Below are 144,179 nucleotides of genomic sequence, written 5' to 3' on the forward strand. Positions count from 1 at the left end.
GCCCTGTCCGAAGCACATTACTCAGTGTTCCGTTTAATGCTTCATAACAGTTCCACAAGGTAGACATTATTATCTGAATCTTCCAAATGAGGAAATGCAGAGTCAGAGAAGGGAGTTGCCAAAAGGATTTCAGGTAATAAGGGACAGGGCCAGGGTTCATATCTAGGGATCTGTGATCCGAAGCCCATATGCATAACCTTGATATCACACTGCCTCCACACAGCCACGTGGCTTCTGTGCCAGGCACCGCTATCTGGGCAGCTTCTGTGACCATGTGTCTACTCACTACCTTGGCCAGCTGGGTCTTCTCCTTATGCACTGGCCCTTTCACATTTATCCCACAAGTTACTTCACCTCAATGCGCTTCGGTTCCCTTGCCTGTCAAATGGAGAAATCATCCTTACCTCAGAGGGTGGCCATGAGGATCAAATAGGTGAATGTATGGGAAAGTGTTGTCAATTGTAACATAAATAAAAGGCATTATTGTCTCCACTCTACAGATGAAGAAACCTATGGTCAGTGTGGTTACCTAATGGACAAAAGCTGTTGGCTTTCCACCTGTTGTTTGAGGGTACAAGGAGGCCTCTATTCCCCAAATCTCCCACTTTACTTGCAAGTACAAGTAGAGAACCATATTTAACAAGTATTCTCTGTTAGGATGAAAATGTTCTCAGGCCAGTGTACTAAAACAGGCAAAACACAGATACATTTGGGTTCAGAGAGGTGAGAACAGCCTAGAACAAGTACTGGCTTAGCCACCAGTTGCCGAAATGGGCGTTGGGCAGCTGGGAGACACAGGGCCAGAGTCAGGGGAGTGGACAGAGAGCAGAGACTCTGCTACGAGAAGTAGGAGAGCTCAAAGGATTCCACAGCTTCATCATTTGCTTATGGCCCGATTATCCACGTTAGCATTGAAATCCACATTTAATCCCCTCTCACTGTTTAAATGATTCCCATTGACTTCAGAACAATCCTACCTTTTCAAGTGTCCTTTTCCCCTTCCTCTGTTTCTCAGCTTTCCAGTTTTTTTCATTTTTCTTTTCATACTTCCTTCCCATAGATAAGGTTAGTTCTCTGTGAACTAGACGTTCGCTCCCAGTCTTTCTTCTCTCCCCGGTTTCTTTTTCACGGTATGCCTGTAGCACACACAGTGTTTCAGTAAGCTAGAGGTCACCAAGCCAACGGAGGGCATTGATGTATTTTATGGAAACTAACCATGTTATACCACAAAGACAGAAGAGGCCCCATGCAGCCCTGGATGGCCCTGTCCTTGGGTTTTGTGAGCCCTGATGTGACAGAGAAGATACTATGTAAGTTTTCATGGGTAGGCTTTTAATTTAATTTTATTTTTTAAGAAAAAAAATTTTAAGGGGCACCTGGGCAGCTCAGTAGGCTAAGTGTCTGACTTCAGCTCAGGTCATGACTTCGTGGTTTGTGAGTTCGAGCCCCATATTGGGCTCTCTACTGTCAGTGCAGAGCCAGCTTTGGATCCTCTGTCCCCCTCTCTCCCTGCCCCTCCCCTGCTTGTGCACTCATGCTCTCTTACTCTCTGTCAAAAAACTAAATAAACATTTAAAAAAAATTTTTTAAGATTTTATATAATTTCGTAAAGAAATATGGGCATGAAATAACCCCAAATTAATGCTGCCTGGGGAATGGGTGTTAAAGGAAAACTACCTACTCTCCTTGGGGCAAACTATTCTTCTGTAAGTAATTTTTAAAAAAAGATTCCATTTCTATATGGCAAAGCTTTGCTTTAGATAAGATTCTGTGCATTTTAGGCTATTAATGATAACAGATTCAAGTATAGGATACATTACAACCATCTTGAAATATCTACAAGGAATTCACATGCTATTCCCCTCCTTGTGTCATAATTAAAAACAAAAAGCCTCACTTGACCAAATTTCTGGTCCATCCAGCCCTGAATTTTTATAGGAGGACTCAGAGACATGTTGGTAGTGGGAGTGGAGAGGGCGTGGTTGGCCTCCTTAATGACAACCTCAAGGTTAAAGACATTTCACAAGATTCTCTATCGTGGTTTTATCGTCTACAAATACAGCCTAAATCCCTCTTGAAATATCTTTTCAGCTCAACTTGTTGCTTGAGGTGGTGAGTTCCCTAGGTTTTACTGCCAAGTGCATAAAGTCTCAATTCTTTTCATTTCTCTTAAACTTGATTCTTTTGAGTTTTAAGGTATGTGCTGACCTCTAGCCAGTAAACAGTTTTGATCATTATTTACTCTGTACATACCCTTCATGATGCTTTTATAGTGAGGATAATAGTGGAACCCACCTCATGGGGTAATAGGTATTGAATGACTCAGGACATGTCAAGTGTTTAGACCCATGCCCAGCACCAAGCACTAAATAAGCAGTTATTATTAGTAGTGCTAACATTAGTATGGACTTTGGTCGTTGTCTCAATCTTTATCTTTTTGAGTTAAAAACTCCTAATACTTTGAGTCTTCTCATTCCTTTGTTCCGGCTGCCCATCCTCTGTACCACCTTGGGCTCCATTTTGCCTTTCTTGACTTATGGCCCCCTGAATTAAACATTGTGTTCCTGCACCAGGTTTAAAAAAATTGTTTTTCAAAAACAGGATAATGTATCACTCTGTTTGTAGTCCGTTTTCTTTTTTTTTTTTTTCAATGTTTTTATTTATTTTTGGGACAGAGAGAGACAGAGCATGAACGGGGGAGGAGCAGAGAGAGAGGGAGACACAGAATCGGAAACAGGCTCCAGGCTCCGAGCCATCAGCCCAGAGCCTGATGCGGGGCTCGAACTCACGGACCACGAGATCGTGACCTGGCTGAAGTCGGACGCTTAACCGACTGCGCCACGCAGGCGCCCCTGTAGTCCGTTTTCTATTGATGCACAGAATTTTGTTGACCCTTCTGGCCCAAATGGTGCAGTGAGCTGAAATTGTTCCAGAAATATCTGTGACTCCTAGATCTCTTTCCAGAGACATAAATGACAACAATCTTATTATTTGTATGATACAGTTATGGTTTTTTTCCTGTAAATGTTTTACCTTGTTGAGATAATCTATTGTTCATCTTTTCCCACTCCCCCAATTTTGAGAGACTTCTTTGCCATTTATACTACATTAGCTTGGCATTTCACTAGTGAGAAGAGCTTAGATCCAGCTACAAACCTTATTTTATACCTTATTTTATACCACTCATGACACTTAAATAAACCTGGGACCATAGGAGTCAATGCTGATACTTCTTCATCCACAGAAGCACCCACTTTTTCCTACCCTCCATTTCATTCTGTAAGTTGCTTGCCTTCCATGACAGAATGTTTCCCCGGATCCCACAGAGACTCATTTAACAACAACAAAAAGTCAACAGTACAGAAGCTTGTCAAAGGCTTTTTTTTAAAGTCTATGTAAATTCTATCCCCTCATTCCTCCTTGTCCATATGTTATTTACTCTCTTGAGGAGCGCTAATAGATTAGTCAGACATGATTTTCCCCTCACAAAAACCCCACTGCCTTCCTTCCAAAAGGTCATGTTTGACTATGACTTTAGATTTATTATTTGGCTATAAAACAATTGTTCAGAGAGTTCCAGGTTTTGCTTTTTAAGAATTTTTTTCATATAATCATTAAATGTCAGTGCTGGAAAGAACCTTAGAGATGGACCAATTTTATTCATTTTACAATGAGGAAACTGAGGCCTAAAAGAGGTTCTGCCAAATGCATTTTCCATTTCTTGGTCTTTTAACAATTTGAGTAAAATCCTCATGTTAGACCATGCTAAATACAATGTTTGGGGGTATGTTTTCTGTGCTGTCCCAAATGGAATGTATTTTTCTTACTATGCAACACATAATAGATATAACTGATGAAAGCAAAATGTTTTTAAGAACTGTAACTGTTTTAAAAAGAGGCTTGTTATACTTTATTATCATAAGCTTTAGCTTATGTTTAGCAAAACAAGTTTGCTTTTTGTTATTCCTATTAAGAACCCTACCCTCCAAATATACTTGATTTCTTGTTATTGTTAAAACCATATTGTCAAGCTTCTATCGTGTTTACTATGTGCCAGGCCCTATTCTAACTAAGCACATTATGTAGATCCTCATTCAAAGTTAAAAGATAGGCAATAGGAACCCACAATATTCGAAGACAAGGAAGTGGATACGTTTGGGCTGGAGGAGGTAGTGACTGGATGAGGGCATCAAGGTGACTTCTGGGGTGCAGTAGCATTCTGTTTCTTGCTGTGGGGGACAGATACATGAATGTGTTCACTTGGTGAAAATTCATTGAGTTGTTTGACACTTAGGATTTGGGCAGCTTTCCATATGGATGGCACACTTCAATAAAAGTTTAAAGAAGACATAACACTCATTTAAGCCCTTAAATCAACTTAAGTAGGTAGGTATTTTTATTACCCACATTTGACAAATGAGGAAACTGAGGTACAGAGAAACTAGGTCACTTGCTGAAGATCACAGAGCTAGTATGTAAACAAGATTGGGACTTCAGCCTAAGCAGTCTGGCTCCAAGGTCCATATTCTTAATGAGCACACTATATACCACCTCTCAGAATTGATTGTTTTCAGTAGCAATGTTAAGTTGTTTCCTAATCTGATGGCGACTTTGTATTCGACCCTAACTGCACTTACTTTTGTATTTCCCTTCATTATATATCCACCACCCCTTGCCTCAATGCATATGCACATATATGCAGGAAAATGCTTTAATGATGATTTCCCTTCCCTTGCCATCTCTTTTGACGCCTCTGTGTGTCTCTCAGAGATGTCCATGGTGAGTTTCCCCATGAGGCTAAAGTATATAAACCCTAACATGAAACTCTAAGAATATTCTCATTGTTAAAAAAAAACACCCTAAAAATTCTTGCATTAATCTCTAAGAGCAGAAATCACAATGTAGTTTTTTTGTTGTCACCTAAACATTTCAGGCATTCAAAAAATCATGGAATGAAGGAAAACATTTTAGTCACTCTAGATTCCAACTGATTTTACCCCTGATTGCTCTGTAACTTCTGAGCAAGTTAAGATGCTTTCGTAAATAAGGTTTAGATTTTTCAAAGATTCATGGGGGGGTTACTGAGTATAGTGAAGGCCCTGGGGAGGAGGCAAGTGGACAGGGAGGGGAACAGAAAGTGTAACGTGTCAACTCTGGACCAGGTATCACATTAGAGCAGTTTATGTGCATCATCTCATGTAGCCCTTACCACCAGGATTCAAAGGAGGCATTCACAACTCCCATTTTGCAGATGGAGAAAATGAGGCTCAGACATCAAGCTCACAAAACTTAATAAGGTCTGTCTGGCTCCAAGGTCCACATCCCCCTCCCACATTAAATTGTACTACCTTTCAAAAAGTAGATGTCCCTTTGCCTGTTTTAGAGTAAAAATTTCAAAGGAAGAAAGAAGAAAATGGTGTGAGTAAATATATCCTGTATGTGTCTTTTAGAAAACTCTTACTGAAAGAAAGCCCGTACTCTTTATAAACAACATAAAGCTGCTTTGTAAAGGAAAAAAAACACATTTTGAACAACAGTACTGATCAGTTAATTCCATTCATTACAGTGAAGCACGCCTTTTCTTTAACCTCTCCTATCAGAGAGCACTGAAGGAAAAATTAGTTCAAAATGTTATGGATCTTATCACTCTTAGAACAAAAATTCTCACTAAAAAATGCTGCAGCCAAATGATATTAACAATCAGAGTAAATTAAAATAAATTCAAACTTACAGACCTGTGATCTTGCCCATGAGGTATTCATTAGTCATGATTTTTTTTTCAATATTTCCCATAGAGAAAATGAATCTCTCTGCCCTCCATTTCTTATAATCAGTAGAAGCCTAGCAGTTCAAAGCATAAATCCTGATGTCACACTCCCTTGATTCAAATTCTAGCTCTACCCCTTAAGAGCTATATGACCTTGGCTTGAAGAACTGTCAGATTTAGCAAGGAAAAATACAGGACGACCAGTTAGATTTGAATTTTAGATAAATAATGATGCTTTCAGTAAAAGTATGTCTCATGTAGGATTTTTTTCATCAGTAATCTAAAATTCAAATGTAACTGGGCATCCTGTATTTTATATGGCAATCCTACCTTGGATGAGTTACTTCATCTCTCTGTGCCTCGGTTTTGTCACCTGTAAAATAGGAATATCATGATAGCCCATGGGGTTGTGGTGAGAATGACATGGAAATATATGTAAATTGCAACCATGCCTGACACAGAGCAAGCACTACACAAACTATAGCTCTTATGATTACCGAATTTTCTAGTTACATGAATACAAGTGTGGCTTGGGGTCCTGCTTTAAAAAGGACAATGAAAGGGGCGCCTGGGTGGCTCCGTTGGTTAAGCATCCAATTGGCTCAGGTCATGATCTCGTGGTTTGTGAGTTCGAGCTCCGCATTGGGCTCTGTGCTGACAGCTCAGAACCTGGAGCCTGCTTCGGATTCTGTGTCTCCCTCTCTCTCTGCTCCTCCCCTAGTCACGCGCGCGCGCTCTCTCTCTCTCTCTCTCTCAAAAATAAATAAACATTTACAAACATTAAAACAAAAAAGGACTACAAAAGAATTACTTTACACCTCATTTACTAGGTGCAGCGCGAAAGTGGGAGAGCAATACTGAAGTGTTTTGTTATGCATACTCACATGGAATACCTTACTTTTTTACTAGGAAACGTATTCAATAACTCAGCATTTTACAACCCAGACACAGTTTCTCCTGCTATTGTTCATATAAATGACCTTTCCATACAGCAATAACCTTCTAATGCTTTGAGAGTCTGGAAAAAAATAAGAAAATACCTTTTTTTTAGTATATATTTCATGAACTAAATCCATCCTTCACAACATAGTAAGCACTCATTTCTCTATATTTGCATCACAGGAATCTGTATATTGTCAGATGCAAAAGTTACATTAAAATTTAAGAGCTGGTATGTTCCAGTTTCTTGTAACACCTGAGAAAAACCCAAACACATAATAAAGTGCATTGTGCAAAACATTTAGAATATAATCTATTTGTATCTGCTTTCATGATTTCATATTAGAAATGTCTACCGCCATTTTCCCAATTTATATAAAAAGCATGATTTATCTATGTTAATTTCAAGCTGGCATTTAGCCACTTGAATGCTTACTGTCACATATGGTAAACTATCAGGATGTGTGAAGTTTCATAAAAGGGCAATAGCACAGAAAGAATGGAGGAACCAGAATAGTATGAATGATTCTGAAAAATTGGAGAAATATTAACTAAAGTTGCTGTGCTCTTTCACAGCAGGCAAGTAACGTGGCTTTGCCAGTAATCTGTGCTTTAGATTGCAATAAATTGTTCCTGTTTTTCCTTCCATTGTAGAAGACACTAACTTGGCTTCATGAAACCAGGCATGCATATCATCTCCCACCTCATTTTCTTCTGAGTGTAGGAGGGGAAATATAATACAAACTGCTCTGGCGCACAATAATCTATTTTACAGTTGCATGCAAGAAAACCATCCCAGAAAACCTGGCAACATAGCATTCAGATCTCTTCACATCACTCCTGTCCTTTACTCCATTCTTTTCTTTGCTGTCATTATCATGCATTCCAAGGACAATCAACATATGCAGGAACACGGCAGAAATATTTAGTAATATAATCTTATACAGATGAGATTAACAATCATTACTTTGAAGAAAATGGTGTGCTTTCTATAGATAGATACAATGTCGGTAGGCACAGGCAGCATCTCACCGGACCAAAACATAGGACAACTATTCAAGAAGTGACTCTCAAAATAGGAAGTGAAAGGTTCCAACTTGGTTTCTATTTTTTACATCCTTTATTGACAACTTGCCATCAGGTTACAAAGGATTTCTCTCTGCAATTCTCAATCTATTTTTGCAATCTGACCTCTTGTTACTTTTAACTGCCTTCTGGACATCTCCTCTTGGATATCGTACAGGAACTTCAAACTCAGTACACCCAAACTCAACGCCTTGTCTTTTCCCCAAACCCGGTCCTCCTTCTGTATTCCCTGGCTCAGTTCCAGGCATCAGCATTTACCCATTTCCCTAAGCTACATGTCTCTGGCATTTTACACCTCTCCCTCTAGTCCTGGCCACTTCCAATCAACTGAATGCTGTTGATTCCACCCCCAAATTGTTTCTGGACGCTATCCCCTCCTCTTTATTCTTGAAGCCATAAATTTAGCTTAGTCCTTCTCCTGTACTTCTACAATGTTTCCTAATGGCCTCTTAATAGGTCCCTCTGCTTCCAGTCTCTCCCATAACCAATCTGACCTTTTTGTACTGACCACAGAGGGGGGGGTTGTTTTTATTTTTTGAACATACAAATCTAGAGCAGACTCCTCTCTTCCTTAAAACCACTCATTACTCCTAGGAGCTTACAGGATCAAGTCCAAAGTCTTTGGCATGGCACACAAGGCTCAAGGTCTGTCCCTCACTTCCCCTTCCAACCTCATTACCAAGATGCCTCACTCCCAGGGCCTCTGTACCTCTGCCTGTTAAACCAAACTACCAGCTAGTCCCGAGAGAAATCTTGTCATTCCCCTAAGCTAGTGGTTCATAACCAAGAGGACACATCATAATCACCCAAGGAGTTGTTTCAGTGTGGAGTTGTTTTGTTTTTTGGTTTTTTTTTTTTTTTTTTGGTCACAAAATACACATGCCTTTTCTCCATCTCACATCTACAAAATTAGAATCTATATGAATGGAGCATGGTTCTAGATTTTAACTAGGTCATTGGGTGATGGGGGATCCACTACCCAGATTAGGCATTTGTTTGTGCTGTTCCTTCTATCTGGAATGCTCTCCCCAAGACTTTTCCTGGCTACCTCCTATCCATTTTTCAAGGCTTAGTTCAAATATTACCTCTTTTGTGAAGCCCTCCAGGATGTACACAGATAAAATGCATTGCTCTGTGGTGCCAGTTGCCAGAGCATTTTTGAATGTTGTGCTACTCTAATCATGTATCACTTCGAGTGCTCCTTGTTTCTTATGGTGTTCTGCGAGGAAGCAAAGTTCTTGGATTTCTTTGTATTCCCTGCTCTCAGCACAGCTCCTAGCACTGTGCTCAAGAAATAAGAAAGAAAGAAAAGAACAGAGGAGAAGGAAAAGGAAAAAGGGAAAGATGGTGTGGCCTAGGCTGTCTCTGCAGCCCAAGTGCAAGTATAAAAAGACATTCTGCCTTCTATCTCTCAGCAAAAAACACCCTGTCACAGCCTGCAGTTGGACCCTCGTCGTGGGCCTCATGGGATAACATACTGACTTTTTACTAATCTTAAACTTTCAGTTTGGCACAGGAAAAAAAAATGAGTAGGGTGGAAGCTTTGTTTGTCTACAATGTTGAGTTCTGCCCCCAGAAACTTCTGGTAGTCCCTGATAATAGTCCTGCATGGGTGGCCTGTTATTCTCCGCTCTGTTCATGTTCTCTTGAGAACAGCAGTAACAAAACTACGGGAGCTTTGACCACAGGGTGACAGAAGCTCAGCAAGCAAGTTGAAGGGTGGTAATTTTACCCAACTGCCTTTCTTAGAGGTCCCAGCAACAACTTCCTTTTCCCCAGTGTGAGCTGATGGCACAGTCACTTCCGATTTGGTCTCAACTGCCAGTTTTTTTCCTGTTTTTAACTGCCACCTTTGACTAGAACTGTTTTCTCGAGAAGCCTACAAATTAAAGAACAAGCAGTTGATTCAATCCATTTTAAAAAGTTAATTCCGAGGGGGAAAGTCTCACCCAAACTGGTTGTTCAGCACCATTTCATGATAACACATGAAGGGTTCTCCTACAGCTAAAACTTGCACCCCGGAGAGCTCAAAGAAGTTACCTGACTTCATTACAAAGAACCCAGTCTCCCAAAAGAATCTCTCCTAAGAAACTCCCCAGTCTTTGTGTTCCTAATGGCAACACAAAACTATCCTTACAGGACGGCTGGTGTGGGAAGCCGGGGCTCAGCCAACATGGAGGAGACTGGGAGTGAGGGCATGTGGGGTTCTGAGAGCCTTCCCCTTAGCTCCAAGGCCTCTAAACATCAACAGTGGAGTCCTGTGGGAATTTGGGCAGGTGGCAAAACCGGAACCAGGAGGATACATCTTAACATTCCACCTTTTGACTCCTACCTCGACACGGGAATGAAATGTTCCCGGGCCACATTTACCTCTCTCAGTTCTAGAACCAATTGGTTAGGGCAAGAGGTAATGAGCTCAATCGTTTCAGTACCTACATGCAAATATTTCAAAGTGAGTTAGCAAACATGTGAAGAAATATTATAAGCAGGAAACCACCTAAGCAGCATCTGCTTCCACCCACCTCCTCTGTGGCTCTATTCCCCTCAGTAGCACCAGGAAGTAAAGCTAGCAAGAAAATTCGGCGGTGCCGAGCCTTAGATAGTAGTTGTTGTTACAAGTGATACTATGGTAGAGTCCTGTGCAAGCTCCCAAAGGCTTAATGCTCCTTGACAGAGAACCCATTCAACAGGTTTTTCTCGTGATGCTTTGCTGGAACAACAGTGAGGCTCCAACATATGCAAGAACTATTCTGTCACGGTTTCCAATTTGATACACACAGAGAGTAAAGAGGAGTTTTGAGGTATCACACAAGCTTTTACATATTTGAAAAAAGGACCCTTGAATGTTGTACTTCCAAATATCGGTACAGAGTCTAGCAGCTTGAATCAAAATATTCCTATCACTGGATGGTGAGCTTCTAGAATTACCAAGATCATTTCCTTTCATTTCAAATATTCAGATAAGTGAAAGAAATTCAGATAACCGGATCAATTGGCCTTGTACTTCATACATTTGTACACATTTTACATTTCAATGTAGTTATCGAATAAGGTTCAAAATGTTAAAAGTCCAAAATGTGAAACTACCTCTAAATTTTGTCAAGTGGAGTAAGAGGTCAAATTTAACTCAATGAGGTAACATATTTGAAGGCTCCTAGGTAATGTCTAGTACATAATAACCTGCTCCATGATTAAGTAGTTTTTAAGCAAATCATTAAATTTTTCTTAAAGTTATTTTCTGTTCAATATTGTTTTTCATTAGGTAGTATTCGCCCTTTGGGGGGAAGGGTGATCCATGGTTTTATACACAGGTAATATAAAAATACTGCTTTGTTTCCAGTACCCCCTTGATGTGGCCTAATATCTTGTGGAGTACTCGTTGGTAGTGGCTTTTTGGGTTGCTTTTTTAAAAAGCTTATTTATTTATTTTGAGAGAGGGAGAGTGGGGGAGGGGCAGAGAGAGAGGGGGAGAGACAGAATCCCAAGCAGGCTCTACACTGTCAGCATGGAGCCCAATGTGGGGATCTAACCCACAAATCATGAGATCATGACCTGAGCCAAATTCGGACACTTCACGACTGAGCCACCCAGGCGCCTCTTGGGTTGTTGTTTTTTGTTTGTGTGTTTGTTTGTTTGTTTGTTGCCCCAGCCACCACACTGAACTGAAATTCTCAGGGAATGGCACTTCCCAAGTCTGTTCCTTGGTTATTAAGCCTTAATGAAAGAGTATAGAGCATGGTTTCTCCAACCTTGGCACGACTGCCATTTTGGACTGGGTAATCCTTTGTTGTGAGGGCTCTCTTGTGCACTGGAGTATGGTTAGCAGCATCTCTGGCCTCTACTGACTCCCAGTAGCATCCTTTTTTCCGCATTTGTGAAAACCAAAAATATCTCCAGGAGGGAAAATTGTCTCTGGTCGAGAACCATAGCCCTAATACATTATTACCTGACTATTGCCCATATAAAAGTTTGGCCATTTCCATCTACCTACACTTTAGCTATGAACCGGTCCACTCAGTAAATACTTACAAACATGTGTAAAGTTAAATAGTTAATACTGAGGATACAGGAAATTGAAACTATGGATGGTAAATTTAAATTATTAAGTTTTCTTGGGCTTAAGGACACTGTCTAACTTGGAATTCCCTGACTTTACTTAATCTCTATACAATCTTACTTTATTTATACACTTATACTACTTTATTTATACACTTATTAAGTATTCATACCCACTCAGGTCACATCAATCAAACAGGTACCAAATTCAATCTGAGGCACAAGTTACACTCTATGGGACTACTAAAGAGCATAAGATGTGGTGCCTCCCCTCAAAGAATTTATTCCACCAAGTTGGGGGAATACATGGTAACATATTATTGGACACTGGGCTGACATTTTGACGTAAAATATTCAAGTGTCCTTCTTGGTGGGGAGTAACAAAAGCACACATGAATTTCTCATCACTTTATTTCAATTAAGAAATATATATATGTATATATTTATATACATGTATTTATACATATTTATATGTATATTTATATATATATTCATGAAAAAGCATAATCAAACCACAATGAACTCTATGTCACAACTCGAGTGATCTCTATCAAGCATAATGACAACAAAAGATCGTTTATTAAGTAGCAGCAGACCTAAATAGGGGCCAGAAAGTTTACTACGATCTCAAAAGCAGTGTTTTTAAGGAAATGCCTCAATAGTTCAGGTCTCAAAATTTAGCATTCAGTCTTCCACATTCTTACATAACTGGTTCAGAATGATGTCAGGGAAAGTGGCTTCTCAGATAGGCTTAATTTGCTTATTTATTAAAATTACACAACTCACTCTTAGGTACTTGCGAAATTAAAGTAACTGTAAAGAATTTAGGACACACAAATATTAACCGTGTAACCTACAGGAAAGTGAACAATTTAAAGATTCAACAAGAGCAGTGCCTGGGAGTTTAGCCAAGCATCAATAAAACATACAGTGTACCCATTACTTGCCCAGCACTATACCAACCTCAGTGAGGACTTCAAAGAAAACTCATTCATTCATTCATTCATTCATTCAACAGATACCTACTGAGGGCTTACTATGTGCCACACACTGTTCTAAACTCTGAGGATACAGCAATCAACAAACCAGATGAACACCTTGCCTTCAGAAAACTGATATTCTACCTGAATAATTCTTATGTAAGACAAGTTGGATCTCTGGTCTCAGGGAGTAAATCATCTTGTTGGGCAGAACCAAACAAATGAAATCCATGAAAGAAGAAGAAAGAACTACAGTGTTGAGCACTGCTTCTACCAACATGCAAAAGGAGGGGTTTGAAGGAGGGTTTGGAGCAATGAGGAATGTTCCATGGGGGTGGGACTTGAGATTCAGACCCTTGCTACCCAAAGTGTTGCCTAAGAATCACCAGTATTGGCACCCCCTGGGAAATTGTTAGCGATGCAGAATCTTGGACCTATTCCAGACTTGCTCAATCAAAATCTGTACTTTAAAAAGAATCCTAGGGAACTTCTAAGGACATTAAAGTTTAGTTGGCACTGCAGGTTTCTGGTCAGGTTGGACCACTGAGTGTGAGTTGGGCTGGTGGGGAATGGAGATTGGATTGGCTGATCACCAGGTTAGAAGTTGTGAGGGCCTGGACTTGGGGAACTAGGAATAAGGAGAATGTAATTATATCCTTTATCATCTGAATGGATAAAGAAATATGATGGATATACATGCAATGGAATACTATTCAACCATGAAAAAGAAGGGAATCCTGCCATTAGTGACAAAATGGATGGACCTTGAGGACTTTATGCTAAGAGAAAAGAATTCAGAGAGAGACTAAATACTGTAAGATCAAAAAAAAAATACCAAACTTACAGAAACAGAGTGTAGACTGGTGGTTGCCAGGGGCAGGAGAGAGGGGACATAGGTGAAGGTGGTCAAAGGGTACAAACTTCCAGTTAGAAGATGAATGAGTTCCGGACGCCTGGGTGACTCAGTCGGTTAAGCGCCCGACTTCGGTTTAGGTCATGATCTCACGGCTTTTCAGTTTGAGCCCCGCGTTGGGCTCTGTGCTGAAAGCTCAGAGCCTGGAGCCTGCTTCGGATTCTGTGTCTCCCTCTCTCTTTCTGCCCCTCCTCCACTCACACACTCTCTCTCTCTCTCTCTCTCTCTCTCTCTCTCAAAAATAAATAAACATTAAAAAAATTTAAAAAAAGAAGATGAATGCGTTCTGGGGATGCAATGTACAGCAAGGTGACTACAGTTAGCAATACTGTATTGCATACTTCACAGTTGCTAAGAGAGTAGATCTTAAAAGTTAGAGGCACTTGGGTTTGGATCTCCAGCTCTACCACTTCTTAATTGTGTGATATTTCAGTCAAATTATTTAACCCCACTGGGCCTTTTTATCATCTGTAAAACAGCAGGGCCCTTGTAAAGATTCAGTCACATAACAGGTATGTAGCACTTAGCAGTCCCTGACAGGAAGAAAGTGGCAGCCATTAATAACAATTACATTGATAACAATTTAAAAAATGCTCTTTTGAGAAGGGTTCGAAAGCAACAGATGGAACAAAAAAAACTTTTAGTGAGTGTCTGTTTTAGTGAGCGTTGGGTACAGAACTGTAACAACCTGCAATGTAAGGAACTTCAATCTTAAGCTGGCACTTAGATACTGCATTTTGAAGTGTAATTAACCCTGGTTGATCCCCAGAAGTGCCTTCATGATGAGAGTTCGGTAATTGTTATTATTATCACTATTACTGCTGTTATCATTAGGGTGTTCTCAAAAGGGCCGGTTTCCCTGCTGGAGTGGAAGGAGCGGAGACAGGGAATTGCTGGTACCACTGCTGCCTATGTGGAGCTCCATAATGCGTACTGCTAATCATCCAGTCTCCTGCTCTATGCCTCTATTATCCTCATTAATGTTTCTGCTGAGGCACTATCTGTTTTCCAATTTCTCTCTCTCTTCCACGTGCAGAACTTGGGAAGAGAAGCACCAGTCTGACCGCCCTCCACCAACCGACAGCCCAAAAGGCAGGGGAGCCTCAGGTTCAAGTCACCTGAAGCATATCTGGGGGCGGGGAATCCGGAAAGCCGGCGAGCGCCTACGGATCCGCCCGGACGCGCGGCCCCAGCCTAGGGAGACCCGGCCGCGGGAATGAGTAAGGGGTCAGCCGACTGGGCGGCTCTCCGTACCCCCGCCGTCGACTAGATCGGGGAGCCAAGAGGGACTTCCAACACGCCCCAAGTTTCATCTCAAGTCGTCTCCGAGGCTGCGTGCGCCCCAGCTTCGAACGCTTGCCTGCAACGTGGCCGCGTTTGGGACGCCCTTTCTACCCCCAGGGTCACCCAAACTCTTCCGTTCCCTCCCCAGGCCGAGCCGTGTGCCGGGTCCCCCAGCCCCTGGCTTCTCCTCTCCGCATGCCGGGGGAGTCCGCCCCTTCGCCGGCTCCGGCCAGCCCACCCACAGCCCCGCACCGCAAGGAGCCTCGGCGCTCCTGACACCGCCCGGCTGCAGGACGGGGGCAGGGCCAACGGCGGAACCGCCCCCAACCGCCTCCCGGGCCCGGCGGGCGGGCGGGTTGCTGGGGCGCCTCCACCTCCTCTTCCTAAAGCGGCGAGGCGCAGAAGAGCGGCATCACTCGAGCCCAGGTCCCGGCCACCGCCACACGCTGCGCCCCGCGTTCGGGAGGAGGAGCGGCGGCGGCAACAGCGGCGGGCAGGCGCCAGAAAGGTAGACTGAGTCCCGGGCAGTCGCGCAGCGAACGGCACCCCCCCCCGCCCCAGCCCGGGGCTACGAGCCACCAACCCGGTCACCCCACTTCTGTGTGTCCTTCCAGGCCCGGGTCGAAAAGCCTGGGAGGGCCGCGAGCTACCCCCCGGAGGAGGAGCCAGTCCGAGCCCAGGGCGCCACCGCCGCAGGAGCAGTGCGGAGCAGCCGTCGCCTTCATGGCCCACTCACCGGTGGCTGTGCAAGTTCCCGGGATGCAGGTGAGGAAGCCCAGGCCGCCTCCGCCGACCACGTGACTGCCCCGGAGCCCGGTGCGCGGTCCCCAGCGACCACGGGCGGCCCTGGGGCTCCCCTGAAGGCAGGGCCGGGCGCAGGGGCCAGGTGACCCGGGAGTCAGGCTCGAAGCTTTCCCGGCGTTTCGACTAGCCTGGTGCACTGCGCGGGGAGGGCCGGGAGGGACGGCGCGCGCGGCGAGGTGCGGGGGGGAGGGCGGGGGAGCATAAAAATAGGCCAGATCCAGACACCTGCGCCTGCGGAGCGTGGTCGGCTGGGGAGGGGGGGGCGTGGAGGTGGGAGGTCTTAACTCCGGGGAGATGGAGGTGTCTCGGAATTTGTGGGGTAAAACGCAAGTCGTGCGCCCCCCGCCCCCGCACACACAAGTCGGGGCGGAGCAAGACAAGGGGGTGTCGGTGGCGGCGGCATTGAATTGGCCTCTTCCTGTGTGCGTAGAGCGAAGAGCGAGGTGACTTCTTTTCCCCTTTTGGTGTTGCTTCTTAAGGGCTAAGTTCTGTCTCGTTCCCCCACCTGGCGCAGCCCTTAGTGTGGCGTGAGAAATGCAGGGTCCGGTGTCGGAGTGGCCGAGGTGATGACTCCGCAGCCCCCTCCCCCTGCCTTTCCCACTGCACGACTGTTGCATGTGGTTAAAGGAAGCTTTTTGTCCTGGACGGGGGACTACTGCAAGGGACCCAACTTCTTACTGGAGATTTACCCAGGCCCCTCCCCCCCCCCATTATATTTTCATTTTCTTCAAGAAGGAATAAGCTGTGTCCCTACACTTTTTATGCGGTTAAGTTTTTAAACCGGTGCATTTCAAGCTACGTGCTAAGTGTTATCCAGGTCTACTAACTTTTAAGCATTCCCTTTTTTCCTTTGCCAGATATCCTAAACAACGCATTTATCAACAGATCAGAGACTAGAAACACGAAAGCCTCAATCCCTCATTATCTTCCAAAAATGTGAAAGCAGATGTTTTTCAAGTTCAGAAAAAACGTTTAGAATGGTAAATAGACACGGTTTCTAGTAAAAGACTTTTATGTTTCTGGTAAAAGTCAAAGCGCTGTGGATCGGGGCCTCAATTTACTAACTGATGCGTGGAATTCATTTTTTTTTTTTTAAAGCAATTGGTCACATTTATGCACGGTCACAAAACAATTTTAAAAATACTTTCCCACAAAAGGACCATTTGTGTGGGGCACGTACCGAGCCTAGGACTCCTGTGCGGACTAAGCACCAGGCTTCTTCGCTGAATATAGGGCACGTCTGTGTCGAGTCCCAGGAAGTCGGTGTGTATTTAATTTAAAAAAATAAGAGAGGAAGAAGACAGGAAATGAGAAATATTAGGGCCTTTTAAAAGGTTAATCCATTCAGGCTTTACACAAAGCCTCAAACTTTTTTCTCAGGCCACCCCCCAGCCTGCCTCCCCCCTCTCCCCCAGCCGCCCTGCCCCGCACCCCATTCATTCAGCCTGCCTTTGATTGTAGCAAGAGATTAGTAGTTTGCAATACTGAGTCCAGTTTTGCCCCGTCTGATGTGGAAGGAGTGCGAAGACTTTCCCACCGCGCTCTCCTTTCCAGTGTATGAGAGTAGTACGGCACGGTTGGCAAGTTTGCCTCTGAGGGTCTCCATGCTTCTGTCTCCATTGTGTGCGCGTGCGTCAGCAGAGCGAGTGCCTCGCGCTCGTCAAGTTTGTGATTCTGGGGAACTGTGCTGAGGAGAAAATGGTTTCTGGTCTTTATTCCGTTCGTCTTTATTTAATTTGTGTGGTTTCTGGCCCTTATTTGATTTGTCTTGATTTGATTTATATGGCTTTGGACCTGCTTGCTGTTCAGTATTCCTTACCGCTCCCTGCTTTGTTTACTTGTCTGAGTTCCTTATCTCTTGAATTTTTAAATCGTAATTAAGGTGGTTTAGAATGGGAATCACATCTTTTAACTTACCAGTTCTGCCTTTCATGTTACGCCTTCCCCAAGTTGTGGTTGCTTTGTCCGGCATAATTTGGGGAGGGCGGTCATCTCAATATTAGCAAAGAAGAGAGGGACATTTATTTGTCACTTTCTCCATCTTAATGAAATGGTGCATTCTTAACTGCTCGTTTCCATTTTATATGTAGATGTGGTTCTTAAGCATTTGATGCAACATAAAAATTTTCCACAGTTAAAATTGTACAGTACCCTAAAAGTACATTTGACGGCAGGCAGTGTGACTCTTGAGCCTAGACTACTTTTACTATTCTTTTGTTCAAAAATCTTGCAAATGAGATGCAGAAATACATCATGAGCTTGTAAGATTCTCCTAGACTTTTGTGCAAGAGTTAGGAGCAACTTTTAAACCCTTCGAGTGGTAAGAAAACTTGAGTTAGCCATGTGTTCTGGAAATCAGTGTATAGTATTTCCACAAATCAGGGTGAAGTAGTGGACCGGCCCATAACTTTTTAACAGTTTATTTTAGAGCATTGTGAAGATTGATGGAAAAAAATGATTTTTCCAGAAATAAAAACAAAATTACTTTATCCACAGTGTTTTTCTCTCCCTGAGGAGAGATGTGAAGTAGAAGCTGGGCTACCTGTTCTATCACTTAAGACTTCCAGCATTCCTGACTTTCGAACAAAGAAATTTCTGTTGCCACTAGTTTAAAATAGAAAAGAAACTTGGAGTGACGAAAGAAAACCCAGGATTTGGTCCAGTTCAAACTCTTCCTTATGAATTAGTTATTCAAACTCATATTGTTGATATTTCTCAATATTGTGGTAACGAACATTTTTGCCCCATTACACCAAATGTTGAGGGTATGAATTTGTTTTGGACTTAATTTGCGCTTACCTTTGTTAGTGTATACCTAAAGGAATTTTCCATACCAGGAGCTAAACTCCTGAAAAATATTTAAGGCACAACTTAAAAAAAAGGTAATAAACCAATAAACCTGTTTCTTTCCACTCAAATATTTACTCTTTAATGATTTAAAACATTTTTTCTTTGAAGTTTTCAGTTATTAGTTATGCTGAAGTTTAAAATATTTTCCCTTCGAACCTGCATTAGTATTTAAGACAAGTATTCTAAATAGGTTGTTAAATCTTTCATAAACTGTAGGTGGGAGATGTTAAATACTGAATTGGAGTACTAAGTGGTGTTATGTTATGCTTTATGTTATGCCTCTTGTGAAAAATTTTTTCAGTTTCTATTAAAGACTTTACAAACTGGCCTTCATGTATCTTTAAGTACATCAAGGTGGTACAGTTTTTCGGTGGTTGTTATTTGAGATGTGAACTGGAAATGAAACATAAGAAGTAATGAACACATTATTGAAGACTACTTTTATCTAAAGAGAGGGAAAACAGTGCCTTGCATTGGTGAACCTAGTGCCTGGGTTCTGGGAGGGATACAGAAGTACACTGCATGATCTGTAGCCCTTGAAGGTCTTAAAACGTTGTTGGGGAGTTAAATCCAGTACATGAAATATAAAATAATGCAAAAATCTGTAAGACCTTTTCTAGAATAGAAGTTTCTGACTGGAGGAGTTGAAGGCTTACAAAAGGTAAACTGACCACTAAGGATTATTGGGGTCCATATTGGGGAGCATTTCTAAGCAGGAATGTACCCTGAGCAAAAGCATGGAGACAGGGAAAGGCACACCTGCACGAGTGTGCATGCACACACAGTCTTTGAGAGTGAGAGAAAATCAGTTGGATTATGACGAATTCCTCTAGAGAAATAATAGGAGGTAAGAGTGGAAAACATGACTGGGTCCAGATTATGGTGGTTATTGAATGCTAAGGAAGGACTTTGGCCTTTGGACTAGTCATTGAACGTTTCTGAGTAAAGGAGGCTCAATCAACGAAATTATATATAGGAAGAGAAATCTCAAGATTGGATGAATAGATGACATGGAGGATTGAGAGTCTTGAGGCAGTTGGATCTACTGAGGCTATTTCAATGGGATGGTCATATCTGTACAGAAGCAGTGGACCTTCCATTGACTGATGGCTTTGCACATGCCCAGTACTGTGAAGAAAAAAATATGATTACCAGACTTAATACTTAGCTAATTATAGAAGGAGAAATCAAAGGTTTTATGGTGTTGAATATGAGAAACTGGAAGAATTATGGTACATATGAAAGAAATTGGAAAATCAAGGGGAAGAGCCAGATCTGGTAGGAAGTTAATGATTTCTGTTCTAGACCTGTGAGGTTTGAAGCAACAATGGGATGATGAAGTGAAAATGTAAAACAAAATGTCTATCACCTTGTTGGTGGTGATGTTTTCACAGGTGTCTGTGTATGTCCAAATTCATGAAATTATGTACATTAAATGTGTACAATTTTTTTGTATATCAATGTGCCTCAATAAGGCTGTTTAAAAAAATGTCCAAAAAAATTCGAAGGTACAGATCTGGAGCTTTAGTCATTCATCAGACACTGACTGAGCATTTACTATATGCCAGTCTCTTGAAACTGAAGGAGAGGAACCACCAAGAAGGGAGAAGTTTCTAATACACGAGAGAATATATGGAGGTGCGGGCCCTCATGAGACTGGAAGCATAAGTGGAGGATTAGCTTGTAAGAAAAGGAGGGGTGAGTTTAAGATGCATGGGAGGATGATGGGGCGCCTGGGTGGCTCAGTCAGTTAAGCTTTGGACTCCAGTTCAGCTCAGGTCATGATCTCACGGTTCCTAAGTTCGAGCCCTGTGTTGGGCTCTGCGCTGACAGTGTGGACCCTGCTTGGGATTCTCTCTCCCTCTCTCTGCCCCTCCTCCGCTTATATGCTCGCTTGCTCTCTCTCTCTCTCTCTCAAAATAAATAAATGAACTTAAAAAAAAAAGATGCATGGGAGGATGAGAAAATGTGTCCGCACCAGGAAGGAGTTAACCTGGGGAGAATCTTTGAACTAACTCTGTTCGTGACAAAATTGGAGAGGAAATTCAGTTCAGTGCCAGAATCTAGTTTGGTGGAGTTCTTACCTCCCTTACACCCTTAGAAGGCATAATTTGAGCTTTGCAATTTGAGATGGCAAAAGGTTTGAGAGCATTGCCTTGCATTGATAAACCCAAACCCTTGTCCTTATTGGTGAGTAGTTGATAAAGAGGTGTTGGATATGCTAATGATAATGGTGGAAGACCAACTGGAACCAAATAATCAAAGAGAACTGTTAGCTAGGAGAGTTGGAGGTAGTTGAAAGGTATGGGGTTAGAGGGCTAGGGCCTGTAGGGAGAGTAAACAGGAATTGGGCATGGTAGGACATGTGCCTTGAACACTAATGAAGGTCTGGAAACGGCATTTGAGGACAAAGGTCCATCTTGTACCTCCCTTGCTTGAGTCATAGAAAATGAGAGAACATAATTTAGCTGATACTTAGGAATTGTTGAACATCATGATACTGTGGGTTTTTTTTTATCCTGCCTTTCAATTATTCAGTGAGCTTGAGCAAAATGGGGAATAATAAAAGCTGCATTTCCTTTGCTTCAATGAGATGTTATTAGGATGAATTAACCATCATCTGTGGAGTATATTTTGAGCCCCTTTGTAAAAGGTGTTGTGATGTATATGGGCAGTTCATCCTGCAAAACAATGCTCGGCTAATCACATGAAAAAACACTGTCATTATCTCATCTCTCTCCTGCTTGATAAGCCACATTTTTCTATTGAAATCCTGTCTTCCTCTCCTCCTCCCCACAACACCAGCACCATACCCAAAGTCTAGGCTCAGCTTTCCAGACTTTTCTGTTATCTGGCTCCAGTCTACAGATGTAAACTTTTTGTTATCACTATTTCCCAGCAAGAAATCCCTTTTGTTCTACCATGCCAGTTACAATTTAGCAATCACTGACTGACCAAGTCCTACCTGATTTTTTCAAGGTCTGCAATCTTCCTTTTTCTGTGAACTTTCCCTGAGTATTCCAGGCCACAGAAATCTCTTGTATTTCTAGGCACCTATTATATCTGTTGTCAGTGGTAGGCAGTCCAGTTACACTGCCTTAGATTTTCTCTAATATACTTATCTTCCAAACTAGGTTGTATATTTTTTGAAGGCAGCGACCATGTATTTTACTTTTCTTTATACCATTAGGTATGAATTACATGTAAAAGTGTTGGCTAATAAATGCCATATAGACTAGACTAGACTCTTCTAACTTTTTTCCCATTCTGCCTGTATTGTGTAATGCTTGAATTCTTATAGGTCATGAAGGCTGATTTGTGTGCGCACAATGTAGACTTTTAACACTTACTAAAATGATTTGAATGCATTATATGCAACATGTCTAACAATATATACTTGTAACAAATCAGCTGTCCACACAAACTCTCATTCTCTCTCTCTCTCTCTCTCTCTCTCTCTTTTTAAAATTTATTTATTTATTTTGAGAGAGAGACAGACAGACAGACAGAATCCCAAGCAGGCTTGGGGCTGTCAGACCAGAGCCCGACACGGGGCTCGAACTCACAAACCATGAGATCGTGAGCTGAGTCAAAATCAGGAGTCGGATGCTTAACCACCTCAGCCACCCAGGCACCTATGAAGCTCTCATTCTCTTACTTACCAGGGCCCTTGAGAGAAAAAGGAGACTCATTGCTTTCCTGGTAACTAGAGCTGATTTCAGAAAAATTTGTGTCTTTGTCACAAATAACTTATTTTTTTTTTTAATTTTTTTTTCAACGTTTATTTATTTTTGGGACAGAGAGAGACAGCATGAACGGGGGAGGGGCAGAGAGAGAGGGAGACACAGAATCGGAAACAGGCTCCAGGCTCTGAGCCATCAGCCCAGAGCCTGACGCGGGGCTCGAACTCACGGAGCACGAGATCGTGACCTGGCTGAAGTCGGACGCTTAACCGACTGCGCCACCCAGGCGCCCCTGTCACAAATAACTTCTTATCCCTTCCCTCTGTTTCCATCCCCACCATCCAAAAAAAGTCCAAATAAGTAAATAAAAGAAATTTTTTGCTTTTCTGTCCCAGCTGTCACATTAGGAAGAATCTGATAAAATTTTCATATTAAGGTGGTTTTGATTAATTGCTCAGTGTGTGACCTCTCCCGTGAATATTCACATTTTACAGGGAATAATGTCCAAAAAAGTTTTAAAAAGGAAATCTAGTAATGGGATTTCTGACAGCTAGACGATTATTTTTGACTGAATTGTGTCTTCTGAAAGAGTGGTTGTTTTACTCGTTTTATTTGTTGCTAGAAAATGGAGTTAGGAGAACAAAATTCACAGCAGCCAACTCCTTTTCATTTCTTATAATCAAGACCCAAAGAATTTCCACCACAGGTACATATAAAATAATGTTTCTTGGGGCACCTGGATAGCTCAGTTGCTTAAGCAGCTGACTCTTGATTTCAGCTCAGGTCATGATCTCATGGTTTGTGAATTCAAGCTCCACTTTGGGCTCCGTGCTGTCAGTTCAGAGCCTGCTTGGGATTCTCTGTCTCCCTCTCTCCCTGCCCCTCCTCTGCTCTCTCTCTTTCAAAATAAATAAACTTTAAAAAAGAAAAAGAAATAAGGGGCACCTGGGTGGCTCAGTCGGTTGTGTGGCCGACTTCAGCTCAGGTCATGATCTCACAGTTCATGAGTTCAGTCCCCAAGTCAGGCTCTGTGCTGACAGCTCAGAGCCTGGAGCCTGCTTTGGATTCTGTGTCTCTCTCACTCTCTCCTTCCCTCAGTCATGTTCTGTCTCTCTTTCTCTCTCAAAAGTGAATAAACATTGAAAAAAATGTTTAAAACAAAGAAATAAAATAATGTCTCTGGAAAAACACCATGAGGTAACTTTTAGAAGAACAAAAATCAATAAAATAGGCACAACTAAAATTTTCACCCTGTCTTATGTACATTTCCCATTTTGTCATCTGCCATTTTAGGCTAAGGTATTCTATGATAGGAAGGAACCACATCTTTGAATTAATACTTGTGAAAATCAAACACTTTTTTAAAAGTTTATGTATTTATTTTGAGAGAGAGAGAGGGCGTGCGCACGCGCGCGCGCACACACACACACACACACACACACACACACAAGCGAGCAGGGGAGGGGCAGAGAAAGAGGCAGAGAGACAGAATCCCAAGCAGACTCCGAGCTGTCAGCCCAGAGCCCCTGCATGAGGCTCAGTCTCACAACTTGAGCTCGTATCAAGAGTCCGATGCTTAACCCAGGCTCCCCCAAATCAGACATTTTTAAAAAGATATTGACTAATTCAAGAATTCTATGAACCAGGAAAAGTTATCCCATAGGAAAACGCCTTTACATTTGGATTTTAAAACATAACACACTGCTGGCCAACTCTGCCCATCATCCTCTTTGATGTCACTCCCCCAAATCCCATGTAATTCAGGCAATTTACCTGACATGCCCATTCGGAAAAGCAGGGAACCTAGTGCAGAACTGATCCTATCCTCCTCTATTCCTGCCTGTCTCCTTACCACCTGTCACCAGCAGGATAGAGCTGCACACCCCCTCAGCCTGTTCTGGACTTGTTCCAGCATTTCCCTGACTGCACCCTGCTGGCCTTTCTTTTTCTTCATTTATCATACCATCATGGATTAGAATGATCTGTGTCCTAAAATATCAGGTTAGTCATTGGTATGGCATAGCTTTGGCTCTTCTAGCAAAATTAGAACAGAATTGTCGTTCATACTTCCTAAGAAGTAGAGGAAGCAAAATTGTAGACAGCTTAGGTAAAGGAGTCAAAAATATTTTTTAAGTGGCTACTTTCCTCCTCTTCAGTAAAGTCACTTTGAATGGAAAGTGCTGCTAAAGAAATGAGACCTTTTTTTGTCTTTTTGTCATGAAAAACGTTTACAGAAAAAATTTTCAACCTTTCTTTGTGTTTCTGGTAACAGATTGTATGTTCTTTATGGTATTTTTCTGCCCTCTCCCTCTTTCACCTGTTTAAAAAAAAAGTAGGGAAAAGAAATCTGTAAAACCCTATCAATTTACAGTGCAGAGGGCAGAGAAAAGTAGGGTTCAAATCAGACACCATTGGATTTTTCAGTTTGTTTATTACAGAATAATAGAGTGCCTAGCTGCAGAATAACAGTTGCTTTGAATTATAGAAACAGCTTACCAGTATCAACTTAATGAAGTTGTACTGGATTTGAAATCCATACCACGCTGGATATGTTAGGGAATTTCTAAGCATACTAGTGAATTACTCTACCAGGTTTCAATAGTGCCTGGTAACACAATCCTAGGGGTGAATTTTTTGGCAGGTGGAGGAAATACTTCCAGGACATCTAGACACATCCAGATTTTTCTTTGAAAATGCATTTTTGAGTTGCTCTGTTAGTGCCTTTTTATCCCCCTCCCCCAGCTTTCCATTAAACCATTGGCTTTGTGACATATCACTTTACAGTGTGTTATATTAAGCTAGGACTTAACTGCTTGATGCAGTACAGTATAAATAACACAGCAGAGGGTGATGGGGAAGAGATAGGCGACATAGATCTTCAGGTGGGGCCTACGTTGTTATTATAAATGCAAGAAAATTTGGGGGAGCTGAGCTCCCAAAGCCTTAGCCTCATCAGTATTGCTGCCCACTAGACCTGGGAAGGTTTCTAGACCCCCTGGTCTCAATTTCCTGCTGCCTGCCTTCACTTGAAGCGGAAACACAAAAGAAACCAATCAGCAAAGCATGCACACATGCTACTAAGTATGGTGACAGAAAATAGAACTTTGACCTCTTGTGGTTAAAGAGACTACAGTCACTGTGTCTGGCAGAGTCAGGGAAAGAAGCATTTTTCAAATGTATGCTTTTAAAGTGCTACTGACCCCATGGGAAGAACAGTTAGCAAAACTCATTAATTAGGCTCCTGTTTGTTTCTGTGGTTTCAGTTCAAATCCTTTGTTTGAACTTAACCCGGAGCCTTCCTGTGTGTTAGTCAGTAAATGGTAGATAGTATAGTGGACTTTCCCAAGTTGGACAATGGTGATCCAGGTTTAATGTTTTTACACACTTCTTTGTGAAACACGACTGGGTGTGACTGAAGCTCGACAGTTGTCAGCAGCAAAGTTTGGAAAGCTTACTTTGTGTAGGAGATGGTGCTTGAAGCCTATCTTCGAGGTACAAAAAAGTATAAAAAGGAGTCCCTGACCTCAAGAAATTTATGCTGTACCTGGAGAGACCGGGCACTTACACGTTTAGAAATCTAACAATGCAGAGCGGTTGTGATGAATCCCAAATGAGATAGAAACTGACATAGGAACATTCAGAGGAAGACCAGATCGAGGAAGGGAACAGTCATTCATAGGATACCTTTAAAGGAGAGTGAGAGACACGCAAGGGAAAAGGGAAAAGGGATACACACCACGTTCCCTGTATAACAGATATTCAAGGTAGGTGTTCACTGGCATGAACTCTTAGGGCTAAATGATAAAGTCCTTGAATGCCAGACTGACAGTTATTTTTTTTTTCAACTCCACAACAAGGACTTTTTCTGCAAGAAAGTAAACTGATGAAAGCAGTGGTTTGTTTGATTTTTGCGATGGGAAAATTGCATTAAGCTTCCAACCCTACAGGCTGGGTTGGAGAAGGGGAAGACTAGATATAATAAGCAGACACTGAAATAGCCCAGGCTTTAGTTAACAAGGGTTTGATTTAGGACAGTGATGGTCCAACTTGCGCGTGCATCAGAACCACCTGGAGGGTTTGTTAAAGCACAGACTGCCAGGCCCCATCTCCAGAATTTCTGATTCAGTAGGTCTGCTCTGGGGCCCATGTATTTGCATGTCTAATTGGATATGGAAAGGAGAGAAACATGGAAAAAGCTGAATTCATCTTTGTGTTAAGTTCTACAGCTTCCAAAATCTCACGGCCACCCATCACTTCCGTTTTCCTTTATCCAGGTAGGTAGGTTTGGCAACTTAGTAAATGCTCTTATCTTCAAATGCAAGTACTTTTATCAACAACGTGAAATCTGTTTGTGCTTATAGTTGTGAAAATGCAACTTGGCTGAAGTGGAATAAAATGTCAGTATACTAAATGTCAGCAAGTGGCAATATTTCCCCCCAAAGTTTGGCATTTTTCAGAATTTTGATGCATCTCATCAATTTTTATTGTTCAGAATCCCTTTTTTCCACCCTGCTGTTAACTCTCACCCCCCAAAATTGCTGGACTTAACTCTGGGCTGCTGTTATGTCAAAAATCGCAAATTCACAGTAATGATAGTCCAAAGCCAACTTGTGTTTACATATGTAAATTCCTGGAGGGGAGAGAAAGTTACTTCTGAATCTTTAAGGAAATATCAAATCACTTCCTAAATGGCCTTTCTGGCTCCAAATTTTGCTCCCTAAAATAGTTCCTGTACCTGTCAGATTAACATACTACCATTTGGCAACAGGTACCATGTAGGAAAGCTCGGAGGTTGGGTCAAAGGATAAGGACTGAAAATTAAAGAAGCAAATAGGGCCTACTTAATGAGTTTACCCACACCAAACAATGTGAGCGAACTTGATTATTCACCTCATTCACCAGCCTTGGATCCAAATCACCTTTCAATTTCCAAAATGAAAACACAACCAACAAAAACAAAATTATCCTTCAGAATCCAAGATTTGCCCCCAATGAGGATGTTCAAAAGGATGTACAGAAATATACATCGAAACACATTTAAAGCGATTATCAGAGAATAAATTTCGTGGGTCCGTAGGTAACTTGCTCCCCCTTTAGGGAATTCAGTTTTGGGTAAAAATCCTGATATTTTTACCTTATATTTCACACCTTTTATGTGGTAGCTGTCTCTTTTCCAGGATACTAAATTACTCTTGTGACCCATTTTTTCATAATTCTCGGTGGTAGATTAACTTTTTGTTGAAAGAAATTGATACGGGGTGTACAGGCACTTGCAATGTATATTGTGCAGAAAGTCTATTTTGTGTTCGAAAACACTTTTACTCTATTCAAGAAAATAAGGCTCAACATTTGCCACAGTTTTTAATCAGTGGTACCAATTTTAGATATAACTGTTTTTAAAACATAGCAAAGTGCATTTTTGAAATAAAAAATGGGTAAATGATAGGGTAATCACTAAGTTCAAGAAGCAGAAAATTATTGTTTGGCAATATCATTTAAGAAGGTCTGCGTATGGGGTGCCTGGCTGGCTCAGTCAGTAGAGCGTGTGACTCTTAATCTCAGGGTTGAAAGTTTGAGCCCCACGTTGGGTGTAGAGATTACTTAAAATCTTGAAGGAAAAAAAAAGAGTCTCTGTATATAAGAGGAACGAGTAAAATATGTATAATTTACGTGCTCAGTAAACATGGTATCTATTGATTTGCTAAATATTTTTATTAGATAGAAAATATAGAGAATTATTTACCACCTTTAAAAATATTTATTCTAAGGTAAATACATATGGAAATGCATATGTATATATGTGTGAAACCAAAATAGGGTTATCAAGATTTAACACCTGTTGTATTTTTATCAGGGCCAGCTCTTTCTGCCTTTAGTACTTAAACTATTATTATTCCTGAAGAAATTGGGCTCACAGCAGTCCATTCCATACAGGATACAGATCCTGGGAAATGACTTTTAATGAAATTCAGTACCAATGTTAAGCTGTTTTGGTGAATTAGAATTGAACTTTACAAAGGATTATATTTATCAAGATTCTCAATTCTCTGCCTAATTTCTCCCATAGAATAGTTTTACAGAGCATCATTGCATTGAAGGAATTGCTTTGGATAAATATAAATTGGTTTACCTGTGAGTAAAATCACAGGCATGTGGGTAGTATACAAATGATTTCTGCTTAACAGAAACTTGTGATCATTTGTGTCTAAGCTCTTACTTTGAAACTAAAATTGCTATAAGTACTTTACACTGTAGATTCTGAGGCGATGGGGAATGGAGGAGACAGGGCATTGGATTCTGTTTCAGTCTTGTACCCAGAGAGCTGCCTTTAAAAAAAAAAAAAAAAACTATTTATCTCTTCATGAAAAATGGTGACTGTCACTGAAAGATCTTTTTTTACTCTGTCACAGGCTTCCCAAAGGGCACATAAAATGAAAACGTGGGATTTGACTAGTTAAATAATAAATCAATTTCGAGGTTTTAGCATAGGTGACACCTCCATGGTCGTCTTTTTGGACTGTGATTTCTGGTAATAGCAAGTGGAAAAAAAAAAAAACTATTACCGCTGTTGCTATGGATCTTCTATCTGCTGAGGTTCGGGCATCGTTTTGGAGGCTGCAGTGTAAACCCTGTTTAGGGAAGGTAGAATTTCATAATACCAGAGGATTACTGCTGCCTCATGAGCAAACAGAAAATGTAGGTGAGGGAAAAGGTTTTGGACTCTGGAAGAAGAGAAAGACAGTGTTTCCAAGGAAGGGGAAAAAGTAACCTCTTGCTTTTAAGATTGAGAATTCTCTGTATATTTTTTTTAGAATGGGAAATTTCTCTACTTTCTGCAGAGAGGAGAAAAAGCTAACAGAAAAGGAAATTGGGGAGGTAATAGTAATTCATTTCTTTCTTGTTGTTTATGACTTCTGTGATAAAAGTTACATTTACATAATTGATTTGTTGTGGCAAGAAAACGCCTATGAGTAGTCTTTCGGGTGGGGAGAAAGCTTGTGGAAGATCTGGGGGAAGAGCTGACATCATAGGGATGGTGATTTCAGCTGCTTTTCTGTTTAAGATGAGCAATTTTTTGATGGCGTGTGTACTGAGCCAATAAATTGTTTCTAGACACTTGGAGTCGTTTTGAAGTGGCCTTTTTTTTTCCCCCTCTGTAGGCAAAATGAATACTTTTCATTAACAAGGAAAAGCGCTAGATTATCAGTGGATTATATTTGGCTAATTTGGACTATTATTTGGTCGGGGGAAGGGGAGAAGCTAAAGAGAAGTTATCTTTATTTCAAATGACTGGACTTATTATTGTTACTTTTCCAGTACGTTCTGGCCATAAAAGTCTCTTTCAGGGAATGATTAAAACAGTTCTTTGGAGCATTGCAAGGCTGAGTAGCATCTCAGATTTACTTGAAAATAAGTTTGCTTAATGACTTTTTAGCACCATTTGATTTATGTCTTGGCTGAGAGAAGAGTTCTAAGTAGCATGTAATCCAGTTGCTTTTTTCTAAGAACACTGATGAGTACTGAATACTGTATTACTCTATTGTTGGCTTTTAACTTTTCAGTAGTGTAAAAGGTATAAAGGTCTTCATACCTGAAAAACGAAGATCATTTTCAGCCCGCGGCTTGCAGGCCCCTGTCTACACTGAGTCTTTCACCCACGTGCCCTGGCATGTGTATGTTTGGATGGCAGTGTGTCAGGCAGTTATAGTGTAAATACGATCCTGATTGAAAGATGAAGCACAGTTTGAGATGATCTTTCAAAAACCCTAACTGGAAAGATGATCTGTATATTGTGAAAGAATATTTTTATTTCATACAGACGAGTGGTGCCAGAGCTTGAGGATTTAATTATTTTTTTCCTAGTAGGACACTAAATCATTTCTTCCTAGCTATTAGAATGAAGAATGTGGCATATTCTGTTCCTCTATGCTATGGAATAATGCCTGCGTGCATCTCCTCAAATGTGAGGTGATGAGATTATAGCAGGTAACCCTTAAGCTCTGAAACTGAATTTTGGGGATTCTGCTCAGGGGTCTGGACTAGGCTATTATTTACAGAAGATGAGGCGTACATACCTATGTATATATGCAAGGGATCAGGTACCTATTCCAAACCGATTTTGAATTAGATGTAATTAATTTTCTGAGGCAATTAATGTGTAGCAATTTTTCTGTGTGTAATGAAGTTTCCACCAGGAGGTAGTAAGGCTGTAATGTTTGGCCTATGCCTTGAACAAAAGCTTCTGGAAATTTTGGATTTTAACTTCTCCATAGTTAAATAGTTTTGAATGCCTGTGTTTTTTGAAAATAATAATGATACCCTTTTTCCAGCAGTAATTTTGGACCTTTGTGAATCTAATGCAGCCTTTCTCAACCACAGTTGTCATCTGAACCACAAAACAGAGAAAAATGATTTAAGTTCATGTTTCCTCAAACCAAGACCATTCTAGATCTAGGAGAGTGGAGTTTATTTATTGCATACAGTGGATTCCTTCAACCAGCAGTCAGCGAACTATAGCCAAGGGCCAATTCCCGCCTGCAGCCTGTTTGTATGGAGCCTGCATGCTAAAAATAGTTTTTACGTTTTTAAGGAGTCATTAAAAAGGAAGAAGTATATGTGACAGAGACCACAAACTGTACCTGGCCCACAAAGCCTAAGACATTTAACCATGTGGCCCTTTACAGAACAGTTTGCTGACCACTGTCTTTGGGTATAGAACCACATTACATTGAGAATTGCTAATCCAAATAAAGGAAATAAAGGAAACGTTTTATAATATTTGCTCTGAGGTTAGCGATACAGGAAGATAATAGAAAAGTTTCTCTTTATTAAAGTGACTTGCATATTGGTCCCATTACTGTAATGCTAAATAGACAGACATTTTTCTTGTCTAGACATAAACTTTAGTGGTTGAATTATATGGAAAATTGCGTTGGTAATGATAATGTGATAAACTGTGTGTGTGTCTGCACACAGGTACATTTTAATATTTTTCTTAGTTTCTAGAACAAGAAAATAAAAGTGAGTGAATTTTATAGAGGAACACAATGGAGGACACTGATTGCTTTTATCACTCTTTTAAAGACTGATATCTATTAGAGAAGGAAAGTGAATAGAGTGTTAAGTGTCAGACATAATCACGTTTGTTTCCTCCTTGTACTGAATGAGTGTCTTCACCCTACAATTAACATCTCAGGTACCTTGTCAGCAGCTCGGAGAATAGTACTTAATCAAAATGCATTAAAATTATTAGATCACAGCATATGAAATAATCAGGCTCTATCAAATGCCGCCTAACTACTTGATTTAGTGGGGGAAGGTGCTATCAGCCATAAAACATTATATTGGTAGATCACAAAATTATCGAGAGAGAAAAAAAGACTAGCAGGCATTATTTGTAATTTGCTGCTGATTTCTTTTATCTCCATATTCAGTTAACCATGAAGATCTGTGAGGGGTTTTTTTTGTTTCCAGAAAGTGTCAGACCTCATCTCTTCTTTTATCATGGCATTCTGGCCTTTGTCACTAAGTAGACTCGGGGCTAGGTGCAGACATGATGGAACTACCTGAGACAGATGATTTTTCCACTCATCTGCTGAAAACTTGCAGTGGCTCCCTCCTAGGAAAGATGAGTCAAACCAGGCTGCTGAGATGGTCGGGAAAGGCATCACTGGGTAGCTGAACAGGCCTGGCTTTAAGACTGGGTGGGAAGAAGGGAAAGGAAGGAACGGAATGAAATTCGCCAAGGCAAGAAAGGACAAAGGGAGTTCTAAGGTTGTGTTTTTCAGAAATGTTTTATGGGTCCTTTCGGGGTGGGCAGTGAGGATTTGTTTGGTGAGTGGTACTTTCTCTCTGGTTAGGGCTGTAAAATGATAGGGTACAAGTCAGCTCAAGTTGTAGATCACAGATCTTTTGGGGTAGCACACTGTTCAAAGCATTTTAATTACTTTGAATTGCTCATCAAGCTTATTTTGGCTCTGGCAGTTCAACAACTAATTAGGGAACTTTGTCATTTTGTCTCCATCCTGAGGTTATGTGTTTGTCATTGCCCCTCCCTACCCCACCCCCAGCTAGAAATCACTTGTTATAAAATCAAAAAAGCCCAAGTATTTTATAAGGGTTACTTCCAGTTATAAAGTAAAATGACCCTTTAAAGTTCCCAAAGAAACCATATAGCATATTTTTTTGGAGGAAAAAAATCAGATTTTGTACATGTACTAAAAATTGTTACCAGATATTGATTATACTTATCGGAGAATTGCAGTTTTGTTGATTGCTAGATGAACAAAGACTATAAGTTTTGACTAATAAGATATCCTAGCCACAGTTGTACAGAGAACATATAAACAGCCTTTTGTTTATTTTGGTATTTGTTAAAAATTAAAAGATTCAGGGGCACTTTCGTGGCTCAGTCAGTTGAGTGTCCGACTCTTGATTTCGGCTCAGGTCATGATCTAATGGTTCGTGAGTTCAAACCCTGCATCAGGCTCTGCGCTGACAGTGTGGACCCTGCTTGGGATTCTCTCTCTCCCTCTCTCTCTCTCTGTCCCTCCCCTGCTCTCATGTGTGCATGCGCATGTGCACACATGCTCTTTCTCAAAAAACAAATAAACTTAAGTAAAAAAAGATTCAACCCCTATTAGTAGATATTTCACAATTTCAGTAGCATTTCCCCACCATTATTTGAATATTTAATTTGTCAAGTGTTGTGCTTTGATAACATGAACAGATTTCAGCAACGTCAGCACAAATCAATGGTGGTTAAAACTGCTGAATACGGGGCGCCTGGATGGCTCAGTTGGATAGGCGACCGACTTCGGCTCAGGTCATGATCTTGCAGTTTGTGAGTTTGAGCCCCGCATCGGGCTCTGTGCCGACAGCTCAGAGCCTGGAGCCTGCTTCAGATTCTGTGTCTCCCTCTTTCTGCCCCTCCCCTGCTCACACTCTGTGTCTCTCTGTCTCTCAATAATAAATAAATGTTAAAAAAAAAAAAACAACTGCCGAATCTGCACCTTTAGAGATAGGGGCTAGGATATTCACACGTGCTGTTGACAGTGGAGTGTAGGGTAGGATGCAGATGGGTGTGAGAAAGTTCAGGGAGGATGTTGAAATGCACCCCTGTTTTGTTAGTGTAACAGATTTGTTCATGTCCGCTAATTTCTCCTATATGTTGGCTGCATCATGGTGCTGATTACAGAGCTAACTTTTATGTTCCTTGTAGTAGTTCTTACTTTAGGTTTTCAGGTACAACTGTTACCAACACAGACATCCCTTTTTTTTTTTTTACTTGATTTCTGGGTGTATTCTTGTTTATGAATGCACTGCTTCAAATGATTTAAAGAAGTAGATAGGGCATAAAAATTAACAATAAGCATTATTCTTTTAGCCCTGTACACATACACACACATAAACAGACACTCTGGTGGTATTTTTCACTCTGGGGAAACCCAGAGTGGATTGTTGAAAATATTAGTGGCCATTCTTTTAGAGTATTCTACAATCTCCTCCCTATTCTTTGTATTTGCCAAGATTAAAATTCTTTGCTGTTGACACCATTGTGCCATCAGTATCGTTTTTTTGGGATCATAGAATGTTAAAGCCAGCAGGACCTAAGAGGAAATTTTCCTCAGTTCTAAGATTCTATTGGGTAACTCCTTGCAAATACAATTTGATTAAATCCGTTCAAAGTATAGATTTGATTAAAGAGAAAAATGTTGGAGGGAAATTATACCGCAGCCACTTTCTCATTAAGAATGAAAAGGTAAGTCTATGTAAAATTCCACTTTTTCAATCAGTGTTAATTTTCTGAAAGAACTCATGGTGTTAATAATTTAGTGCTGTGCTTACAAGCTTCAAACCTATTGATTTTAATTGGAGTTCCCCATCTAGAAGGAAGATAGGCAGCAAGCAAATCAATTTTGTGTTAATCCCGTGCATTTTAATAAGTGTGCTAAAGATTCACCGTAACATTATCTGTGATAGTTCGATATCCGATATGAGGTGTCTCTGCCTTAGATTCTATCCAAAGGTGTTTATTTCTGAAAGTACTAGAATGGCATCCTTTTATTTTACCTCCTGTATGGATAGCATAAAATAAGGCTCTCAGGGTCCATCACATTAAAATGTCCTGTATGTGGGTTTGATTAAATAATGGCCTGAATAAATTAGGATACCTGTTCTGTCATTTCTGTATTAGCGGAGTCGTTGTTTTCCTTTCATTGTATGGCGTCATCACCCTTTCCAAATGAATATTTTATAGTTAGAGCTTGTTATCAATCCCAGGCCATATTTATATAACATCCTGTCTAGTCAGTAATAATCCCTTTATTTTACCATTAATGCTTATGGTTAAACCTGATCCCTGATTGAATTGTGTATTTCTATATGTGTTTAGCCCAAGTAAATTAAAAGAAATGTACGGCAGACTGATACACAGACTGTTGCCCTTCGAGACTTTTAATCTTTGCATTAGAGTATGAAATTGCCCTGGACTCTCCAGGACACAAAGTAGTCATGTGGCTCTGGTTAATAGTGATTGCAGATGTGCTTCCAGAATCATAATTGCATGTATTACTGATATGCATCCTTGTATATATGGCTACTACCAACTCGCTTTTGGGTATAGCTCCATATTACTTTAAGAACTGCTGTTTTACAACCTAAAAAACTCTCCAGTGGAAACAAAAAAATCTCAAAGGTATCACTTTGGAAAGTTGTTATTATGTTAATCACATGTGAGAATAGGGATTGACTTAGAATTTCATACCTATTTTAATATACTTCAGTTTATTGAATGTCCTCTCTTTTGCACCAAAAGTCAGAAATCAAACTACAAATGAAAGGATAACCTCAAGGGGCACCTGGATGGCTCATTCAGTTGGGCTCCGACTCTTGATTTTGGCTCAGGTCATCCCGAGGTTGTGGGATTGAGCCCCACATTGGGCTCCTGCTTAGGACTCTCTCTCTCTCCCTCCCTCCCCCTCCCTCCCTCTCAAATAAAATAAATTAAAAAAGGAAAGGATAACCTCATGCCAAAGATTGCATCCAAAGATGGGCCCCAGGTAAACACCCTGCAAACATCCAAGGGCTGCAAACGGAGCCCCATCCTTAATGAGCTTATTCATTAGAAAATGGAAAGATCATGGCAATGAAAGAGAATACAAAGATAATAAAATGTGTGCTGTAATGGAGGTTCAAGCAAAAAGCTGTGGGAGGGCAGGGGGTGAAGCAATTGATTCTGTTAGGTGATCAGGTTACCCTGGGGAGTTGGAAAGGTGTGTTTTTTGTTTGTTTGTTTGTTTGTTTTTTAAGAGATGTGGTATTTCCAGAGATGGGGAAGTCTTCGGGTGTTGACAGAGAAAACGGCATGACTCAAAGGCTCAAAAATAAGAAAGTAAAACTGTTCCCCGATGGAGCATTGCATTTAAGTTTGTGTGTCTAAGGTACTATTCACTGAAGCAATTGTGTTTGGTACATAAGATACCTGTGAAATTTTCCCTCCGGGCACTTAGTTTTGGTGGTTGTGCTAGTTCTGTATATGGGCAAGTATCATTATGTTACTTTCTGAATTTACAATTAGAGGAAGACTAACAGAACCTTAGGTCCTATGCAAGCTGAACTTCTGGTCCCCCTTCACTTCCTGGAGCAGTCACTCATATGTCCTGGGACATGGTCCCCTGTAAGGGGTGAGAGGTCAGTCTGGACAGCGACTCACTCTGTCGCTCTTTACCCATCCTTAGTTCTTAAGCCTGCTTCATTATAGTGTCAGAGTTGGGACTTGAATGCAGTTTGCTAGTGATTCTGAATTCCTTACGGCAACAGTAGCATGGTAGGAACTTTTCATTTGAGCCACTATACCATTACCACTATAAAACCAGCCATGTGGCTGGTGCCAATTCATCCCCTGACTTAATGACTCCTTCAAAACTAGAGTTTGGCAACTGCTATTGATACGAGGAGGAGGAGAACAAAGTGACTTGGCTTCTAATACCTCACACATTCACGGTGTCAAAACAGTAAGGGATTGAGAGATCATTGAGCCCACCTCTTTCCCTCATTTTACAGATGGTGAAGCCGACATTTAATCGCTGAGTTTTTGTCATTTCCGGGATAAGCAAAATTAAGGCAATTTTGCCTGACCTCTCTGCTTTCTTTACCTCTGTACTACTTCTAAGAAACCAGACCTCCTTCTTCCTTTGGAGTGGCTGGAAGGTCAGAAAGAAGTGAGCTAAATGATGCAATGGAATTTGCATCCAGCATTTATTGTGATGATAGCCTTGACTTTTGGTTTATTGAGAGAAGAATGTGATTGTTTGCAGGATGTTTCCTTCCCCTGCCCCATGGCTATAATTAAAGGTTTCAGGGAACTTCAAATCCCAGAAAGTTAGTCAAAACGACACAATTAGTTATTTCCTTTAATTTAAGAGGTCTGCAATCCAAAGATGATTTACCTGGCTGAACAAAATAGTGTGACGTTTCTAATTTCAATTAAAATAACAGGAATTTAAAGATCTCTATAGGAAATAGAGCTAATAAAAGCACTGCCTGTTAGGAGTCTGTTTCTGAAGGATTTCTAAGAGTGGGGGGAGGTTATGGTTGAATTTCATCTCGTTCTTTCTGCATTTCATTTTTCTTTAGAAAAAAATGTGACATGTGGTAAAGTGACAATAGAATCAAAGAGATGTCGCTTTCTTCTTTACTCAATTGTAAATTGAACTGTCTTACCAACATGTGTAAAGAACCACATTCTTCATGTCCCAGAATGTGTCCTGCTTACGTCATTGTTCTTTCCCTCAGCCCTGAGCTTGGGTACAGAGGAGAAAGCACATTAGGGGGGCAGAGGAAGCTCTTTTATCCTCTCTTGAGTAGGAGGAATTCAGATGAAGGAGTATCTTCAATTATTCTTTTGTTCTTAAAGGTGAAGTAGACTCAAAATTGTTCAGCAGGGGAAACTCCTCAAACTGCTATGTTATTCACGCTGCGACGTCAAAACCTTTCGTACTGGGTGCCCAGGTGGCTCAGTCAGTTAAGCGTCCAACTTCAGCTTAGGTCATGATCTCATGGTTCATGGGTTCAAGCCCTGTATCAGGCTTTGCACTGTCGGTGTGGAGCCTGCTTGGGATTCTCTTTTCCCCCTCTCTCTCCCCCTCCCCTGCTCTCTCTCTATCTCAAATAAATACATAAATAAACTTAAAAGAAAAACCTTTCATAATAATTCTAATGAAGTTATCCTTTGCTAGAATATTTTCTAAGTATTTTTGCTAATGAGGTACATTTAAAAATAGGAATAATAAACTAAAGGAAAAATGAAAAAGTGCTTATAGACATAATTTTATTTCTGCCTTATGAACACATTTTTCTTGTTGCTATGCACAGAATTGCTAGAAGTTTAAATTGTTGCTTAAGAGCACAAAATAATACTGTATGAGACCTTTGACTTTATCCTTTGCCAGTAAGATCAGGGCTGCCTCATTCATCTCAAAAATGCCTTTTAACTGGTGAGCAAAGACAGGGACTCCACTGTGAGTTGATAGAATGCTGTCTGATGACCACGAGGAAAACCAGGGTTGTTGTAACTATACTTTTGACTACAGTTCATTTATTTCATTGCATGTACGTAAAACCTGGCAATTTGACACCTGCTGTATGTTGCAAAAGCAAATTCTAATAACTTCTGAGAGAGATACAAAAATGTGAGTGTGCCATAAAAGTAGGCAAACTAGGAACATTTTCTTTATGCACCTAGATAAATATTTTGAGCTCTCAAGCATGGAAATACAAACTCAGATGACTGACCACCTAAAGAAGATTGACCTCCAGCCCAACTCTCCATGTTTAATTTGAAACATGTACAGACATACCAGTTTTTACCTTAGTTCTTATTCTGTCACAGACAAAATATAGTGCAGCTCAATATTTTACTTCAGAAATAGAAATCTCAGAGGTCTCTTAAGAACTCCATAAATTTTTATCAGATACTCGTAATATGAACCTGAGGTTGTACAAAGTGGAAGAATACTCTGCCAACATCATGTTCTCCAAAAGTTTAGAAAAAAATATGAGTTTGTTTTATTCTTATTATTAAAATAATCTGAGTTTTCACATGGTCATGTGAACAATTCTATGCCCATATAAAATCTAGAACAAAAGTATTATTTTTATTCTTGGACAATTTCATCAATTTGAGGATCTTTTCAAATGAACAGAATGGAAAACATTAGTATTAAGGGTTACGGAAGTGTGATAAAGCTGGAATTGGAGCGCTTGACTTCCGGACATTGGATCTGATGGGTATCATGGTTTGGAATACCATCGCTACCTTGCCTCCCATACTCCAGAGGGTAGTGCATTCCAGTTTAGTTATTGGCATGAAAAAACAATGGGCCAAATATAGTAACCTTGCCAGAAAGTCAAAATTACATACAGGTCACTCCTCTGTAGAATTGTAGTATAAAACATTTGGTAATCGTGCATATCTACAGGGATCAATCAATAGCATAGTGATTCCAAAATTGTAAGAAATCCTATCATTCGGAGAAGAGGAACATTCTGTTTTAAGTTTTTCAAATTCTTTTAAGTTTAAAATTTTTCAGATTCTTTAAGTGTAAGGATATTACTAAGTACACATTGGACAGTTCCGTGATCTGTTCATGATGGAAAATAATTTTGGTTTTATAGCCAAAGGATAAAATTTAAGTTACAAATTAATCCAAGCTGTAGTGAAAGCATCTTAGACTTAAGAGTCAGAAGACCTGGGTTCAAGTTTGAGCTTTGCCACCAGTTAACTACCTTATATCCTTGAACAATTTATAATCTCTGTAGGCTACAGGATTTTTTCCTCTATAAAAATTGATTTTGGATCAGATATTTGCTAAGTTCCCATCCATCTCAAAGATCCTATCATTCTTTTAATTTCAGGATTTGTTTCCCTTCTTAACCTCTCCCTACCTCTGCCATCATTTTGACATAAATGGCCTTAAATTTCATAGCTTCCATATGATGGTATTAGCCTGGGACCCGGTGGGCATACAATAAATGCTTGTTACTGATGGTGGTGATAAGGAGTTGGTCTAAATGACCTATACATTTCCTTCTAGCTGTAAAAGCCTGTGACTGTTACAGTTCTATCAAGGGAGAAGTCAGCTGTGCTTGGATCATATATAGCACTTTAAAAAGGTGGATAGTGTCTGGGCGCCTGGGTGGCTCAGTTGGTTAAGCATCCAACTCTTCTTTTTGGCTCAGGTCATGATCTCGCATTTTAGTGGTTTGGAGCCCCTTATCCAGCTCTGCACTGACAGTACAGAACCTGTTTGGGATTCTCTTTCTCTCCCTCTCTCTGCCCCTCCCCCACTCGTGCTACCTCTGTCTCTCTCAAAATAAATAAATAAACTTAAAAATAAAAAGATAGTGTCCGGTGGTCTTGAACACAACCAGTGCTGAGAGATAGGTGGCTGTTGACTTTAAATCTTTTTTTTTTTTTTTTCTGGCAGTATGTCGATTAGGACACACTCAACAAACTTTTGAAGAAGTGGTTATAGGGCAATTGAAACAATCTTAACATAGGCAGTCATAATAGAACTAATTGCAGGTGAGGCTGGTGGAGCCCCTAGAAAATGACTTCTATCCATTCTATTTGTTAGATGGCAGGTAATAATATAGACATGGACGTGATCCAGAAAAGCATTCCTCTCTAGCTTGGGAGAAGTGGGTGCATCTCTAGTCCTAAGTATATTATTGGATTACAGTTTTTAGTTATTCTCTGTAACTGTCTGGGCATCCTCAGTTCACAGCAAGTCACTCCTGGTGTTACCACTTGAGACTATGAAAAGAGTAAGAGGCCTTCCTTTCTAAGCCTGATATCATTAGCACATTCTTTGCTCATCATTTCCTGTTTACCCCTCTTCATCAGTGAGTCACTGGTAGGCTTTGTAAAGTGCAAAAAGTATGTAGCCAAGAGCATTCATAGTATGGATTTTATTAAGGTAGGGAGGCAAGTGCAAAACCTAGCTTGAGGTCAGCTTTGCTCAGCCCGATTCTTGCTTCTTGAGGGTTCTTTCACTTGCACTCGACCCTTCCTGGTCAAATTCTCTGAGAAATCTACCTCCTCTTCTTCCCTAAATCTATTGTTTTTACTCTCAGCTCCAGACTGGAAGTTTTACTTTACCTCAGATTCAAAGAAACTAGATTTTGTACCTTTGGTTCTTTACTACTTTTGGCTTTCCAGGTCCCCACCTCAAAGCCAATTCTAATTCTGTCTACAATTTTCTCGTTCCTCCTGATTTTGCCTAGTCCCAATGCCCCTGATGGGGTTCAGGATATGCTATCCCATAATATAGCACCTTGGCATGTTGAATATGTTAAGGTAAAGGAGTTTGAGAAAGTAGCAGAAGCAAGAAGGTCACTCTGACTGATTCTGCCCCTTCCTGTCCTCCTTGCCCTCCTTCCCTGAAGCAGGTCATAAGATCCTCATGTGAGAGGTGTTCTCATGGTACCAGAAAGAAAGGAGCATCCTTATCTTTAAAGACAACAGGATGCCAAGAAGAATCTGAACAAACTGGCCTTGCTAAGTCTCCCCCGTTCACCACATTTCTTTGTCCTGTCACATCTTTCCACAATTTCTCACTCTTTGTCAAACCTAGCATCAGAATACATTAGTTTAACCATTTCTTTGAGTCTTCATTTCCTTATGGAGGCTCTGGTGTCATGTAAAACTGACATTAAGTAAATGTATATGCTTTTCTTCTATTAGTCTTTGTGAGTTTAATTTTCAGACCCAGCCAGGGACCCTAAGAGGTTCGAGGGAAACCTTTTTCCCTCTCCGCCACCACCTTCCCACAATTTGTACCCATTTTCTAGTAGCTAAACTTTAACTCTTTGCCAATGTTGACTGGTAACTCAAAACCATCATCAATTAGATCTGAACCTATTATGTACCCTATTAACACATAGACTATTGTGTTAAAAAATGTTCAAGGATATTTATATAAAGAGTATGAGCCATTGCACTCTGGGCTATCCTACCTCTGTTTTGTGGCGCCTCCTGGAGTCCTGGCCTCTTGAGTAGTGAAGGAATAAACTGAAGTAATTACAAAAAAAGGGGGGGGGGGGTATGGGTTACATTGTGTGTGTTTTTGTAAATATTACTTTTCTGGTCTTATTTGAGGGTAGGTACTAATTTTAGAGATGTGTCCTTAGAAGTATTGCAGACTTAATTTTTTAAATATAGCTATGTATATACAAATACCAAAGTCCCTTTGGTTTTATTTTAATCTCCTAAGTTGTCCACTTTCAGTGTGCACAGTTAGAAGAGAGCCACAGTCTTACCGAGGAAAAATAGGGGTGACAAGTTCCCTATAATCAAGGATACAAATTTCAGATGTCTGCTCAGTGGTTCCCAATGCTGATGTCAAGTCTGGTGCCAAAATGACTACATAGGAAGTAGTTTGGAGTACTTTAAAACAAGAACTTATTGCTGGGCCCTAATTTCAGAGATCCTGAATCAGGAGTTTGGGGATGAGGCCTAGGTATCTGCATTTTAAAAGTTGTACTGGTGTAACTGGGTGGCTTAGTCACTTAGGCGTCTGACTCTTGGTTCCGGCTCAGGTCATGATCTCACGGTTTGTGAGTTTGAGCCCCATGTCGGGCTCCCAGCTGACAGTGTGGAGGCTGCTTGGGATTCTTGTCTCACTCTCTCTCTGCCCCTCCCCTCCTTGCGCTCCTTCTTTCTCTCTCTCTCAAAATAAATAAACAAAATAATAATGTTTAGCCAGGAGTGAAGACTCTGTAGAGAACCCTTATGAGTCCTTCCAGCCCCCTGATTCTGTGAGTTAAGTATGCAGGAAGCCTTCTTCCCTCTGCTCCTGACTTGCCACAGTTAAGATATCCCTTTTAGACATCCTAAGACTATTCCCATAGTGAAAGGTTGTTGCCGGTTATTGTTTTATTGGTAATGATAACTTCTGTCTAAGACTTAAGTTTGTAATAGTGTAACTACAGCTGAAGAGTTCAAATCCAAGCAAAGGACAAGTACAGAACGTCAAGGAATAATGTAAATGTCCTGAGGTGCACCTGTGAAATTCCCATTTGCATGGACCTGTTTTTGTGGGGCATGTAGAAATCAACCACCATTAGTTTTAAATCAATGTGAAGTTAATGTAGCCATTCCTCCCATTTGCTGCTACATAACTTAGAACTCCATCCTGCACTACAGCTTTGAGAAGGCAATGCAAATACAGATATAGTAGTAAACTGAGATTTTGCAGTAGAGGTAGGAAGAGTAGGAGATTTTAATATTCTTTGGAAATTCTTAATATAATATTAATTTTCTTTTTCTTTAATATTTTAATATTCTTAAGATTTGATTTGGATGCAGAGGGAGTTGACTTGACTTGACTTTCTTAGAGACTCTGAAGAAGAGTGCTGTGAATGAGCAGGCCAATCAGCTTCTTCATATAGATCTTTTTTTTTTTTAAATATATGAAATTTATTGTCAAGTTGGTTTCCATACAACACCCAGTGCTCATCCCAACAGGTGCCCTCCTCAATACCCATCACCCACCCTCCCCTCCCTCCCACCCCCCATCAACCCTCAGTTTGTTCTCAGTTTTTAACAGTCTCTTATGCTTTGGCTCTCTCCCACTCTAACCTCTTTTTTTTTTTTCCTCCTTCCCCTCCCCCATGGGTTCCTGTTAAGTTTCTCAGGATCCACATAAGAGTGAACACATATTGTATCTGTCTTTCTCTGTATGGCTTATTTCACTTAGCATCACACTCTCCAGTTCCATCCACGTTGCTACAAAGGGCCATATTTCGTTCTTTGTCATTGCCACGTAGTACTCCATTGTGTATACATACAGATCGTTTTCTATTGCTTTACTTGCAATGTTTACCATTTATTTGCTTGACTTTGCCCTTGCACGAAAAACAGAAAGGAAACCTATCTTAATAAAGATTTGGTATACTTTGGTTTAAGAAGCTGGTGAGATGGGGAAGGGAAAGAGAGTACTTGGGTATTATCTATCCAAGATTCAGGAATTGGTAAACAGGGCAGGGATCTTTATCTGGTAGACAGGGAGGTGAGATTATTATACTCGTGAAGAGTTGTACAAACATTGTAAATGATGGAACTTTCTCTTTTTGTTTCTCCAACATGGTATTCCTGGATTATGATGGGAAGCTATTCATGAGCTAGGATTCACTTCAGAGCTTTTTTAAAATTCAAAATGTGACTTGATTTTTAAATCTTTGTTTACATACTTTCAGGAACTCATTTTATTATAGGACAGCCATGTTCTCCCTGGAGTTGATTGTTTCAGTCAAATCCTTTTAAAACGTGAATTAAGGAGATTAGGATTTAATCTTTGTTGCTTACAAGAACAAAATCTTGTTATAAAGTTAAAGGAATACACTTGCTAGTCCAGAATGTATTATCAGGGAATGCACACTATGTATTTTTTTAGTCAGTGGTATACTTACAACTTCAGATTTGTATTGTAGCTATATCAGAAAAATGGAAAGATTTATTACTTTTCTTTTTCCAAATCCACTGAATTTAGGAACTTACTGAGAGGTAAACCTATCACAAAGCTTTGGTGAATATTTCTGCCACAAAGTACTGGAAAGACCAGAACCATCACCACAAGTAGAAAGAGGTAACTTGTGGGTTAGCTGCTAAATAATATTAATCACAACGAAGTACAATGTCTTGCTAAGGGAACACCAGGGAAGTCAATAATGATGGTGATACTCAAGTTTTAGAGAAGGTATATAACAAAATGTAAGCATTAAGACCCATTTGCAGCCTCCTGGAAATCTAAGTTATTTTTACAAGCCCATATGGAAGCTCAAGATATATTTGTTCTATGTGGGTATTAGAGATGGGAGGGGATAACAAGTAGCTTGCAAATATCAAAGAGACTACTACATGGAAAGTGCATCTCTTAGGAATGGAAAAAATCCAATCGAGGAGAATGGGGAAGCTTATAAATTAAGCAGGTCATGTACAAACTGAATTTTGGACAGGTTGAAAAAAGAAAAGTTGGTGACATTCTGTAAAAGTAGGCATAAGCTTTTAGGTTACTCAAAGGCAGGCAGTTTAATGGGATCATAGTGGGTCTGTTTGATGACAGTGCCACAAAGAACTGGATGAGAAACAAAAGTAAACTTTGATGATCTTGTTGTCTAATAAAAGAAGATCTAAGGGATCATGCTAACTCTGAAATTGTCTCCTGAAATTGTTGAATAAGTAAAATTGTAGTAAATGAAGAGATAATCTAGGTCCAATTGACAGATTAAATACATGTAGCTCACCAGAACTAGATAGCATCCTTTTATATTTTGACGCATTTAAGTGTAAATTAATAACCTGCCTATTTGGGGGAGGTTTGGAAATACTGTGTTTCTACTGGATCAGGAGTATATATTCGGCAATGTGAGTTTAAATAATGATATAAATATTGTCTTGTTGGAGGAAAATTTGGATTAAAAATTGTATAAGATGAAGGATATTTCTGAATCAGGAAAGGACAGTGAATTTATGAGCAGAAGTCATACCGAGGCATTTGTAACCTAAAACACCTATGCTTGATTCCAGATTTTATTGTAGCAAAATGTTGATTTCTGGATTCCTACTGTGGGATGAGTTGCAAAAGTTCAACGTATTACTATTTCCAAACGAGCACCAGCATTTATGATCAAGGCAGAGAAGAAGCTTATTTCAACCATCAATGAAAACATTACATACAGATAGGATCCCAAGCAAAGAAAAAAAAAAAAAAACTTGTAGATTCTTGAGCCTTTTGCATTCTGTGTTGTTTACATGGTGGTTTAGGAGTACAGGTGGAATAATTGGAATATCAGAGAGAGGAAGAGTTAAGAGGTAATATTTTGCTGCCAGAATGTTAGAATTTTAAACAATTTACCTACTTTATACCTCAGGTTAAGTGTTCTGTCACCATCGCTACCCTTGCATTAATGTGCAGACCCTGCCTAGTCCACTGCTTCATCCTAAAAAGTGCCTGGCCCCATATTTCTGAAGTATAATTAACATACAGTGTCATGTTAGTTTCAAGCATACAAGGTAATGATTCATACATTAGTGCTCGCCACAATAAATGTAAACATCTGTCACCAAACAATGTTATTGTAATATTGTTGACTGTATTCCCTATGCTATACTTTTTATCTCTGTGACTTATTTATTTTATAATTGGAAGTTTGTACCTTTTAATCCCCTTTATCTATTTCAATCTGCCCCCCACCCTTTCTTTGGCAACCATCAGTTCTCTGTATTTAAGAGTTGGGTTTTTTGTTTGTTTTGTTTTTTTAGATTACACATACAAGTGAAGTCACATGGTATTTGTCTTTCTCTGTCTGGCTTATTCCACTTAGCATAATACCCTCTAGTTTCATCCATGTTGTCACAAATGGCAAGATCTTGGTCTTTTTGATGGCTGAGTAATATTCCATCATATATATGTGTATGTGTGTGTATATATATGTGTTTGTGTGTGTGTGTGTGTGTGTATATGTATGTATATATATATATGTATGTATATATACACACCATATCTTCTTTATCCATTCATCTATCAATGAACACTTGGGTTGCTTCCATATTTTGGCTATTGTAAATAATGCTGCAATAAACATAGGGGTACATCTATCTTTTTGAATTAATGCTTTCATTTTCTTTGGCTAAATACCTAGTAGTGGTATCACTGGATCATATGATATTTCTATTTTTAATTTTTTTGAGGAACCTCCATACCGTTTTCCACAGTAGCTGCACTAATGTACATTCCCACCAACAGTGCATGCAGGTTCCTTTTTCTCCACATCCTTGCCAACACTTGTTTTTTTGTCAGCCATTCTGACAGGTGTAAGGTGATATCTCATTTTGTTTTTCATTCACATTTCCTTGGTGATTAGTGATGTTAAGCATCTTTTCATGTGTCTGTTGCCCATCTGTATGCCTTTAGAAAAATGTCTGTTCAGGTCTTTTGCCCATTTAAAAATCAGATTATTTGTTTATTTGTTGTTGAGTTGTATAAGTTTTTAAATATATTTTAGATATTAACCTCTTATTGGGTGTATCGTTTGCAAATATCTTCTATTCAGTAGGTTGCCTTTTTGTTTTGTTGATGGTTTCCTTTGCCGTGCAAAAGCTTTTTATTTTTGCGTAGTCCCAATAGTTTATTTTTGCTTTTGTTTCCCTTGCCTGAGGAAATCTATCTAGAAAAAAAAATGTTGCTAAGGCCAATGTCAAAGTAAAGAGTACCTGGCCCTTTGACAGGCATCAGAGATAACATTTTGCTGCATGGGATTGTTTTGTGGTAACAGGATCAGCTAAGCCCAGTTAGTGTGGGTGATCTGGTAGAATATGGACTATTTGGCTGTTTGGGATTATAATTGCCCTAACAAAGCACATGTGGAGAGTCAAGGGAGTTTATATGCTTTTAAAAATGTGTTATTGTCTTATGTGATTTATTTTCCTTCATTTCAAAAAATTTGATGCAAAACATTTGTGTTTTCTTTCTTTCTGTTTCCTGCCCCCACCCCCTTAGAATAACATAGCTGATCCAGAAGAACTGTTCACAAAGTTAGAACGCATTGGGAAAGGCTCCTTTGGAGAAGTTTTCAAAGGAATTGATAACCGTACCCAGCAAGTGGTTGCTATTAAAATCATAGACCTCGAGGAAGCCGAAGATGAAATTGAAGACATTCAGCAAGAAATAACTGTTTTGAGTCAGTGTGACAGCTCATATGTAACAAAATACTATGGATCATATTTAAAGGTAATGTGTGTGTTGTATTATTTAAGTCATAAGGTATTTTCATTATAAGTTTTTCTTTCTTTTTTTTAATTCTGTTATTTGAAAGGCAGTGTCTTAAATTAGGATTTGGCAGTCTTTGGGCTCCAGGCAGAATCCAGCTCCATTTATAGTGCCAAATAGACTGTTTTTAGATTTAGCAGCTGTGTCCTGAATGCATCCCAGTGCTCAGCTGCACCGTTATTCCACACCTGAACTTTGGGTCAATGGAGGAGCAGTAATACAGCTGGTCCTTGAGACACATCCTTTGTCAGGAAAGAGCTTTCCCCCTGGGCTTTCGCACATTATTCTCAATGGTCCAGTCTGTCTCAACCTCAGAATTGATGGAATATGTAAGTATGTCATTTATTCCATTGAGTTGTGGTTATTTACACATCTTTCTCTCCTTCCAGATTATGAGCTCCTTGATGGCAGGAGTTTAGTTCAACCAGTCTTGGTTTTCACATTTAGCATAAGACATGGAACATCTCAAGCACATGATAAATACTTGTGGAAGTGGAGTCAAATGGAACACTATCTGCCCCTCCCCCTTTCCCAAAAGTTGGAATTTTAGTTTCCAGGATCATGGAATTAGTAGACACGTTAAGTTGCAGCAGATGGAGATGTGACTGCATAACAGAATACTCTTTGGTTAGTAAAACCCAAGAGTTAGGGGCGCCTGGATGGCTCAGTTGGTTAAGCATCCAATTCTTGATTTCGGCTAAGGTCATGATCTCACATTTTGTGAGTTTGAGCCCCACATTGGGCTCTGAGCTGACAGCTTGGAGCCTGCTTCAGATTCTCTCTCTCCATCTCCCTCTGCCCCTCTCCTGCTTGTGCTCTGTCACTCTCTCAAATTGAATAAACTTAAACACACACACACACACACACACACACACACACACACACACAAGAGTTCTTGGGTTCCAGAGTTAGAAGTCGGGATGCGTGTCTATTGAAATTTGAAGAATAAATAGTTAGAAAAATCTAGCTTAAGGGACTCCCGGGTGGCTCAGTTGGTTAAGCATTCAACTCTTGATTTCGGCTGAGGTCATGATCTCATGGTTTGTGAGTTCGAGCCCCGCATCCTGCAGAGCGCTGATGGTGCGGAGCCTGCTTGGGACTTTCTCTCTCTCTCTCTCTCTGTCTCTCTGTCTCTCTCTCTCTTTCTCAAATAAATAAATAAACTTAGAAAAATCTAGGTTAGAGTTAAAATTATTTTAAAATTAAAAATTTTTATCATGTTAAAGTTTTTCAAAGGAAGGCAATACTAGTTAGATTTTTGCTTTTCAGGGTTTACAAGGGGAGGAAGAGGTTTTTTGTTTGGTTCATTGGTTTTTTTGTTCATCTATCTCTGGGCCAAAAGGGGTGTGTTTATAACTCATTAGCTATTGGCCTCCATAAGAATGAATGCTATTTTTTATATTCTAATGACCAAATAAACCCTAGGGTAATCTATCTATCCATATTAGTTACTACTGATTCAGAAATCATGAATTTCACTTTCTTTTTACTAAGCCTGTTTATTCTCATATTACATGAATTAGATAAATGTGGTGTGAATGCACAATAGAGTAAATCATTAAACAGCCAGGCGCTCTGTGTCACACACTGTATTAGGTGCTGGAGATATAAAAATGAGTGACTCCTGCCATTAAGGAGTTCACAATCCCATATTGTACTAAAAGGGTGCAGGTTTTGTGATTAAGTACATACAAGGTACAGATGGGGCACAGATAAACAAGTAGTCACTTCTGTCACTTTGAAGAGAGGCTAATGGTGTGAAGGAAAGGCTTCCAGGAGGAGATGATAGTACCAGTAATTCCTATACAATTTACTTTTTAAAATTTTTTTAATGTTTATTTCTTTTGGAGAGAGAGAGGGAGCAAGGGAGGAGCAGAGAGAGGAAGACACAGAATCTGAAGCAGGCTCTAGGCTCTGAGCTGTCAGCATTGAGCCAGATATGGGGCTCGAACTTACAAACTGCAAGATCATGACCTGAGCCGAAGTTGGATGCTCACCTGACTGAGCCACCCAGGCGCCCCCCCCCCCCCCCAATTTACTTCTAAGTGTTAGCCATTACTCTCACACAATTATTTGATTCTTTGTGACATATTTTGCTTTTGCAGTCTTTCCTACAAAACTTATTTAGCGGGTCAGATTCTTTTTAGGAATCCTGAGAGGTCGCTCAGTCTCAATATGTTTAGGTCTCCCTCCTGATTCCCATAGCAGGCTTGGTTTAAGACAGCCTCAGGAATTTGCTGTTGTTGTGGTTGTGATTGTTGTGTGTTTGCTCATTCTGGTTTACACTTTCTGGATTGAATACTGGTAATTCAAGACCTACTCTAGAGCAAATTTAAACCTTTGCTATTCTTAGGCACCTGTAACAGATAAGCTATTTTTGGAACTGACTTAACATATTAAATAAGTCCTATTTCAAATGGAGTTTTCTATATTATATTGAAACTGGGTACCGAAATGCAACTGACTGTTTTATTGGTTGCTTATAGCGTTTTTAATTAATGTTCAGTACTCTCGTGGCAAATGAATTATAGTTCTGTTTGTATAATTTATTTGTATGAGTTCACATTTTTAAAAAATTCCCCTCATAGTGTACATGTACCAGTCATCCAATAAGTACTTAATGTTTAAATAAATAAATCTGATTGTTTTGTCCAAATCTTGATTATAGAATGTTCTTAGACTGGTCAATGATACACAGCCATTATCTATGACGTCTTCATAAAGGATTAAATTGAAATGATTTTTATCTCCTTTACCCATCATTAATTAAAGTCCACAATGTGAAGGACTACTTTGAAGAAAATAGCACTTCTTGATAAAATTGTAGAAATTCACATTTGGCTGATATTAGTTATTTATATCCTGAATCTATTTACATTAAAGTAAGTAAATGTGTGTATTATCTCTGTACGCATGTTCATATATACAGACAAAGGAAAAGAAATAGCTTATGATTTTATAACCTTTTAATATCATTTATTTAAATTTGACCAACTTGTTTGTTTTCAGTTTATATTAAAACATGGGACTTTTGTGGGCTTGCTTTTTTTTTTTTAAACTAAAATCACATCAAATATAACAAGGTTCTGTTTAATGCAGTCAATATAACTCAAGGCTACATTATCTAAGTATCATCAGGGAACTGCATTATCAATCGTTGTGGCACATCCTTCCATTTCAGATGACATAGGGGATTTTGTGAGTCAAGTTAATTGAGTAGAGTAGGATATGGGTTTTTCTCAGGTTGTCTTTACTCAGGATATCATACATAGCCGAGACCTCACTGTAGGCTGGAGGAAAAGTTCTTGCATTTGAGAGAAAATTATATGCTCTCTGAAACTGTATTCAGTTGTAGTGATTTCCTTGAAACATACAAAAATGTACAAGGTATTCATTTTGACTGAGCTCACTGTATAACTTCATTTTTAAAAACAAGAGTAAAAACCAGACAAACATCAGTATGACCACAGTATTTTGCTTTAATTTTAGTTCACTGCAGATTTTCTTGAGAGACAAAGTTAGTCTTTATGAAGAGTGCTAACATAAGCAAACCCTTCCCTTCTGATCTCATAATATTGGAAAAATCTTTTATAATCTTTAAATATTTTTCTAGTTCGATGTAAATCTTAAAGTGAAGCTCACTCAGGCATTGAATAGAATTTGAATCATGCCTTATTTGCTGCTGAAAATCGCCTTTAGATTTCTGTTTATGTTAAGGAAATATGCCCCCCCCCTCCGCACATACCACCGCCACTGATATTTATCAAAAAAGAAAAAGGAATTGAGTGATTGAAGTAAAATATTCCAGAATAGAGTCTGCAAAATTTTGTGACCTTCTCACTGTTTTTCCTGAGACTTCTGTGTGTGTTTATTCCCAGTGTATGGTGAATGTTTCTGGAATCTTCTTTAGTTAAAAAAAAATTTGGGGGGAGAATTTTTTTATAAAACTTGAAGGAAATTGCAGAGGAAAAAATTTTCTCCTTCTTACAGTGTTTTTCCCTCAAAATAAATATAGCTTTGCACTTCACAGAACACACCTCTAAGGAGCCCCATATTAGATTCAGTTTAGCAGGCCTTTATTCATTTATTGAGTGCCCTACTATGTGCATTCATTTCACTCTGCATACTTGCCCTGGTCAGTCTCATTTACTTTATCTTGACAATTTCTGAATTCATGTCTCTGGTTCTAGCCTGTCTCCTTAGCCCCAGATGGATATATCTAACTTGCTTCATATTACCCACTTATCTGTGGGTACATCAAGTACCATAACATGAATGATGGCGAGTAGCATTTGAACAAGAACTTGAACATGGTTTGGATGAGGGTGGAGTATAGACAAGGCATTCTAGTTTGGAAGAAAATGATTCAGGGGTAGTAAAGCATCTGGCAAGATGATCTCTCCTGTCCCTTGCAGTTGTATAAAATTTGACATGCTGTTTCCTTTTTATTGTGGTAAAATATGTATCATAAAATGTACCATTGTAATCATTTTAAGCCCACCGTGAGTAGCAGTGAGTATATTCATATTGCTGTGCAACTATCACCACCATCCGTCTTCAGAACTTTCTCATCTTCATCAGTCAAAACTCTGTACACATTTGGGGTGCCTGGGTGGCTCAGTCGATTAAGCATCTAACTTTGGCTCAGGTCATGATCTCACGGTTTGTGAGTTCAAGCCCTACATGGGGCTCTCAGCTGTCAGCACAGAGCCTGCTTTGGATCCTCTGTCCCTCTCTCTGCCCCTCCCCTCCTTGCACACTCGCGCTCTCTCGCGCTCTCTCTCTCTCTCTCTCTCTCTCTCTCTCTCTCTTTCTCTCAAAATGAATAAATAAACTTTGAAGAAAAAAAAGAATCAAACTCTCTACACATTAAACTATAACTCTCCAGGGGCACCTGAGTGGCTCAGTCGGTTGAGTGTCCGACTTCGGCTCAGGTCATGATCTCACAGTTCGTGGGTTCAAGCCCTGCATCAGGCTCTGTGCTGACCACTTGCTCAGAGCCTGGAGCCTGCTTCAGATTCCGTGTCTCCTTCTCTCTCTGCCCCTCCCCTGCTCAAGCTTTCTCTCACTCTGTTTCTTAACAATAAATGAATGTAAAAAAATTTTTTTTTAATAAAAATAAACTATAACTCTCCATTGTCTCCTCACCACAGTCCTTGGTAACCACCAGTCTACTTTCTGTCTCTATGAATTTGACTACTATAGGTTCCTCATATATATAAGCAGAATCAGACAGCATTTGTCTTTTGGTGACTGGCTGACTTTAGTCATACAGGTTGGATTATGTGGTCAGTGCTATGATTGCTATGAGATGCACCGACCAGCCCATTTAATTCAACATATAGTTAATATCTAGTACCATAATCATCTCTCAAATACATACAGTGAATGTTTTAAATGGTTTTTTCCTATGAACAAATGAATTCCAAATTGCACTGTAGCCTTTCTGCCCGCTTTGGCCAAGTGTCTATTTAGCACCAAACAGTGGGGTTCAGTTGGCCTCATGGGGTAACAGAGTTGATCCTGCAGATACCAGTAATTTGTTAACATTAGGCTCCACGATCTCCCCAGCAAATAGTACAACTCTGGAGCAGTTACTCTTTAGGCGTTCGGAATTTCGGAACAGAGAGCCATTTCCTACCACCTGGCCACCCATGTTGATGCAGAACTTTAAACGTATTCCTCCAACCCGCTGTTAATATGTGTGGATCATTTTGTAAGTGGAGAAGTGGACTCTTCCCTTCAGGGACTTCCTCTACTTCAATGTGCCGGCTGTGCAGTTATGGTTTACAGTCCCTGGCTCTTTGGGAATTTTAAACTGGTATGTAGATACCATCTCAGCCTTGTAAATTATTGAAAAGCAAGCCAAACATACTTATTTGCATTCTCCAGCACAAACATCTTTTCACAGAAATCAAAGGTTAGAAGTTGTAGTCCTCCAAAAGAATACAAACATAGAGTCTGGGCTTTTTTTGGTTTGGTTTGGTTTGTGATTGGCGTTTTCACTGAGCCCTGCTGTGGACCAGAAACCTGTAAAAAGAGCCTCTGTGGGCAAAGCTTCCTTGAGCAGGGAAGAGCCCCCACCAGCTCACCATTCCTGCCTGTGCCCACTCAGGCACTCAGACTGTGTAACAGTCTTCTGAAGGTCCAGATCTATGGCCATCCTCCAGTGAGGCTTGCCTTCCAGAAGCGGTAATCAGAAGGAAGCAGGCAGAAAATCTGTCTGACGGCTCTGGTTCCTTCCCTGCCCTGGTACCACCAAACAGCTCGCTTGCTAGGACGAATGCTTCTTTTCAGATCTGGAAGTCGCTTAGTCATACCTCTAATAACATTTTACGCTTTCTATGAATACTCTTCAGTGAGGAACAGACAGTTGGTAAGTTTCCATTTTGGAATCGGTACCCCCAGAAAGGACACACATCATTTTAAACCTGGAAAACAGATGTTTTCAGTCATGTGGAACTACAAATCAGATAACCATCCAATAATAAGATCTTTTCATTTTTCTTTTAAATGTCAGGTGAATGGGAAGCATTCTGAATTCATAAGGTAGAATGTAGTATTTATTAGAAACAATCTTGTGGCAAAAGAAAAATTTCCCCAGCTATGCACTGCTGGGAGAGTCACTTTTTTCTTCTCTTGACAAAAATATAAAGACACGTCAGGTTTACAATTCTCAGGTTCCGAGTGCCTAATTTCTATACATAAAGACAAGTTATGTGAACCATGCCTAGAACTCCATTCCCCTCCCTGCTGTTATGGGGACGTATTTGCTCTCTTTTTGTGCCGGAGACACGGCCGCTAGCAAAGACTCTCAGTTCTTCCTTCAGTTCAGGCTGTGATAGGAGAGTGGACATCAAAACTGGGGGGAGGGAGATAAGTCGTTACCCTTTCGCGCGCGCGCATCTTACATGGTGTCAGCATCCGGAAAGGAGGAATCCCTAAATCTCAATTTACCTGAGCCCTTCCTCCCCGGCCCCTGACATTAGGCCACATCCCAGTACTCACACTGCAGTGTCACCCACCATGACGTTACTGGGGGCCATTCTCTGCCATGATAAAGCCCCAGCCTCATGGACACATGTGGACGTTTTGAATGGAACTCCTGAGTACTTCCCAGGGATTTTAGAGTTTTAGAGTTTAGCTCGAGAATCCTCCTCCTACAGCTGGGGCTGTAAAGGTAAGAAATGTGTTCCTGACATCCCAGGGTGAAGCACAACACTGAGTGTGTTTTTCCCCCCAGAAACATTGTTATGATAAAAATAGTAGTTTGGGGGCACCTGGGTGGCGCAGTCGGTTAAGCGTCCGACTTCAGCCAGGTCACGATCTCGCGGTCCGTGAGTTCGAGCCCCGCGTCAGGCTCTGGGCTGATGGCTCGGAGCCTGGAGCCTGTTTACGATTCTGTGTCTCCCTCTATCTCTGCCCCTCCCCCGTTCATGCTCTGTCTCTCTCTGTCCCAAAAATAAATAAACGTTGAAAAAAAAAATTTTTTTTAAAATAGTAGTTTGTTTCTCTGGCACTCCTCATGCTGTACTATGGATACCTTTGTGTTAAATTGTCTTTTTGTGGGGGATTACCCCAGGAACCTAGACATTATTTCTAAGGGAAAATGCTTGCTTTCCAAATTCTAAACGCCTTACTTATAATGGACTTATAAAACACAAGCTACTCACAACTTGTATACTTGCCCGTAGAGTAAACTCAACCGTTCTACTTACAGTCAATTCTGTGGTCCCACAAAAATTCAGAGAATACTACTGATGACATGGGGAGAGAAGTGTCCATAGTATTTCAAGCTAGAGCTGAAAGAAGAACAGATTCGATGGTTTATTCTGATTTGTATCTGATGGCGCTGAAGGGTGTCTGTGTACATGTGTGTGTATACCTGATTTGGAATTTATATATACTCTGCCGATGAGCCCCATTGCTTCTTGGACAATTTACAGTGACGTAAATTCCACCTGGAGTAATCATATGCTCTTTAAGCTATGCACTCCCTTTCTCGTATCCATTTACCTCGGCAGTGGGACACGGTGGGGTGCGGAGGGAGAGGGACACTAATTCTTTCTAAGCTCCACCTGTGTACCAAAAATGCCCATTAATCATGGCTGATGAAAGTGGGAAAGTACATGCAAACAAAAGCCAAAAACTGAAACAAGGCAAACTGTCTAGTGTCCTCAAACTCTAAAATCATATGCGAAAAACCCAGAAGCCCCATTTAAAATTTCTACACATCTACACACCAGGGGCGCCTGGATAGCTCAGTCAGTTAAGCATCCGACCTTGGCTCAGGTCATGATCTTGCAGTTCATAGGTTTGAGCCCCATGTGAGGCTCTGTGCTGACAGTGCAGAGCCTGCTTGGGATTCTCTCTCTCTCCCTCTCACTCTCTGCCCCTCTCCCACTTCTGCTCTCTCCTCTCAAAATGAATACACTTTAAAATTTCTACAAGTCTCCACATACCTCCTTATTCTTTAATGTAACTATCTTTTCCTTTCAGTATCATTCAAAATAATAATTTAAGGTTCTGGTTTATTTTTTCTGGGTTTTGTAACAATTTTTAATAGTTCAACAATTTTAAAAACAGTATTTATTTAGCTATATCACAAGCTAAATAGGTAGGGAGAAAGGTCAAGACTCAGAACTTTTATCTGTAATGCTCTGTGGGAAAATATATTCTGCGTTTCAAACAACTAATCTTAAACTTGTATTTTAGAACCAGTACATTAGTCTGTCAGATTTAATGTTTTATGCTACTATGTTATTTCTCTCAGGCTTGTAATGATTAAATTGTTTCATAACTTTACAGGGTTCAAAATTATGGATAATAATGGAATACCTGGGTGGTGGTTCAGCACTGGATCTTGTAAGTATTTTTAGATAATTACACACATACCTGTCTGTACTTTAGCTTTTTTTATTTTAATTGGAGTAAGCAATGGCTTTTGGGCAAGCTGGGTGGTTGCTTTAGATAATACATTCAAATTAAGGTCTCTATTCAGGACTATAGATTGAGCCGTATTGCAAGATTGGGCATATTGCTGACGTTTTTAGAGTATATATGAAACGCAAATAGCTTCATGAAATAAAGCTCCCCAAATTAGGACTGTGTGTGACCATTGCCATCAGTTTAGAGTTTTACTTTGCAGGCGTTTCCCTGAAAAGACTGAACGTTCTTGGATTTTTGAAATATGTAATTCAGATAAGTATCACTAAAACTAGTTCTTGGGTTCTCACCAAGTGCGCCTGCAGACCCAATTCTCTGCAGAATTCTCTCTGCCCCTCTATAGGTCATTTGGAAATGTGATGGTACTTTTGGTTGTCATACTGACTTGGAAGTGTTACAGCCATTTTAGTGGGCAAAGATCAGGATGCTAAAATCCTGCAGTGAACAGGAAAAGTTCCACCCAATGAAGATGGGAACACACACATAAATTCCTTTGAGAAACACTGGTTGTTTTCCCCAAGTTAGTGTGATTCTGTCATTGCTGTTTTCTTCTCCCTTTTAAATCTTTATTAATATGGCGTTGTATTTAAAATTCAATACGAATTACTAGAGGCAACTTGGTGTAGTAGAGATGGGGCGAGCGGTCTTTGTAACCGAATCTGTGACTGTGAACCAGGCACACAAATTTCTTACATTTGGATATCCTATAAAACAAAGAAGTTGCACTAAGTTATTTTTAAGTTCTCTTCCATCTTGAAAATATATACGGACCCTGACACAGGGCTCAATCCCACGACCCTGGGATCATGATCTGAGCCGAATTCCAGAGTCGGGCGTTAAACTGGCTGATCCACCCAGGCACCCCTCCATCTTGGATATTCTGTGACTTATATTGTCTTAGCATGCTCCTGGATTTAGAAATGATAAGAGTATGCTGTCTCTAAAAATAAAGTGTTTTGATGACTAAGATCATCAAGTAACATTTTAACTCTTATTTTTAAGTGGAGATGAGTTTCCCTAACTGTAAGTGATTAAATATTTCTAAAGGAGTTTAATCCTCCCTGCCAATGGCTCCAAAGTTTCAAATAATCCTGTGAACAGAAATGACTCTAAGATTTTCTTTCCTTTAAACAGAACCATATTTAAAGCATTCTAAAGAAGTGGTAATTAAATTTGATGGAGAGTCTCATCTCCTTCTAGGAATTCATCTCATTTTAGTCTGTTGCTGAGTTAGGTAATCCTTGTGTCTCATCTAATTCGTACATCCCAAAGCTTGAGTTCATTTTGTCTTTCTCCTCTCTAGTGATAGAACACAACTGGTATTTCTTTGTAGAATAATCCTTCATGCTTATGGAGTCAGATCTCTTTCTTCTCCTGAAGTTAAATGGCCTCATTTCCATTTGTCTTGTCACATAGTTTTATTACACAATAGTTTTTTCATTAGCTCCACAAGAAGCGTCTCAACTGCTCCATGATCCTCCTCCTACCCTTTAAATATTCAGAGCTCTTTCCAAATTTATCATAGTTACCTTCTCTGGTCCCCCAAGGTGCTAACCATATGTCTTCCCTGTTTCGTGGGCATTGGCAAAGCTAGTGCACTGCCGTCAGCAGGATCAGCAATAGCAATGTTAAGCACTGGACGCTGGCCCAACCCTAACTAATAATGTGAGCTGTAGTAGTAGTTTGGTCAGTTTTATGTAATCTCTGAGTGAAGTCTGTTAATTTCATCCTGCCGTTCTGATCTCTGCCTAATACAACAAATTGCCAAGTTGCATAAATTCAATAAACTTAAGATGTTTTTAGCCCTGTCGTAGCTAAAAATCAAGAGACCTACGTCCTAGACCTAATTCTGCCGTTGACTAGCTGGCTAATAATGGACAAGTCATTGAACCTCTGTGCCTTAATTTCCTCACATGTTGAAAGAAGAAATTAGATGAATGATCTCTCGAGGTTTGTGTCCCTAGCTCAAGAATTCAATAATACTGTGATTGAATTATAAACATTTAACTGGCCTTTGTAAGGAGGGCAAATGATGAGAAAATGTGCTGTTTCTTCTCCGTGTATAGTGCCGTACAAACAAATGCTATCATTTGGGGAATCTAAGAAGGATTGGGTTTGAGGGAGGGCACTGCTACCAGGGACAGGAAAAAACGACAGGGATGCTGAGAAGAGAATATTTGTCACTTTAAGATTTTTATTTTTAAGTAATCTCTACACCCATCATGGGGCTCGAACTCACAACCCCGAGAGTCACATGCTGACTGAGCCAGCCAGGTGCCCCAATATTTCTCACTTTAAATTGGTGCCTAAATAATGGAATGCGATTATGACTTGTAATTGACATCAACATTTTATAGTGTATACTTCAAGATTCTCTCCCATTCCTTTTTTTTTAACTTTTTTAATGTTTATTTATTTTTGAGAGAGAGAGAGAGAGACAGAGCATGAGTGGGGGAGGGGCAGAGAGAGAGGGAGACACAGAATCCGAAGCAGGCTTCAGGCTCAGAGCCGCCAGCACAGAGCCCGACGCAGGGCTCAAACTCGTGAACCACGAGATCATGACCTGAGCTGAAGTTGGACACTTAACCAACTGAGCCACCCAGGCACCCCGATTCTCTCCCATTCTTGAAAAAAATTAGTTATACATGAACAGACTCTGATTTTTTTAAATCATACCTCACTTCTTTCCAGTGGGAATTGCAGTGGCTTACAACAAAAACACATATGATAAGGTTAGGAGGATAAAATATGAGCACCAAAGACAAAAGTTGGAAACAATATGCTAACCATAAGAGAAGGCACTGACATAACCTGCTGCATTAGGACCAGCTGAAAGTCACAGGAGTGGGGAAGATCCCCAGGCCCACAAGTATACAGTCTGTGAAAGAGCAGGTGACCCGCTCTTGCATGTCCTCAGTTGACAATAAGGCCAGTACACTGGCCCTGGAGGCAGAGATATTAGCTATTAGAGACACGGCACTGTCTTTGGCCACTGAAGACAAGTTCAGTTATGCACTCCAGGGACAGTGGACCAAGATCTCAGCGTTCTCTCTCTCCCAGGGAATAGCAATCTCTGTTCCATCTACTTTACCTCCTCTATCACTCCAGCTCCCTTTTCTCTCCTTCTCTCATCATTGTCAACATGGCTAATGATACATTTTAACCACAAGGCTTGAAAGAGTTTTCTGTCTGATAATGCACCAGAAAAACCCAGCTGTACTACCCAGTTCCCATTGCCCTGCCATGGCTTCTCCCTGACTCCACCATCTTCCTCCAGTACCCAGTTAATTGAGATTTTATTTTTCCTGAATTTGAAGCTGGACCTAAATATACCAGATGAGCCAGTGGGTCTTGAGGACCTCTTCTTTGTTTGTTTTTACTTAAATATATTCTTTAAAATTCTGTATTAGGTAACACACTGGCTTATCCAGGCCACTTTCAGAAGCCCTTCAGAATGATAAGTAGTGTCCCTTATATATACCTTGCCCAATTTCTTTTTTTTAATGTTTATTTTATTTTTGAGAGAGAGAGAGAGACAGAGCAGGAGCAAGGGAGGGGCAGAGAGAGAGGGAGACACAGAATCCAAAGCAGGCTCCTGGCTCCAACCTATCAGCACGGAGTCCGACACGGGGCTCGAACCCGCAAGCTGTGAGATCATGACCTGAGCTGAAGTCGGATGCTCAACCGACTGAGCCACCGGGGCATCCCAGACCTTGCCCAGTTTCTTAAGTGAGTGAGGGCATACCTCCTCTGGCCCTGTCAACATTTTCTGATCAGTGGTACCAACATTTGTCTTTAAAATATTTGGTAGTACCTCAGAATTTCATTGCCGGCAATCAATAAAATGCCATTTTCACCTTTGAGAACAACTTTAGTCACTACTGTTTAAATAGAAACTTTTGGAGTGGAAGTTAATAGACTTATAAGTAAATAGATAATGTTACCTAGGAAAGGCACCTATTGAACTACGGGCATCCCTGGAGTATACTGTATATCCAGACCACAGCTAATATTTAGTGGTGAAACTGAAGTATGGGTTCTATTTTAAGCTGTTAAATTGCAACATGAAAGTGCCCTTTATTCAGAATAAATATGGCATTCATGAAAGATGAAATACACAAGGTGCCAAAGAGCTGTGAATCCCTCCCAGTGTGAGGCAGAGTGGGCGATGTTTGATTTTCACCACCTCCTCCCTCCTTCCAGCAAACAGCTCAACCTCAGCCCTGACTTCAGATTCCCACCCTTCCTGTAATAATATTGTACAGTCCACTGTTTGTGCTTTATGAGGTACCAGAATTTTAAAATAGCCATTTATTTTAAAGGGAGATTTTCAGATACTCCATTACAAGTTCTCCCAAAACCTAATCATTGCTTTCCTTGTATTCCAGTTGGAACTATTGGCTTTAGGACGGGGATGGGGAAAGAAAGGGGAAATGTGTTACATTTAGTTAAAAAACCATACCCCTTCATGATTCGATCTTTTTTTTTTTTTTACAATGAAGTCTGAACAGATTAATTGTTGTATTCCTGACTAACTTTTAAAATCTCAGCCTCGGAAAGGCTGCCTGCTTTACAGTGTTATTGAGATACATAAATGCTAAGAACTGTGCTGTGGCTGACCTGTACCATTGAGCTGAGTTGCTGCGGAAATCTTACAGACTTTTTGATCTCAAAATCAGTTTAGTGTAAATAGTTAATCATTTAAATAGCAAATGTCAAAATTTAAGTAGCTGATTTCTTTTTTCCTAGCCAAAGAAAGAAAGAAAAGAAAAGAAAGCTAGTTCTGTCATTATTTAAGAGTATTTCTTAAATCTTTGATGTAAATATTTAAGAACCTCACGATTTGGAGCTAGTACATACAGAGGTAACACTGCTTGTATTATCTTTTGAGATTAAATCTAATCCATTTAAAAACCATTTCAGCCTTAACCATTTCAGACTTAACTTGTTTACTATCTTCCCTTACCTTTTTAATCTTTTTCTCCTTTGTTTAAATATTGGCTTAATAAGCAGAATTGCTTCATATATCTAAGTGATTCCCTTATTTCAAAGATCATATCAAGTTAGTACTTCATTGTTTGGAACTTATATATGTTTGTAAAAGTGTGTGTGTTTTCCCCCTAAGCTTCGAGCTGGTCCATTTGATGAGTTCCAGATTGCTACCATGCTAAAGGAAATTTTGAAAGGTCTGGACTATCTGCATTCAGAAAAGAAAATTCACCGAGACATAAAAGGTATACAAAAATCTTACATGAACCTGAGAAAAGTAGCTGCATTCTGAGAAAACTGAGCGTTTTTTGTTTCTTTTTTCCTCCTAGCTGCCAACGTCTTGCTGTCAGAACAAGGAGATGTTAAACTTGCTGACTTTGGAGTTGCTGGCCAGCTGACAGATACACAAATTAAAAGAAATACCTTTGTGGGAACACCATTTTGGATGGCTCCTGAAGTTATTCAACAGTCGGCTTATGACTCAAAAGTAAAGTGTTACCTGTACAAACTTTAGTTTTTAATAATAGGTTTTATAGAGCGTGCTATTCTATATAATAAACCGTCCCAGTTTTCCTTGTTTTAGAAGTATTTCTAAAGCTAGAGTTATGTCAAGTGTTACTGCTAAACCATTAGTTCCCTGGATGCTGATCATATTTGGACCTTATTCCCTTCAATGGCCTTCCATTCCACTTAGAATAAAATCCAAAGTCCTTACTATCACATACATGGCTCTTGATGATCTGGCCCTTGTCTGCCTCCTCAACCTCATCTCTTATTACTCTCCCTCTATATTCTATCTGCTTTGGCCACAGTGGGTGCTATGTCCCACAAACATAGCAAGTACGCTCTGGCCTCAGGACCTTTGCACTCACCATTCCTTCTATCTGGAATAACTTTCCTCCCAATCAGGTCTCTGCCTAAACATTACCTCACAGAATAGTCTTCCCTAGCCATCCCATGTAAATTTGCAACCCCTTGCAATCATCCATTATTCCGTGATCCTGATTTGTTATTTTCTTCATTGAACCTAGCACCATCTGACATTGTATAATTTACATATTTGTCTCTTGACATTGTATAATTTACATATTTGTCTCTTCCGTTAGAACACAAGCCCCTTCAGAGCAGAGATTTTTGTCTGCTTTATTCACCACTGGAATCCTCAGTATCTAGAATATGGTGCCAGGCAAAAAGTTAGGGAATTTGATAATTCTTTTTTTTTTTTTATGAAATCTATTGTCAAATTAGTTTCCATACAACACCCGGTGCTCATCCGATAATTCTTTTTTTAAGTAGGCTTCACACCCAGTGCTGAGCCCAATGTGGGTCTTGACCTCACCACCCTTAAGATCAAGACCTGAGCTGAGATCAAGAGTTAGACACGGAACTGACTGAGCCATCCAGTCACCCCAGGAATTTGTTAATTTTTTTAAATAAATGAATTATATTAATAAAAATTTATTGCCATTGCATTTCTTGAGACACTTCATTTTTTTTTTTGAGTTTGTTTATGTATGTATGTCTGTCCTCTCTGCCCTCAACTTGGGGCTTGAATCTACTACCCCAAGGTCAAGAATTGCATGCTCTTCAGATGAGCCAGCCAGGCACTCCTTTTAAGACACCTTTTTTAAAGTTTATTTATTTATTTTGAGAGAGAGAGAGAGTGAGCAGGGGAGGGGCAGAAAGAGAAGCAGGCTCCACACTGTCAGCAAGAAGCCTGACACCGGGCTCGACCTCATGAATCATGAGATTGAGATCATGACCTGAGCCAAAACCAAGAGTCACACGCTCAACCCACTGAGCCAACCAGGTGCCCCAGGACACTTTAATATCATATGACCCATAGGCTATTTTGTGGCAGTCTGCTGGAATGGAATTTCGAGGTAATATTTTTTTCTTTCTCTTACCTCAGGCTGACATTTGGTCATTGGGAATTACTGCTATTGAGCTAGCCAAAGGAGAGCCACCCAACTCTGATATGCATCCAATGAGAGTTCTGTTTCTTATTCCAAAAAACAACCCTCCAACTCTTGTTGGAGACTTTACAAAGTCCTTCAAGGAGTTTATTGATGCTTGCCTGAACAAAGATCCATCATTTGTGAGTATATATTGCTCTTACTACTATTTGTTTTCTATTATTAAAGCTATTTAAAGCAAATGTAGTTTTTCTACAGTGGGGAATACAGTGCATGGGAAAATTGTCTAAGATCCTTCTAGGAACCTGGTTCTCCCCCCTATCTTGCTAATTCTGTTCAGTTCTTAACAAGGTCCTTACTTCCTTTTCTCCTTGCCCTGTATCTTTTTCTCTTGCTCATGGCCCCTAGCTTCCTCCTTATTCTATTGATCATTTCCTATTTCAGCAGGAAGGAAATTTGAGAAATAAGGTTTCTGTTGTAGGATGTCACTATTAAAGCACACGTGTAACTATTCACAGTGATATTTATTCAACAGTGTTTTCATTTTTCATGAAAAGTTATGTGTGCCTTTCACTTGTTTCAAAATTTAACGTTGAGAAATTCCAACATGAAGTTGCATGTTTTTACTGATGTCTAGTGAACTCCACTCGTCTACCTGGCAGATTTGATCACAGTTGCTTTACTACTTCAAAAATAAAGCTGCCTGGTGACTTCTAGAAGCTAGAAGTGTACAAGAACTAAGTTGTGATGTAACTGTTTTAAAATTGAGAATGAACATTCTGATATTGACAAAATACTAGGAGCGAAATATCCCCCACAGGATGTGGCATTTGTATTTAGGTGCAGTATGAATTCACGTGTGACGGGGAGAGGATTAATCTGGGGATCACATGATAGGTGCAGATGATAATAAAAGTTTTAGCCTTGCTAGTTTTCATCCAGTTTTTTCAACTTACAGTAAATATAATAAAAGTATTTTTAAAGCACTATTGTGAAATGGTTGTAAATTTTTACTCCATTTTCAAAACCTTGCCACGTGTCTCTCTGCTTTGGAGAAGGCCCCACCTGCCAGTTTGCTGGTGGACAGGCCACCTTTTTGTCCATTGTGTTTGAACAAATTGGTACCAGAGTAGTAAATTTAATTTGGTTGCCTTGAGCCACTTCAAAGAGTAGAATTAGCCATTGCCCTACAGCATTTTAGCTGTCCTTGTGTCTGTAGACATACTTTTCAGACATACCTTTTCAGCTTAATAATGGAAGTTACTTTTTTTTACCACACCTTGCAATCATAAAGGGCCTCAAAATATTCATGTGACCTTCATATCTTTCCCTAGCGTCCTACAGCTAAAGAACTTCTGAAACACAAATTCATTGTAAAAAATTCAAAGAAGACTTCTTATCTGACCGAACTGATAGATCGATTTAAGAGATGGAAGGCAGAAGGGCACAGTGATGATGAATCTGATTCTGAGGGCTCTGATTCGTATGTACAAATCATTTCATTGTTATGTAGGTAGCCCGTTCGAATACTGCGTATCTTCTAACCAGTATCCACTATGCTTTCTCTAGCATAAAATGGAAGCTGTGTTTTCAATTTTTATAGTAGAAACTGTGAAAAGCTTTTAAAATCACAGTCTGTGCAGTACAATGAATTTAGAAACATGTTTTTTCTTAGAAGTGAATTGCTCTAGTTTTAAATGGTCTCAGTCTAACCCCTAGTGGATACTTGAGTATATTACAAAATTTTGGAACAAGATTCTATTAAAAGTGTTACATCAGTTTGCCCAAAGTGATAAAGGCTATGTCTTCTCATACTTTGGGGGAAACCTGCAAAATCCCTCTGGAGCACTGACTGCCAGGCCTTTCCCACCTCTTGGCCATGTCCTGAACTGTGATCAGACTGATATATTTAAGTATTCATTTATGTGTGATTTGGACCCTCCTAAAAAAGCTACACCAGTTTTTAACTGCAGCATTTACATTGACATCTTATCTTCTAAGTCCATAACTTAATTTAGACTAGGAAAGTCTGTGGGTTATACCAGAATTTTCTCTTCCACTTGATGAATTGGCACAAAGACAACACTAAATTTCTTTAGACAATACTCTCAGAGTCCTGCCTTTATGAGAAATTGCCCTACTTTTGAAAACAATAAAAAATACCAGGATGATTTTTGTGCCTTGTTGTAATGGTTTGTTGGCCTTAGCGGCCCATGAAAGTAGCACATGGAATGTTAAAAAAGAATCCAAAGGGGCGCCTGGGTGGCTCAGTCGGTTAAGCGTCCATCTCTTGGTTTTGGCTCAGGTCATGATCTCACGGTTTGTGAGTTCAAGTCCCACATCGGGCTCTGCACGGACAGTGTGGAGCCTGCTTGGGATTCTCTCACTCTTAAAATAAACAAACAAACATGAAAAAAATTGTTTTAAAGAATCAAAAGCCACACTACAGGAGATCCTGATCCAGTCAGTGGGGAGGAGTGTGGGCAGGCCTTTCTATACAATAAGAGGTCTCCACATGTGATCCTGATGCATACTTCAGAGTTGAGAACTACTGCTCTTCTTCAAGTAAATTGTATCTACCTGAAACTGAGATCACATCCTTTTTTATACTATGATTTTTGTCTATATCGGGACAACTCTTCAGAGTGTGGCTGCATTGATTTGATATTTTCACCAAGCTGAATTATTTAGGAACTTATATTAGTATTTTGGGCAATCTCTTTAGGGAATCCACCAGCAGAGAAAATAATACTCATCCTGAATGGAGCTTTACCACCGTGCGAAAGAAGCCTGATCCAAAGAAACTACAGAATGGGGCAGTATGTGCATGGAGATAATCACTTACTTCCTCTTGATAGACTCTGTTGAACTACATAGTGAGATTACGATGGCCAAAAATTACTAGAATTTAATACCCCTAAATTCCTGTCTACCTCCCAGTGTCCATAGTATGCTTCATTTGCCATTAGTTTTGAGCTAATTAAGTAAAGGTCATGGAAGTCATTTAAGTGGCCATTGGTATGTTTTTAAATGCATTTTACTTAGAGGTGCATAAACCCAGTGGAATTATGGATATCTATTGTAATCCCAGAAGTTAGAAGCCTTCTGGATGATGGATGTGAATTAGGAAGGAAGCATGGAGACGTGCCTTATATTGGGTCTTTTGGGAGGGAGAATTCAAATTAGTGCTCCCTTGTTATGGAATAAGAAAAACATGAATGATTATTTTAATTTCATGTGTATAATCTAAATTATTTGTTCAAAGGAGCAAGATCTTGTGCAGACCCTGAGCTGTTTGTCTATGATAATCACACCTGCATTTGCTGAAGTAAGTATGGATTCATCAGCTTTGGATATCTACGCCAAGAAGTATAGTAATTTTAAATGTTATTGCTATTGATTCTTTCTCAGCTTAAACAGCAGGATGAGAACAACGCTAGCAGGAATCAGGCAATTGAAGAACTCGAGAAAAGTATTGCTGTGGCTGAAGCTGCCTGTCCTGGCATCACAGATAAAATGGTGAAGAAATTAATTGAGAAATTCCAAAAGTAAGCTTGAAATGTCATTTAAAATGTTTATTTTAACATTTTCTATTGGGTGTTAGTTCGTGATGCAATAGAATTACCTTGATTCAGTCATTGCAATCATTCCTCATTATTAAGTCACTTCTTGGGGCGCCTGGGTGGCGCAGTCGGTTAAGCGTCCGACTTCAGCCAGGTCACAATCTCATGGTCCATGAGTTCGAGCCCCACGTCAGGCTCTGGGCTGATGGCTCAGAGCCTGGAGCCTGTTTCCGATTCTGTGTCTCCCTCTCTCTCTCTGCCCCTCCCCTGTTCATGCTTTGTCTCCCTCTGTCCCAAAAATAAATAAACGTTGAAAAAAAAAATTTTTTTTAAGTCACTTCTTAAATAGTGGTATGCTTAAAACTGTTTTGTTTGTTGCCCATCTTAAACATTAGCTTTTGGAATTATTATCTTTGGGCATTACAAGGTCATTTTCCACTGAATGAAATGGCCTGTTTTGTTGTTTTTCTCCTCTTCCTGCTAGCAGGAATATAAACAAAAGGTCGATATGGAGCATATTTTTATTTGGGCCCTTGTAAATACTATTTAGGAATGCTTTCATTCTTGCCGCTACCCTCATCACACTACTATTCGCATAGTTTCCAGTGCTAAAGTTTAACCCCTGTAAGAAAAGTTAAAGGAAGGATTTTAGGTAGAGGAGGTCACTGAAGAGTATAAAACGTCCTTATGATTGACTTCAGTTTCCACACTGTCTCTTGAGCTGTTGGTTTAACTTCGTTCCCATTCAGTACAGTTCACACATTTCATTTGCAAATTCTCTTTTTATTTTTTTTATTCTTTTAAATTTTTTAATGTTTATTTTTCAGAGATAGAGAGAGACAGCACAAGTGGGGAAGGAGCAGAGAGAGGGAGACACAGCATCCGAAGCAGGCTCCAGGCTCTGAGCTGTCAGAACAGAGCCTGACATGGGGCTTAAACTCACAAACGACGAGATCATGATCTGAGCTGAAGTCGGTGCTTAACCGACGGAGCCACCCAGGCACCCCAACAAATTCTCTTTTTAAACAAGACTTTATATGCATGCACAAACACACAGCTTCTTAGCTCAAACAAGTTATAAAGCAATACTAACTCTAGCCTCAATCCCATTATATCACTTCTCAGTGCATTTTTCTTTTTTTTTTTTTAATTTTTTTTTTAGTTATAGTTTTTGAGAGAATGAGCGGGGAGGGGGCAGAAAGAGAAGGCGGGGTACAGAGGATCTGAAGTGGGCTCTGTGCTGACAGCAGAGAGCCCAATGAGGGGCTTGAACTCACGAACCGTGAGATCATGACCTGAGCTGAAGTCGGATGTGTAACCAACTGAACCACCCAGGTGCCCCTCAGTACATCTTTCTACTTGTTTTTGTATTTGTGATGCCACTGGGATCAAATTGGAACAAACTATACAGCCTATAAACCATATACTCTGATGGATCTTCTCTCAGATGAAGCCTACTTGTACAGATAAACTGAAGCTCCTCTTAAAAATCCCATAGATTTGGGGCACCTGGGTGGCTCAGGTGGCTGAGCGTCTGACTCGGTTTCAGTTCAAGTTGTGATCTCACAGTTTGTGAGTTCGAGCCCTGCATCAGGCTCTGCACTGACAGTGTGAAGCCTGCTTAAGATATTTTCTCTCTCTCTCTCTCTCTCTCTCTCTCTCTCTCTCTCTCTCTCTCTCAATCTCTCTCTCTGAAATAAATATTTTAGGGGCGCCTGGGTGGCGCAGTCGGTTAAGCATCCGACTTCAGCCAGGTCATGATCTCGCGGTCCGGGAGTTCGAGCCCCGCGTCAGGCTCTGGGCTGATGGCTCAGAGCCTGGAGCCTGTTTCCGATTCTGTGTCTCCCTCTCTCTCTGCCCCTCCCCCGTTCATGCTCTGTCTCTCTCTGTCCCAAAAATAAATTAACGTTGAAATAAATATTTTAAAAAATCCAATGGATTTTCATGGACAACTTCCCACTCTTTTCCAATTTGCAGACAAATCGGTTGGAGGTTGTAAAATCAGATACAGAAGGGATTTTTGAACTGCTTTATATTTTAACCTCTACATGAGGAGATTCAGTAAGAGAATTTGGTTTGCTGAATCAGTGCCTCCATTGCAGAGTTCACACAGCTGAGAAATAAAAACATACATAGTTACGTATCCGTTTACGTTTTTCTTCATTTTATAGGTGTTCAGCAGATGAATCCCCCTAAGGAACTTCTTATTATTGGCTTCTGTTTCATACGGACTCAGAGAAACCCACCAAAGCTACTTAAAGCTTAACAATGCTTAACTCATGAGCTCCATGTGCCTTTTGGATCTTTGCAACATTGAAGATTTGGAAGAAGCTCTTCCAACTATTTTGTGATGGTGTTTATCATTTTATATCTTAAAGAGATTATTTTGTAAGGAATAACTTTTAATACTGTAGTTTCACCTGTATACTACTAAATGTTGCGATACAGTTTTGCTTTTAGGTATCATTATTAAGTTACTGGGATGAATACCTTTCATGTTTTGATCTTTAGTTAACTGTGCACCCAAGAAACATACAGGTCTTTCAAAGTCATCCTAAATATTCAACTTTTGTAAATCATCAAGACTCAAAACACTTTATCTTTTAAACCAAGCATTTTCTAAAAATGACTATTGGTGGGGAGATGGAAACAGGTCATATCTTCTTAGGACAGAAGTTTTTAATAAGCTCTTGGCAATGAAACCTGGAAAAGTATTGACTCTTACACAAAATTGGTATGATATCCCAGGCAGCTCAATGACGATCACATTTGAGAGCCCTGTGTTTGAAGCATGTATAGGCAACATGTAGCAACAGTATTTACCTTCTCTTTTAGAAGAGGCTATTAACCCTCATTTAACATGATTGAAAATTTAAAGCAATACTAATTAGCCAAGGATAGGTTTTTGGCAGTACTGGAGGAATTAGGCTTCGTTTTTAAAATCTTCAATTCATATTGCATATTTTATGCTTGGATTTGGGGGGCTTAAAAAACTGATAATCATGTGATTAAATACCTGATCAACAGGTAGGAATATAATTTACACCAGCATATTTTTGTCATGGTAGTAAAATGTCCTATAAACTATTTATACTTTTTTTGTTCTTCATAATTATCTAGTACATAAGCATCGTTTGTTCATTTTTGAAAGGGTATTTAAATAAGCATTTTTTAGTTCATATGAAAATAACCATAGTACAGAATGATCTGTGTCCGTACAATGTTAAGTTAGACTGTACAGTTAATTAGCTGTTATATTTATGGTACTGTTACATGGGGTAATACCTTTTTTCTTTTAAGCCCAATATATATTATGCCTGCCTAAGTTTTGAACTGGGGCTATATTTTCAGTAGTTGTAGAATTATTGGTATTAATTAGTTTTGATAGTTAACGTCTGGTTTAGATCTGCACAATTTGGTTTTTGCACAGAAATCATTTCTAAAAACCTGAATAATTGCCAAATATTAGAAGAAAGACGTTCTTCAAGAATACAGGTTTTAGTCAAAGTGGCCATTACCTCCTCTTTTTCTGTAATAATACAGACACTTGAATAAGTTGTGGTCATGTCATATGCCAAGAAAAATCTTTTCATTGGTGCCTATACTGTAACAATTACTTTTAACACATTGTATTTTGAAGTAATGGTTCAGTTGAAATGTTCACCTGCTATGGAACTGAAAGTCAATTACAGTTTATAACCTATAGAGGTCTAGGAATAATTTTGCAACTCATGTCATGAGTTAAATGAATATTTTTGTAAAAGCAAAGGTAATAAATTTATAAATTGATTATTTGAAACTTGACAACACAGCCACATCATGAGTAGGAATTATATTGCTTATTCATTATAGTTACTAGTCCTATAAACTGTTTCTAGGTGAAGCATACTCCAGTGTTGTGGGGGGGGGTTAAAAATAAATATTTAAATTTCATGGTCCTCAGTGTATGTTTTCTCCAGGGGGGTTATGGTGTCATATTTTAATTATTTCAAATTTTTTCTCCTTTGCCCTTTAATTTGCTGTTGGAAATTTAACACCAACGTCTCCATTGGAAACTAGAAGGTATTCTTCATATTCAAACATTGATTATATGGGGCGCCTGGGTGGCGCAGTCGGTTAAGCGTCCGACTTCAGCCAGGTCACGATCTCGCGGTCCGTGAGTTCAAGCCCTGCGTCGGGCTCTGGGCTGATGGCTCAGAGCCTGGAGCCTGTTTCCGATTCTGTGTCTCCCTCTCTCTCTGCCCCTCCCCCGTTCATGCTCTGTCTCTCTCTGTCCCAAAAATAAATAAACGTTGAAAAAAAAAATTTTAAAAAAAAAAAAACATTGATTATAGCTACAGTGAAGATATGCCCCCCTGTCATGACGAAATTATTGAGAGTGCTCTTTCAGTCAGAAATGTCCTAGGTTGGACAATAAGTTGTACGGTCACCCTAACAATAGTTTTATTAGGAAATCATATACAGACTTGAACCATATAGCTCTTTGGGGAAAACAAATTTCACAAAGACTTCCAGAGCTGAGATGAGAAATAGCATATAAGCCTAAAGGAATTTGAGTTTTCCTAGAGAAAAAGTCGAAGATGAGCTTAATATAGCTTTGAGGATCTATAGGATTAACACATACATAACTGGACTTCAATATATTCTTACTATTAAATAGCTTTTCTTGGGGAGCCTGGGAGTCAGTTAAGCGTCCAAATCTTGATTTTGGCTCAGGTCATGATCTCATGGTTCATGAGATAAAGCACCACATCAGGCTCCACGCTGACAGCACGAAGACTGCTTAGGATTCTCTCTCTCCCTCTCTGTCTCTACCCTCCCCTGCTCGTGCTCTCTCTCTCTCAAATATAGATAGATAGATGCTAAATAGATTTGTGAGTTACTGGGTAGGATTCAAGGAGCAGGGAAAAAAGTGCTAGAATGAGGGAAAGGACTAGAGAAAGGTATGTTAAAAGGATATTTTCTGATATAAGGATGAGGAAAGTAAGAAAATGATTCCATCCATCTTTTCTCCATTAAGTCATGTATAAAAATAGCTTGCTTATGTAATTGCATCATTTGTTTGAAGTTAGTACCCAACATTGTCCTGTAAATATGTTGTACTTAACATTAAAATCAATAAATGAAGTTCTCAGATGGAATGCTGTACCTTCCAGGAGGAATAGTAGGGAAATTCTGAATGGGTCAGGAATAGAATCTTGGTTCATGAACTCAGTCTGGTTTTAGCACGATCCTTTCTCTTTTCAGCAATTGCAGTTCAACCACTTCATCCCTGAATATACATTTTCACCTCCCTCCTTCCTTTTTCTTATTTTCTAACTGTCCCTTCCTTTAGTAATAAACCAGAACCAATCATTTCTGAAATTGATTAAAACAAAATGAAGACCCAGGGGTGCCTGGGTGGCTCAGCTGGTTACGCATCCAACTCTTGATTTCAGTTCAAGTCATGATCTCACAGTTTGTGAGATGGAGCCCCACATTCAGACTCTGGACCGACAGCACAGAGCCTGCTTGGGATTCTTTCTCTCCCCTCTCTGTTCCTCCCCTGCTTGCTCTCTCTCACTCTCTCTAGACAAATAAACTTTTAAAAAGAATAATAACAAGCAAAATGAAGATCATAGTTGCAACTTATTTTTTTTAAATAAATTGATGTTCATCACTCTTTATTAAAATTCTGTTCATCTCATTTCTTTGCCTACATACGTGCAAAAAAAAAAAAAAAAACTAAGTCTTGCAGGAGAAAGTAGATAAACCAACATGTTGACTTTTATCTTTCACTACATGTAATAGTTAAGAATAGAGAAATAAGTCAAGCATCATATCTTCATCAGGCATATGTCTGGCTTTAGAAATTAATTCATGAATTTCCGAGGTTGAGAATTTTTCCCAGTCCCAGATGCATCACAAACTTGTATTCTGCCGAGAGGATGTATGCCACCATCTTGTTCCTGAGACATCAGAGGGCCATGCTCCCCCTAATATATGTTATAAAAATCAAAATCTTCAACACGTCACAGAAACATTTGCACTGGAACCTTTAGTCGCAGTATGGTTTAAGAACAAAATGACCAACATAGTCACAATCTACTAAATCACTAAAGGACACAATTCTATATGCCAACCCATACTGTCCTCATTCTTCAATGTGGAAGAGCGCGAACTTCACTGATAACGTCTCTATGGAGAAATGTATCATGGAGATGATAAATGGCCACCTCACCCTACAACAGTGCTGGTGATGAGAAGGTATGTTCCAGAGTCACTTCAAAGGAAACTTGAAGAGAGGAGATTGAGGAACGAGGCAGCAGCTGGATCTTTCATAAGCTCGGTGCCCAAACTCAGGAGATTCCCTTAATGCCAATGAGTAGTAACTAAGAAAACGGTTTGTGCAGAAGTTTCCTTTTTTTTTTTTAATCTAAGTTGGCAACATGGAACTAGCCCAGGAATGTTCCTGGCGTTCACACTTCTAAGCTAAAAAGTAATTATACGGTTTTAGCAAAGTCCTGTCTTCAGCAGTCGGTGTACTGAAAGAAACGTCTTCGTCCTCTTCATCTAGCTGTAGACTACCAGAAGATAAGCGGATTCTGGCCATGGGTGACCTTATCCCTTTGCCATACAAAGAGTAGTAGTCTGATTTAAGAATTTCTGATTCTGAATCACTGGATTCACTAGCTACGTATCTTTCTGATGCTCCCTGATGCATTAAAACTGTTGGAAGCTCCTGCTCTGCAAACATATATGGGAAAAAGTCAGCTTTACGACTCAGAGTAGGACAAGGCCCTAAAGGTCTAAATTCAGACCCAAAAGGAAAACGGATTGTTTTCATATCTGATTGGCTCTGGGATCGTTTGGGAGTTTGCTCTTGAATGTTACATGCAAACGCATCTTCTAAATTTGGGTCTTCCGCTTCCAGATCTATGTTGATGTTGCTCCTACCACTGGTCCTGGCCATAGCTTCTTGGAGTTCTTCAAAGTCTTGCTGAAAGCTCTTCATTCTGACATTCCTTGGGCTCCTTTTGGCTGGCTTCGTTGCAGTGGGCCCTGGAGAGCTGTCTGGCCTTTCCCTTTCCTCTGCCAAGATCGGAGACCGTCTGGGCACCTGGGGTGGTCTGTCCACGTAAAAAAAGACTTGGGGAGGCATAATATTGACCTGCTGGCCAGTACAAGGTATATAGGGCACATCTGTGTAAGTCAGCCGCCTCGCTGGGCTCACTTCACTTGTGAGGCCGGCAGGTGTGCTCATGTGATTGTCAGCAAACTTACAGCTCGGCTGGAAGGAGCTCAGAGGACTCCTTCCCTCAAAGTAGTCTCTGGGATCGGGGTCTGTGTAAAGAAAAGGGAAAGAGGAACTGCTCTGGGACTGATGTAACAACGCGGGGTCCGCCTCTGGTTTGGACCGCTCTGGCGCGGCGGCAAACGTCACCTCGGCCGCGGAGCTCCTCCTCCTACCGTCCAGCACGGGCTCCGAGGCTCGCACCCCATTCGCGGTTCGGTAGTATCCGCCGCCATACGCTAGTCTCAAATCTTCCACCTTGAGAGGGAGGACATGGTGAAAGAAGAGAAGAGTCGTTTGGTGGGGGTGGGGGCAGGGATCCAAAGTAGCCTCCAATTTCACAAAGGTATTTCTCACACGGTCGTTTCAACCCATGTTCTAGTCCCAGGCAGGGCCATAACTTGTGCCATATCCCAATCCCTGCGCTAAAAAGTACACGGGACGCTCTCCTTTCTCACTGCCACCCCAAGCCCAGCCTCTGAGTTCTCCATGTGCTCCAGCCAGCGCGGGACTTTAAGCAGTGTGGTTTAGTAGCTCTACAAATGAGCCAAGGGTTCTGCTTTCTGGTTCTGGTTCTGCCTTTGACTTGCCGTGTGACCTTAGGCAATTCCCCTAACCTCCCTGCTCCAGCCTCCTCCCTATTTTCTGTAAAATGGTGGGAAGGAGGGCTATGAATGGCATGAGAGGGTCATAGATTAGATGGTACCTTCCAGCATCATACCTCTGTGAAGCTTTTGAGATAAAAGCTGCCTATGACCTGAATGAAGACATGAGAGTTTGTGAGACCTATAATTATTATTATTTTTTTTTTTTAGGGAGAGCCAAAGAAAAATAATTAACGTGGCTAATGCTATAAAACCCAAACGAAGCCATCATCTCACTGTTCCAGGAGAACAGCACTGTTCTTAAATTAAGTGACAAAATTACACAGCAAGAGTACTTTAAAACGTTAACCCAAGACCTTACAGCTTCCTCTAAGCCTTAAGATTTTCATTAGGTAAAAAGGAAGAGCTTTTACTTTTAAACATGCAAAGCCACAGAAATTGATTTGGATCTGCATTTTGCAAGATGTTAGCAATACAAGGTGCAATTTAAAAATGTGCCATATCCTTCCAGTCTATGAGGTACACACCAGTGGTCATTTATTAAATGGTCTTCTATTGGCTGGAAAGACTGAGCTGACAGATCTCCCTAGGAGACCAGCCTATTCAAACAGTCACCTTTTTACACACTGGGAGATTCTGGCAGAATCAAATCTTAAAAGCATTTGAAATGTAGATGCATTACATTTATCTAAAGCAGAAAGAATTTTCAGAAACCTTACTTGTTTTGATACATCAGAGAGGAGGTCTGGTGACGACCTGCACTGCCGTTCATGGTACTGAGATGGGTAATGTTTCCTGAAATCCCCAAACAGAGAAGGAATTGAAATGGTCTTCATGCACCTACAGAACATATATAATTCTCTAATTCAACTTAAAATCAACACGAGAGAGAGAAAACCATGTACCTCTCGAATGGTAAGCTCCTCAACCTCCCTTTCTTTCCATATTCCAAAAGCTGCCGTTGGGTTCTTCCACTATTTTAAGAATGAGACAGACATTTTATTTTTAAAAAGATTTGATGGGGGGAGCCTGGGTGGCTCAGTCGGTTGAGCGTCCAACTTCGGCTCAGGTCATGTTCTCGCGGTTCGTGGGTTCGAGCCCCACGTCGGGCTCCATGTTGGCAGCTTGGAGCCTGGAGCCTGCTTTAGATTCTGTGTCTTCCTCTCTCAGCTCCTCCCCTGCTTGCTCTCTCTCTCTCTCTCTCTCTCTCTCTCTCTCTCTCTCTCTCAAAAATAAACACTTAAAAAAATTTTTAATGTTTATTTTTGAGAGAGAGTGAGTGTGAGTGGGGGAGGGGCAGGGAGAGAGGGGGACAGAGGATCTGAAGTGGGCTCTCTGCTGACAGCACAGAGTCCAATGAGGGGCTTGAAGTCACGAACTGTGAGATCATGACCCAAGTGGAAGTTGGACACTTAACTAAGCCACCCAGGTGCCCCGAGATAGACATTTTATTAACACTAGCCATAAGCCAGTAGGCTACTAAAACTTGAAAGCTTCGTTTACTGCTGAAGTCAAGTCCACATGAATGACATATGCCATGAATCTTTGACCGTCACAGTAATTAAGAATAATACCCACTTATCCAAATATCAGGCATATATCAACCTCATCTACACAGAGCCCAGGAAATTTTTAAAAGCTTCTGAACAGGACTATATAACAGTTAAAAAATCTGGCCTTGAAAACTAATATACTTTCCTATGAAGGCCTTTTCCCTACCTACAAATTTAGATACAATTTCTTTTTTTCTTAATATTTTTTTAAAGTTTATTTACTGACAGAGAGAGAGAGAGAGAGAGAGAGAGAGAGAGAGAGAGAGAATGGCAGGGAAGGGCAGAGAATCCCAAGCACGTTCCACACTATCAGTACAGAGCTCGATGCAGGGCTCAAACTCAGGAAACCACGAGATTATGACCTGAGCCAAAACCAAGAGTCGGACGCTTAATCCACTGAGCCACCAGGTGCCCCCATACACAATTTCTAATAAGGCTATTTATCTGGTTTCCCAATTCATGACAGAGGAAAAACAGCTAACTAAAACATTAGAAGAGGTTTGCTCCAGCCAGACACACACCAACAAAGAAAGCCAGCTGGGAGAAACACAAAAGCCAAAAAGGAAATCACAAAAATAATAAAGCCCCAAAACTCTGAGCCATTTATCACTGGGGTGCAGGGACTGACATTCCTCTCCCACCCTGAGGCCATCACTGCACTACAGCTGCCTGTGCAGGTTAATAAGTGATGTTTATAATAACTCAGGTCATTAAGAAAAGGGCAAAATATGCTCAGTATCATCTGTTTAAGGAGGCAGGGATTTGTAAAATACATTTTGGAAAGATTCCATCAAAAATATGTATGTTTTTAAAATCTCCTCAGTTCTTACGGAGGCAGGCCTCCACTATTTGAAAATCCCCTATGGGAAATATTCAATTCGGATTTTTTTTTTTTACCTTAGCTAAGAGTTCTGAAAGCCTCTTCCAAAGAGTGACTAGGCTGGTGCGTTCAAGTAAAAACAAGATCTTATTTTGACCTCGCTTCCATTCTTCCAGTGTTTTCTCACGCTATCTCTTGCCTAACCACCACCAAACGGATGTTGTTGAGCTCCCCTTTCCATGGCTTGCATACACGTTCATATAAAGAAAACAATAGGTTCATTAAATACGTCTTCTCAAACAGTGTCTGCTCCCTGCTCCTCATGCTTGCCAATATTCTGATCTAACCCCTTGCTAGGATGCTTCCCTCCTCCTCCTTCCCGGTTAGGAAATATTGACCTAATGTGTCACACAGAGAATGAGCCGTAAAGCGTGTCACCCTTTAAGTGACTTAAACGGATTCTGTATTGCTTCTAGAATTCAACTCCTCCTACTGCCTTCCCTGTCACTGAAAAGAGGTTGCGTGTACAGTATGCCCACGTGCAATAATATTTCATTACCTGTAGCGGAAACTGGAGCCCTTGCTGCAGAGTAGGGTTCTGGGCTTTGATTTGGGCTCTTCAGAAAGTCTGAAAAAAGCATGGTACTCCACACAAGTCTTCCAGAAAGCCTTGCAGGCATCTCGGCTGGCCATGGTGAACTCCAAGGTGTCCTTGCACAACACCTGTATAAACCAATTTCCATTAAGCGAAACACCCTTCATGACTATCAAAGAACTTCAAATCCCAATGCTATCCAAACCATCGGTCCGAGGGCCCGTGCAGCTTCCGATTTTCCACTCGGCTCCCTACAGGCTTCACACCTACTAAAAGCAAATGATTGGCCACCTTCCGAGGAACGGACAGGGCCACTGCTCAAAAACAGAGCCTTCTCTAAGAAGCCCATCTCGCTTTGCAGCCCCCTCACCTCAAACGCTTGTTTACCCACCCACCCCACTTCTCTGCCAGGAACCTTTTTATGAAGTTGTAAATTAGGTTAAAATGAACATCAAAGGACATCCTTTCAAGGTGACAAGAAGTTATAAATGACCAACAGGAAACGGGGTGGGGGGGAGGGGATTTCCTTACAGATGGTAGGCTTTATAGGATGATTACACGTGTGGGAGTCTTTTTTAACATATCAGCTAGAAACACTTTGTCCTCTCTATGCTGCCTTGTTCCACAATGCTCTGTTTTGCTCACTTAGCATATTCTAATCTGCTTTAGGGGAGCTTAGCCTTCCAGACCTAAAGTTCAAGTTTCCTCCATCCTCCGACCCACTATATACCCGCCTTTGCCCACGCATGCATGCAGCCCTATTTTCTGCTGACCCCCCCCCCACCTCCTTTTGTTCATTCTCAGGTTACTGCATGCAGCCCTGGGACACTCCACAAGCCTCACACTGGGTACAGTCTCCTGAAGTGCTCAAACAAACGCTTTTACGTAAGGCTAAGATCCAGAGGATGCAGCCCAAGCTACTGAATCTTCTGTAGGTCAAAACATGAGTTGATACACATTTTTCATTTCCTTTATGGTCACAAAAGGACATTCTTTGTAGCATCGTTGTCTCACCCCGAACAATGCGGCCTTGACCGGCAATTCCTTCTTTTGCTTAATCTACACCCAAAGCTCCCTACGTCTTGCTTTGGCAAATAGGTGTTCAATTATTTGGCATGTAGTAGGTGTTCAGTTATTTTTTGTTTAATGAAGAGGCATGAAAATACTTTATAAAATGGGGCAGATAACATCAAATAAATATGTCCATAGTCCTAGATCTGTTCACTTCCATTTGACTTCTCAAATCCCTGGAAAAAAAATGTTTTTTTTAAGGAGACTTGTCTTTCATTCCAGTCACCCCATTTTCCTACTACTTTATTCGTTCTGAACTGTCAATAGGATTTCTTGGTGTTCTGCCTTGAGTAGAAATATGACTAACGCTCTGGTTTATTTATGTAGAGGCAAAAGAGGGAGTACATCACCCCTCAGGGCCAGCCAGCTTTCACCACCCACATTCAAACAATTTGCTGAAACAACCAAGAAATCCCAAGTGAACCAAAAGTAGAAGAATTTATTATAAAGCTACTTACCAAAATGTTGGAATGAAGTTTGATGAGAAAATGCTTTCTCTTAAAACTCAACTTGCGGATTTTAGCCCAGTTGAAAGTATTGATCTTTGTATTTCCCTATAATGAAACACATGGCAGACTTCAAGGTGAATGTCAGCAAAAGCTGGTTTGGAAGACAATGAGAACCTGCTAGAAAATGCACTTCTGTGCATGGGACCATCCTTGATCTATCTCTTGCACATACTGATCCTGCTGTACTAGGCAGAGGCTATGGGCCGCAGAAGGCATTCCAGGTGGGACACAGGGCCGTTCCGAAATGCCAGCAAGAAGGGGTACACCTGGGAAAGGTTTCCAGCCAGGATGGGGAGATCACAGTAGAAAAGGATTACTGCAATAGCTTCTCTAATCTCGCCCCTTCCTACGTTTTCACATTCAACTGCCACTCCATTTACTCAAACACCTTCGATAGCTCCTCACTACACGCGTCATCAAGTCCAAACACTTTTGGCTGAGTTTTCCTGCCTCTACTATATTCAATATTCAGCCTTCTATCCCACTGATCCTAGAAAACAGTCTTCCATCCAACTCTGTACCTTCCCTCCCAGAGAGAGGGCTCCTCATTCTCCTTACCTAGAATTGCTTTCCCCATAGCCAAGCTTTCTTGCCAGTCTGGTAGCACCCGCGCTAAAGCGTTCTGTATAACTATGACAGCCTACACCCATTTCTAACTCCTCTTAACTCCCTTGGCTATAGTGGACTTCCCAAACCATTTAGGTCTTTTAGTTGGTTAGTTGGTTGGTTGGTTGGTTGGCTGATCTGTCGGTTAGCCGGTATTTGTTTGCCCACATGCTCCAAAAATCAAAGGTATACAGAAATATAGACATTGAGAAACCTTGCTCCTATCACCATCACTCCTATCTCTGTCCCTCTGTACCTATCTATCCATTCTCTATAGATAACCACATTTATTAGTTTGTTGTGTATACTTGTACAACTTCAAATAAATATGATAAATTAGGTTTTGATTACTTACTGGCTGCTATTGATCACTATTGCTCTGGTCTCTCAAAATAAATTGTGAGTATCTTAATTATAGGAGCCACAGGTCACGCTTAACGTTAGTTTCTTGATTATGTCATCCTTTACCCTTCTCGGGGCCTTTGTCTGTGTGCCCTTTGTCTGGAACCCCATCCCTCACCTGCCAGCCCTCACTTCGATCTGGACAACTTCCTCAGGTCTTAGCTTAAATGTTCAAGTCCTTTCCCATGTGTTATCATAGCATCCCACACTTCTTCAAGCACAAGTACATTGTATCTGTTTAAAATTATTTGTTTAGGGGTGTTTGGGTGGCTCAGCCAGTTAAGCAGCTGACTCTTGGTTTTGGCTCGGGTCATGATCTGACGATTCATGAATCAATCCCCACACTTGGGATTCTCTCTCTCTCCCTCTCTCTCTGCTCCTCCCCTGCTCATGCTCATGCTCATGTCAAAAACAAATAAACTTAAAAAATAATAACAAATAAAATTACTTGTTTCATTGTCGGTCCTACCCCTATTAGAATGCAAGGTCCATGAAGTGAGGATAATTCCTGCTCACCTCTGTACCTCTAGCGTCTGGCATAGGGTGGACGTACGATAACTATACTGACAGAAGACTGAATGAATAGATTGCTGCCCAACTCGGTAAAAATACTCAAACCCATTGAATTGAACAATTAAAACAGATGAATTTTATGGTATGCAAATTATATCTCAGTAAAGCTGGTTTTGTTTAAAAAAGAAAATAATAATACAATGAATGAAGAACACGTAGGAAGTACTCAGTACACAAGTATTCTTTGACTGGATTTGGGGTAGGACAAAATAGACCAGCTACACCGTTTCACACTGTCCACAGAGGTATTCACACTGGAGGAGGTCACAACTAACATGATGGCTTTGCTCCTCTGCCCTCCCCCATTTTTTCCCATGCAGGAGGAAATGGTGAGGATCGGGGCTTAGAGTGGAGTGGGTAAACAGGCATGCCTGTGACCCATTGGGTCTCTTGCCCACGAGTGTGATTCTCGTGCCCCAAAGTTTACAACCAGAAAAATGAGAAGGCCAAGATTCTTTTAGCTGAGTCTGTACCTGACTCTTTGTGACTTACTTCAGTACTCTAATTTGGTCCTCCTAGAGATCACTGGGCCTGAGCTCATCCCTTCCTCTCTCACAAGTGATTTATTCCCAAACCTGCCCAGCTATCTGCCTATCATCTTTTTAATGCTTATTTATTTTTGAAAGGAGACACAGAGAGAGAGAGCATGAGCAAGGGAGGAGCAGAGAGAGAAGGAGAGAGAAAATCCCAAGCGGGCTCTGTGCTGTCAGCGCAGAGCCGGACGCGGGGCTCAAACTCATAAACCACGAGATGAAATCAATAGTCAGATGCTTAATTGACTGAGCTACCCAGCCACCCTTCTGCCTATCATTTTGGAAGGTGAAGCAAGTGCTCTTGAACCTTAACCTGTATCTAAATTCATTGAATGTTCACACATGTGAGGAGACTTAATGGACTGGTCAGGTTCCTTGGAGTGAGGATTCATGATGATAGAGGACCAGAGAGGCCTGAGTTGGTTTCTAACCTGAAAAACAACGTCCTGGGAAAATAATGAACCAGTAAACAGAAGCAACTGCTGGCACGCTGGGCTCTAATTGCCTAGCAGCCGACGGTGGGCATCTCCAGTGAAACCAGTAACTGAATGAGAACACCACATTTTGGACCCTTTGGGTTGTTTCTGGTGCATCCGGATAAGGTGAGTGCACTCCGCATCACAGCCTAAGCTTTTAAGATGCCCAAATCCATAATGTGTGAGTTCCCGTGAGTCAAAACAGTCAGTTACAGACCATAAATGGAGGCAAAGCACATCAAGGGGAGAAGACTTACCCAAGACACTGGCAAGTGTCCCCTCCCTTTCTGACAGGTGGTAATACTGAGAGGTGAGGTCACCTCAGGAATGGACACCCACGCTTGTGCCAACGTAACCCCCAAAGCCTCAGGACTTTCAAGGAAAGAGTTGGTACCCGTAACACCACTACTCCCATGTGAGCAACAGCCAGGTGGATCTGCATCCCTTCGCCATCACTGGCGGGGTGAGGCCTGATGCCGTACATATCCAGCTTCCTTGCTATATCCAGTAGCAGAATGTCCGATTCAGCCGGGCTCCTGCCGCTGCAAAGGGAAAGAATTTACGAGCCTAATAAATGCGGCAAGAATGACACCTCCACCCTAAGGGCTCCAAGAGGAGCTCAATGTTTTCTCGAGTTCGAAGCTTCTCTGACTTAAGGACTTGCTTTTTTTTTTTTTCATGTTTATTTACTTTTGAGAGAGAGAGAGAGAGCACAAGCAGGGGAGGGGCAGGGAGACAGGGAGACACAGAACCCGAAACAGGCTTCAGGCTCCGAGCTGTCAGCACAGAGCTTGACGCGGGGCTCGAACCCACAAACCGTGAGATCAGGACCTGAGCCAAAGTCGGATGCTTAAGCGACTGAGCCCCACAGGCGCCCTAGGACTTGCTTTTAAGAGCCTGTCCCCAGCGTCAGCATGCCCACTAGCAGAAGCAGGTGCCAGATGAAGTACTTACACGTGCTTCTGATGAAAGTGCATGATCTTGCTCTCTAAACAGTCTTGGTTCGGTAAGTATCGGGTTTGTGCCAGATGTTTCTTATCTGTTTCTTCATGAAAGTCACCCAGTTCTGCTGCACGACAGAAAAGTGACATTTTTCACATTAGCATTGAGGAGTTAAGCAGTGGAGCACCTGGCAGATTCTCTGACCTGCCCCAAACAGCCCCTTCTTTGCAGCCAGTATAGCCCTAGGCCCCACACCCCATGATTTATGTATCTTTATATTTTAGTTCACGGTGGAATGAACTGGGTCTTTCTCAAATCAGAAGCAGTGGCTTGCTATGAAGTCTCAGTATAGTAAATCACAGACACGGTGTAGGTCTTCAAGGCTCCAGGATCACAGGTGAGTATTTCATTAGTTTCTTCTTCCACATTCTGTTTGTGATCTCTTCTTCTTCTCCTCATCAGTTCCTGTTACAGTTTCAGTTGTGTGTGCCCCACAAACACTCTCAAATTCATATGTGGAAGTTCTAAACACCAGTACCTCACACTGTGACTGTATTTAGAGATAGGACCTACAAAGAGGGGATTAAATTGAAATGAGTCAGCAAGGGGGCACCTGGGTGGCTCAGTTGGTTGAGCGTCTGACTTCAGCTCAGGTCATGATCTCACAGTCCGTGAGTTCAAGCCCCGCGTCGGGCTCTGTGCTGACGGCTCAGAGCCTGGAGCCTGCTTCGGATTCTGTGTCTCCCTCTCTCTCTGCCCCTCCCCTGCTCATGCTCTGTATATCTCTATCTCAAAAATAAATAAAAACATTTAAAAATAAAATAAAACAAAAAAATAAAATGAGTCAGCAGGGTGGGCCCTAATCCAATCTGACTAGTGTCCTTATAAGAAGAGGAAATTCGAACACACAGATACCAGGAATGCAAGTGCACAGAAGAAAGACCAGGTAAGGATACATCCAGAGGACAACAATCTGCAACCCAAGCAGAGAAGACTCAGAAGAAACCAAAGCTGTCCACACTTCAGCCTTGGATTCCTAGTCTCCAGAAGTGTGAGAAAATACATTTCTGTCATTTAAACCACCTAGTCTCTGGTATTTTGCTATAGCAACCCTAGCAAAGTAATACAGGCCCCTAACCTCGCTCTACCTTGATCGTACATTATCCAAAAAGGAGCATATAAATGCCAAGTACAATGCCAGCCAGTCACAGCTATTCATCACTCTGTACACTGGGAAGTGAGTAAAACCCTAGCTATCTGGAATCCCTAGGAAATGAATCATTCTGGAAATTATTCTGGCTTTTCCAAATTACTGGCAGTTTACCCCTGATCATAATCTACTCTTTTCTAGATGTCTCCAGTTCATTGTTTTAAACATCTGTCAGCACAATGCCTACAAAGGTCATTGAGGTGTACAGGATTATCTGCCCCTACAGTTAATGGATTGGAAATGTTTTGATTTTTGAATTACCGTGTCTTCTTTATCATTTTTACACCTCTCCCTCTCTGTCAGATTGATATGAATCACTTCCTGGTCACTGACTTCCCTTGAAGAGGTCTCCACTTGGTTGTAACTATGACTTCTAAGTGGGAACCTAGATATCCAAACCTGTTAGCGTTTTATGAATTGGAAGAGTAAATGGATTCTCCATGGAATCCTGTGGTGCTTGCCTATTGACTAAAACACATGGACACGGGACACTGATTTTGAGTGCTGGAAACTTATTTTGCCTTTTCTCTTGATTTTCTTTTGTTTCTTAATTTTTAAAGTTTATTTATTTATTTTGAGGGGGAGGGTCAGAGACAGAGGGAGAGGGAGTATCCCAAGCAGGCTCCGTATTGTCAAGGAGCCAGACACAGGGCTCGAACCCACCAATCATGAGATCATGACGTGAGCTGAAATTAAGAGTTTTATGTTTAACCAATTGAGTCACCCAGGTGTCTCTTGACTTTCTATTACATTTTAGACAGGTGACATGCTCATTGAGATATAGGTGTATGTTTTTTAAAAGTCACATTATAGTGAAAATCCTCATATAACCAGCTTTCTTAAGAAAAAAAAAAGACCAAATAAATGGCTCTTTTATTTATTTTTTGCCAAAATTTATAACTGTACAAATCTCTTTAAAACAGAATCAGGCCCATATGATTTCACTGATTAATTCTATCAAATATTCAAAGAAGATATAAAGACCAATTCTTCACAAACTTTTCCAGAAAATAGAAGATATAATACTTACCAACCCATTCTATGAGGCCAGTATTACTCTGATACCAAAACTGTGATGGACAAAGCCATCATAAGAAAACTACAGACCAATATACCTCATGAATACAGAGGCAAAAATCCTCAACAAAATACTAGTAAACTGAATCTGGCAACATATGAAAATGATTACTCATCATGACCCAGTGGGATGTATCCCAGGATTGCAAGATCAGTTCAACATATGAAGATTAATTAATATAATATACTATGTCAATAGAATAAAGGACAAAAAAAACATTTATCATTTCAGAAGATGCAGCAAAGCTCTGGGCAAAACCCAACACCATTTCATGATTTTATTTTTTTTATTTAAAAAAAAATTTTTTTTTCAACGTTTATTTATTTTTGGGACAGAGAGAGACAGAGCATGAACGGGGGAGGGGCAGAGAGAGAGAGGGAGACACAGACTCGGAAACAGGCTCCAGGCTCTGAGCCATCAGCCCAGAGCCTGACGCGGGGCTCGAACTCACGGACCGCGAGATCGTGACCTGGCTGAAGTCGGACGCTTAACCGACTGCACCACCCAGGCGCCCCTTATTTTAAAAAGTTCAACAAACAAGGAATAGAAGGCAGCTTCTTCGACCTGATAAAAGTTATCTATGAAAAACCAATAGCTAGCATCATAATCATACTAAATGATGAGAAACTGAATGTTTTTCCCTATGACCAGAAACAAGACAAGGACATCTGTTCTTGCCAGTTATATATCCAACATTGTACTGGTGGTTCTAGTCAGTGCAATGAAGCAACAAGAAAAAATATAAACAATTTGCACTGAAAAATAAGAGATAAAATTGTCTTTACTGGGGCGCCTGGTGGCTCAGTCAGTTAGGTGTCTGACTCTTGATTTCGGCTCAGGTCATGACCTCTGGGTCATGAGTTCAAGCCCTGCATTGGACTCTGTGCTGACAGTGCAGAGCCTGCTTGGGATTCTCTCTCTCCCTCTCTCTCTGCCCCTCCTCCGCTCATGTGCGCTCTCTCTCTCTCTCTCTCTCTCTCTCTTAAATAAATAAACATTAAAAAAATTTGTCTTTACTTGTAGTCAATGTGGTCAGGTGTGTAGAAAATTCTAGGGAACCCACAAAAAAACTCTAGAAGTAATATAGGAGTTCATCAACGTAGGAAAATGGATCAATGTACAAAAAACACTTGTATTCGCATATACTAGTAATGAACAATCCAAAAATGAAACCAAGAAAATTCCATTTATGGCATCTAAGAAACCCAAAATGCTTAGGAATAAATTTTACCCAAGGATGTAGAAGGCTTGTATACTGAAGATTATAAAACATTGCTAAGAGAAATTTTTAACAGATCTATATAAATGGAGAGACATTTCGTGTTCATGCATTATAAAACTCAATTCGTTAAGATGGTAATTCTGCCAAAATTGATTTATAAATTCAATTAAATTCCCACCACAATTTTTTGTAGAAATTGATAGATGATCTTAAAATTTACATGGAAATGCACAGGATGTAAAATAAGCAAAACTATTTTGAAAAATAACAAAGTTGGAGGATATACATTTCTCTATTTCAAAACTTAATACAAAGCTACAATAAATAAGATAGTGTAATAATGGCATAAGGACATATAGATCAATGGAACATAGTTAAGAATCTAAAAGTAAACCCTTACATTAATGGTCAATAGGTTTTTAAAAAGATAAGACAATTCAATAGGGAAATGATAGTTTTTTTCAACAAATAGGGAAAATGGACATCTACACGAAAAAAAAAATGAAGTCAGATCCCTACTTCACAACATACACCATACAAGCATACAAAACAACAACTCAAAATGGGTCATATAACTAAATCTAAGAGGCAAACCTCTAAAAGTTCTAGAAGAAAACGTAGGAGAAAATGTCTGTGACCTTAGGTTACACAAAGAGTTTTTAGATACAACATCAAAAGCATGATTCGCTAAAACATACTGAGAAAGGGAATTCTGCCAAAATTAAAAACTGTTCCACTCCAAAAACCAGAAGAAAAAAAAAGTCAATGCACCAAGTTGGGGGGAAATTTTTCAGTTACATATCTCATAAATGATTTTTAATCAGAATATATAGAAATCTGGGGCACCTGGCTGGCTGAGTCAGATCAGTGTGTGACTCTTGATCTTGGGGTCTGAGTTTGAGCCCCATTTAGACATTACTAAAAAAGCCCAATATACATACATACATATATATATATATATATATATATATATATATATATATTCAGTAGGAAGACAACAATCCATTTCAAAATGGGCCAAAGATTTGAAAGGCATTTTACCAACAAAAACATAGGAATTGTTAATAAGCAAAGGAGAAGGTGTTCCACATCATTAGTCACTAGGAACATGCTAATTATAATTGCAACAAGATAGCTCTTCATACCCACTAGAATGGCCACAAGAATAATAAGAATAAATAAGAATAAATAAAATGGAAAACAGTTCAGCAGCTTCTTAAAATTTTAAACATATATTTACCTTAAGATGAGGTAATTACCCTTCTAGAAATCTATTCAAGAGATATGAGAATATGTCCAAACAAAAATTGTACATGAATGTTCATAACATTATTTATATGAGCTAAACTGAAAACAATCCAAATGTCCACAATCAAGTACATAGATAAACAAAATGTTGGGGTGCCTGGGTGGCTCAGTCAGTTAAGCATCTGACTCTTGATTTTGCTTTTTGTTTTGTTTTGTTTTTTTTTTTTAATTTTTTTTAACGTTTTATTTATTTTTGAGACAGGGAGAGACAGAGCATGAACGGGGGAGGGTCAGAGAGAGGGAGACACAGAATCTGATACAGGCTCCAGGCTCTGAGCTGTCAGCACAGAGCCCGACGCGGGGCTCGAACTCACGGGCCGCGAGATCATGATCTGAGCCGAAGTCGGCCACTTAACCGACTGAGCCACCCAGGCGCCCCTGACTCTTGATTTTGGCTCAGGTCATGATCCCAGGGTTGTGAGATGGAACCCTGCGTTGGGCTCTGTGCTGAGTGTGGAGCCTGCTTGAGATTTTCCCCCTGCCTGCTCTCTCACAAATTAAACAAAATGTGGTACGTCCACAAAATGGAATACTACTCAGCAAAAGAAAAGAACAAACTGCTGTGATTCATCCTAGAACTTGCACAAACTTCAAAAATATTATGTTGAGTGAAACAAAGCCAGATGTAAACGACCACATATTTTATCATTCTGACTGAAATGTCTAGAAAGGGCAAATCTATAGAAACAGAAAGTAAGTTAGTATTTGCTGGGGCTGAGCACGGGGACAGGGAGTGACTGCAAATGGGCACAAGAGGTCTCTTGTGTGATGGGAATGTTCTAAAACTGGATTGAGGTAATGGTTGCATAACTTTGTAAATTTACTAAATATTGTTGAGTTGTAGTCTGAAAAAGGGTGCATTTTATGATAAGTAAATTATACCTCAATAGAGCTGTTTTTAAACACACACACACACACACACACACACACACACACACACACACACCAATCTTTCCATCTATTAAGCACAAGAGCCTATGTTGACCCTAGGAAAACACAAGAACACAAAGACTGCTGGTTTTTCATTCCATGCAAGACTATGAAAATCTAGGAAGAGACCTACAACATACAAATGAGTAAATATCATCAGTAAAAGAAGGTAGCAAATGTTATGAGAAAACCCCTGTTACCAGGCTGGCCCAAAGTACCACCATCTCTCTCTACTGCAATAGCCTCTTCTCTGGTCTCCCTACTTCTCCCATTCCCTCACAGGGTCTCTTTTCACCCCGGAAGCCAACATGGTCCTGTTAAATCCTAATTCAGATCATTTCACTCCTCTGCTTAAAACGCTTCCATTTCCTCCTCCAGAAATGGCTTGCCGTCTCATTTAGAGTAATCTTCTATGTCTTTAATACGCTTTTAAGACCCTCCACGATTACTCTCTCCCCTTCTCCCTCAGTTCCATCCAGCCACAAAGCCTGCTTAACATTTCTTCAACACCCCTGGCACACTCCCCCCTCGGGCCCTTTGCACAGGATGTTCTCTCTGCCTGGAACACCCTTCCACCAGATTTCTGCAAGGCTTGCTCTCTTACCTCCTCCATGTCTTTGTTCAACTGTCATGTTCACAGTGAAGTCTAACTTGACTACCTTACTGAAAAATTCAGTACCCACCCCCGGAATTCCCCAGCTGCCTTCCATACTTTATTTTCTCCAATGCACTTATCTCCTTCTAATACATTATATATTTCCTTATTTTGGTTATTGTCTGATTGCCCTCCACTGCCAAAATGTGAGCTCCACAAGAGCAAGGGTTTGTGTCTGTTTAGTTCACTGCCGTGTTCCCCATGCCTATAATAGTACCTGGCATGGGGTAGGTACTCAGTAAGTGTTTCTGGAATGAATGACAAAGAAGAGTTACTAAAAGCGTTCACAAAAGGGATGTGTAGGAGAGACTTAAGCAGATGAGAAGTCAGAATGTGGAGATTGTTGAATGCCTAGAACATAAATATGGAATGAATGAATAAATGAATAAATGAGCAAATGAACGAGCAGTCTTGTGGTGTTCTACACGCTGCCTTAGCATCCAGTGAAATAGTCCAACCTATGGATTGTGCGGAGCTGACCCATTGAAACTTTAGCTTTTTCTCTATGGAAAGAACTTGTATTGACAAAATATCCTCTGGAAAAGCTGAAGTCCTCTGTGCTATGCCTGAAATGGCCACTAGGGAATGCCCAAATCCATAATGCTAAAGTATCCAGGATGCAATTGGGCTCCCCAACAGTCATGTGGGGGCCCCAGTCATTCACAGGCTGATAACGAAAAAGGAGAAGTCTTCCAACATTGGTTCATCTATCCGCCTTACCTGGTGCCCACCAAGCCAAACATTCAAAGCCCATCAATATGACATGTAGTTTTCAGCCACCCTTCCTCGACACACCCTATATGTGAGCTGTACTTGAGCTACATCTCTGTATATATGACTTCTTGGCCCAGCACAATTTTCTTTTTTATGCTGTCTTCTCTGCCTATCACTGCCTATCCGATTCCTATGTGTCCCTTTAAAGACCAGCACAAAAGCCACCTCCTCCAGAAGCCCTTCCTGATTACTACTGCTCTCACTGCCCAGTGCTTTCCTGATATCCTGGGGCTGTGGTCACCTGCCCCAGTCAGCAGTCCCTTGGTAAACACTGATTTAGACACTGCCCCTATCGAAGCACTTCATTCTGGAGTTCCCAGTGAAATCAGAAATCTACCAGCTCGGGACTGTCAGGAAGGTCAAGGGATACAGGTCAAAAATGAAGTCGAGAAACAAGACAGAATACAATGTTATGATTTTGCAAAAGTGGTAAAGAACAGCCTATTCTTGGAAGGCTTCTCTAGAAGAGAAAGAAAGTCCACTGGCCATATAAGAAGAAATACAGTCTCCAGTTGCCTCGACCCCACCCACCCTCAGGGCTGCAGGAGAAGCCTGGCCTGCCCAGCTTTCCCCCCTCCCAAGCTGGCTCCCACTGTTCCCCTGGTCTCCTTTTCCCTGCCTTCATTATTCAGCCTAGCCCAACTACTTGGCTGCTAGCAAATGGGAGCTTTAATAGATGCCTGGGGCCTTTTTCCCTTTTAGCCTCTTTCCACCTGCTGTACTCTGTGCTTTGTTCTCCAGACTCATGATAAAGAGCAACACAAAAATCCCATCAAACATGACAATGTGCTGCAGAAAGCACGTACCAGAAATGTATCCTGGGGCAAGCACAGAGAGTGGAGCCTGCCTGGCAAAACCCATGTCTGGACAGATTAGTCCAAACCCGCTCCTGGACAGCAAGCCCCAGGCGGGGGTAGGGGGGTGGGGAGGGTAGGGGGGCTGGAGGTTACGCCATGATAGAAAAAAAAATCAGCATTTACTCTTAATCTATATAGCCATCTTGTGAGAATGTATTCTCGTCACTATTATAAAGACTCGGAAACTCAGGCACAGACAAGTGAGGGGACGACAACAGCTAGGTCGTAGTAGAGACTGGATTGGAGTCCAAAGCTGAATGACTACAATGACTAGCCTCTTTCTCCTGGACCATGCTGATTCTACATATATCTTATCCAGCCTTCCTCTCCTCTGTAAGTCCTAACACAGGATGGACACGCTGGGCGTGCTCGGCTCCTTTGCTCGGTTCCCTATCCGGTCGGTAGGCGCCGAAACCGACATTTGCTACTTACATTGTAGGATGTGAGATACCATCAACGCTGTAGAGTTGTCACTGCATGGAAGCCTTCCTAGAGCCAAATCCTTCTTTATTTGAAGAGTAAAAAGATACCTGGAAGAAGTTGGGGGGGAAGAAAATCTCTTAAGAAACAAGAACAAGAAAGAAGCATTTCCCTTCTCCCAGATCCCAGATGTTTCAAGAAAGAGACGGCGCCCCCAGTCAGCAAGATGCCTTTTGGGGATGGTGAGTAATGCATAGGCTTTGCTTCAGCCCCAAACCAGTACCAGACCACAACTCGGCTGATCCAGCATTTTGGCAGGCCTCACAGCCATTAGGAATCACCCCAGCTAAATCCTCCCGCCAACTTGAGGGAGTTGGCCAATCATCCTCCAGTGGTTTCTGCCACGTAGCAAAGCCACATAGCCAGCCAGAGACAAAGGGAGATTCAGCAAGAACAAGCCCACTGGGGAGGCTCTGTTTACTAAATGCTATCAGAGCACTCACTATCAAAACAACTTAGATTGGGAGAGCAGGAATGATCACCCCATTTTACAATTACAGAAAGGCAGAGGTTAGGTGATTTGGGCAAGGTCATTTTGCCCAAAGATAGTGAAACTGGCCAGAAGTCAGGTCACCCACAGAATTTATGCCTCCTCCTATCCAAAATATTGTGTTTCAGAAATCGAGGACTTGAGGTCATGCTTTACTCGGACCATCATCAGAGACCAGCCCAGCACTTTCCACAGAGCACGTAGGAAATTCCTACGTTCTGAAAGGAATGAACCCAGTGTGCTCTTTTTTTCCCACCGACATGCTCATCAGGGACCCATAAAGTACAGATTGGTGTCCAGAGTTCTGCCAAAGAGATAGCATTTGGTCCCACACTTTTAAGCTGTTACCAAAGGAGAATCAAGTTTTGAAAAGATGTGTAAAAAGAAGATTCTATCATTGACTGCTTTCTTCCATGGTCCAAATTTGGTTCCAATATTTGATTTTATACACTGAAAAACACATTGAGTATGTACTGTGGGCATTTCCCAATGTAAGATGTAACTTTCTAAATAAAGTTTTATCTGGACTTCTTTATTTAAATCAATTAAGCCTTGAAGGCAATGTGGTAAATCAAAATTAATTGCAGGGGATAGATAAAAATCTAGATTAGAACAAGCAGGTAAAATTAGTAGGTGATTATTCAATTTATAAACGCATTCATCATTGTAATACTTCAAATTATGAGCTCCCCTAATGGGCTAGAAATGATTCAATTAGAAAATTTATATTTGCATACCACTCTCAGAAACTCATGGATTGGCCCCAAACAAGGCATCCTTGTGAATTTAACTATAGTGAAGTATCTTAAATGGCCCACCAGAAAAAATAAAGGAAGTCTAACATTTGCCATTGCCTGCTCTCAAATAGAGATGTAAATGAGAATTAATAAGCCTCAATCGCTGAAGGGAAAGTGAATTTCTTTTTGCTCCTAGCAAGAAGGAAAAGGAAACTTCTTGTCATTTGACACGTTCCTTGCTACTAAGAGGGCAGCTGCCGGCTACAAATACCAAATCCTCGCTCTGAACAGCTGATGAATCATTTATCATCACATTGATTTTCTCATTCTTTCTCTTTTGGAGGGTGGGGGAGTTTATCTCCATTAAAATTGGTCACAGTGTGAGACTCAACTGAAATGGGTTAGCAAATGCAAACTGATATAGATACCAAGATATCAGGTTATCTGGGAAAGTGGGCTACAACTCACAAATATGGAAGAGAGAAGGTGTGAGGGAGTGACAGACTTGTGAAAAGTGACGTCTGCAGAGACCCCGCAGCATACAAGTCCTCCTGTACAAAAGGGGTGAAGAAGAACTGGCCTTGAGCTGTGTTGGGAGGTGTGGGAGGTGGGGGAAAACTCGGCCAAATCACTCAAAGCTCCCAGGACCTGTTTTCTCCTCTGTAGACTAGGAGAGCTGGGCCAGATTATCTCAAATATCCATGGTAGGGTAAGATTCTAGAGCCTGGCAAGCACAGTAGGGTTTGGGGGAGCATTATGTTGACAATGCATTTTTGAAGTAGGTTTACATTGTCATTTTGAAGGGTATTGTATCTAAGTATAAATAGACTTTTTAAGCGAAATCAGTCAGTCAGAGAAAGACAAATATCATATGACTTCACTCATATGAGGACTTTAAGATACGAAACAGATGAACTTAAGGGAAGGGAAGCAAAAATAATATAAAAACAGGGAGGGAGACAAAAACATAAGAGACTTAAATATGGAGAACAAACAGAGGGTTACTGGAGGGGTTGTGGGAGGGGGTTGGGCTAAATGGATAAGGGGCACTAAGGAATCTACTTCTGAAATCATTGTTGCACTAGATGCTAACTAACTTGGATATAAACTTAAAAAATAACTTAAATAAAAAAATTTTTTAAATAGATTTTTTAAACGTTTTATACTTGTAAATTTTATTTTTATACACATAAAAGATTTTGTCTCAAATTATGAATAATGTGTAATTATAAATGACTGTTAAAATTACATAAAATTATGAATAATTTATAATTATTAAAGAATTGTAATAATTATCAATGATTTCCATTATATATTACAATTTATTAAAATCATTTTTTAGGCTTTTTATTTTTTTACTCTTTCAATGTTTTATAAGTATGTGTCGTCATCACTTTCTACCCATAGGATGCATACACACACCCGCAGGTTTTCATAGCTGGTATATTCGTGCCGTCAAGCTGCCTTCCAGCTGGAACACAGATGCGATGAAGGCAAGCAGTCCTGTTGTTGTAGCAGCTAAAGGCAGAACCCCCACATGGGCACCCAGGCTGGCTGCCATGCTAGAAGGCCACCCCTCCTCCCTGAAATCCCCACCCTTTGGAAGACTAACACTTTGGGGACCAGCCAGGCCCTCCTTCTCCTCAGCTCCTCACCGTCTCCCAGAGAGTGACTGAGAGCCAAGCTTGCCAAAGAAGGCTTAGAAGCCCATCCCCTGATAAATGGAGAATAATGAGTCTTAGGTAACATCATGCAGCCGACCCACAGGTAAGTACTCTACCTTGTAAGCTCTTCTCGAAGATGTCCGGGGTCCACTGGGAAAAATTTCACCATAAATTTGAAAACAACCTCCTTAGGATCTTAAAACACAATTATCTCCATAAGTTTTATTTAAATGTCCATCACAACAGTTACAGGTATTTACACACACACACACACACACACACACACACACACACACACATACACACTTCCCTCTCTCCTCTCCCCTCTTCTCCCCATCACTGCTTCCCTCAGACTTTTCTTTTAAATTTCAATTTTCCACATTTCTAGAATGGTGCTATTTCTGGATCGTGTCTTTATGTGGATAGCAATCGGGAAAGTTTCCCTGTCCCTCTTTCTACCCTCTCTCCCTTTGAGTTTCTTTTTGTAAACATGTGCCTCTTTCTGGGCCCTACTGTGTCCTCTATGATGCGTCCCAGTTAGAAAATATATATACCACTTGCCTCTTTGGGATTCTGCGCTCCTGGCTGAGAAAAAGGCCCAGCTTTAGAAGCAGGTATTTATCATCTGACTCAAGGTTCTCATAAAAGGAACTAGAGATGAGTGTATGTATGGAGTGGTGCCTCTTTGTTGCTTAAAATCGACATTAAGAAAACACATCTAGGGGTGCCTGAGTGACTCAGTCAGTTAAGCATCCAACTTCGGCTCAGGTCATGGTCTCATGATTCATGGGTTCAAGCCCGGCATCGGGCTCTGTGCGGAGGATTCGCTCTCTCCCTTTCTCTCTGCCCCTCCCCAACTCATGTGCATGTGCCCTCTCTCTTTCTCTCTCTCAAAATAAATAAACTTAAAAAAGAGAAAACACATTACTTGTCTTCACCCTTACTTGCATTTGAAAAAAAAAAAAGAAACTCTTTGCATCAAAAGCAAATATTGGTGGAGTGCCTATTATAGGCCAAGCGTTGCACCAGGCAGGTGCCAGGAATGAAAAGACAATGAAGTACTCATAGTCTGGGAGGATGGGCAGCAGCACAGACTAAGGTCAGTGTTGAGTACTGGGGAAGCAGAAGAGGGAGAAAAGAGGGCTCCCAGTTCAATTTGAATTTTAGATAAACCATGATCACACGGGAAATACTTATACAAAGAAATTATTCTTTGTTTACCTGAAGTTCCAATTTAGGTGGACATCTTTTACTGAGAACCCTACGCCTGAAGTGAATTTTGCCACAGGAAGGAAAGGTAGGAGTATGAAGGGGGTCGATGGCAGAGGTAAAGCTAGAAAGGCAGGCAGAGTCTGTGCTTTGCGGATCCTGCTAACGAGTTTGGGCTTTATTCTAAGGGCAATGAGGAGCCGTGGAAGCATTTTCAGCCGGGGCGTGATGTGGTCAGCTTTGTATTTTCAATAGTTACCTTTGGAGTAGTGTACATGATGGATCAGGGGAATCAGTTAGGAAGCTGTTGGAATAAGGTGACACGGGATTATAATGTGGTGGGAACAGATGGAGGTGTGGAAGCCCCAACCCAGAAAGCACGCGAGGGAAGAGATGCTGTAAAACAGCGTGTCTTGGGCGCCTGGGTGGCTCAGTCAGTTAAGTATCCAATTCTTGATTTCAGCTCAGGTCATGATCTCATGGTTGGTGGGAGCGAGCCCTGCATCGGGCTCTGTGCTGACTGACAGTGTGGAGCCTGCTTGGGATTCTCTCCCTCTCCCTCTGTCTCTGCCCCTCCCCCGGCTCTTCTCTCTCTCTCTCAAAATAAACACACTTAAAAATAACAGCATTTCTCAGAGTGTTAACTGAAATCTGCCTGCATCAGAACCACCTGTGGAATTTGTTTAAAATGCAAGCTGCTGCCCCCCCCCCCCCCCCGCAACCCGGGAATGAGGCCCAGGAATCTGCATTTGAACAAGTGATCCTGACACACACTGAAATTTAAGCACCACACTAGGTGGTGAAATCCGGGTGGAGGGAAAATTCCATACATACTAGGCACTCAAATATGAAATGAAACAAATGGACAGTGTCTGTAACATTGGATAAAACTAAAACATCTTCGGATAGAAGGTAAATGGCAGTGCAGACTGACATAAGGACCAAGGTCAGCCTGCCCTAAAATGGGCACTTAGGCATAGGATTATTTTGACTTAAAAGCAATCAAAACCCAGTCAATTCAGGAAATGCTTTTTACCTCCCCCTCAACTGGCTAAATTTACACTGGAAAGGAAGAGCCTGTACCAGGAAGAGAGCTATCACCTGAGATAACTCCGTTATAACATGAACTAGGTGTGGCAGACAGGGAGGAACTTCACTAGGCCTTTTGATCAAAGTCCTCTATGTCCCATTGTGTCTGAGTGGCCCAGCAAACATTTGTTTACCAAACATTTACTTTTTCTTCCTCCTGTGAAGTGCATTCCTTCCCTCTGAGGTCCCACACCCTGCCCCCTTCTCCTTAGTTCTGGAGGACACATTTACCTCATTTCACCTGTCTTTGGAATTTCCATGCCTGTGTGGATTCCCCATACGTATGAGATTAAATTTGAATTTCTCTTGTTCATCTGTCTCCTGTCCATTTGATTCTTAGTCTGGCTAGAAGGACCTTGAAGGGCAGAGGAAATTTTTCCTTCCCCGAGAACATGAAGGATGCTCAAAGATTTGCAGTGCTGGAGTCCGAGCCAGTCCACAGAGTGCTGTAATTACCAGCATAGATCCAGGAGCATGAGTTTTTTCCTCTTGGGCAAAATTAAAACGATTTTTTTAATTGCTAAATTCACTGGATATACAAAGGATTAAAATAATACATCGAAGCCCTTTTCTCCCTTATATTTGGTGAGGAATAGTGTGGTGTTGCTGAAATATTTTCAAGCTGTCACTGGGAATTACATCCCTTAAGTGATTTTCCATACTTACTTTTTACTTGCTTTGTAATGGGCTTCAGTATCTCCAACCAGACCTGTGATAACATTAATGAAAAAGTTGGTAGAACATGGCATTGAGTGCAGCTTTTTTTTTTTTTTTGGTAATGGACAAAAGTCAACATGAAATAAATAAATACCAAGACTACTGAGATCCCTTCTAACGACAGTTAGAAACAGTGGTGTCAGAGATGACGTACCTCGACCATACTCAATCAGCCCCCTCGTATTTACCCAATGACAGTGAACACTGTTGATCTATAAACTCTTCGTTGTTGACATTTGAATCACTGCTCCCCTGCCTAAGTAGGATGACAAAGGTGTCACATACAAGGCTCGTTAGTGGCTACAAAGACTAATGAAGGCATTTGGCTCTGCATTTGAATCCTAAAGCCTCCAAATGCCAGCTTAGTAGATATAACGAGCCTTTCTGGGAAGGTGCTGGTGCTGGATAACGGAATTGCCAAGGCAGGACACGGCAGGAAGAACATCCAGAATGTTGGGGCCTGAGAGAGGGGAAAGAAGAGTCCCCTACTCATTGGTAAGGTTAGGAGCCTTCATTCTGGAGGCTGATGTCCAGCCTCAGGGAAAACCAGAACAGATAAAGCACAGATTGCTGTTCCCAGGGTGACAAAAGTGGAGCATAGGGTAGAAAAGTCTGTTTGGTAAACTGAGGCAACTTTAAATAGACAAAGAGGGAGGAGGGACAATAGTTGTTAAAGCTGGTCATTTTGCAAGGGTTTAAATGCTTTTTCTTTTTTCAGTCAGGTTTGAGCGCTCCATACCTGGCTGCAAACTGCATTTTAGAAGCAATCCTAGACACAAAGAACCCTATAATGAAAGCAACTTACATTATTTCCAGAATGGCTACAGAATTCTAATCCAAAATATTCCTTTTCAGCAAGATTTAGGTGGCTGCAACTCAGGTTAAACAGCGCCTTCCCGGATGACTTTTGCTAAACAAAACAGAGAGATCATAGCAGTTTGCATTCCTGACCTGATAGTGTTACTGCAGTGTGGGAGAACGGGTGGGGGCAGCCCAACTCTTAAAGCACTTTCGGGTAAGCACGGTTTAGAGGTCTTGCTTGCATCCTCTCAAAAGAGGATGTTTCACAGATAAATACATGCCTCTACCTGTAGATTGTTTTAGGGCCTTCCCCCCCCCCCCCCGCTTAAAAAGCCTCAGACTAATGACAAATCCTCTTGGAAAAAGAGAGCCTTGCACTTAACTATGGCGAGATCTGCAAATCTACCCTTTCAATGGAATTCTTTAATCAATTCATCCCACAGGCAATTTGAATGATTTCCCCCCAAATTGACAGTTTAATCAAGATGCAAATCTGACCTGCTTAAAATCCTTCTGTGGCTCCCCTCAGGATAAAGTCTCTAGTCTTCGCTCAGGAGGCTGGGCCCACTTTGGCTCAAGCTCACGTGGCCCCGCCTGCCCCTCCGGCCTCTTCTCTTGCCCCTCCCCCTCGCTGGCATTTTCCTTTCTAATAATCCCAGCCTGCTCGCAGTTCCCCGCACACATCAAGTAGTTTCATGGCTCCGGCTTCTGCTCCCCTGTCATTCCTTCTCCACAGACCGCCCTTCCCACCCTTCTTTGGTTTGGCTCACTCCTACTCAGCTCAGATGCCATCTTCCCTGGAGAGCTTTCCCGGATACCTATCAGCCACAGGGTGAGCCAAGGGCAACCGCCGTGCTCCCAAACACCCTCTCTTACCTCCAGCGTGCACTTTGAACCCGGATGTCTGTCTTTCCCATTAGACTGAATACCTTCATAGCAGGGACCTTGCTTTATTTTTCTTGTTACCCACCACGTCTAACTCAAAGCCTGGCACCTAGTAGGGGCTCTTGAATGTTTGTCGCTCTGACATGAAATTGGCCAAATTACTCATAGGAGCTCCTTGAGTAGACTTCACTTTGCTGCTTTTCCCACCAAATCTGGGTCCAGCATAACTCGTTCACATAGGGCCACACGGTTTTGTTTTTGTTTTTCTTCATAAAGCCCACGTACACGGTGAACACAAAACAGCCCCTTTCCTGGGCTTCTCTGAGAACAGGAGCTTTGAAGATCTCTCTGAAAATGTCCCGGAGCCGTTGCAGGGAGGGCCGTGATGGGAAAATTGGGCCCTGGATGATAGGCGCAAAGAAATGCTGCTGAAAACCTCTAGTTAAAGCCAAGTCACGTGGTGCCTATGCCGCTGCAAAGGAAGCCGGGTGAGGGGAAATGTAGTTGGAAATCACCGACCCGTAGAATTTACGGCAACCTTGAGAGGTCAGAGAGCCCAGCCACCCTCCTCCCAACCCCTACCCTCTCCCTCAAGGCAGTGCCACGCGGAGCAGGGGCCCACATCTGGGATTTAATAGCTTCCAGGAAGGCGACCTACCCCACCCCCTCCCCCCAGCGACCCCAAATGCTCCCCTCTCCCCTGGACTTCTCTCTACTTAGTTACACTGTCCAAAGCTCCACCACCAGCTCGAGATTCATGTGGGTCAGCCAGGGTCCTATTTTAAAATGCAAATAGGCCGCAAGGGGTAAAACCTACTGCATCCCCAGCACCTGGAGAAAGCTTGAGGGAGAGGGGGTTTGATTTTATGTGGGAGGTCACATTGGAGCTGCGGTCTGGGAAGAGGGGGTCAGCCCACACAGAGTGGGGGGTGCAAGGGCATGAAGGGCATTGGGGCGCAGTGGAGGAGGGGGACGTCTGGAAGGGAGGAGGGAAGGGGGAGTTTTTGCCTATGTGGCAACCTTGCCTAGGGCAAGTGCTGACACAGACCATTCCAGACAGATGAGATCGCTCCTATTTTTAAAGCCCTCCAGACAAGGAGCTGCCATGGGATTTTTATTATGAGAAAGAAAAAAGAAGAATTTCTAAAGAGAGATATGACAGCAATACTTTTTCCGACACCAAAGAAACATTTCAGTCATGAGGACCAAATTCTGTCATAGGCTCTGGTTTCTTCGCAAACAACTTAGGAAACTCAAGATTTTCCTTTCTCCTCCTCATTTTTGATTCTTTTTTTCCACCAGAGTATTTAATCCTCCCCATCAAGGCTGCCACATTCCATGTGTTTGTGTATTTAAATGTTTCTGCAATCACAAAGAATAAATATATAGCCATTCTTGTAAGGATTCTGATCAAGGCTTCCTTTTTGCTTTCTTCCGTAAGATCCCATACCGTGTTTATAAGAGTAATCTACTGAGTCTTCCATCCCCACACATGTTGCCAATTGGCTCTAAAAGCCTTTGGCATTTATGCCTTTGGAGGTCAGGCGCTCACGTGGCTCGGGCTCTCCACCCCCATTTCCGGAGAGGCATTTCCCCTTCAGCCCTCCATAATGTACCTCAAAATTGGCCAGCCTTGTGGAACGTGTTGCATAAGAGGTAAGGGCTTGGTTCTGTCTCAACATGCAGGCTTTAATGTTTTTCAACCATGATAATCCAATTCCTCAATTTCTAGGTTACGATTATTTCTCTCATAATATCTCTTTCTATACAACTTTTCTATTTTCTCTTTTCTGGACTTTTCTGTTTCTTTTCTGGACTTTTGATTCTCTTTTCCATTCCATGTTTGTGTTTAAACTGACACTTCAACGTTCTGATCAAGCTCTTTAGTGGATCTAAATTCTTTACTACCGGTCCCCCCTCAAGGAATTGGAACTACAATCCTGAATCCTGTTTTACCCTCCCCCTTGGATTACAGTAGAACAGCGTTTATCTTAAAAAGAAAACTTTTTAGGGGTGCCTGAGTGGCTCAGTCGGTTGAGCGTCCGACTTCACCTCAGGTCACGATCTCGCGGTTCGTGAGTTCGAGCCCCACGTCAGGCTCTGGGCTGATGGCTCAGAGCCTGGAGCCTGCTTCCGATTCTGTGTCTCCCTCTCTCTCTGCCCCTCCCCCATTCATGCTCTGTCTCTCTCTGTCTCAAAAATGAATAAACATTAAAAAAAAATTTAAAAAAAAAAGAAAACTTTTTATATAGGGGCTCGTGGGTGGCTTAGTAGGTTAAACGTCTGACTCTTGATTTTGGCTCAGGTTATGATCTCACGGTTGTGAGATCAAATCCCGCACTGGGCTCCATGCCGAGCGTGGAGCCTGCTTGGGATTCTCTCTCTCCCCCCTCTATCTGTGTCCCTCCCTGACATGCACGCATGTGTGCAAACTCTCTCTCTCTCTGTCTCTCAAAAATAAATACTTGAAAGCATATATATGTGTATACAGTTGACCCTCGGGCAACACAGGTTTGAAGTGCATGGGTACACTTGTATATGAATTTGTTTTGTTAAATACAGTACAATACTGCAGTGTAGCACTACAAATGTATATCTTTCTTATGATTTTCTTAATAACATTTTCTTTTTTCTAGCGTACTGTATTGTAAGAATACAGTATAGAATACAGAGAACATACAAAATATGTATTAATTGATTGTGTTATTGGTAAGGCTTCCAGTCAACAGTAAGCAGACTGTTAGTAGTTAAGTTTTGGAGGAGTGAAAAGATAGAGAAGGATTTTTGACTGTGTAAGGGGTCAGTATCCCTAACTCTTGTGTTGTTCAAGGATTAGATAGATACATACACAATTTAAAACTTTTTTTAGAACTTCTATTTACAGTCTCCAATTTACAAACTGTGTTTTAATCATTGGACATTGATTTCTGGGGAGCTCCAAACTCCTCTTCTCATGGGAATGACAAATGTTCAAGGTAGTTATCTGTACCCAACAATCTGCCAAAGCTTCTAGGCCCCCAGAGCTGTCATGTGACAATTTGCTACATCAAACCTGAATTGTAATAGTGCTCTACTCACTTATTAGCTGAATGAATTGGGGAAAATCTTTTACCTCGCAGATTTACCTGCCTTTTCCAGGTACCTGAAAACAGAAACCACGTGTTTGACTACCTGGAAGTATGTATATATGTTTGCTGAATAAGTAGATGAACGGATCCGAGCAATTAATTGATTCCTATACATTAGTAAGACAGTTCTTTCAGGAGGAAGAACAAATTAGTCACTGTGTGGCCTAGGGCAAGTTACTGAATCTTTCAGAGCCTCAGTTTACTCAGCTGTGAAATGGAGATAATGGTACTCTTATCTTGGGGGGCGTGGGTGGTTCAGCCGGTTGAACGTCAGACTTGATTTCGGCTCAGGTCATGATCTCATGGTTCGTGGGAGTAAGACCCGCTTCGGGCTCTGCGCTGACAGCATGAGCCTGCTTGGGATTCTCTCTCTCCCTCTCTCTCTGGCCCTTCTCTGCTCATGTGCCCACATGCGTGTGCATGCTCTCTCTCTCTCTCTCTCTCTCAAAATAAATAAATAAGCTTAAAAAATAGATTTATCTCCTGGAGTTGTGAGAATTAAACAAGATAATTCACGCCAAAGGCTTAGTACGGTGCCTGGTACGTCATATGATTTAAGCGATTAATGATTAAGCAGTGGATTTAATTAATTAATTAATTAATTCTGTCTCTGCCGCCAACTGAAGAGAGCCCCATTCGAGGCTCGGACTCACGAACCATGAGATCATAACCTGAGCCGAAGTCAGACGTTTAACTAGGTACCCCTGGATTTTTTTTTTTTTAAATGAGCAAGGACAGTAGAAACTCTCTTAATGAAATTCCACTTGATGATGCACAGAGAATGCTTTACATTCCCTCTTTAACACATTGGCAGATGCTTGTGCCATGATGAACGTTCATGACTAGTAGACTGCTCTAATGGTTGTGTACTTCTACACCCATCAGTTGAGTTCCATGCGCAATAATTATTTTCTTGAACATATTTTTGATCATTCTACTTGTTATAATTACACAAATTAAATGGTATGTACACCAAGGAATTATGAACACTGAAAGCAAGAATTGTTTCTGTGAAAACTAAGTTCATCACTTTGCAAAAACTCAGTAAAGGGGGAATCCCCAAAAATGTGCTGTCATATTAGTTTTGCACATGACAGCAGTAAAATATTGCAGGAGAAAAATCCGGAAGGATTCTGTACTCAAATTGCTTTGCAAGCATCTACATTGTTTTTCCACATTAAATAAGTGAATGCTGAAAATCATAGATGATGAGTTATTGGTGTGGTTTATGGAAGAAAGACAAAGAGAACCAGAAGTCCATACTCAAAAAAGCTCTGACCCTACAGCAAAAGACTGGCATATGAATAACAATGTATATGTTTTATGTCAAAATTAGAAGTTTCAGGGGAATCTGGCTAGCTCAGTGGGTGGAGCATGCAACTCTGATCTCGGGGTTGTGAGTTTGAGCCCCACATTGGGTATAGAGTTTACTTAAAAAAATAAAATCTTAAAAAAAAATTAGAAGCTTGGGGCGAATGGGTGGCTCAGTCGGTTAAGCATCTGACTCTTGAATTCAGCTTAGGTCATGGTCTCACAGTTCTTGGGTTTGAGCCCTGTGTCAGGCTCTGTGCTGACAGCAAGAACCCTGCTTGGGATTCTCTGTCTCCCCCTATCTGGCTGTCTTTTGCTCGAATGCTCTCTGTCTCTCTCTCTCTCTCTCTCTCTCTCTCTCAAAAATAAATAAACATTAAATTTTTTTTTAAAAAATTAGAAGCTTAAGGTGTCTGTGTGTGTACTTTGATTTTCTGCTTTGACAAACTTTATCAATTAACTAACAACCACCTTTGACCACATAGATAAGGACATTCTAATGTATTTATATATTTTGTGTGTACTTTAAAAAATATAGACTGTACAATTAAGGTTTCAGAAAAGGATAAACTGAAACAAAATACAGCATATTATTAACAGTAGCATAATCAGTATTTTTAATTTTTCCTTATAGTTGTTATATTTTTCCTGTTTCCAGTGCTGACTTCCACATTCGAAATATTTCTCATGTTCCCCTCAGGAAATTGTTCTTGAAGTCACAGATGATAATCACTCATTCTTTTGACTTTATGGTTCTGTCTCTCTTTTTATCCCCAAATATGACTGTATTAGCTTTGGCTGCCATGACAAAATGCCATAGACTGGGTGACTTAAACAACAAAAATTTATTTCTCATTTAGTTTTAAAGGCTGGGAGTTTGAAATCCGGGTACCACCAGCAAGGTCAGGTTCTGTGAGACCTATCTTCTTGGCTTGCAGATGGCTGCCTTCTCACTGTGTCCTCACATATCAGGAAGATAACTCCCTCCTCCTCCTCCTCCTCCTCCTCCTCCTCCTCCTCCTTCTTCTTCTTCTTTTAAGATTTTACTTTTAAGTAACCTCCACACCCAACCTGGAACTTGAACTCATGACCCTGAGCTCAAGAAAGCACAACTAACTGAGCCAGCCAGGCACCCCTCTCTTCTTCTTATAAGGGCACCAAACCTATTGGATCAGGACTCCACTCTTATGATCTGATTTAACCTTAATTACTTCCTAAACTAAAAGCCCTATCTCCAAATACAATCACGTTAGTCACACTGGGGGTTAGAGGCTCAACATATAAACTTGGGTGGGACACGATTCAGTCCATAGCAGTGACCCAGCTTGATGGCCCACTTTAGTTACCATATCTGGTCTTTATGACTTTGGCTCTTTCCAAACATTAAATCCACTCTGAAATAATGAAGATTTGTGAGGCATTTTGGAAAGAATGTGCCCAGTTACAGAAGGCCAAAAAAGAGTTCCAAGAATGTGCTGAGTACCTACAATAAATATTAGGAGGCACCACATCATGGTGGCTAAGAATGTGGGTCCTGGAACCAGACACACCTGGGTCTAGTTCTGCCCTCTATCTGCTAGAGGGGTGATCTTGGGCAGGCTATTTAATCTCTCTGAGTTTCAGTTTCCTTAATTCTAAAACAGGACTGTCAGAAGCCAAACACCAAAGGCCACATATTATATGATTCCATTTATATGAATGTCCAGAACAGACAAATCCATAGGGATTGGGGACTGGGTGGAATGGGGAATGACTCCTAATTAGTATGGGGCTTCTTTTTGGAAGGATGGAAATATTCTGGAATTCGATAATTGTGATGTTTGCACAACACAGTGAGTATACTAAAAACCATTGGACTATACAGTTTAAAAGGATGAATCTTGTGGTATGTAAATTGCATCTCAATTTTTAAAAATTCATAGAGAGCATCAAATGAGGACATTGAGGATGAGTACTTTACATAACATCTGGTCCGTACGAAGAGCTCAAGAAGTGTTGACTGTAGGATGATGATTATTTTATCATCCAAACTGGCACACTTTTGAAGGTTGACAGGGGTAGTAGTAATTATTTTTCTTTTTAATTTTTTTTTCAACGTTTATTTATTTTTGGGACAGAGAGAGACAGAGCATGAACGGGCGAGGGGCAGAGAGAGAGGGAGACACAGAATCGGAAGCAGGCTCCAGGCTCCAAGCCATCAGCCCAGAGCCCGACGCGGGGCTCGAACTCACGGACCGCGAGATCGTGACCTGGCTGAAGTCGGACGCTTAACCGACTGCACCACCCAGGCGCCCCAGTAATTATTTTTTTTAATATTTATTTATTTATTTATTTTGAGAGAGAGAGAGAGCATGCGCATGAGTGTGGGGTGGGGGGGTGGCAGAGAGGAGAGAGAGAGAAACTCAAGCAGGCTCCGTGCTGTCAGTGCAGAGCCTGGTGTGGGGCTCGATCTCACAAACCGTGAGATCATGACCTAAGCCAAAATCAAGAGTCTGACACTCAATCGCTCAACTGACTGAGCCACCCAGGCACCCCAGTGGTACTAGTAATTATTATATTGTCACAACAGGTGTAAACCAGGACTGTCTTGGACGAACCCTAATGTATGGACAACTAGCTATCAGCATATGGATCACCCAAGGGGTCTGTTTTGATAAGGGCAACATTTATTTGAATATTCAAGATCAGGGAGTATTAACGATTGCACACGTAACTATAAGTATCCCCTCAGAGAAACCAGTGCCTGTTGATCATTCCTTCATTGGCAAGTGAATGGAATTGCCTTTCAGGCATGTTAACAGTCTGATTCCACATTTCCATAGGTAAGACCCAACCATAACAGCCACATGAAAAAAACAGGAATAGAACTTCATCAATTTTAGCTTTCTCCTTAATAAGCTATTAAAAGCTTTCCCTCACCTCCCCTTTAGCATGTTTTTTCTCAATTTTGTGTTCTCTTTACCCAACACGTTTTGTTTTTCTATTGTAATCCCCCCACCCCCACCCCCACCCACGCTCCGGGTTTACTTTTGATGCCCTTGCCTTTGTCCTTCTATGTTGCCTTTACGCTTTTGTGACCTTTCCCTCCTCTCTTTGATGCAACACACATTATTGAGCACCTATTCTGTGCCAGTTACTTTCCTCGCCTCCAGGGATACTGCGGCGAAATGGATGCAGGCATTACCACGAAGGAATACATAACAGGCTGGCAGTCAAGGCAGGCACATCAACAGGTAACTGCAGTAGTTAGGGCTAAGTGCCCTTGTGGAAGCATGTAAGCAGGGGGTAATAAGAAATCACATCCACTGGGCACCTAACTCAGAAAGATGGAAAGGGCATAGCGCAATGGATTCCTACTGGAGGAGACGCCTATTCCAAGGGAGGAAACAAGAGTTGGGGTTAGCCAGGTGAAGACAAGGATAGAAAAAGGACGTCAGAGGCAGAGGAGATTAGAAAGGCTGGTGTGAACGAAACTGCCAGCAGTGAGGTGTTCCTAACGGAACAAGTGAGATGCAGTGACTGGAAAAGTGGGCGGGAGCCTTACCAAGATGGGCTGCCAGGAGAGGCAATACACCTGCTGGAAGTTGACATGGTCAGACCTGGGTTTCAGGAATGCCATCCTGGCAGAGGTTAGGGCAGAGGCTCCCAAACTGTAAAGTGATATGAATCAACTGGGGATCTTGCTAAAATACAGATTCGGCTGTCTGTCCTTCTCTCTGCCCCTTCCCCATGTACACTTTCTCTCTCTCTCTCAAAATAAATAAACTTTAAAGAAAAGGGGGAGGGGCACGTGGGTGGTTCAGTTGGTTGAGCAGCCGACTTTTTTGTCTTTAATTTTTTTCAAGTTTATTTACTTATTTTGACAGGGAGAGTGAGCGGGGGAGGGGCATTGAGAGACAGGGAGAGAGGATCCCACTGACAGTGTGGAGCCCAATGCGGGATTCGAACCCACGAACCATGAGATCATGATCTCAGCTGAAACCAAGTCAGGCGCTTAACGGACTGAGCCACCCAGGAGCCCCACCCCCCTTTTTTGAGCATCCGCTCTTGATCTCAGCTTAGGTCATGATCTTGCAGTTCGTAGGCTCGAGCCCCACGTCAGGCTCCCTGCTAACAGCATGGAGCCTGCTTCAGATTCTGTCTCTCCTTCTTCTGCCCCTTCCCCACTTATACTTTCTCTTTCTCTCCCGAGATAAATAAATAAACTTTAAAAAAAAATACAGATTCAGATTCAACAGGTGTGAGGTGGGGCCTAAGAATCTGTATTTATTTCTCACAAGCTCCCAGGGGAGACCGGTCTGGCTGTCGATCTGTTGATACACTTTGAGGGACAAGGGAGGAAGGAACAGGTGGAGCAGGTGGGGCTGCTGCAGCAGTTTGAGTGAGAAACGATAGATGGCAGCGTGGACTTTGGCGGACAAGGAGGTGGGGTGTGAGACGTATCTCCATGGCCGGTGCCATAGGGCTTGGGGAGGTGAGGGAGCATGATGGGCCTGGAGGTCCCAATGTTCTCTTTGCCTGGCCCCTCATTTGCCTTCTGCCAGGGTCAGGTTTGCTTACACCACGGCTGAGCTTAGGCTACATTCTGCTGCCTTTTATACACCTTCTGCATCACCCTTCTCATCCCCGACATTTGTTCCTTTGCCATTTGGCCCACCGACCACATGTACAAGAAGGGGCTCTCCTGCCAGCTTGCTGCCCTCACCTCCCACCACTCCTTGCTACTGAATTCTTCCCATACCCACCTATCTGAGAGTGGGGATGCTTGGAACATTCCTCACCAATGTCTGCACATACTTGAGCCCCTCCTTTGACACTCCCTACCCTTTGCGCCAGTCTGGAAGGAAAATCACAGCTTGTCATTATCAAAAGCTTTCTGCTGACGTACAGTAACACAATATGTTTTTGACACTCGTCTCTGATGTGTTCTCTGATTCCTTCTAAAGTCACCCAGTTGGAATGTTCTTTTGGGTTTTTATGGTGCATCTGAGAGCTTTCCTGTGTATTATCCCATTCGCGACTTCCCCCAATCACCCACTCTCGAACTGACTGAGGATCAGTTGTGTCAAGGATAGCATAAGCGCATCGCCACTCAGCATCTTTATGTAGACAATTGTGAACTAGACCCTTCTGGCCAACCATATGGCTGATTTCCATCTCTCCTTTTCCTCGTTACACACTGAACTCTGAATGTCATTTTGGAACACAGAACCATGCAGAGCGCTTCTAGTGAGAGTATCTGATTTGTACTGAGTAGAATAGAGTCCAGAGATATGTCTGTATTTTGGTACCATTTGATACAGTTCCAGGACTAGAATGTTTTCAGTGATGCTGATTTAATTTCAGCCATGTGGGAAAATCTTGTTCTGCATCTTGGTCTACACTCCTTCACCTCAGTCTAGCTGTTTATAAACAGCAACAGGCATGCACCTCATTTACAGAGTTTGGACCCCTCCAAAAGTAAGTCTTTTTCCTTCCCTGTCTTCCACAGACTACATCCAAAAATCTCAGAACACCTTAGGGACTAAACCTTGAGACTGCTCCTTCCAAAATGCTGTTTTACTTTTCCTTAAAAATGCAAATATCTTGGGGCAGCCTGGGTGGCTCAGTTGGTTGAGCATCTGACTTCAGCTCAGGTCATGGTCTCGTGGTTTGTGAGTTTGAGCCCTGCATCGGGCTCTGTGCTGATAGCTCAGAGCCTGGAGCCTGCTTCGGATTCTGTGTCTCTGTCTCTCTGCCCCTCCCCCACTCGTGTGTGTGTGTGTGTGTGTGTGTGTGTGTGTGTGCGCGCGCGCGCTCTCTCTCTTTACCTCAAAAATAAATAAACATTTAAAAATGCAAATATCATGACATTGCAATAAAATAAATAAATAAGGCCCATGTCTCACATGTTTACCAATAGAGTCAGATGCAACCAGTTTTCTAAGAAAGAAGTTGAGCACGATTTCAAAGTTTGCACTGGGGACCACCCAGGAAACTAGGAAATGGAGCTCCTTCAGGACAGAGCAGAAGAAATTATTGGCCAAGCTGTGACCCTTCTTGGGGGTTGAACTCCCAGTAAAAAGAACCACTAAAAGTGGTAAGAGGCTAATTACCAGGTAGGAGCAGTTCATTCTAAAATGGAGCCCTCTCTGCAGGCAGTCTGGTCTTTTAGCATCTGGTGTAGAGCAAGGTGAAGTTAGACACATCACAGAACAGAGAATAAGTAGGAAGTCAACCAAGGCCCTTTCCAAGGAGCCCACAGGCTCAGCAATAAACCCTGGAGGGAAGCCCAGCTTTAACTGGGTATTTAAGATTTCCTGGTGGGGGTAAGCAGAGAGAACCTAATCCTTGTATTTGCCTGTGCATGTGTGAAATTCACACCAAGTTACAAGTGGTTTTTATTTTATTTCTGAAAACACAAAGCAGTTCAAAGTACTGCGTGTGTGATAGATGGAAGGCTTGAAGTTGCTTAGGATTAAACTGCTCAGAAAGATTTCCAGCCCACGTGGCTGTCCTGGGATGGGGAGGGGTCCGGGAGAATCAAACGGAGCAGCTGCCCAACTTCCACCCTCCTTACCCACAGCCATATTGATACTGACCAAACTAATGTCTGGAAGAGAACTCTGGAATCAGAGAGCTAGTTTAGTACCTGATACTTTCTGGCAGACACCTTTTTGAAGCTACAAGGGAATGATGATGTCATTGCCTGAGGCCTTATGCAGGCCTGGTGATGATCTAGACAGGTTGCATCTGATTCATACTCTTTGCTGGATGGTGTCTCATTGCTCAGAATTACCCTTCACACTAAAGGAAAAAAAAGAAAAAAAATCCTAGGGTACCTCCCTAATAGCCATCTTGCCCCCACTCCTAGGACACTGAAATTACCATGCCTATATTGGAAAGGCTGTTGAAAAGTGACAATGTAATAATAGCATTCTCAAGACAGTGCTCCCAAGTCTTGTCGAAATTGCTAGGTATTCTGGGTAATTAAAACAATTATAATTGTTTGTTTCCATGTAATGCTTTAGCACTAAATCCCTGTGGTGTACATGATGCACAACCAGATTCCAAATGGTAACTGGAGTTTTCTTTTAAACTTGAAGTCAATGAAACAAACCTTCTGTATATATCTAGCAATTATATATCTAGCAATAGGAGACACTCAGGACACAAGAGAGACCATTAGATGTCATATAGTCTGGCGCCTTCATTTTATAAGTGAGGAGATTTGGATCCAGAGCAAGGAAGAGACTTGCCCAAGGGCTTTCTGCAGGTTAAAAGCAGAGCTGGAACTGAGCTCATTTCATTACACCAGGCTGTCCCTAAATGTAAAGAAAAAACTGATGTCTAGGTGTATGAAGGACAAGAAAGATAAACACCTAAAACTCATTCCTTTGATTCACTCTTTCCTTTCATGGTCACGCTGTTTTTTCCTAACTTTACTTTTTCTCACCTTTTGACTATACTGTTGACTCACACTTCCCTCCTGCTTACAACTCCAAGGTCTCTCCATTCCTGTCTCTTCCTTCCTAGAATCAGTTTGACTGCATTTAGAAGGAGAGCTCAGTATGTCGCCCAGCAGGGCTCTGAGCCGGTTGGAAGCCACCCTGTTCTGACAGGTTGTGAATTTCACAGAAACTCTATAAAGAAGCCTTTAAGAATAATGCCTTTTAAAACATCTACTTAATAAGAGGCCATGAAATGCAACGTATTAGGGTTACTGTGGAGAAACTGTGTTGACTGAACAGAAAATCTTTTAAAATTATATTCAGGAAACTATTCCAAATTAAATGGATTGGGGGAGGCATGTGTCAAGTTTGGGGATCCATAAGAAAGTAGTATATCAATGTATAAAATATTCACCCAAATGTTGAAACCTAAGTGATGGGATTTTATTTGCATTTTTTTGTTGTTGCCAGAATTTTCTAATCTTTCTGTAATGAATTTGTCCCATCATGTGTTAGTTAAAGCCGGATTCAAAAATGAAAAAGAATCACGAACTTCTAAAGGCTTCTAACTGGTTAGCAAGACGCAAGGTCATGTGAGCTATCACTCAGGCTAATTGCCCCGTCACAAGACGTCTCATTCGAGCACCCTGTCAACACCCCCACATTAGCCAGGTGTGCTTGCTTGTCAACACCTGTGGACTACACTGAGGGACCAGATCTGCCCTGAAGCAAGAAGCCTATAAGGGGTGCTTGACTCAGTCCTAACTTGGCCTCTTGCCAAGCTCCACCCTTGAAGAAGTCACTTAGGACCTGGTATTTCATTCCTCTTCCCCCACGTAGACATCTGTCTGTGTTCCTGACCCTTATTCACCTCATCTTTTATTTCGGCTTCTGCTGCTGCTTGGTGCTGCTTCCCACAATGGCAGCCGGCTAGATTCCATAAGCTTTGCTCTCCTCTGGACTGATTTTCACCCGTGTCCTGCACACAGTGATTTGCTGAACCCATGGCTTAGCACCAAAACTGAACTCTTAGGCCTGATTGTGGCAATCTACCCCTTTCCTCCTAGTCTCCCATGCATATAGCCATCCAAGCCCTGAGTGCTGACTCACGCGTGTGGGCCGTGGGGTGACCTGGGCTGTATCACCCAAACCCTAGCGGTTGCCCATTTTTCTTAGTCTGGCTTAGTCTGGGGCTGATGCCAGGTTCGCAGACCTCTGCCATCCTCCCTCCTCCAGGTTATTTCAATATGGCAGATTTATTGTTAGGATGTGTAACATAACTCAAAACAGTTGTCTGGGATTCTCTTACTGTACTCAGAGACAAGTATGGCCAAGCTCAGAAAAATTTGTATTAAAATATTTTTTAAAGTACTGTACCTCTAAAACTCTAGCATACAAGAAAGAAAGACAAAGTATGCTTTAACCTGCAAAATGTTCAGTTGGGGGAATCCGAGAAGGGAGCGGTGGCAGGAATGATTACTTACTCTCAACCTTTGGTGGGAAACTGGGGTCCCAAGATATACTAACTTTGGGGTTTTAAAATTAGTTGCATACTCCCAAAGCAAGCTTTTCCAGTATCTTACTCCCTTAATTTCTTACGTGGAATTATTTGTGCAGAAGGATCTGGTTAAACGGACTCATTGTCATTTATAAATCAAAACCAAACATATTCCTCCCTTATGAATGTTGAATTTGATATTTGCTTGTCCCAGCTGACGAGGTTCTAGTCCACATTCCTACAAATGCAGAAACGAACAAACATGTTCATGGTGGCATCTCCAAACCGACTTGACTTGGGGAGCCTATGTAGGCTACTAGGAGAAGAGATGACCTCTCCTTCGTTGAACTTTGGGGGAGCCTGAGTCACAACATCTCTCATCTCTGACAAACAGTCAGTGAGGGTTTACTTGTGGTCACACAGTTTTACATGGGTGCAGGTTTGGTCCAGAGATATTTTGTTACTGTAATACATGAAATATTTGTGCCACATCCCTCCTAAGACTTGACTTCCTAGAATGTTTTATTAGCTAAGTGACATTTTATCAGTGAGCTCGTTGGAGCAGGGATTAGCTGCCTGGCAGCTGAGGACAAGAAGATAATTCATTCTTTCATTGCTCCAACAGATGGTTATTGAGCACCTACTATGTTTCAGGTAAGTGCTGATTATACTACAGGCAATCTGTGACTTCACCAAATTAGGAGAACTCCCTGTGTCCTTTTGGATGTATAACTGTCCCCTCCCACACACACACCATTGAGTCCCAAAGAATGACCTATCCTTTTTGGCTTCATGTAATTCTCAGCCGCCCTATACCTTATCTTTCTAACTCTGTCCATTTATCTGAACCATTTCCATTGTCCATCTGCCCCCACGAAAGCCCGCTGACGGCTATTTCAGGTCCTGCTTACCCCAAGTCAGTTTTCCCCTGAAACCGTTGACCTGCTTTTCTGCATCATTACTCCAATCACACACAAGAACTAACTGCTTAAGATGTAAATACCAAGATAACTCCAACACACAGTGACTCTTGAAAGACAAGCCATAAAGACTGGATACAGTGGTCAACTGCATGAATTCTTAACCCAGAGGCCCCATTTAAATCCTCTTTCTACCACTTACTATACTTCTCTGCCCAGATTACTCATCTGTCAAATGGAGATATTAATAGCACCTATTTCACCGAGGATTTTGATGAGCTAGTACATGTAAAATACCTATACTAGTGCCTAGTACATAATAAATAAACATTCTTGTGATATATCTTAGCTATTATCATTACTTTTTAGGTTGGAAAGAAACTGAGTAGTAATTGTGGGCTAGTGGCAATGGAGTTGATATTTTTGAGGCAGGTACCTGGAACCTCCACATATCAGATGATGTAGCTGCACGCAGATGGGAACATGAGGCCCCACCATTTTGAGAGGAGTCCCCTAATTTGATTAAGTATGTGGGACATGGAACTTATATAGCAACCATTTTTCCAAATGAAGTTTCTTTCGTTGTTTTTGAGTTTCTTCCCCTCTCATTCAGAAAGCAAAATATGCTCACTAAAATATCAGGGTAAAAAATAAACAGAAAAACAAGAGAAAGATATAAAGTGCTTATGAGCATATCCCTCAAAAGACAGACAGTATTAGGACCTTAGGGTAAAACTTTCTAGATCATTCTCAAGGCATGTGATACAGTAAGACTTTTTGGTGGCCATCTTTTAAGAAACTTAGCATTATATTCTAAATATCATCATTAGGGGCGCCTGGGTGGCTCAGTTGGTTAAACGTCAACTCTTGATTTTGGCTCAGATCATGAGTTCAGGCCCTGGCTCAGGCCCTCTGCTATCAGCACGGAGCCTGCTTCAGATTCTCTGTCCCCCTCTCTCTGCTCCTCCCCCACTGAGGTGCTCTCTCTCTTTCTCTCTCTAAAAAATAAACATTTAAAAAATTTAAAAAACGTATATATCATCATTAGTAGGGGCACCTGGTTGGCTCACTCCATGGACTATGTGACTCTCGGGGTTTTAAGTTCAGGGCCCCTCATTGGGTGTAGAGATTATTTAAAAATAAAATCTTAAAAAAATAAATATCATCATTAGTTGCTGTATAGGAAACCACCCACATGTTGGACACGTAAATTGTTTTCTCCTTTTAGTTATCGCAAACAACACTAAGATAGACATCTTCTTAGATGTACATCCATCTTGGCACACAACCTTAATCGTTACCTTAGGATACTTTTCTCCAGAAGGTGAAATCCTTAGCTTATTTAGGTTGCATTGTTGGTTGTTTGCCTGCTTTTTGTCTGAGAATTTTAATGAAATACTGAAAAGTTTAATTTTTTAACAAAATCTTAATTAGACACTGAAATATAAATATAAGTTGTGGGAAAGCTTCATGACCATCATTGCCATTGCTCCGTAAAGCAGGGAGAGCACTTTACTTCCTGCTGGGTACCGGGAGTCTGGAGGCCGCAGGCTGTGGGAAGAAGTGGGGGGCGGCAGTTCTGGAGTCTACACACTCCTTCAATTCCCGGCTCAAGTACTAACTTGCAGTTGTATGACCTTGGGCTCATTTTTAACCTTGCTGAACCTTAATTTCTTCATATGAAACATCCCTTTTTATGACTTGGCCCATGCTTGTCTCTCCTATCTCATCTCTGTCTCTCAAGGCTCCCATAGAACCCTCTGCCCACAACGGTAAGATCCGGTCAGACTGAGCTACTCCCCAGGCCTCTCCCTCTGTTTCTCCCTTTTCCTCTAGTCCAACTCCCTCCTTGTATCTCGGGAATTAGTACTGATCATTAGGGCTTCAGTTATTCATCACCTCCCTCGAAGAAATCTTTGTGACCATCCCCTCAACATGTACGCTTCGGTCTGGGTGAGTTGCCCTCTTCTTTTGTGCCATCAAAAAACTCTCCTTGCCACTGTCATTTGTACACATCACACTGTTAGGTGCGGACCTGTTTGCACTTCTGGTTCTTCCACTACACAGAGAGGTCTTTGAGGTCAGGCACTAGGTCTTATTTTTCTATGCATCCTCAGGAGCTAACCCGGTGCATGCAAGCAGTGAAGACTCCTCAGCACTTGTCAACTGACTGATGAATGAATGAAGTAGTATAACCACCCCTTGTTTACCAAACTGTGTTAGCTAACGAATGAATGAAATAATGTAAGTGGAAATCCCCGGAAATGGCATCTTGGGGCACTAAAGGCAATGGACAGTAACTTTGTGACAGATCTCTTGCAATCACTTAAAATGTTCTGAATGTGAAATTCTGGAGAACCTCTGTCTTTGTTTGAGTCTGTTGAAAGGTGAATTTCGTCATCATAGACAAAGGACCTTTTGTTTAAGACAGCTAAGCCCAGCGATTAGTGGTGAGGCGCCATGCCTAAATGCTTCCAGGGCCTGGGGTCAACTCACCCAGACAGACCTCCCCTCTCTGGCCCCACACCTCGGACACAGCAGAGAAGGAGGAAGTGGGTAAAGAAGAGAGGGAATGAAGAAAAGGGGGCTGGAATAAGACCCTGTGGGGGTCAATAATTGCAGCTTTTGAAGAGCAGCTGTGTTTCGAAAAGACAAGTTATACATCAGGGAGTTCCACGGCCCCCAGAGAAGTGCCCCCCCCCAATGCCTGTCACCTTCCATTCTTCCTCAGCTTTGCAGCCCTCTTCTGCAGATCTTCCCTGTGGTGCCTTGCAGAGGCATTCCATTGGCCAACTCCCCATTACCTCCTGAGGTGCAAATGATCTATTGAGTATTGAGGGTGGATCTCTCAGCAGAAGAACTGGTCTTGCAGTTCTGACAGTCTGGCACGAAACTGCTTAGTGGCACCTCGTATCACAAAGGCTGGTCTTGCCCTCAACTGCTGGGATGGCAGACTCCGGGTCCTTTTAGGAAATTGCTGGCTCAGTCGCCGCCTCCCAGGTGGTTCTGCCCCTCAGGCCACCCCCTTTTGGTCCCCAGACGACATTCAGCTCAGTCAGTTTGATGAATTTCTCAGTCTCCAAGTTGCGGTTGACAACGGCATTGTCTTAAAGCACAAGCGAAAACCAAGCTCTTATTTGTGTAATATGTTTGTACTTGTGACGGGACAATGATGCAAATACGGGGTAAAGGGCATTTGAAAGAAAGAGAGAAAATCCTATAGAATTCAGAGGAATCTTGCCCTTTGGCCGGTTTCACGGGGAGAAGCCCTACAGAGGGCTGTAGCTCCACTGCGAAGCCTCAGCTAGTCCTCCCCAGGCCTGGGCTGATGGCGGGCCAAGCACCATGATGAAAGGTGAAGGGGTGGCAAAGCCCCAACTCACTGAAACCCTTTGCAGAGATTCCCACGAGTGCAGACTTGAACAAACACCGAACCACCACCCACCCAGCTTCGAAGACGGTTCCCAGTCCCCGCCCCCAGCATCCCCAATGCTCCGGAGTGCAGGTTCCCTCCTCCTCGCAGCTGCAGGGGTGGGGAGAGAAGAGGCAGAGGAGGAGCAGGGGCGGGGGTAGGGGGGAGGGTGGGAAGGCTTGAGTCTGGGCCTCTCCTCTGAGATGGAGCATCCGGAGGGCGGCCTGGCAGCCGGGTGACAGCAGAAGGTGCGGGGCCCCTAAAGGGGCGGGACTAGCACACTTGGCCTGCTGCTCAGCCTGGCCCCGGGCCAGACAAAGCACAAGCACTTCCTTTCTTTTTCAGTTCAATTTATTCTCTGAATCAACAAACCTTAGGCTATGAAGGGCAAAGCAAACTCAGTAGTTTAAACAAAGGCATTCATCAGGCAGCTGGGGCCCCCTGCAATGACAGATCAATTCCCACCCCCCCCCCCCCACCCCGGCAAAGAACCAGCCAACCTCCGCCGCTGGGCTGGGACCCTAGGATTCCAGGATGATTTTTCTGACGTGGTTTCGAAGCTCCTTCTCTTGGACTTCTTTGTACAGGCAGGGGGTGGTGATGAGGTGATAGGGGCAGTGTGTCAGCCAACGCTAACGGAGCATCTAGTGTGGGGCAGGCTGCTTGGAACTAGAGGAAGGGTACATCACGAGGTCTCCGAAAACCAGGAAGCTTCGCCACCCGCACAGAGACCCCACTAGAGCCATAAACCTACCAAGTAACCAGTTACCAGCCAAGGTTTTAAAGCTACACAGACTAGGCCGCCCCCCGGCCAACTCATTAATTTAAATAGCAACCTGACCTGGGGTATGTGGACCTCTCTGCACCTCAGTTTCCATGCTTGTGAAATAGAAAAATAATATACCAGGCCTCATCCTTATTCCAGGCCTTATTGCTGCTTGGACGCAAATATCAGTACGTGTGTTCACCAACTAAATTTGAAGCCAGGTTCCATAAGGCATTGGTGTGGCAAACACTGGCTCCCGTTCTAAGTGTTTTACATATTCATTTACATGTTCATATTTGCTTATTACATGTTCATTTACCTATTCATTTAACCTTTGTAGCAATCCTATGGAGTGGGTGCTAATATTATCCCCATTTAACAGATGAGAAAACCCACCGCACAGAGAGCTTCTGTAACTCCCCTAGGCAGTGATACTTCTTTGATTTGTGTGAATGTGACACCTGTAACATAGGCCGTGCATAAATACGATCTGTGATTATTAGTCAGTAGTACTGTTATCATTACTATTAACTATGTTAGCATAACTATGAGTGGTTACCGTGGACTAAATTAAAATGTAGGTAAACACAAAGGGTTTGGCTATTTCCGTCTGCTTCCTTAAAGGAAGCCCAACATTATTTTAGGTAACTCTAGACAGTTATAATGGACCCTCCCAGGATTAATGGCTCCAGGGGGAAAGAGCAAATCCCCTGGGGCTACTGACTAAGCAAAGGGCAAACCGCTAGAAAGCCACGATGAATTAACCCTGGGAAGCCCTGAAGGAGGAAGCACAGACCTAGGCAAACAGCTCTGTTGCCTGGCGGTCGGCGGCAAAATCAAGACCTATCCAAAGAAACTCCAAGTCAAGGGTGAAAGACATTCTGTGTCAGTTTGCAAAGTGTAGAAGTAAAGAGGTCTGCAAGCAAGGGAGAGGGGAATTAACATACCTTGACTACCTTCTTTGGGTCAGGAATCGGGTAATTCATTTATCTTCATGGCGACTTCATGAGGTAGGTACTATGATTATCCCGATTTTAGTGATAAGGGCACAGACTCAGAGAAGTGAAGTGACCCACCTGACATTCCATGGCTCAAGACTGCTAGAGCTGGGACTAGAACTCTTTCCACAACCCCATTTTATAAATCCAAACAGAACTCATTATTGCCCACCCTAAACATGCTCCTTTTATTCTATTCTCTGTCTTGGTGAATGGGGGCCACCATCCAAGCAGTCACCCAAGACAGAAATTTGAAGCTCATTCCCATATCCAGACCAGCATCAATTGCTTCTAGAAATTCTATCTCATTAACATCTCTTGTATCCACCCTTCCTGTCTGCCTCCACCATTCCCTATCAGGCTGGAATATTGATACTGGGGAAGGTATGTTAGGACATAGGCTGCCTATCTAACACTGGAACCACTGAACTTGAAGATATCATCCAGATTCTGCCTGGCATCTCCAGCACTTAAAACACATATTTCATGAAATATTGGCTGACTGAGTGGATGGATGCATAAATTAATGAGTAAGCAGATGCTAATATTCCAACTTTGAGATTCTTTTTTTTAATAATTGTTGTAAAGTTTACGTAATTTGAGAGAGAGAAAGAAAAGGCACGAGTGGGGGAGGGGCGCAGAGAGAGGGAGAGAGAGAATCCCAAGCAGGCTCATTGCTGTCAGCACAGAGCCCAACTCACGGGGTTTGAACACAGGGCTCAAACTCACGAACCGTGAGATACTGACCTGAGCCGAAATCAAGAGTCAGCCACTAGGGGCGCCTGGGTGGCACAGTCGGTTAAGCGTCCGACTTCAGCCATGTCACGATCTCGCGGTCCGTGACTTCGAGCCCCGCGTCGGGCTCTGGGCTGATGGCTCAGAGCCTGGAGCCTGCTTCGGATTCTGTGTCTCCCTCTCTCTCTGCCCCTCCCCCGTTCATGCTCTGTCTCTCTCTGTCCCAAAAATAAATAAACGTTGGGAAAAAAAAAATTAAAAAAAAAAAAAGAGTCAGCCACTTAACCGAATGAGCCACCCATGTGCCCCCCACTTTGTGCTTCTTAAACTCCTCAGTGATTGTCCACCACCTTCAGAATAGAGCCCCAAATTTACATATAGACTAGTTGGCTTCAACGATCTAGCTGCCGACTCCCTCTGCTTCAGCTTAATTCTCAGATTGATTTTTGCATTTTGGCCTTCAATCTTTCATTTGTGTGGACCACCACACATCCTCCCCACACTAGCTCCCACTCTTCACCTCCTTAGCTCATGCTCAGCAACATGAATGGTTTATTCTTTGGAAAGTTTTTCCTGACACCCCAAATCCAAGTTTTTGGAGTTGCCACAACTCAGTCTCAGATTGGCCAAGTGACTTGCCCAAGGCCACACAGCTTGTAAGTGTCAGGGTCCAATTTTCCCTGCTTTATGAGATTCCGAATGCACGTTATATCATTTGCATTACTCCTCAACAACTCAGGGGGCTAAGGGGTTAAGTGACTGGCCCAAGATTACACACCTAAAGTGATGCAATTTTGTAGCCCTAAATCCAGCTGCATTCTACTATACCAGATCAATTCCATCTCATTGGAGTTGAAAAAACTTTGCGTTATGAAGGGGTAGGGTATCGATTTCACTACTGACAGAGGTACGAAAGATCCCTCATCATTATAAATTGACAAACCAGCTCCTAGACAAACATCCCAAGGGTACATACCACTACCAATAGAAAAATCCCTGGACAGTTCTTTGCTTTCTTGTTTAGCTTGAATAGTGCTCCATCTTGGCACTGTCCCCTCTCTGCATCTGTCAGAAAATGAGGCATGGCGGCCTTTATGATGGGCTCCCAAGGGAATGAAGTAAGCTGACTCACTACATTCTCTCACTGGGTAAGCCACTGGGTACCCACTGCAGTGGCCAATACCTTCACTTAGCAATCAGGTAAGTGTAAGACTTGAAACGACTCAAACTTCTAGGGGTGCCTGGGTGGCTCAGTCAGTTAAGCATCCAACTTCGGCTCAGGTCATGATCTCACAGTTCATGGGTTCAAGCCCTGCGTGGGCTCTGTGCTGACAGCTCAGAGCCTGGAGCCTGCTTCAGATTCTTTGTCTCCTTCTCTGTCTCTGCCCCTCCCGTGCTTGCACTTTGTCTCTCTCTCTTTCTCTCTCTCTCTCTCTCTTTCTCTCTCTCAAATAAATAAACATTAAAAAATTAAAAAAAAAAGAAATGATTTAAACCTCTTCATTTGACTTAGGCTCTAGAAACCATCGAAAAGAAGTGTGCTTTTGGAAATTCACAAACAGCAGATTTTCTTCCCTTCCACCATATGCTTCCATAAAGACAGAATTGCATTAGGCGGGAGGATATCAGACAGGACTGTGTCAGATATGGTGCTGAGATTATTATTAGCCTTGAAATTCTCCATCTAACCCGGAGATAAACAGTTCAGGCTTAAAAGAAGGTCATCCTACAATGACACTACTGCTCCTGGTACCTGTAGGTGTTGGGAGGATTCATCCTCAAGCTAGACACCTGACGTCCCCTACTCTTTTTGAGAGCTCAGAAGGCTCCAGCTTTGGTCTCATCCTCCCTTTTTCTGTTAAGAAAAGTCCTGGTCCTGGGGCACCTGGGTGGCTCAGTTGGTTAAACGTCCAGTCTTTGTTTCAGCTCAGCTCATGATCTCAGTTCCATCTCATGAGTTCAAGCCCAGCATGGGACTCTGTGCTGTGTCAGCTCAGAGCCTGCTTGGGATTCTCTCTCCCCCTCTCTCTCTCCCCCTCCCCCACGTGCTCTCTCTCTCTCTCCCTCTCTCAAAATAAATAAATAAACTTAAATTTTTTTTAAATGTCCTCATCCTCAGGTTGAAGAGGCACAACTGAATTTATGCTAAAATCTGCCGTTATTTAAAAAAGTAATTGCCTCATTTCCTTTCTCCTCCTGCCTGTCCAGTCTCATCATCATTCTGTAGAGTCCTTCTTTATTGCTGAAGGACGCAGCCCATGATCAGTGCAACACTAGGAGTGGTGTTGATATTTGACAATGATCAATTTTATTAAATAAATATGACAGCTTGAAAAGTACGATGAGGTTTTCACTAAAACACATTTTCCTCTTTGGATTACATTTTAGTAGGCACATTCCAGCAAGTCTGCAGTCCCATATCTATCCTGCATCCCCCAAATACTCTTGGGAATGCGTAAAGGAAAAGGCTGGCTAACAGCCTCAGAAAGTCCATCTATAAAATCAAGGCATAGTGCCTCGGAGTATAGATATGCAAAGAAACCTCAAAGATCCAAGATGTCTCCGGGGCCAACCACTTTTCCCAGCAAGCTAACTGACGGCATTAACAAGTCAAAGACAGGTCAATAACCCAGGAAGTTTGTCAATCTTGCAAGGGGAGTGAAAGGAATGTCTGAAGCCAAAATTGGTAGCACTGTCCAGGGGAGAGTGTGACCTTGTTCAAGAACTTTACCTACCCGTATGGTACGGTCTACTGTATCCAGAACAGAGACTGTAAGACATTAAGACCTCAGGAATAATTTGTTAATGAAATTACTCAAATGAATGAATGGGTGACTTAAAGTTCTCAGTGACAGGGCATTTGTGGAAATGGCTGCATTAGCAGCCCATCGAATATTAGCATCATGGGTCTGATTCCTTTAAATCTGACTCTTCTGACACATGGTATCTGATGTAACTGATTGAGAGGATCCTAGTGTCCCAAGTCCCACCGTAAATGGTGCCACTGGCATCCCAATTGTAAATATCATCTCTGACTTCTGTTCTTGTGCAGTGCTGACAAATCACGCTTCTGAGTCTGGAGCCCTAAGCCAGATCTCGGACACCAGCAAATTCATCAAGATAATGTTACCGGGGGTGGAGTAAACACAAAGGGTTCTGGATGTCAATTAGTCTTACCCAGGAGACATTATTCTATCTGATCATGGGTCCTTTTTGTACTTCTACTACTTCACTTTCTGTAAAATCAACACCAATGCCCAAGACTCCATTATTTTCCCCCATGCAGCCAATTATTTTCTTAAATTTTATCTTAAAGGAAAATTCTCCCTGGGACTGATCCATGCCTCTTGAGACTTCAGTCAATTTTGGTATCAAAAGCCCCTCTGTGTGACTCTCTTTAGCTGCTAATGGTTCTTTCCACTATGGTTCCAAGTATTTCTTCATCCTGTTTAAGAAATTAGCACTAATGGAAGAGAATATGTTTAGGTTGCTTTTTTTCCTATCCCCAACCAAAGTCCCTGAGGGTATGGTGCTGGGGTGCATTTTAAGGAATTATTAACAGGGCTGAGGGACCTTTTTTAAATATTTATTTTTAAGTAATCTCTACACCCAGCATGGGGCTCAAACTCACAACCCCAAGTCACATGCTCCACCGACTGAGCCAGCCAGGTGCCCCCTGAGGGACCTTTTAAAGCTTTCGAATTAATGAAAAAATTCAGACCATGGTATCCTTGACCTCTAGAAACCACTTGCTCATATAGCTTCTCATCTACAGGTAAGGAAGGAAGGATCTACTAATTGGCTTACAATAGTCGTCGAAGGCTCACTGTATACCAAATTCTATGGCCTTTGATGGCAACAGAAAATAAATAATGTGCATGAGCCATATGACAGGACTAGAAGGCTACTGACGGATGAGTCTTCTGGATTCGATTGTACATGGAGTAGTGGAGAGACTTCTGGATTGGAAGTCCCAACTCTGCATTTACCTGCTGCATAATCTTGCACAAATCACTTAAGCACCCTGAACCCCTACCTCTTAATTTGCAAAACGGGGAAAGATGAGCCTTTCCCCTACCTTCACTCACAGGGCGGAATGCAGGATCAAACGAATGAATGGACGTAAGATTGCTTTGTAAATTTTAAAGTGCGGTCCATTGGTGACTCACTACTATCATCATCATCATCATCATCATCATCACCCCTCCTCCTCCTCATCAGTCTACTGTTGTTAAGGAGAAAAGATCCTGTTGGATGAATGGATGCTAGCCTAAGGTTCCACTCCCCTCGGGACACAGCTGCTCATGGGACTGCAGTCAGTGCGCTTGCCACTCTTGGTGACACCACGATTGCTACTTACAGAGCAGCCTTCCCAGGGCAAAAGGGATCAGATGCTGTGACACCCGAATTGCTGGGTATCAAATCTCTCCCATTGTCTTCCAAAGGAACACAATGTGTTTCAGCTGGAAAGAGACAAACTGATCTGAAGCGAAATCATGCTGCCTCCAAGTTGCTGGAGTCAGCTCCTCAGAAGGTGAATGTTACAAAGCTATGGTACTCTGCCTGCCCCCCCCCCACCCCATTTAATTGGATCTGAATTTAAGCTACACATTGAGAAAGCTCTTCTGTCACTTTTTGTCAAAGAATTCTCTTTGAGTTGCTTGGAATATCTAGAAAAAATGTAGCCTAAAGCAGTGTCTTTTGAATACCCAGCTCGCTAATTCGGGTCCTGGAACACTGTGAGCAAACACCACCGGCCTGCGAATGGATAAACTACCAAAAAGACATTTTCCGCCATTCAAATAGCGTTCCAAGAAAGAATAGGAAATGCCTCATGCCTCTAATGGAGGCTATTTGCTGCAAAAACAAGTCATTCGGGTCTGTGGACCTAGAAATGCCTTTTGCAAATAAAAGCGAAAGGAAGAGAGAGCAAAACAGCCACTGAAGCCATGAAGTCATCACCCACAAAGCACATGATTCAAATAAAAATGAAATACTCATTTGAAAAGCGGGTTACCCACACACCCAACAGCAGTTGTTAGTTTATGTGTAAAAGAAAACAACCAGCATTTTGTACGGATCTCAAAGAAAATGAACAACTTGTTCCTTGTTAGTGGCTAATATAAATATCAGAGCAAATAGCATCTTTTGTTCAAATAAAATCATAGAACATTTCAAAATGCTCCTACATAAATCCTTACATCAAAATGTACATATCTTAAGATTCTGGAAGATGAGCCCCAAATGATGTGCTTAATACATTTGTTCTTCCTTCAAGAGATGAGGTATAATTGTACGCAATCATCTCGTAGCTAGGAATTATATTAAGAACCCTGAACTATAAGTACTAAATCAAACTAAATAGTCTCTTATCCTATTTTTCTCTTCATACTTGTCATTACTTCCTGAAGTTCTCATTACCGCTGCATAAATTCTACCCCCTTCCGTAGGTTTCCTTCAGAAAAGGAGGGTAACCTTCCCCCTTCTCCTTTCCCTCAGAACCACGGTTTTCTCCGCACAAATGTTCCTGAGGTGAGACTCACAGATTATTTCAATGTGCACTAATACCTCTCTGGGTTCGATGAATCAGTTCTTGCTGCTTTGTCTTTTTACAAATATTTAGCGTCTCTTCCAAACTCGCTTTTGTTGTCCCTTGAGAAAAGAGAACCTGTTCTAGAAGAAAGGTTAATGGGAAAACACGAGCTACACTGTGATATTCAATACAGACTTCTTTTTCCAAAGCTAAAAACCACAGTCCTCCTTCATTCGGTCCTACAGAAGACCTAACATCGCCGGCTAATGGGCTGCCCACAAATGACCACTATTGAATGAATAATAAAGGAATAATAGCAATGTGATTTCCACTTACATCAACCACAAAAATCTTCTGGGAATCATCCAAAAACTGCACTTTTAAATGTAGCATTCTTGGAGAGGCCGTTGGGCTGCGAGCAGGCTCCGAGTGCTGTGGGAGCTGTAGACAGGAAGAGGGGTTTTCTCCAGCTGCATGCGGTGCGCTGGGGGTGGGGTGGGGGGAGTGCACCCCCACCCAGGCGCCCTCCCCCCCCCCAGCAGGGCATACTTCGGTTTGCTCCAAGTGATGCACACCCAAGGGCGTTTGTGCTGCGCGGCGCTGGCGATCAATTTGGTCAACGTCAAATCCAAGTGGACTCTCTCTAGCCCTCTTAAACTAGTTCCTTTCTTCAAGGGAAAAGAGAAAGAGGGAAAGCACTCGCAAGCGCTGGGGATTTTCTTTATTTCACAAAAGCACAATGTGAAAACCCTAGGTGAAGCTTCGATAAACTGGAGAACAGCCTTGTCTCCAAAGTAAAGGGATTACAGTTGGTCTCAGGTTGTACTAGAAATTTCATGGCCGAACTAGGAAGCTTTATACATAATGATTTTAATTGCTTGAAGTTCCATGACTTAAAAATGAAAACTGTGTTAAAAGGAATATACAGAAAGGCTTCACTCCCACTCCTGCCCCCTCTATTCTGGGCAGAATAGTGCCCGGCGAATAGTGTCACGGGTTGCTGATAGTACACGTCTAGCAGTAACCAACTGTATTAGGGTTTTGCTGTTGTTATTTAGCTTGCAGTGTGTCTTTAAGCAAATACCGTACAAGCAAGTACGAAAGTATTTCTTATATGTAGGTAGCGTGCTGTTGGACTGGTCCCTGCCTTCCTTTTCTTACTTTGCATATCATTGTGTTCTCCCTTTAGCTGTGCCTGGAACGCTTCCTTGCTTCTTTTGACAGCCATATGATTTTGCATGCCGTAGGTAAAACAGCTTACTCAAACGGTTCCCTATTGGTAGACATGGGTTGTTTCCAACCTTTGGCTATTGTAAACAAGGCTGAGCTGAATATCTTCATATGTATGTCATTTTATATGTGTGCAGGTATAGCTGTAGGATAGGTTTCCAGAAGTAGGATTGCCGGTCAAGGATTACAGATTGGTAATTTTGATAGCTATTTCAAAATCTTCCTCCATGAAGTTTGTCACGGGTTGAATTGTGTCCCCCCAACATCCGTGTGTTTAAGTCACAGCCCCCAGTTTCCTGGAATGTGGCTGTATTTGGAGACAGGGTCTATAAAGAGATAATTAAATTGAAATGAGGCCATTGGTGTGGGCCCTAATTCAGTATGATGGATGTCCCTATAAGTAAAGAAGATGAAGGCACAGACACGCTCAAGGGAAAGACCATGTAAAGGCACAGGGAAGAGAAGACGGCCACCTACGAGCCAAGGAAAGAGGCCTCAGAAGGAAACGACCCTGCCAGTGCCTTGATCTCAGACTTGAGGCCTCTGGAAATTGTGAAAAAATCAATTTCTGTTCTTACAAGCCACCCTGTCTCCGGCACTTTGTTACGGGAGACCTGCCAAACTAGTACAAGGGTTGTCCCAGTGTGCAGTCCCACCGACAAAGTATGAGAGTGCCTGTTTTCTCCAGGCTCACTGACAGAGCATGGTGTCAAACTTTGGGGTTCCTGCCAAATTGACACGTGAGAAAAAGAATCTCAGTGCAGTTTTTTTATTGTTTTATTTAGTTTTATTTAGAGAGAGACAGAGAGAAAGACCATGCGTGCGCAGGGGAAAAGGGCAGAGGAAGAGAGAGAGAGAGAGAGAGACGATCCTCAGGGCAGAGCCCAACGTGGGGCTCCATCTCACGACGCTAGGATCACGACCTGAGCCCAAATCGAGAGTTGGTCACTCAGCCGACTGGGCCACCCAGGCACCCCGTCCGTGCAGTTGTAAATCTGAATTTTATTGTTCATTTTATGAGGGAAGTTGAGCATCTTTTCAGATGCTTAAGGGCCGTTTAGAGTTGTTTTTCTGTGAACTATCTGTTCATGTAGTTCCACAGCCCCTCTTTAAAGTATTGGCTATTGCCCTTTTCTCTTCAATCTGGAGGAACTAGTTCAACATTAGCTTTGTCTGTGATATGAGGTACAAATATTTCCTCCCATTTGTCCTTTGCCTTTCGACTTTGCTTATGGTGTCTGTGTGTTGTTGTTTACCATGGGAAGTTTTTGATTCTGGCGTTGTGAAATTTGAGTCATAGTTAGAAACGTCTTCTTCACTTCAAAGTTTTCTTTTAGTACTTTTATGGTATTGTTTTTTTTTAATTTAAATCTTTATCTATTTGGATTTTATCTTCATCTATGATGTGAAGTGTGGATCAAATTTCATCTGTTTCCAAATGGATACCTAATTGTCCCTATGTCATTGACTAGAAAGTTCCTTTCTACTCCCATCGATTTGAGAAGCTGCCTTTATCATATATATAAAATTGCCATCATCTGTTTGGTGATTTTTATTCTCTTCTATTCATGTTCCAATTCCACACTGTTTTAATTTTTTTCACACTGTTTTAATTTTTGAGACTCTAGAGTATGTTTCTTTTCCCCTAAATTCATTTATTTTTTAAAGTAATCTCTACACCCAATGTGGGGCTCAAACTCATGACCCCAAGATCAAGACTCAAACACACTACTGACTGAACCAGCCAGGCACCCCCCTAGGGTATGGCTGCTCCATACCACATTGCTTTTCATTTAGAGTTTTCCTGGCTTTTCTTGTTTACTTATTTTTCTAGACAAGCTTGTGAAAAATATGTTAAAATGATAAATTTACTTATGGAAAGTTGCTATGTCTCCGATGGTGATTCTTCTTTTTCATGAGGCATGTATGTCAGTTTGCTCAGATATACTTTTATGTCCTCTTCTGGAAAGTTGTACTTATAAACATTTTCAACCATACACAAAACCAAAGAGTTTAGTACAATAAACTCCCATACACTCATCGTACAGATTAAATAGTGTTATGGGCTGAATTGTATTCTCTCATAATTTATATTTTAAAGCCCCAACCCCTGGGCCCTCAGAATGTGTCTATATTTGGAGATAGGGCCTTTAAAGAGATAGTGAAGTTAAGTGGGGTCTATGGGTGGGCCCTAATCCGATCAGACTGGTGTCCTTATAAGTAAAGGAAATTTGTCCACACAGATACCAGAGATGTACATGCACTGAAGAAAGAGCACATGAGGACATATGGAGAGGGCAGCCATCTGCAAGCCAAAGAGACAGGCCTCAGAAGAAATCAAACTTCCTGAAACCTTGATCTTGGATTTCTAGCCTCAAGAACTATAAGAAATAAATTTCCTTTGTTTATGCACATAGTTTGCGGTATTTTGGTATGGCAGTCCTAGAAAACTACTACAAATAGTATTAAGATTTTGCCATTTTTTCTCTCTTTCTCTCTTTCTTTTTCTCTCTACCTCCCAGGAATTATTTTAAAGCAAATCCCAGACATCATGTCATTTCACTCCCTTCATACACTTACTATTCATCTCTTAAAGATATGGGCATTTTGGGGCGCCTGGGTGGCTCAGTCGGTTGAGAGTCCAACTTCGGCTCAGGGCATGGTCTCACGGTTGGTGAGTTCGAGCCCTGCTTCAGGCTCTGTGCTGTCAGTGCAGAGCCCGCTCTGGATCCTCTGTGCCCCTCTCTCTCTGCACCTTCTCCACTCATGCCCTTTCTCAAAAATAAATAAACGTTCAAAAAATACATGGGCATTTTTTTTTGTATAATCCCAAGACCATAATCACAACTAAAAAAATTCTTGTTATCATATTATACACAGTCCATATTCAAATTTCCCTAATTGTTTTTTTTAACAGTTGGTTGTTTGAATCAGGATCCAAACAAGTTCCATATGTTGCATTTACTTGTTACATCTATTAATTTTCTTTTAACCTATAGCAGTACCCTTCCTCCCGTGCCTTTGATGTAATGCCTTTGATTAAAGCAACTTGGCCAATTGTCCTACAGAGCGTTCCACATTCTGGATTCGTCTGCCTGCCTCATTGCGTTGTCATTGTATTTGTTATCCTGCTCCTCATATTTCTCGTAAATGGAAGATAGCTATAAATGCTTGATGAGATTCACATTCAACTTTTTTGGTAAGGAGACTTCATAGTTGATGCTTTGTGCTTCATATTCCATCACATCAAGAGGCTTATGTCTGGTCGTGTCTAGTGAGACGAGGATTGATTAATGGGTTTAGGTTATGCACATCAAAGTATTTGAAAGTATTCCTCATATAGGCTTTGTACATTTCTTACACATGCACTCCTAGGTATTTACACTGTGTAGCTGCTTTTTTCAATGGGAGGGGGTTCTTCTCTTCCATTAAATCTTCTAAGTAGAAACTGTTTGCATATATGAAGGGTATTCTTATATATTAGTGTTCTATCTTGCTAACATACTGAACTTTCTTAAATGTTTGTGGTAGTTTTTCATTTGATTCTTGAGTTTTCGGGTATAAGACCATTATATGACATGTGAATAGAAATGGTTTATCTCTTCTCGTACAATGGTAATTTCTTTCTTTTGTCTAATTGGATTGGCTAATAGCTCCAATGAAAGGTGAAATCCTAGTGGCAATTGTGGGCATCCTTTTCTTTCTCCTGAGTTTAGTGAGAATGATCCCAGTGTCTCTCCATTCAGTAAAACATTGGTTTTTGAAAGAGACATTTAAAAAAACACATTTATGGGGTTCCTTGGTGGCTGAGTCAGTTAAGCGTCTGACTCTTGATCTCCGCTCAGGTCATGATCTCTTGGTTTGTGAGATCGAGCCCGGAAACGGGCTCTGCACTGACAGAGAGGAGCCTGTTGGGATTCTCTCTCCCTCTCTCTTTCTGCCCCTCCTTCACTCGCACATGGGAGCGATTCTCTCTCTCTCTCTCTCTCTCTCTCTCTCTCTCTCTCTCTCTCTCTCTTTTAACCTGAAAAAAAAGTACATGAAACCTGATTGGGCAAGAAGCCCAAAACACCACCCTTTGGCTATATTGAATTAACTTATTCTATGTCACTAAGTAAATAGGCTGGTAAAATTAGACCAATCAAATGCCGGCATCTGATGGACAAGCGTGCATACCTTTGCTAATATTTTGACAGTTCACAGTACAGTCTCCACAACAACTCCAAGTGGGGAGGCAGCTGCAAGGCTGGTGGAAAAAGCAGTAGCTCTGGTGACCAAAGAATCTATTTTAAATCTTACCAGCAATGTGACCTGAGGCAGGTCACATCAAACTCCCGTGCCTCAGTTTCCTAACCTATAAAGCAAAGTGACAGTTCTAATCCATAAGGTCTTGCGCAAGTGCACACAGCTGGCACTCAACAAATGTTTGCTGGATGCGTGAATATTAAGGAAATAAATATGAATAAGTCACTCTTTGCTGAAGTTTAGAGTGGTAAAAGAAGAAGGAGTTCTCTGTTTTCCTCTCTTTTTCCACCTAGACTTTATTCCTTCAGTTATTACTGGCAATGTGTTACTAATAGACTGTGATCCAAAACAGGAAACTGTCCTAAAGGAAATTTTCATATTCTACTTTAAAGTAAAAATCCAAAGTTGAGCTCACCCTTGGAAAACTTAGGCTGGCTGGTCTGTCTTCACTTAGTTCCTCCACACACAGGGAGGTGGAGAGGGAGAGCTGGGCAGGAGGCCAGAATAGGAGCGAATGGGGAGTGAATTCCAGAGTTTGTGAGCTAGGATGGAAATACAGGACTATAGAATGTAGCTTTTACCATTATCATTTAGAAATAAATAGAATCAACCTAAACCAAAAATAAAAAGCACCACACTATTGTTTTTTCCTGAGATCCAAACAGTGATCTGTGGCATGACTTAAGGGATAGAAGTAAAGAATTCTGACCAAAATTATGACCCCAGTTCCTGTCATTTCATCATTCGCGCCTTATTTTGGGGGGGTTAAAGTTATTCTTTTCCAGGAGTCCCTTATTTTTTACCAGCTTTATTGAAATACAATTGACATATAATATTGTGTAAGTTTAAGGCGTACAATGTGTTGATTTGATATACTTATATATTGTGAAATGATGACCTCAGTAGGGTTATTAACACATTCATTACCTCACCTAATAACCATTTAATTTTTGTAACGAGAACATTTAAGATCTACTCTACTAGTAACTTTCAAGTATACAATATAGTATTGTTAACTATAATCATCATGCTGTACATTGGTTTTCTAGAACTTATTCATTTTATTTTTTCTTAAGGATTTTATTTTATGTTTAAATTTATTTATTTGTTTTGAGGGGGGAGGAACAGAGAGAGACAGGGAGAGAGAGAATCCCAAGCAGATTCCACAATGTCAGCTCAACACTTAATCAACTGAGCCACCCAGGTGCCCCTAGAACTTAACTCATTTTCTAATTGAAAGTTTGTATGCTTTGACCAACATTTCTCCATTTCACCCACCTCCCAGCCCCTTGCAACTACCATTCTATTCTGTTTCTGTGATTTGGCTCTTTTAGATTCTACATATAAGCAATATCATACAGTACTTGTCTTTCTGGCTTATCTCACTGAGCATAATGCCCTCAAGGTCTATCCCAGTTGTTGCAAATGGCAAGATTTCCTTTTTTCTCACAGCTAAATAATATTCCATTGTGTATATATGCCACATCTTCTTTACCCATCCATCTGTAGACTGGCACAGCCATATCGTGGCCATTGTGAGTAATGCTGCAATGAATGTGGGGATACAGTGTCTCTTTGAGATCTTAATTTCATTTCCTTTTGATACATACCCAGAGGTAGAGTTGCTGGACAATACAGTAGTTATACTTTTAAGTTCTTGAGGACATATCACACTGTTTTCCATAGTGGTTGCACCAATTTACATTGCCACCAGCAGTGCACCACGATTCTCTTTTCTCCACATTTTTGCAAACACTCGTTATCTCTTGTCTTTTTGATAATAGCCATTCTAAAAGTGTGAGGTAATATCTCATTGTGGTTTTGATGTACATTTCTCTGATGATGAATGATATTAAGCATATTTTCATGTACCTGTTGACCGTTTGTATATCTTATTTGGAAATATGTCTATTCAATTACTCTGCCCATTTAAAAAAAATTTTTTTTAACGTTTATTTATTTTTGAGACAGAGAGACGCAGAGCGTGAACGGGGGAGGGTCAGAGAGAGAGGGAGACACAGAATCTGAAGCAGGCCCCAGGCTCTGAGCTGTCAGCACAGAGCCCGACGCAGGGCTCAAACTCAGACTGAGATCATGACCCGAGCTGAAGTCGGACGCTCAACCGACTGAGCCATGCAGGCGCCCCTCTCTGCCCATTTTTTAATCAAATTATTTTGGGGTGTGTGTGTGTGTGTGTGTGTGTGTGTGTGTGTGTAGGAGAGGTTTTGCTATTGAGTTGTATGAATTCCTTATATACTTTGTATATTAACCCCTTATCAGATATATGATTTGTAAATATTTTCTTCCATTCCATAGGTTGCTTGTTTGTTTTGTTAATTATTTCTTTTGCTGTGTGAAAACTTTTTAGCTTGATGTAGTCTCACTTATTTATTTTTGCGTTCGTTGTTTGTGCTTTTGGTGTCATATGCAAAAATATCATTCTTAAGACTATTGTCAAATAGCTTTTTCCCTACACTTTCTTCTAGGAGTTTTATGGTTTCAGTTTTATCTTTAATTCCTGAATCCATTTAAAGTTAATTTTCATAAGTGGTGTGAGATAAAGATCTATTTCTTTGTTGTGCATGTGATTATGCTATTTTCTCAACACCATTGAAGAGGCTATCCTGTCCTATTGAGTATTCTTTTTTTTTTAACTTTTTTTTAATGTTTATTTTTTGAGAGACTGAGAGAGACAGAGTGTGAGGGAGAGTCAGAGAGAGAAGGAGACACAGAATCCAAAGCAGGCTCCAGGCTCTGAGCTGTCAGCACAAAGCCTGATGTGGGTTTAAACTCATGCACTGTGAGATCATGACCTGAGCCAAAGTCAGATGGTCGACTGATTGAACCACCCAGGCATCCCCCTATTCAGTATTATTAACTCCCTTGTCAAATATCAGTTGACTGTGTAGACAAGGAATTATTTCTGGGCTTTCGATTCTGTTTTAGTGGTTTATGTATCTGTTTTTAGGGCAGTATCATCCTGTTTTGATTACTATAGCTTTGTAGTATAGTTTGAAGTCAAGAATTGGGATGTTTCCTGCTTTGGGCTTTCTCAGGATTACATTGGTTACTCAGGGTCTTTTGTAGTTCCATATAAATTTTTGGATTGTTTTTTTTTCTCTTTCTGGGAAAAAATATCATTGGAATTTTAATAGGGATTGCATAGAATCTATAGATGGCTTTGGGTAATATGGACACTTTAACAATATTAATTCTTCTAATCCATGGACATGGGATAAGTTTCTATTTGTTTGTGTCCTCTTCAATTTTTTTATTCAATGCCTTATGGTTTTAAGTTTACAGAACATTCACCTCTGTTAAATTTATTCCTATGTATTGTATTGGTTTTGATGCTATTGTGAATGTGACTGTTTTCTTTACTTCTTTTTTAGGTATTTTATTGTTAGTGTATCAAAATGTAACTGGTTTCTGTATGCTGATTTTGTATTCTGCAACTTCACTGAGTTTGTTGATTAGTTCTAATAGATTTTTGGTGGAGTCTTTAGGATTTCTTTATATAAGATTATATCATCTGCAAACAGTGAAAATTTTACTTTTTCCATTGTGATTTGGATGTTTTATTCCTTTTTCTTACCTGATTGCTCTGGTTGGGACTTCTAGTACTGTGCTGACTAGGACTGATGAGAGTGGGCCCCTTGTCCTGTTCCTGATCTTAAAGGAAAAGCTTTCAAACATTCACCATTGAGTATGATGCTAGCTGTGGGCTTGTCATATATGGCCTTTAATATGTTCTTATGGTCCTTCTATACATAATTTGCTGAGAGTTCTTACCATGAAAGGATGATCTATTTTGTCAAATGCTTTTTCTGCATCGATTGAGATGATCAGATAATTACCTTTCCTTGTATTAATCAGTGTGTACCACATTTATTGATTTGTATATGTTGAATCATCCTTGCATTCCAGAGATAAATTCCACTTGTGCATGGTGTATGATCCTTATATTGTGCTGTTGAATTCATTTTGCTAACACTTTACTGAGACTTTTTGCAGCTATATTCATCAAGGATATTAGCCTGTAGTTTGGTATCAGAGTAATGCTAGCTTTGTAAAATGAGTTTGGGAGTGTTCTCTCCTCTTCAATTTTGGAGAAGTGTTTAGGAGGATGAAGTTTTATTATATATTTTTTACATTTGGTAAATTTCCTGGGAAACCCACTGCTCCTGGGTTTTTGTTGGGAGATTTTTGATTACTGATTGAATCTTGTTACTTGTTATTGGTCTGTTCATACTTTCTATTTCTTCATGATTTCGTCTCAGGAGGTTGGATGTTTCTAAGAATTAACCATTCTTTCACGGTTATCCTATTTGTTGTTGTATAATTATTCACTAGTCTTCTGTGATCCTTTGTATTTCTGTGCAATGTCTCCACTTTTATTTCTGATTTTATTTTTTGAGTCTTCTCTCTTTTCTTATTTAGTCTAGCTAAGGTTTGTCAATTTTGTTTATATTTTTTAAAAGAGCTTTTATGTTTCACCTTTTCTATTCTTTTTCTGGTCTGTTTCATTTTTTTCTGCTATGGTCTTTAATTTCCTTCATTCTACTAAATCTGGGCTTAGTTTGTTCTTTTCCTAATTTTTTGAGGTGTAAAGTTAGGTTGTTTGAGATCTTTCTTTTTTTAATGTAGGTATTTATTGCTATAAACTCTCTCTTAGAAGAGTTTTTGTAGCATCTGATAAATTTTGGTATGTAATGTTTTCATTTTTGTTTGTTTCAAAATATTTTAAAATGTCATTTGATTTCTTCTTTGACCCATTGATTGTTCAGGAGTGCGTTGTTTAATTTCCACATGGTTGGAAAAGATAGTTGGTATGATTTCAATCTTTGTAAATTTGCTAAGACTTATTTTGTGCCCTATCATATGATCTATTCTGGAGATTATTCCACATGAACTGGAGAAGAATGTACTGGTGCTGTTGGATGGAATGTTCTGTATGTCTTTTAGGTCCATTTGGTCTAGAGTACAGTTTAAGTCCAACATTTCCTTACTGGTTTTCTATCTGGGTAATCTATTGTTGAAAGTGGAGTACTGAAATCCTCCATCATTGTTGCATTTCTGTCTATTTCTCCCTTCAGATTGGTTAGTATTTGCTTAATATATTTAGGTGCTCTGAGGTTGAGTGCATATATATTTATAACTGTTATATCTTCTTCATGAATTGACCCTTTTATCAATTATATAGTGATATCACTGTTATATAATGACCTTCCTTGTCTCGTTATAGATTTTTGCTTGAAGTCTATTTTATCTGTTGTCAATAAATATAGCCATCCCTGTTCTCTTTTGATTTCCATTTGCATGGAATGTCTTTTTCCATCCCTTCACTTTGAGCCAATGTGTGTCCTTATAGCTGAAGTGAGTTTCTTGTAGGCAGCATATTGTTGGGTCTTTCTTTTTTCTTTCTTTCTTTTTTTTAATCCATTCAGTCACTCTATAGCTTTTTAATGGAGAACTTAATCCATTTACATTTAGGGTAATGATTTATAGGTAAGGACTTACTAATGCCATCTTATTAGTTGTTTTACAGCTGTTTTGTATTTCCCTGTTCAGGAGTCCCTTATAAAAATGCCAGTAGTCTTTGATGTTAATCCACGTTATTACAATGGATTTAACAGAATTTCAGAGCTGAAAGGAACTTTCTTAAGTGTATTGACTTATTCATTTCCTATATCTCCCATGGAAATAGTTTTTTATGAACATATAAAAAAATAAATGTTAATTTGTTTCAAAGTTAAGCAACATAAACAAGGAAGGAATTTGAGTCACCTGAATTTAATTAAACAAAGCTCAGATAATCACCATTGACATATTAGTAACCATCTTTAAAAAAATTATGGTACGGGTACTATGATTTGCCAAGTGGGTAACTTTTGATATTCTCTGAACCTTTTCCTTCACCTATAAAATAGGAATAACACACATTTGGCAGCAAACGTTGTCAGTGTGTCAGTCCTTTGCACAGATGCCCTCAGATAGCTTTTACTACTTTTGTGTACCCATCTTCCTAGCTTCTATGTACTTTGCCTTTAAAGGCCAGCACTTCCAACTCTTTTTAAGAGGATGACCCTTCAGTGACTAGAACCACTTTCCCTAAAAGTGCAGAAAATGAGAAAAGCCTGGGAGGTTACATCCCCCCGGGGCAGCCCTTATCCAAAGACTAATGCAGAAATATCAAAGTCCAGCTCTGATGTGTAATTTACATGCCAGAGGTCCCCTGAAGGACAAAACTAAGGCTGGGGTTAATGCAAACTTGCACCATTTTTGGCTTCTTCTGTATCCCATTTCCTCCATTCTTTCTGGTTCTTATAGGAGCAATTGCTTAATAAACTACGTGCATGTGAAAGAAACTTCATCTCAGTGTCTGCTTGTGGCAAAATCAGCCTCAAACCCTCCAGTTGCTTATCTCAGAGGTTGTTGTCAACAGAATTCAAGAAAGTGAAAGTGACCACCCTTGCTAGGTCATAGATGCACCCATGGCTATCCTTTCTGCTCTCCTCTTCATGGATGAATTCTACATACGACTCTCAGTACCCATGCAGAACCACCTGTCTAGAAGTGAGTCTCTGCCCCTGCTTAGAATTGAAGAAACTGCCACTTTTTCTAGCCCATTCTTTCTTTCCAGGCATTTTAATCCCAAGAATACTAATGGTTAGAGCTACCACGTACTGAGCTCTTACCGTATTCAGAAGGTTTGAATATGTTATCACATTTTATCCTCACAGCAGCCTCTGAAATAGGAATTCTTTTTATTTCCATTTTATAGATGAGAAAATGGAGGTTCAGAAAAAAGAAATGTCAGCAAATACCAATACTGGGATGTTAACTCAGGTCATACATTCATGACTTCAGTGCCCAACTCTTGATCGCTACACATACAGTCTCTCGTTTTTCACCTACCTTTCTCTCAGGGAACTCAGGACTCCTGGTTTTTCTCCCCATGTGCCCATCAGAATCTCATCACTTAAAATATGCTTCCATTAGATCCTGACATTCTCCCCTGATCAAGTCTCTGAATTTCTGTAATGTCCATCCTTGATCTTTGCTTTGAGATTTCTGTATAAAATAGTTTATCTGTTTTTTTTCTTTTGAGAGAGAGAGAGAGAGAGAGAGAGAGAGAGAGAGAGAGAGAGAGAACAAGCGGGGGAGGGACAGAGACAGAGGGACAGAGTGTCCGAAGCAGGCTTTGAGCTGACAGCAGAGAGCCCGATGTAGGGCTCGAACTGACGAACTATGGATCACGACCTGAGCCGAAGTTGGATGCTTAACTGACTGAGCCACCCAGGCACACCTAAAACAGTTTATCTTTGAATGATTGTTTTGAGAGTTCTGGGAAAATGAGCTTTTCTTGAGTGTTCATTATGAGTTAGGTACTTTGCTAATCAGCTAATCAGCTCATTTAATTTCCACACAAACCTATCATGTGGGTACTATTTTTATCAGATAAGGAATAAAGATTGTTTTGCAAATGAAAAAGTTTGAATTTGTTTTTTTTCCATCAGGTTGCCTGTTAACTTTATTTGTCCTAATCTCAAATTTAACTTGTTGGCTCCAGAGCTGAGCATGTGACCTCACTTCTTACTGATGTGCTATCATTGAGGAGGGTGGCACACACTTGGGGTACATACTTGTGTTTCACCAGGTGCTCCGTCTGATTTTTTCAGGCTGTCATTTGCCTATAGGGTTTCGAGAAGGGAGGAAAGAAGTGAGGAGGCAAAAGTCATGCCATCTTGTGTCTTTTTGCTCCCATTATACACCTAACCGTCCTGGAGAAAAATAGCAAGAGGGATGACAAGGTAGGTGGGTGACAAAGGAGGACATGTTTCTTATCCCAGCTGGAAGTTCTTATTCTCACACCAACATGTCACTCAATTTCTTGCAGGTGTTAGGTAAGAGGCACTGAGATTTTTGTCAGGTGCCTATTACGTGCCAGCCTTCTTCATATGCCATCCACCCATCATTCATTCACGAATACCTGTTGAGCCTTGTTAATGTAAGGGATTGTTGTAGATATTGGAGATGCATCATTGAACAAGCCAGGCAAAACATCTGCGATTGTAGAGCGTGTATTCCAGTGGGAGCCAAACAGAATCTTGCTTTCCTATCCCCCTGCCTCCAGCCCCAGCTCCAACCCCTGCATCTTTGCTTTCATTTATTTAATACGTTGGGGTTCCGAGTGAGAGTTCAATTGAAAAAAGGACCTTGCTGCCTAGACAAAAGTGAAGTTTGAGAAAGACCACTCTAAACGAGTCAGATAATTGAAGCTAAAGTAGGTCTGTCATTTAAACACAGTCCTTTAGATCTTTAGAAACTCCTTTTTTTGGAAGCAAAATGGGTGCTTGTTTTTCAGAGAACGTCATTCCAAGTCTGAATCAGTTCTGAGTAAAGGCTTTTGTCTCAGCAAGTAAAAGATTTGAACACTTTTATTGTCAGAACTGTAACAAAACCTCAAATAAATTATCATGTTGTATTTTAAAATTACCAAGTGAGGGGTAATTACAGCAACATTGCTCTGTCATTTCATTTTCATTGCAACTGAGTAAAGTAGCTGCTATGATTACTGCATTTAGCAGATAAGGAAACTAAAGCTCAGAGAGATTGAGTTACTTGCTGCCAGGAAGCAGCGGTAACAGCGTGTGCTTAGAGATGTGTCTGTGTTTCATCTACACAGCCCAGATGTGGAAGAGCTGGGATTTGATTCTCAGTGTTTAACTGCAAATCCCAGACATGTTTCACTTGAGTAGACACTCTCCTTTGAGACCGAATGCTCCTGTGTTTCTGCTCCCAACACTGCTAATGAAAGACGGTGTTGAAGAGACTTCACTGAAGCTTTGGCTAAGAAACAGGAAGAGCGGTGTTGATGCCATAGCATGTGTCTCAGCTGCATGTCGCTGGGGGTCATTTGGCCCGAGGTCCCTAGGATTGACCATGCCTGTGTTTGAAGGAAGGTCATCTTGCCTCCTGTCATGTTCCAGGGATTGAATTTCAATCAGCTATGGAGGAAAGGACAGCCATGAATTAGTTCCCTTCCACGCCTTGAAAATTTCCTGTGATCCCTGCAAAGGCAATCCAGGTTCACGGAAGCGCAATGAAACTCTTCAAGAGAAGGGACATGGGGGCATACTGTGCTGCTGAGAAAAGCCAAGCAAGCAGTATGTATCCCACTGACTGTGTGCCAAGGTTTCAGCTTAGAAGCATGAAGCATACTACATTCTTCCTTATTTGCCCCTCAACTCTGGCTTCCTCAAACCCCAATCCCAGAGTCAGTGTACAGCTGAAATATTCAGCACGAAATGGATGCCCTCAACTGGCAGAACACAGCCAGGTCTTTGAGAGCAGATACAGTGAAATCCACCAGATGGTGATGTTTCCAAACAAGGTGATGTGGAGCGTGACTTGGAGCAGCCTGGGAGGTCTGAAGTGTTTACCAATGCCAAACTAAAAGAACGCTTCACATGTTGCTCCAAAGTCAAAGGGCATCTCTAAAAACTCTGAAGACGATGGGTCTACGCAGAGGGAAAAAACAACTTAGGGCAGGCTGCTTGGGGCCAGAAATCAATCATTCCTCCTCTAGACAGACAAGGAACTCTTTAGCTTACCGGGGAATAAGCTTGCCCCCGCCCCCACTCCAAGGCCCCCAGGACTTTATGTCTTGGAGAAAGAGATACATGACTAAAAATCAAAGCTGATGTCAGACATTTCGGCAAGAAAGCAAGTTCCAACATATTGTCCTAAGATCAGCCCAGATGAGGCCCCATGTCCCACATGATCTATATCAGCGGTTGGCAAACTTTCAGAAAGGGCAGGCCACAGCTTTATTTAGCCCCTCTAATTTAAGGTTGTGCATGCCAGGAATACATTCGAGCATTTGAGGTCTCTTGACTCAACCCTTCACATATGTACAGTAAATATGATTTCTCAAGTGTTCGAGGACCTTCTTTTAAACTTCAGCTGCAAAGGCCTTTTGGCCACTTTTGTACTATTCCCTGCCTTGACTTTTCCTTGCAGAACCTCATCTTGGATGCTTTAATCTACCTTGACAGAACGTAGCACCCCACAGTCACCTCTCCCCCGGCCCTCGGCCTGTGCCCCTCTGCCTTGCAGTTTCCCTCAAGGATTAGAGGATTCGTTTCCAAATCGCAAGCGACCAGTACTGTTTCCCCTGGCCCTCCAGACCGTTCTCTCTCAGTTGTGGAACACATGCAGTGTTCTTTCCTACACTTTCCCTGTAGGCCACCTCGATTCCTGCTAGGAATGTTGTCCAGGCTGAGCACTCTACTTCTACCAGAGACCACCGCAGCATCCTGGGTCCTCCCACACTCCTCCTCTTTCTCTTAGTTCTCTTCCCAGGCCAGTTCACCCATTCTCCATGCCACTGCTTAAATGTCACTGCTGCGGCAGGGATGTCTTGCCTGATTAGCTGGACCACAATAGATTTCCCTCCTAAATTCTCATAAGACCCTCTGTAGCAGTAACCACAACTCTCAGTTAAAAATTATTTAAATACGGTGTAATGTCTGTCTTCCATACTGGACTGTATGACCCTTGAGGACAGGGGAAGTATGCGTTTTGTTCACCGTTCTACCCCTACTAGGTACTAAGGTTTATAATCATAACATTTGCTAATAACAAGCACTTACATGTTGCAGACACCGTTCTATGTGCTCATGTGTGTGCTGTGCGTATATTGATTCAATTATTCCTCGCAACCATCTTATAAGGTGCTCCCTGTTATTACCACTATTTGAGAGGTGAGGAAATTGAAGCATTCAGAAGTTAAATAGCTTGCCTAAGGTCCGGTGGCTGGGATGTTATAGAGCTGGCATTTAAACTCAAATAATAAGGCTGTAGAGTCCACATTCTTTACTGTTACACTCTAGTGTCTGTCCCTGAGACTAATACATGAATGGAAATGAGTGAAATGAAATGCTCCACCTTAACATACTCCCAAGTTATGATCAAAAAGCACTGCTCTTCGCAGACCTCAGAAATGGCCTTTTGCGTTTGAAACTGGAAGCCATATGGAAGTAAGCACACGTTTGTTCCAATCTCTGTTTAGAGGGGTCCATCCAAGTAGAATTGTCCTCTGCCAGGCTTGCAAGAGAACCCTTTGGGCTCAGTGCACTTTATACCACACACTGAAAAATACATTTCTGAAAATCCAACAGAGATGTAGGAAGGCCTTATCCTTAAGACGAGGCAGAGAAAGGCTGAATAACTGTATTTATTGGGATTAAATTTAGTTGTGAGCAAGAGAAAAATCCTCAAATAACAGAAACTTATTTCTCTTTCTTGTTCAATAAATCCCAAGGTCATCAGTCCAGGACTGGGGCATGGTGTTTCATGGAGACAGGGGCTGTGGATGGAAATGTAAATCAGGAAGCAAGAAATAAAAGACTGGCATGCAAGGCAGATGTCTGGGCTAGTTTTACCGAATGGAATGGAAAGTCATCATAGAGATGGTAACCAAAACCCTAGACGCCGGAGTCCAAGTTCCTTCTTGTCACAAAGACAAACCATCCTCAACTTCTCAGAGTTATCTTATGGTCCAAGATGACAGAGCTCCAGCCACCATTTCCTGTTCTGAGCAGTAAGAAAGAGAAGAAAAGAAGAATGGCATGCCCTTTAATCTTTTTACCTTTAACGACACCTCCCAGAAGTTTCATGGTCACTTTTGCCTGTATCTCATTGACCAAATGGGCCAAATCTATCTGCAAGGGACGCTAGGAAATGTAGCCTTTATTTCAGATGGCCATGTGCCCAGCTTAAAACTGCAGTTTTAGGGGCGCCTGGGTGGCGCAGTCGGTTAAGCGTCCGACTTCAGCCAGGTCACGATCTCGCGGTCCGTGAGTTCGAGCCCCGCGTCAGGCTCTGGGCTGATGGCTCAGAGCCTGGAGCCTGTTTCCGATTCTGTGTCTCCCTCTCTCTCTGCCCCTCCCCCGTTCATGCTCTGTCTCTCTCTGTCCCAAAAATAAATAAACGTTGAAAAAAAAAAATTAAAAAAAAAAAACAACAAAAAAAACCCCTGCAGTTTTACTGTTAAGGAATGAGAGGATGCCTGATATCATGCAATAAGTCATGGTCTCCACCACAAATACAATACTTTCTATACAAACAAAGACCCAAGGAGTCTAAAGGAGCAAAGGACACATATGGAGAAGGGATCAGGAAAAACTCGATGGACAAGTAGATGATTGAAATGGGTTTAAAACATGGGATGAATTTTGTTGGGGTAGATGTGTTGTAGGAAAGGAATTTTGGATAGAGAGAAGAGTAAGGGCAAAAGCATGGAGACTGAAACGAGCAGAATCAGTTGTTTTGTTTGTCACTTAAGGTCCAAGTTGGGGAGCAGTGGAAGGTGAGGCTGTCATGGAAAGATGGGATACTTTGGGGAAGGCTTTAGATCAGTTGGAGCAAAGAGTCTGTGTTTAATTTGCTGGCCAAAGGGGAATAACTAAAGGCTTTTGTGCAGAGCAGTAATGTATTCTGAATGCCACTACAGCAATAGTGTTGCAACTTTTGAGCAGAGGAGGGATGGGATCTGAAGACTAGAGCAGCAAAAATATGGAATTTGGAATAGAGGAAGCAGAAATACAGTGAGGCTATTGTAATAGTCAAAGCAAATGGTAACATGAGCCTGAATCAAGCAGGAATCGTGGGGGTGCAGAGAAGGAAACACGTACAAGGGCAATGGAGAGAGGGAATCTCCTGAAATTTACTATTGATTGTGGAATGGAAGATGTGGGTGAAAGATAATGCTGAGATTTCAAATAAAATTGAGTGGAAGAAAATAGAACCATTCATCGATTAGAGCACACACAAAAAGAAGAGGTTGCGGGGGGCACAAAAGGAAGATGGTAAGGTCCGTTTGAAGCATGTTGAGTTTGAGGCACCTTCGGGATACCTGTATGAACATGTGTATCAGGAAGTAAGTGACAAGCATCTACAGCCCAGGAGAGAGGGCTGGACTTCAGCTACAGATTCAAAAGTCTTCGTCATGGAAGCAATTAACAGAAGCCCTTGGAAGGATAAGATTTCAGAATTTGCAAGTATGAAGAGAGAAGAAACTAGGCCAATGTCATGAGGTTGCCAAAATAAGAGCGAGTTTGGAGAAGGAGAAGGAAGATGGATAATGTCAGGGGCTGTAGATAATGTGCAGGCTGTAGACCATGCATTAAGTCTTTGAGGTGTGAGTGAAGGTGGGCAGCAGATAGGCTCACTTTTAAGAAAAGCATGGGCTGTCAGAACCGGAAGCACCCTTAGAACCTTCATCTAATCCCCAACTGAGTGGTATTAAGAACAAAATCTGGGGGCACCTGGGTGGTTCAGTCGGATAAGCGTCCAACTCTTGATTTTGGCTCAGGCTGTGATCTCACAGTTCGTGAGATTGAGCCCTGCATTGGGCTGCACGCTGAGTGTGGAGACTGCTTGGGATTCTCTCCATCCCTCTCTCGCTCCGCCACCCCCCACTCACAATTGCATGCTCTCTCACTCTCTGTCTTAAAAAAAAATTAATAAATAAACTTTAAAAACGAAAAGAACAAAATCTACGTCCACAGAGGAAAACCTAACTGCTTCTGCCCTGGGCTTTTACTAACCAAGGGAATAGCCTTTCCTTGACTCCCTAGGAACCCATGTGAACAGGACTTGAAAAACTATCCGCAATCCCATTTAACAATGTAGGAAATATTTCCAAAGATTCAAGGTCTCATATCAGGGAATGAATTGTCAGTCTTCTCCGTGGTGATACAATATCCCCTGTGGGGACACCTGTAGAGAAACATGTTCCAATTACTAATTTGGGACCAGAAGACATTATAGTCAGACAGAATTTTTGGAGCCCTAGCATCCTTGAAAACTAGAAAGTGGGCCCAGCTCACTCACTACAACTTACCACAAGGCTTACTCAGATCCATCCTCAGATATCAGTGAGGCAGTCAAGGATGGAAACGTCTGTGGGTTTCCAGAAAACACTTCCATCTAGTTCATGGTGAAGCACCTAGACAACAGACAAGAGCTTTGTTCTTTACATATGTTTCTTGTAGAGAGCAGACTGAGGGTTGATGGGGGAGTGGGGGAGGGGTGAAATGGGTGATGGGCATTGAGGAGAGCACTTGTTGGGGTGAGCACTGGGTGTTGTATGTAAGCCATGAACCATGGGAATCTACCCCCAAAACCAAGAACGCACTGTACACGCTGTGTGTTAGCTAACTTGACAATAAATTATGTGTACATATAAAAGAGAAATTGCAAAGAAAGAATCAGACCTCAAGGCCCAGCAG

The 144,179-nt window shown here is 41.4% G+C and overlaps 2 protein-coding genes across 2 annotated transcripts; one reads left to right on the top strand and one right to left on the bottom strand.

The window, feature by feature from the left end:
- The first annotated feature begins 15,391 nt into the window (after positions 1 to 15,391).
- On the top strand, positions 15,392 to 70,547 carry STK26 (serine/threonine kinase 26). Its single transcript, XM_043571359.1, has 12 exons — positions 15,392 to 15,533; positions 15,640 to 15,790; positions 46,926 to 47,156; positions 56,004 to 56,060; positions 61,267 to 61,375; positions 61,460 to 61,617; positions 63,043 to 63,228; positions 64,381 to 64,529; positions 65,772 to 65,865; positions 66,312 to 66,374; positions 66,458 to 66,594; positions 68,781 to 70,547. The coding sequence occupies exons 2-12, from the start codon at positions 15,749 to 15,751 to the stop codon at positions 68,803 to 68,805; spliced, it is 1,251 nt and encodes a 416-aa protein (XP_043427294.1). The 5' UTR covers positions 15,392 to 15,533; positions 15,640 to 15,748; the 3' UTR covers positions 68,806 to 70,547.
- Positions 70,548 to 72,340: 1,793 nt separating this feature from the next.
- FRMD7 (FERM domain containing 7) lies at positions 72,341 to 111,548 on the bottom strand. Its single transcript, XM_043570022.1, has 13 exons — positions 111,404 to 111,548; positions 107,390 to 107,520; positions 97,793 to 97,897; positions 96,937 to 96,979; positions 94,089 to 94,167; positions 91,034 to 91,131; positions 82,580 to 82,694; positions 82,020 to 82,167; positions 78,985 to 79,080; positions 77,420 to 77,583; positions 75,393 to 75,461; positions 75,207 to 75,282; positions 72,341 to 74,140 (listed from the first exon to the last, which is right to left on the bottom strand). The coding sequence occupies exons 1-13, from the start codon at positions 111,546 to 111,548 to the stop codon at positions 73,076 to 73,078; spliced, it is 2,334 nt and encodes a 777-aa protein (XP_043425957.1). The 3' UTR covers positions 72,341 to 73,075.
- Between the last annotated feature and the right edge of the window lie 32,631 nt (positions 111,549 to 144,179).

The sequence above is a fragment of the Prionailurus bengalensis genome, chromosome X, assembly GCF_016509475.1.
Source record: "Prionailurus bengalensis isolate Pbe53 chromosome X, Fcat_Pben_1.1_paternal_pri, whole genome shotgun sequence".
In the NCBI taxonomy this organism is placed as follows: domain Eukaryota; kingdom Metazoa; phylum Chordata; class Mammalia; order Carnivora; family Felidae; genus Prionailurus; species Prionailurus bengalensis.

What these genes read in the sequence shown, in the direction of transcription:
- STK26 (XM_043571359.1), top strand. Translation starts at nt 15,749, where the DNA reads ATGGCCCACTCACCGGTGGCTGTGCAAGTTCCCGGGATGCAG. An exon ending in GTGGTTCAGCACTGGATCTT is followed by an intron (nt 56,061 to 61,266) that starts GTAAGTATTTTT and finishes TTTCCCCCTAAG; the next exon opens with CTTCGAGCTGGTCCATTTGA. An exon ending in TTAATTGAGAAATTCCAAAA is followed by an intron (nt 66,595 to 68,780) that starts GTAAGCTTGAAA and finishes TTCATTTTATAG; the next exon opens with GTGTTCAGCAGATGAATCCC.
- FRMD7 (XM_043570022.1), bottom strand. Translation starts at nt 111,548, where the DNA reads ATGGGTTCAGCAAATCACTGTGTGCAGGACACGGGTGAAAATCAGTCC. An exon ending in CCGGTCTCCCCTGGGAGCTT is followed by an intron (nt 97,898 to 107,389) that starts GTGAGAAATAAA and finishes TGTTTTGTTTAG; the next exon opens with CAAAAGTCATCCGGGAAGGC. An exon ending in AACTTCATTCCAACATTTTG is followed by an intron (nt 77,584 to 78,984) that starts GTAAGTAGCTTT and finishes TGGTTTATACAG; the next exon opens with GTGTTGTGCAAGGACACCTT.